A 144,179-nucleotide genomic window follows, 5' to 3' on the forward strand; every position below is an offset into this window, starting at 1 on the left:
GATCAACACATTGACTGCATTTTTGTGGGGTAAAAACACAGAAATATATGTTTACCCCCCAAACCCATACATTTTTGGAAAGTACACATTCTACAGAATCTAAAATGGGTACCCATGCCTTATTGCTCCAAACTACTGAGTCGCAAGGCTTTCCCAAAGTTGTCGGTTTTGGTGAAATATCTGAAAATTGCCTCAAAGCTTCAACTTCCCAGCACCATATCACCCATGTGTCATTACGTACTAAGAAAAAGCACCCTAAATATGATTGCCAGGGTTCCTCTGAACATTTTGGTGGCCATTGTTCATAAGTTTACCAAAGTATATGGCATTTAGAGGCCCCAAAATGAAGTTAGCACATACAAATTGTCCTGTGGGTAACTTCAGCTAATGAAAAATCAACACATTGACTGCATTTTTGTGGGGTAAAAACACAGAAATATATGTTTACCCCCCAACCCCATATATTTTTGGAAAGTACACATTCTACAGAATCTAAAATGGGTACCCATGCCTTTCTGCTCCAAACTACTGAGTCGCAAGGCTTTGCCAAATTTGGCGGTTTGGGTGAAATATCTGGAAATTGCCTCAAAGCTTCAACTTTCCAGCATCGTATTGTCCATGTATCATTACCAGCATAAAGCATCCTAAATATAAACATAGGGGTCTACTAAACAGTTTGATGCCCAATATGCATAGATATACCAAACTATGTGGTGCACAGAGTCCCCCAAATGACAATATGTATAGACATTTTCACGGCTGACGCGCTGGCTGCTGCAATATAACCACCCGGTGTGTGTATTATGCGACATTAGACCACCTAACAGTACAGAGACCCCAGAAAACCATATATTTTCAGAAAGTACACATTCTGACGAATCCAATATGGGTAAATAAGTGTTTCTACTGCATACTGACAAACTGCAAAGCAATGCTGAACATAACGGTTTTTATCAAATTTCTGAAAATTGCCACAAAGCTTGAATTTTACCCCATTATATGCCCCACATTTCGTAACGTATCAGCATAAAACATCCTAAATATGAACGCCAGGAGTCTACTGAACACTTTGATGCCCAATATGCATAGATATACCAAACTATGCGGCGCACAGAGACCCCCAAATGACAATAGTGTATATATATTTTCACGGCTGACGCGCGCTGGCTGCTGCAATATGAGCACCTGGTGTGTGTAATATGCGACATTAGACCCCCCTAACAGTACAGAGACCCCAGAAAACCATATATTTTCAGAAAGTACACATTCTGACGAATCCAATATGGGTAAATATGTGTTCCTACTGCAAACTGCCAAACTGCAAAGCAATGCTGAACGTAACGGTTTTTATCAAATTTCTGAAAATCGTCACAAAGCTTGAATTTTACCCCATTATATGCCCCACATTTCGTAACTTATCAGCATAAAACATCCTAAATATGAACGCCAGGGGTCTACCGAACACTTTGATGCCCAGTATGCATAGATATACCAAACTATGTGGCGCACAGAGACCCCCAAATGACAATAGTGTATATACATTTTCACGGCTGATGCGCTGGCTGCTGCAATATAAGCACATGGTGTGTGTATTATGCAACATTAGACCCCCCTAACAGTACAGAGATCCCAGAAAACCATATATTTTCAGAAAGTACACATTCTGACGAATCCAATATGGTTAAATAAGTGTTTCTACTGCAAACTGCCAAACTGCAAAGCAATGCTGAACATAACGGTTTTTATCAAATCTCTGAAAATTGTCAGAAAGCTTGAATTTTACCCCATTATATGCCACACATTTCATAACGTATCAGCATAAAACATCCTAAATATGAACGCCAGGGGTCTACTGAACACTTTGATGCCCAATATGCATAGATATACTAAACTATGTGGCGCACAGAGACCCCCAAATGACAATAGTGTATATACATTTTCACGGCTGACGCGCTGGCTGCTGCAATATGAGCACCTGGTGTGTGTATTATGCGACATTAGACCCCCCTAAAAGTACAGAGACCCCAGAAAACCATATATTTTCAGAAAGTACACATTCTGACGAATCCAATATGGGTAAATAAGTGTTTCTACTGCAAACTGCCAAACTGCAAATCAATGCTGAACGTAACGGTTTTTATCAAATTTCTGAAAATTGTCACAAAGCTTGAATTTTACCCCATTATATGCCCCACATTTCGTAACTTATCAGCATAAAACATCCTAAATATGAACGCCAGGGGTCTACTGAACACTTTGATGCCCAATATGCATAGATATACCAAACTATGTGGCGCACAGAGACCCCCAAATGACAATAGTGTATATAAATTTTCACGGCTGACGCCCTGGCTGCTGCATTATAAGCACCTGGTGTGTGTATTATGCGACATTAGACCCCCCTAACAGTACAGAGACCCCAGAAAACCATATATTTTCAGAAAGTACACATTCTGACGAATCCAATATGGGTAAATATGTGTTTCTACTGCAAACTGCCAAACTGCAAAGCAATGCTGAACATAACGGTTTTTATCAAATTTTTGAAAATCGTCAGAAAGATTGAATTTTACCCCATTATATGCCCCACATTTCGTAACGTATAAGCATAAAACATCCTAAATATGAACGCCAGGGGTCTACTGAACACTTTGATGCCCAATATGCATAGATATACCAAACTATGCGGCGCACAGAGACCACCAAATGACAATAGTGTATATACATTTTCACAGCTGAAGCGCTGGCTGCTGCAATATAAGCACCTCGTGTGTTTATTATGCGACATTAGATCCCCCTAACAGTACAGAGACCCCAGAAAACCATATATTTTCAGAAAGTACACATTCTGACGAATCCAATATGGGTAAATATGTGTTTCTACTGCAAACTGCCAAACTGCAAAGCAATGCTGAACATAACGGTTTTTATCAAATTTCTGAAAATTGTCAGAAAGCTTGAATTTTACCCCATTATATGCCCCACATTTCGTAACGTATCAGCATAAAACATCCTAAATATGAATGCCAGGGGTCTACTGAACACTTTGATGCCCAATATGCATAGATATACCAAACTATGTGGCGCACAGAGACCCCCAAATGACAATAGTGTATATATACATTTTCACAGCTGACGCGCTGGCTGCTACAATATAAGCACCTGGTGTGTGTATTATGCGACATTAGACCCCCCCTAACAGTACAGATACCCCAGAAAACCATATATTTTCAGAAAGTACACATTCTGACGAATCCAATATGGGTAAATAAGTGTTTCTACTGCAAACTGCCAAACTGCAAAGCAATGCTGAACATAACGGTTTTTATCAAATTTCTGAAAATTGTCAGAAAGCTTGAATTTTACCCCATTATATGCCCCACATTTCGTAACGTATCAGCATAAAACATCCTAAATATGAACGCCAGGTGTCTACTGAACACTTTGATGCCCAATATGCATAGATATACCATACTATGTGGCACACAGAGACCCCCAAATGGATATATAGTAGATAAAATTTACAAGGCAAAACAAAATAAGGCAGTAAAGGGTGAAATGCAAAAAAATCCAATAAAACCACAAAAATCAATGTTTTTTTTTCCAGACTAGTGTTATCGGCCGTCAGAATCACAGTTTGAATATTTTAGATGGGCCAAACAGGTTATACGGCTAGAAACAAGTGAACACAATATATGCAGAACTGAAAATGCAATAAAATGGCTAAAAATTCAATAAAATGGCTAAAAATGCACCAAAATACCCAAAATTGCAATATAATCACCGAAATAACATACAAAAGGTATTGCACAGTACGGTTAGCGAATACGCTATTCGTAATGGCAGTAAAACATTTTTTTCAGCCAAAAAAAGAGACGATGCGATAAGAAAAAAAAAAAAGCCACAATGCCATGTATGTGCGTGTGCGTGTGTACAAATGGTAAATTACATGTTATGTGCGCGTGTGTGCGTGTGCACGTGTGTGTAAGTGCAGTGAGTGTAAGTGACCCCCCCAATCCCCAAAAATGTATGTGTAAGTGTGAATCTAAGTGTGTATTACTGTAATAAGTGTGTGTTGGTGTGTTTGTGTGTGTAATTGTTGCACTAACCTGAAAAAGTCGCTGGAGACTGTTGCAGACGATCAGGAAGAGCCCCTGGAAGACATCTGCGACGTGGTTCCTGTCTCTGTGCTGTGGGGGCGGAGATCGACGGCGCGGTGTAGGCTGCAGCAGCAGGACACGTAAGTAACACGTGCCTGCTGCTGTTTTTGGGCCCCTGGGCGATCGCGCCCCAGGGGCCACTCGATCCCCTGCTCTGCTCGTTGCCTAGGGGCAGGGGATCGAGGAGGAACGGAGCGAGCGGCTCTAACAGCCGCTCCTCCGCTCGAGAACCAGGAAGTGCTGCAGAACGTAGAATCTACGTTCTGTGGCATTTCAAGTACCTTTGCCACAGAACGTAGATTCTATGATCTGTGGCATTTAAAAGGTTAATAGTGTAATCCATCTAATCATAAATATTTTGATTTTTTTTTTACAGCATACAAGCATTCTATTACCACTTATTAATTTTCAGAATTAGAATGAATTCTGTAACCATTCTCCTTTGAGTTATTATAACTAATGAATTGTATAAAGTTGTAAGATCTTTATGTATACAGATCTATATGCAGATATAGTAGGTAATTTTTAAAATCGGGGACACGAAATTGTCATATTCAGTTGTCCAATGCTTTAAAGTCACATGGATTTGGCTCACATGATTTATGTTCATCCGAACCCTTAGGAGTTTTTGCATAATTTAGATGAATCCTGAAGTATAGTATATATAATATATGATATTGTATGTATATATATATATATATATATATATATATATAAAACTATTATATAAATCACAATTAAGTGTTTTAACACCCCTCACACAGTCACCCACCATTTGCAACCAATTCCTGTGCTTATTCTGCCATTAAAGAAGGACAAAACAGTAAAAACAAATATAGCTACATATGTCATATTTTATTTTTTTATACTGACACTAAAAATCTACTATTCAAAATATTAATGTACATTAATATTAAAGCTACCTATAGGGCATGTTGATAATTTTTCACTGATAGGTCTGCCTTTGTAAGTCATTGTTACTTGAAGTTCCTAAATCTGCCTGTTTTGCCAACCTGACTTTCCCTTCTCAACCTGTCTAACGGATTACTGCTGCACAAATATGGTAGCCCCCTCTTAGAGTAACAAGGGGATGAGATGGGCAATGTAACAACATTGTGCAAATACTTTAATGGCAAAATTATAAATAATATGCAAAGACAATGTTATGATACATTTAAAAAAAGGTTTATGTCTGGTGTCTTTAATGCACCAGCTTAAAGGTTCAGCATCTCTGTAACAGTAGTGATCCAAGCCTTCAAAGTTGTCTGCAGGTGCTCACCATCTTGGATTTTGCTAGGAGTGCCAGTGGCATCCAAAATCCTCAGGAGCAGCTACAACAAGAAGCACAATCAGAGGGGAAGGGGTGTGGCCTGGGCAGAGTTAGGACAGACAATGCAATGCCAGATACACCCAGATACCTCTCAATCTGGGCTGATGTCCATCTAAGCTATGAACACTACCCAAACAAACTTACATATTTATCTTTATCACAATAAAGTTCATTATATATTAACAAGAGTTGAGTTGTGCCCTCTTGGATAGTAGTTTATCCTTTCTTTCACAGTCTACAACCACTTTTTGAAAAATCAATTATTACATATAAAAAATTCTACACAAATACTGCCATCTATTGTCAAAATATGTGTAAAACACAAATGTATAAACAGATTTAACTTTTCTCAGGTTTTTGTTATTTCACTGCTTGTATGAGATCTAGATTTGTTCTGCTCATAGGAACCAGTAAGATTAAATCTAATGATTGGTTGCTCTTGGCAACATCACCGATACTGCTTCTCTCCACTTTTTAGACGGCTTGATTTTGCCTAAGACTAAGTGCTAGGTAAGCATGAAACGCGTTATGAGGGGATTTTCTATTGTTTTTTTAACAAATTCATGTAATAAACTTAACTTTTTTACTCAGAAGCATGTTCTGGAAAATGATTCAAGTATATAGGTGTGATAAACAGGCCCCAAATGTAACATTTGCATGTTACACCAGTGCTTTTAAAAGAGCAATAAGGGATTTACTCTTGTGCCCATCATTGCTCTTACACTTGTGCCCCCATACGGTTGTAAGTGACCCCTAATGTCAAAATATCTTAACCTAAAAAGGGGAACTTAACCTCCAAGACTTTATCTCTGAATAGCAAAATGTCATGAATAATCCAAACAATGTTTCTAAAAAGGCAATATTTATTCTCAACCATGTCCTGAGTATCAATTAAAAGCAAGTTTAAAAACAAAGATGCTGCGCATGGGAGGAGGGATCCCTCTCCTTAGATTAATGAACCACTCAGCCCGATTTAAATAAATTAGGTGGGAGGAATGTATATACACCGTAGTATGTAAAATTATGCAAATTATAAAGTGATATTTATATTACTATAAGTTACAAGACAGATCTGTCTATAAGGTGTATGACATGTCAACATTCAACTTATGCATGCATCTATACCACAGCACATATTATATCCGTGATTGATTAGCACACAGCTGGTTAAGCAGTATATTATGGCAATGTAAACACTGTCCAGAACGTTATATGCATTAGAAGTTGTCCCAATAATGCGGATGCTGAATCTCCTTCGCAGAGCAACATCCCAAAGTATCAGTCAAGGACACAATATGATGGTTATATGGTAAAAGTCGGCAGTGGGATCTGTATATTGATAGTAACAATCAGTGGTATTAGGAATCCATATGTGAAAAGTCTAACAACATCCTTAGTGATTTAACAATCGCAGTATTCCACAAAAGGTTTTTGTAGCAGTGATATGAATAACAGGCTTAAATCCCTGGTGCCCAGAGTAAATACTTTTATATGGTGACATAACTCCTCTGTGTCTTCAAATATCTTTATAAATTAGGGAGTTTATTATCCAGTATAAAATAAATTCATATTAATCTCCTTCTAAGTTGCAAAGTTGTTTCATATTTAAAGTTTAATAAGTTGATGGTTTTTAAGTATTTTAATGATATTATGTTGATGTTGTGCTGAAATGAATTGGTACTTTTAGATCAGTGATACACTACCTTGAAGTATACATTAGCCACAAGTCAGAGAAGGCTGAGCTGGACAAAGCATGTGCTCTACTAGATCCGGGTTTTAGACATTTGTCAAAACCCTGCTGACATTTTGAACCGAGGGAGACTATGCCTCAATATTTTGAGCCATACACCAAGTCTTGAAAAATCTCAGCATTTGTTGGTCAAAGGTTTCCTGGAGGTTTACACCACCTTATCCGAAAGACTAAGCTGTGTTAGTTCCATGCCGTCAGTCTTAACTTTATCCACCCAAATATTGTCTATCCCCTTTATGTGGACTGCTGAAAGATTAACCTTTTCCCAAGACAGAATTTCCTTGCACTACTTCAAAAGTACAGGGTATCTGTAAGTGCCATAATGCTTACCACTGATGGACATTGGGAATTTCAGGGCTCTAGGTGTCTGAATGGCTTTGTTACAATGTTCTTAGAAAATACATTTAGCAGCTTCATGTTCATAGCCCATAATTGCAGCTGTATTAATTCAATACATCAATACAGTCAGTGCCAGAGAGCTAGTACGCAGTTAGTCAGTGTTCAGCTATTACAAATGGGGCTGGTAATATCATACATAAACACATGATGGTGATAACATTAAAGGGTTAAATGGAAGCAGGGCCAACCAGCACTCAAACTGATCCAAAGGACCAGAGAGGATTAGTTACAGGGCAACCCTTTTGAAATAAAAAAAGTGGTACAAAGGTGATACCTTTATTGGCTAACTAATATAATCAAAGTAAGCTTTCAGAACATTTTAGCTCCCTTTTCAAGCTGATTACAATGAAGCTGTGGTGTTCTCTGGTATATATACAACATTCAAAAGGGTTGCCCTGTAACATTTTTACTGGCTAACACGGTACAGCAACTTTACCTGCAATTACAATAGAGGATTAGTTAAAAATATATTTAATTTATACAAAGTTAAAAAATGTATATCATCTCCATCTGCCCTAAGCATTTCGCACCCACTTAGGGCACTTAGTCATGGGCTGCTTCCATGGGCTGGAGCACCAGGACCACATTCACTATTTGGTGAGTCATTTACTAATCATTCTGGAGCACCATCTTTCTCCTTACTATTGTAACAATAAAGGGTTAGCTGTCACTAGGGTGTATAGGTATCAACATGATGGTGTAATTTCACAAAATGCTGGCTGCGTAGTGGGTGGGTCAAGCAGAAATGCCCCACTTCTGCCCCACTTCTGCCTGGACACGTTCCCTTATATATACTTGCTATATTAACTTGCTGAAAGTTTATACTCACCTCCTCCTGCGGGTTTGGGGCAATGCACCCGGGCCACTCTACATATTCGGTGAGTGCATTCCCTATCAGTTCAAGCAGGGTTAAGAAGCTGTGTTTTGATACGAGTGCGGGACCTGGGGTTTTTACACCCAAGTCAAAGTATTCCCAGGGTGAGTGCCTTAAAGTTTGGGAGCTCCTGAAATAAAAGACAGAATTCGTAGCAATCCTGCTTTTATTTAACACTTTCTGGATTTGAGCTGCAATTTCTTCTGTGTGTATATCTCCTAACTATGGTAACATTAAAGGGTTAGCTGCCACTAGGGTGTATAGGGATCATACAAAATGGTGGTGTCATTTCACAAAATACTGGCTGCATAGTGGGTGGGTCAAGCAGAAATGCCCCACTTCTGCCTGGACACGTTCCCTTATATATGCTTGCACTAGCGTTCCCCACCCCTTCTGTGATGTTATAGCAGGGCGGGCTTGGGTATATAAATAGAAGCATGCAGCGGGTTAGGGTCGGGTACGGATTCTCCAGGGTTGGGAGTGGGTCAAGTTTTTCATCACTAGGCAACAAAAAAAACAGCTGTAATACGGCCCCTGTCCATTATAAGCAGTGCACCCGTCAAACTGAGTTGGTTGTGACAAGCTCCAGTTGTAAGCAAACTTTCTTAGAACAACGATTTTGGTGCCCCAAGTCTGCAAAGCTGCAAAGCTTATTTAATTAAATCTTTAATCAACTTGACAGTTGACGCAGAGAGCTGATCTACCTTCTGTGAGTCCTTCTCCAGACAATCCACAGATCTTCATCATCTGGTAGTGTTATCTCACATTCCCTACAAACAAAATGTCTACACTTTCTGCTCTGATCCATTGGACTGGAAATTGGAAGGGCTTCTTACTGAGCCACAGGAAAAATGACTCAGTCCTTGCCAGGGAGCATCTTCCTTCACTGGACAAAAAATCTTTTGAAAATACTTTTTCCCTTGCTAACGCGGATCACCACATTTAAAACGCTTTAAATATTTTTCAGAGATTATGCCGGATTGCCACATGTAAAGCGTTTTAGGGTGAGGGTGCTGCCATAATGCTGAAGTAGAAAAGTCCCCCAAAGCCACCCCCAGCCCAGTGGTACCTGCTTCTCACAAAGGGGACAGAGAGCACTGGTTTCCTTTTTCAGACTTGTCGGGGTGCTGCTCAATTCTTACATAGGCTAACTTCAAATGAAAGCCATGCTCCAGCCTATGGAAGGATAAAGTCGCCTCCAGCCTAGTGTGATGTATACAACTGTGTACCTGAACCATGCATCGAAATGCACAGCTTGCACCAGGAAGTATGCATCTAAAATTACATCTTGCATGTGCAACCCTATTTGCTTATGCACGTATTTCAACATCGAACACCTACTTTGTAGATGTAGCAGGGTCCATTATGTGTCACTTGCACCCTAACAGTACTTGCCCAGTGAATATGGAGGGAGAAAAACCGTGCCTATGCAGGAACTATTACCCCTATATCTAGGTCCAGACTGAGAATTAAAATAGGCCCTGGCATTTGAGGTACACAGAGGCCCAATCAGCCCACATAGAGGCCCAAACAGCCCACTAAATACTTACTTTCTATGGGACCTTATAGCAGCCCCTCTGGCATTTGCCAGAACCCACAGATTGCCAGTCCGGGCCTGCCTGTATCCCAAGGACTGATGGGAAGGTCTTCAATATTGGTTCCTTTAAAAAAAAAAAAAAAAGAATCATTGTGTGGGTTTGTTTGTTTGTTTGTTTGTTGGCTCAGTGAAAAACAAACCTTCATGTTTCCAGCAATCCAGCAGGTCACCTGAAGAGGTGTGCACACATCAATGGGAGCAAGCAGGGAGAAGGGCTATGCTAGGAAGATATGTTAGATTGTAGTCTTGAACCTGAAAATGGGCTTATATTTTTTGACTACACTTCTCCTTAAAGTAATATATCAGTCCCCTCCCTTCACTGGTTTAGATGTTTTTTTATTGTGCTCAATACACAGTTTAAATTATATTTAAACTATATTTTGTTATCAATGAAACTTACAGTTCAACAATTCTGTTTGTGCATTCTAGTATTTTTTGTAGTTTTTCAATTACCTTTGAGTTGTTGTGCTTAAAAACTTTTAGAATAGTGACAAAAAAAAACTGGTGGCAAAAGTGAGTGATTTTTATATGAATTAAAATAAAAAAAATGTTCTGCCTGAAAGTGTGGCTAAAAATGCAGTCAAAAAGAGCAGAGGGACCGTTGTAATGGCAATACAGAAGAATGCTGCTGAATATAGGGTTAAAAAAGAGCCAAATTGGGGAAGGGGGGAGGGAGGTCAGTAGCCAGATACGTTTAATATGGCAGTGTCTGCAGACAGAGCAGAGAGCAGCAGCTTTATTAAATCATGATTACCAAATGCCTCTGCTTCTAATGCTAATAAGTGTGTCCTCACTCTGACTCCAGACAGAGCTCCTGTGCGTGTGCTTTGTGTTCCTCTCTTCCTGTTCCTGCTCTCTGCAGCAGGAGGAAATATCGTGAGAGAAGGCTACCTCCCATGATGCTTTGCCCTGACAAAGTCGTAACTCCAGTGTGTTTTGCACATATTAAACAGCAGGAATTTCTCCAGATATAGATAAGAGTTATTATCATGAGGTGAGTGTCTCTTTTTAAAGTGTTATTCCTTTGCTTTTAATAACTGCAAAGTGGCAGGTGCTCTTTTAATGACTATACTTTAATACAATTAACATTAATGTAGTAACATGGCCAAAGCATCAACTAATACTTAGCAACCAACCAGATTTATTCTTTTATTACTCCAGCTGTACTAGACCAGTGAAGACAAGCTAGTTATTGGTAACTGTTGCTAGGCAAGGAAAGCCCCCAAACTTGGACTTTCACTACATTATTTTTTACTGAAATTTGTAGTATAGAAATTGTAGTACCATTTGTAGTATAGCAATATATACAAAGATATTTAATTTGTTTTTTGATTTTTCAGATAAACTAGAAAGTGTACAGACAGATGAAATTTCAATGAAGAAAACGGGTAGATTTAAAAAGAAGAACCAAAATCTGAATAACAAATCTATGGAGAACTCATTAATGAAGCTTCCTTTTGCAAATGCTGACATTTGTTCTGTATTTGAAAGTAAGTACATCTCTCTTAGCTTGCCCTGTTTAGGTAGAGAAAATCATATTTACAAAATCATTAATATATTTATATGGAGAATGTGCAGTGCCATACTAACATTTTATCTGAGTGTTCCGAGTTGTTTACATTATCTAAATGCCATGTTTAAGCAAGTGTGAGGACAGAAAGGGTTATGCTTCAGAAGATTTTTTGCTCGCAGGAAAGCTGCACTACACATGTACAAAAAATCTTTTGAAAATACTTTTTCCCTTGCTAACGTGGATCACCACATGTAAAACGCTTTAAATATTTTTCAGAGATTATGCCAGATTGCCACATGTAAAGCATTTTAGGGTGAGGGTGCTGCCATAATGCTGAAGTAGAAAAGTCCCCCAAAGCCACCCCCAGTCAAGTGGTATCTGCTTCTCACAAAGGGGACAGAGAGCACTGGTTTCCTATGTCAGACTGTGCGGGTGCTGCTCAATTCTTACATAGGCTAATTACAAATGAAAACCATACTCCAGCCTATGGAAGGAAAAAGTCGCCTCCAGCCTAGTGTGATGGACACAACTGCAGAGGATTTTTTGCCATGTCGGAGTTCTGCTCGGGTACGTACCACTCATCTGGGGGTGACTTTAGGGGACTATTAACTAGCTAGATTTTCATACAACAACTTTTTAGTAATACTGACATGTTCCTATGGATTTTCATAGGAACGTGTCAGTATCCCTTTATAAGGGAAACTGACAATAATGTAAATATGATATAAACATTCTTTTCCACAAATAGTATTTTTTTTCTTTATAGGATTTGAGAGTTAAATGGTTCATCAGTGTGTTTCCTCAGCTCAACATAATTTTGTCTGATTAAAAAAAAAAACAACCATGCTATTTGTCAGGAGGGCATTGCAGATTGCTGCCTCATGCTGGAATCAGCCTGTTAGACCAGGTAATATCTGTCAACCACTCACAGCATGAGGGTGTTCGTTATAGCTTCAAAGAATTTCAAATTAAACAACCAGGACTGTATTTAGGTATTTAGGGCAGCATCTGACCTAAATATGCCCTTACATTGTGCATGTGATGTCACAAGCACAGACATTGCGGAAGTTACACCACGCAAACCAGCTCAGCCCCCTACCCCTCACCTCCCCAGCTCTTTCACTGGATTTCCAATGGAAATCTGTGGAAGAGGCTGGGTGATTTTTTTTTATTTTTTTTTGATTTTTTTTTTAATTTCAAAAAAATAATTTATAGGCACCTATAATATTGTGTTAATATAAATACGGCCCTGTAAACAACCTCAAAAAATATTTCACTATTTGTGAAACAGATTTAAAACATCTACTACAGATTAATGGGTTTTTAGATATTTAATAATAATGATAGTTCCCGTTTAATTGGTGTACGGACGTTGTTTAGGATAATTGTTTTATTTAAAAGCAGTATTCACAATTACTTGTTACTTGCTACAAATACATTTTCTGGCATTAGTGTAAGATTGCTGTAAACAGATTAAGTGGCTCTATCCCAACCGCCACATATACAATTATATACGAGTATGGCTCCAGATTTCACTTGTGCAATCCACACAATGTGTTTTAAAAACAAAAGTGATGTTATGCTTAAACTGGACCCGTCACCCAAACAAAATTATTCCAAATCCTATTTTATCATGTTAGTCAAGCAAAATTAACTTTAATTACACTGTATAAATTATTTGAATCTTGTTTCCATCAGTCTGGGAATTCAAAATTATAGCAACCAGGAAGGAGCCATTTTGTGGACACTGTTATTAAGGCAAGTCTTGTATCATCTCAGAATCTTGTTTGTGCACCAGGGGACAGGGACCCAATGTCTATCCCCATGTACTGGTTACACAATTAAATGGTTAAGAGAGCTGGGGGAATGTAGGGAGAGCAGAGACATCTAGGAAGTGCTGAATGGAAAGTGAAAGTAATTGCTTGTCCCGCCTCTATGCCTAGGCATAGAGGCGGGGTAGGCAATATTTGATTGACAGCTGATATTTTTAAATGAGTTTACAACAGCTATGAATGCTTTAATAAAAAAAAGAAATTGGATTTCATGTTTAATTTAAAAAGGACTTTTATTATACAGATTTTCATGTCTGGGTGACGGGTCCACTTTAACTTCATTTGGGAATTTTGATATTGAATATGAATGAATGACATAAATAGTACCAAGGGCCAACTGGTGATTTGTCAGAAAATGATTTAAGAATGCACAAAAATTTCTTAGCCCACTGGAAGGTGTGACTTTTATCAAGTAAATAGTTAAAGTAAGAGATTTCAAACTTTTCACACATACTGTATTGCTTTATTGTAAGAATCAACCTTTCAGCTGGTGATCTACCAAAACATTAGTCCTTGAAGTGCTTTTGATATTTTATGTCCTGTGATTTGTAGATCTTTTATTCATAGATAATTATTTACATGTGGGCTGTACCCAGTGACCAAGGCTGCTTCTGTCACGAGGTAGGGAGAAAACTTTCATTTGTATAGGATTTGTAAGGGGCCAAACTGGTTACCCCAAAAAGGAAAAAACAGGTAGGTTAACAGATCTGGGTCAATAGTCCCTCCAAGGTGTGCGCTTGTGCACGTGCACACATTTTGAGGCCAGCACACACCTGTGCCACCACATTATTTTGGTGTGCAATATTGTGAGAAAACTAAATTTTGCATTTATTCTGGCCTGCACACACAGTTTTAAAAAATGTGCACACAAGTTTAAAATGTTTAAAAATACTTTAGCAGAGAAGGAATTAGAAAGAACATTGGTCTGAGTGTATATTTAGTATGCACAGATAACCTAAGCATTGAAATACTCACAGTCCTTTATCCAAATCCACATGCTGGTTTGACTACTTTGTGATGGCTCTACACAATTTTTGAAGAGGCATCCTTCCTCTAAAACAAACAAGCTCCAAAGCGCTGATGCTGAGTAAGGCATTATGAGCAGGTCCTGGAACAGGTACGGGGTAAATGCAACAGTTGACATATTTTTTACTTGTAAGTGACACATAGGAAAGAAGTTTTTTCTTCCAAAATAGTGATTTAGTTTGCAATCTTGAGTTAAGAGGTATTATTTATGTTTTAAACATTATAGATAGATCACTTGATCTGTGTTGGCAAACTATATGCCAAAGTTCAATAAAACAAATCCAGTCAGACAGTAAACAAGAAATTAGTAAATGATTAAGAAGGAGAAAAAGCATACTAACTGCTTTACAGAATGTGGATATATTATTGTAATTATCAGTCTGGTAGACACAGTTACAAGATGAAATTGTGGAAAAGATTACATATGTTGGAAGAGAGAAGACAAAATTGCAGAAGAGGTATGGATAGATTCAGTGAGAAAACTGTAAAATAAAAAAAGGCAGTTCAGCGTGTCCTTCCCTTTGTATGATTACAGAGGTATATAGTGACTCTTCCCTTTTGTCTTGAATTAGAGTGGTAACCTATTTATCATTTTGTGAAAATGTATTCATTCTTACTATTTTTAAAATGTATTTAAAATGGTAATATACACTTCTTCAAACTGTTTTTGTAAATGTCGACTTGGCAGATTGAATTGGTTTCTATGAATTTCTGTAAATTGTGTTCAAAAATGTTGACTGCCAATTGCTATATATTTTGTATAGTATCAGATAAGCATTATCTAAATTGCTTTGTGGTAATCGGGAACAAGCAACCAACTGCTGAGACTGTTATTGTACATAGCCTATTGAAACTTTACACTGAAAAAATACAGTATAGCCATTATAATTTGGCATTTTGCTATAGGCCTTGGGGTGGATTGTCATGGAATAGACTAAACACTTGCAACTTATTACAAAGGTAGCCAACAATAGTGAGCCTGTCTAGAACATCATCTGTGATCTGATCCCTCTAACCGTCTTTGTAGTGGGTTTATAGATATCATCTCATTTTAAGTTATTAGTGTAAGTGATGGTTCTTTGTAACTCTCAAAGGGACACCTGCCTTTTATCCTTCTGTTTGAAGAAGCAGCTCTGCATATACTTAGGTTTTAGTGTGTTTACATTTAATATTGCATTCAGTATACTTGCATTACTTTCAGCAACAAGAACATTGGATGAAAAAGTAAAAAAGAAAAGAAAAAATGTTGAAGAAAATAAAGATGATGGCACAAATAAAAAACCAAAGAGGGCAAATTATTTTGTATCGCTCCCGATTTTAAACCCTAAGGTAAATACATAAAGCAGCCTTCATTTGGATGCTTTTGAACATTATTGGGATTAGTTAAGTAAAGCTTTCCTTCATATATAAATCATATAAATAAAGCTTTTTGTTTTCAATCTTTTGTTTTACTGAAATTAATCTGTTGATTTGTTGCCTGAATTTATCAAAAGGGTCTAATGTTGTCCTTGTCACTACAGAAATGTTGATTCTTTTTCATTCCAATAAGCTTGACTTTCCCCTTCACCAATACATCATTATTCCCAAATAATCTCTGATCTACAGTAAACGCTTTCGTCACTCCTGGTTTTGTGGCATTTGACTTTTTACTTTGTTACCCATATATATGTATGCCTTTTTAACGGTGCCTTTAAAATTTATTTTAAATCTTAAACTAAAGATGACACATGCTGGCAGATGTCCAAGTAATGCAGGCGGTGGACAGTGGCCAAAATATACTCCCCTGGTTAAAGGGGACCCATCACCCAAAAAAAGCTATTCAAAATCCTATTTTATCACATTAGTCAAGCAAAATGAACTTTAATTACACTATATAAATTATTTGAATCTTGTTTCCTTCTGGGAATTCATAATTATAGCAAGCAGGCAGGAGCCATTTTGTGCACACTGTTATTAAGGCAAGCCTTGTATCATCTCAGAATCTTGTTTGTGCACCAGAATGGTGGACCCGATGTCCATCCCCATGCCCTGGCTACACAATTATAATATTATTAGAAATGTTATGTTCTTGAAACAAACAGTTTTATTTTCTATCACATAAAGCATTTTTCTTTTATTCTTTCATGGCCAGATTCTTGGTAACATTAGTACATTTCAAGATGCTGTGTTGAAGAAGGAGCCGAAACTGTCCAGAGCTATGGTACCAAAGGGCTCATTCCATCTTACTCTCTTTGTTACACATTTAGCTACTGAAGAGGAGCTGAGTTTGTAAGTGTAAATTTCAATAAAACCATTCTTAGTATAGCATGCAGAATATTTGCAGATTTTGTTAGGCACGCAATATGAAGAAAAACATATTCTATGTAAGTCATCTCTTGTATTAGAAACTAATAGCAGTTTTGTTAGGTGTCGCTTCCTATTGGTCTGGCTGAGCACAAATGTTTGTTTATAAACACTTTTGTGTTGTATTTCCCAGTTTTCTTATTTATCTCAAATCAAACCTTTCGTTTTGTGATTACATTTAGAAGTTTTAGTATTTGCCTCTTCTTTTATTTCTATTACCTTGCACTGACCATGTATTTCCCCCTTTATTTAATCATTAGAGCAGCAAGTTCATTTTTGGAAATCAAAAGACCAGTAGAAGAAATCTTACAGGGAAATCCCTTGATTTTATCATTTCGAGGAGTGACTGAATTTAGAAATGAAGTTGTGTTTGGAAAAATAACAGAGGGTGATTCCCAAGCTACACTGAAAAAAATAAGCGGTGAGAATGCCTGGTGCTCTGGTCCCAGTTTTTTTTTTTTCTATATTGTAACTCTCATTTGTAGTCAAAGGCACTTAATTCGCCCAGGAGCAGTATCCTATAGCAACCAATATGTTTGCTTTTAAACAGGCGGCCAGTAAATGCTTCTTGTTCCTGTGTTTTTTTTTTTTTTTTCTTTTTGCTATGGGTTACTGCTCCTGCACAAACTTGGGGGCAGATTTATTAAGGGTCGAATTGTAAATGCAAATTCTAATTTTTGAGTTGGATTTTTGTCAAAACTCACAAATTCGAGTTGGGAATAATCCGAATTCAAATTTAAGATTTATCATACCTGGACCCTGGAAACAACTCGACTATTCACCAACTAAAAAACTGCCGAGTTCATGTAGAAGTCCAGTGACCTATTTGAAGGTGTTAATAGCCTTCCTGTAATTCAAGCTTTTTTTTGGAGAAAAGACTCCATTCAAGTTTAATCGAATGCAAATCAAATTTTCGGATTACTCCTACTTCGATCGAATATTAGACGTTCAAGTTTTTTTCTTAACCTCCCGTTTGAGTTGTGAGTATATTCGAATTTATTAGAGTTAAAAAAATTCACATGAATTCAACCTTTGATAAATCTGCCCCTTATGGGGTTATTTATCAAAGTCTGAATTAATCTCAATATTTTCTGAAAAAAACTCCAACCAAATCCACACAGGTTTTTTGGCTTTATTTATAATTACACTTTCCCGAAAAAAAAAAAAATCTGAGATTTTTTTTCAGATCTTCAGATTTTTTTCGTATTTTTCACCCGAAAACGTCGGGATTTTGCCAAAAACCCAGCGCACATCAAGAATTCGGGGTTTAGTAAATAACCCCCTTAGTGTCTTGTATTACATAATCACATGCATGTTTAGTTAAACTTATTCGTATAAATTGTTCTTCATAAAGATCGTTATATTTGTCATCACCAAAAACAACTCCGTCAACTGATATTGCCATAAGGGCCAATCTAATGTTATACTTGCCTAAAAATAAGGGGCAATCTAATGGTACACTTGCCCCAACCCTTTGGGGTTTTTTTTCTCCACTTTTTATTTATGTTCTACACTTTGATTGCAGTTTTGAGTGGTCTGTTACCTTTTACAAAAACCCTCCTTTTTGGATGAATTTACTGTGCAGGGAGAGAAGGAAAGCCAGATCAATCTGTCGCTCCTTGACTAAAAGTAGTCTTCCCAAAATTTTTGCAAATATACAAAACAGATTTGTAAATGCACATTTCCATGTGAACTTTGGGGTTATCCAAAACAGAGTTTCTACAAGTGATCACCGCCATTGCATGAGAGATTGACATTAAATAACTATTGCTTGGGAATGTTGTCTTGTCTTCCTTACTCCAGAGCAGTTTTGCTTATAGGTTCTACCCTATACCATAGAAATTTGCAGAGATGTGGCTTTACAAATTGTTAAATTGTTCTGTGTATATTTGTGTAATGAACAGTTTAAATCCTTTACTGCCCAGAATGCAAATGATAAAATTTGTGGTAGTTTTTGACTAATAGCTTGCAAGCAAAGCCATTTTAGCTGAGACAGGTGCCCTATTTAAAAAGTGTTTGTATTTATGTTCTTAATGTCTGTATTTCAATATAGAGACGATAGAGAGGATATTTAAGGAAAAGGGTATTATTGCATTCGGATACAAAGGATTTGTGCCCCATTTAACTTTCATAAAGCTATCAAGAGCACCAAAGCTACGTAAGCAGGTATGTTTTTTGGGGGGGGGCAAGCAACATTCAACAGTTTAATGGATAAAATGAGTTTTAGGGTTTTTTTTTTTAACTTTAATTTTTATTGCAATTTTGAATGTTTGTACAAAGAAATAAACGGGTATTTAGAAATTATACATCACATACCAGATTTTGTCACAAATGTCTCATAGCTGGTGTCACGTTTACGGTACTTCCAGTTGTACATGACTAGTTGTGGCTGTCTGGGGTCACTAATTCAGACTTGCACACAGGTTAGACGCACAACAGTACCCCAAACACCAACCAGAATTCATACAAAGAAAAAAAAACATAGATTAAACTATACAGACACAAACGGTTGTAAAATAAAAAGGGAGAAATCTATACTTTTACCCAAAAATATAGAATTCCTGGTCCTAGAGGCAAGGGGAAACAAACAGGATTAACTTCCAATCGAAATTGGTCCTCCAGTAAAGTAAGTAAATCCAAGGTTTAGTCAGAAGAGCTGACTATTTGTCATTGATTTTAGGGGTTTCAGGTAACTAGACACTTACTCCTCCATCAGGAATTGCAGCATGAGTTTTTTTATGACCTCCTGTAGGGACAGGACCATAACTCCTAACAGAAACATAGGAGAGACATGATATTATATGCAATGACCCTAGATTCTGTTACTGATTTCATAGAGACTAAATATCCCTGCTGTGCAACCTGCCACATATTCCCATCTAATAGACCAAGTGCCCAAGTACAACAGGTATGGATTCTAGGATAATAAATATGTTTGAATATAGGTTATAGTTTGACCTCCACAACACCTATGAGGGGTCTCAATATGAACTCTTAAGTCCCCCCCCCCTTCATGGGCTTTCACTTGCCCACCTGGAATGGCTGTTATCAGCCAAGACTTACAGCAGGGCACCACAGGTTGTGATCCCTTTCCACATGGCTGATTCCAGACCTTAGTGAAAAGAGGCCTGTTACGTATTTGCTTTTGCTACTGGCAGAAATGTTTTTTAATTAATTTTTTTAATATAATAAAAACAGGCAACTTGAATGTCAGGCTGCAAACAACTCCAAATTGATCCCTGGACCTCTTCCTTTGACTGCAATTCGGCAGGTTTTAGGTGGTGAATAGTCAAATTCGAGTTCTTAAAGGGCCAGGGTATGATAAATCTTAAAACATAGAATTTGAATTTTTTTAAAAACTCGAATCGAATTTGAATAGCTCCCTAGTCGGAAAAAAACGAGAGTTCGAATTTCAAATTACAATTTTCAATTCGACCCTTGATAAATTTGCCCCCTAGTATCCATTATTTTTTCTGTATTTTTTTAAGTCCTATTGCTTCTCAATGTATAGGCAGTTATCTGCTATATTTTCAAAAGTTGCACCAATTAATATATTTTAAATTGTTCTATATAAAATCTGCTATTGAGATTTTCAAGTATAGTAATTAAGTATTAATATTTAATAACGTAGTTTAAATAGAGTTACTGAGTTCTGTATAAATAACCACCTCCCTTCACCTTTTATTGCGGCTATTGTAGCTTACACAATATGCAGTTAGTGCTGCATTCATGAGGGTGGCTGCAGGTATCTGTGCTCCATTTTGTTGCAATTAATTTAGCATACAGGGTTATGTGCAAATACATAGCTGGTCAAGCACTTTGCACCGTGCCTTGAATGTCTTTAGTGATCTACTTTACAAGTAATTGTTAATTAAGTGTGCAATATGATGTTATATGTTTGAGTTAAAATAATTAACTGGCAGCTCTTTTAAATTTGACATTGCCACTTGTTCATTCAAAAAAAATTTGGCAGCCAAAGTTCTGTTTTATATGAGAGGGGTTTTCATACTCTGGCATGGGATCCATTATCTTCCTGTGTAAGAACTAAACCCGTTCTAGTCTAAAAATCGTATCTCTTCTCTACTTTATGAACATGTGCCTTTTTTCCCTATTTGACTTGAATGGCTGCCCCAATGGCTACACAACCGCTTATTTATTTAAACAATTGTAGTGTTTCTAAAGCAAACCTGCAATTTAACCAGTGCAAGATAACGGCAAATTATATTTCAATGCATATAAAAGGCTTAATTTTTTGGTATTGCTTTACTGATGACTTTGTATACCTGATATAGTTATATATGAGAAAAGACATCAAGTTCCAGAGTTTAGAGGCTAGTGATATATGTGTTTCAGCTAGGCTAAATATAGGCACACAGTGTTTATGTAATAAAGAGGACAAGGTATCAGGTTGTAAGTGGTGAGAATAATAGGAGCTTTAGATTCAGATACAAGATCAGAATAAATACCTTAGAAGTCTCACACTTATTAATACCAGAACGCAGGGCCGCCATCAGAAATCACAGGGCCCCATACGAAAAAAATTCCTGGGCCCCCTGGGCTGCACCCACCACAAGCCCCACCTACAGGTCCACCCCCCACCACACACACAAAAAAAAAAAACATTGGTGGCTATGGTTCCCATATGTTAATAAAAAAAAATATTGGTGGTCAGGGGCCCCCCCCATTGAAAAAAAAACATTTGTGGTCAAGGCCCCCCCATTAAAAAATATTGGTGGCTAGGACACCACATGGGGGGGAAAAAATTGGTGGCCAGGGCCCCCCCCACGTTATAAGAAAATTGGTGGCCAGGGCCCCCCTTAAACGTCCATGTAAAAAAACTTGCACCCCCAGAAGTTTAAAAACAATTTGGTGCCCAGGGCCCCACCACACAACAAGGACCACAAAGGGTTACCTTTAGGAGGCCTTGCCATGTTACACTTCATTAGTGTGGCCCAACTGCTGTCGGTGAGCTGCCAACTACAGAAGGGAGGAGGGGAGCACAGGTGGCTGCATATTCTTCCAGTGACAGCATTTTCTTCCCTTATTGGTCACAGAATTTAAAGTCCTGGTAAAGCTGCATGGTGATTGGATGAGCTGGAGGAGAAGTTCAAACCTCAGCTATCCAATCCCTGAGCAGCTCAACCGGGACTCAGTGACCAATAAGGGGAAGTAATGGACAGAAGATACCTCCCCTTGTGCTCTCGCCCTGCCTTCCCAAAGTCAGCTGCTCTCAGAAAGCAGGGGGGCCTGGCTAGTCAAGAAAATGCAACGTGGTCGGGTCCCCCCCGATGGCTGCCCTGCCAGAACGAATGAGTTAAAGACTAATCTGTATTAGCCTTGGGCAAACAGTGTTTTCTCCTGGGGAAAAAAAGCAAAACTATGCATTTTCATGCCAAAATCCACTGCATGCGAGCCCTTTTATGGATTGAAGCAGATGATTTGCCATTACTCTAGTTGTCTATCTTCTGTGATGCAATACCGATTGAGAAATACTTATCTAAATTCTACATTTACATCCTATAAGTTAGAAGTCAGGACACCCAGTGTTAATAAGTGCTTTTATGTCATCCAAGTGAGTGGCTAAGATGCTTGATACCTGAATATTAGGTCAGAATGATGTTTTAAAATGCATCTTTATTTATCAGGGACTGAAAAAAATTCATGCTAGTCTTTATGAAGACTTTAAAGAGCATAACTTTGGAGATGAGTTAATGGTTCGACTGGATCTCTGCTCCATGTTAAAGAAACGACAGGAAAATGGCTACTACTATACTGAAGCCTCTGTTAACTTTGGTGAGTGGAAGAGCTATTCTACATTTACACGTCACAAAAATGTAGTTTTTACAGTTTATATGCTGTTTTGCGTGTTATAAGGAGATGATTAATGTACTGTATGTGCCACAAAATGCAAAAAAACATGTATTTCAATCCTTTGCCTGCTAAAATAGCAGGCAACGGGTTAAAGGATTACATTTTGCCATAGGTATGCTTAAATTATAATTCCCCTCTTCATGAGTTACTCTTTAAATAAAATTTTCTTCTGGTAATCCGTTTTTATTAATTTGGGGCTTTGTGATCTAAACAGATACAATAACTGGTCAGAAGGTGGCAGTAGATTGTAAATATTATTCAATTTTCTTTTGTGTCCTTCAGATTAATTTATGATCAAAATGAATTGTTTTTTTTTTTATCAGCTTGTGATCCTATCTGAATCATTCCTCACTGTCAGCATCTTCTTGGTCCTGTTTACTAACACACACACACACACACACACAAAAATAACAAAAGTTGGTGCAGCTCAGGACTTAAAGGAGAACTAAACCCTAAAAATTAATATGGCTAAAAATGCCATATTTTGTATATTGAATTTATTGCACCTTGTAAAGTTTCAGCTTCTAAATAGCAGCAATGATTCAGAACATCAAACTTGTCACAGAGGGTCACCATCTTGGAAAGTGTCTGCAATGCTCAGGGGGATCTGAGCAGCATAGGGGCTGTCACAAATTATCAAAAAGATAATGAGGTTGGCCTGTAATATAAGCTGATGTTACAAGGCTGATTATTAAATTATGATGTTAGTTGCATTGGTTTCTGTGCTGCCATGTAGTAATTATCTGTAATAATTATTAATCAGCCTCCTGTTGTGGCATTTATATTTTATGGGCACTGTATATTGTAAATCGGTCCCTAAGTTCAATAACTGACAACAGCACAGAGCAGGTGCAATGAATCCGCAGATAAGAAGATGGAGAGCTACTGGGGCTTCTTTGGAAGCACACATCTTCCCTACTAAAAGGCTTGCTTTGGGCTGGTACAGAAGCCCAAAACGTAATGCACAGCATTTCTAGACTAGTTCTCATTTAAAGTGGGTTTCCTTCCTATGCAACTTTTACACCCTGTTATAATTTTTGAATCAACAGCCCAACAAACAGATTTTATCCAAATATGCCCACCTTGAGGTGGGCAATATCAGGCTGATTGTTTGGACCTCAGGCTAAACGGTAAATGGTAAATACAGGCTGTTGGAGGCAAGGGGCTGTTGGCATGCATCACTGAGCATCAACAAGCATCTGTCATAAAAGCAATAAGCAATTTAAAATATAATCACTTGTAAAGTTAACTTTGAGAGTCACCTATACTGAATGTGCAAAAAAAGTATCATTTGATTTCCTCTGTTTGGCATGTAAAGTACATTCAGAGCTTGCAAACACTATTTTAGGTTTATAGCACAAGGATTGTGACTTCAACAAAATTCACAAGCTACTGCCTTCATATATATTTAATGATGTTTACTGACCTATTGTCCCTTGTAACATTGATTTTCTATGCAAAGCAAGCCTTAAAAAAGACTGAGGAGCTCATAGACAATAGAAAGGCATGTCTGCAACTAAATGAAATATCATTGTATTCTTTATTTGAGTTAATCCTTTAAACAGCAAAAAAAGGGTCAGCTCTGGTGTAGTGGACACACATTGATCCCTCACTACTGGTGGTTAGCTTTTCAGAATGTCTTGAAGTACATTATGAGATCTGCATTCAGTATTTGTTTGTGTTTTACATCAAAGATACACCTAACCAGTTGTAAATTTGTACTCCGTTACACATTTGCATATTCGAAGCAAAATTGAGTGTTTTGTTCTACCACAATTTGTAAGCCAGATCCTTTTATTCTATTGAACTTATTCACCCAAGAGAGTGACTTGGTTATTCACAGTGAATTATAATTATAAAATATGTAGTACTATTTCTGTCTTTTTCTCTTTCTTAATTGAGAATTTTCTGAAAATAAACAAATACTATGACTTTGCAGATGCAAGCAGGGTGTGGGTTTATGTTTACGTCAATTTCTATGCTATGGAGCAAGTTCATTCAACGCTGTAGCCATTGTGGAATGGTTTTGATTGCACCTCCTCAAGAAAAAGTTCACAAAAAAACTCCAAATGTTAATGTTTTAGGGACTTGTACCCTTCACGGGGGATTGCATTTGTGGATTACTATGTCGGGGAAGGGGTCCTTATTTCGAATCTTTTCAAGAATTGTCCTGCAATTTTTAGGTCATACAATTTTCCTGGATTTATTATTAATAATGCAACAGGGTTACACAATTTTGTCAAGTATATTTCTTTAAAATAAATGAAAAGTATATTTGCTTTCCCAATACAAGAGAGTTATTCTTCCTTTAAACTCTTCAGCTAATCATGATAGTGGAGATAGTGAGGCGGTAGAGAAAGCTTCATCCACTGAGATTGGTGCAGGCAAGCTTATGCAGTCTGAACATCATTCAACAGGGGATTCCATGTTTCTGTCAGAATCAAGTAAGTTATCTGATCTTCACAGCTCATATTTTAAATGCTTAAATTTTATTGCTGTATTTTGATCAAGAAATATAACATTTTCTTTCTCTGGTCATTATCAGTTGGTTCACCTAGCAAAAATTCTCTTGTCGGTGACATGGATGGGAGTCTTGTTGAAAACTCAGAATCCTGTAACAAAAATGACAACATGGAGATAATGCAGTTAAGCACTCACATAAAATCCCCTGTCTTAGGAGAAGGAGCACAGAAGCAAGGAGAAGCAAACTCTTTATTCACAAAGCAAGCTGTTAATGTCATACACTTCAGTGACACTAGCCCAGAACAAAAAGCTAAAGTTAAAAAGAAAACTCTCTGTGGTCGAGCCAAAGATATGGGTCGAATCAACACTCAACAGATGTCTAGGCAGGATTTAAAAGAGGCATCGTTTGCTGATCTGGTTTCTTTACAAAAACAAAGAATGCAAGTTGAGCAAGAGCAAAGGGAACAAAATGAGGAGAGCATGTGCCTTCTATTTGACAGATTAACAATGATCCAAGAACAGCAAACGTACACAAATAAAAACCTGAAAGGGGTAAACCAGAAGCTGTCTTTTATTTCCAAACAACTTGGCCAGATTGTGCAGCTTCTTCAACCATCAGCAGGCATCTCCACTTCCTCACAGCCCCAACCATTACAGGTTGCATCTATTGGCAAAGACTCAGAAGAACAACCTACATTGAAAGCAGATTCTATCAAAGAGGACATGCATCCTGAGGATACTTAAAGAGAACAGGGAAAGTAAAAGTACCTGCTGAAACCATAGATTGGTTGGCAAAAATTGTTTCTTATATTTTATAATATGTGTGACGTGGTAATCAGAATAATACAGATTATTATAGCTCCTGTTTAAGGCACCTCTTTTTATGGTGAATCAAATAGTTGTGGCTGTCTGGGAAATAATGAAGTTCATTTTTTTTCTTTTATCTATTACCAAAATTTGGTTGGTTGCATGGCCAAAACCCATATTATATAATATTATATACAGTATATTACTTTATATGGAAAGTAAAAGCCAAATTCAGTTTTGCTTTGATTTTATTTCAATGAGAGCAATTGTTTATTCTGTGGATTAGCAGGTACAATAGTGCTACTCATACAATATCTGCTGACTGACCGTAATCATTACTCACTGTTAGTTGGGCAAAGGTCATCTACTTACTTTCCACTGGAAATAAAGTAAAATTTGAATCCAAATCTATATCTGGGGATTTCCAGCTGTCCATCAATGGTGTCGTACTGTGCCTTTGAAGACATAAAGGGGACATTTACCCAAAATTATTCTTCATCAGGTAGATGGAAGTACAGCATTAAGGCTGAGGCTTATTTACTAAAATCAGAATTTATCTAATTAGTTTAATTTAAAAAAACTCAACCAAACTCCCTTTTCAGGTTTTTGCCTTATTTATTAATAAAATAACTCAAATAAATTGGATGGGTAAAAAACTTGATAAAATTGTGCGAAAACCCGAATTGTACAATTTTATGGAATTTTCTCCTGAATCGTTATTTTTTTCGTGTTTTTGCCTGAAAACCACAAAATTATCGGGCTAAACCCCACAATATCTTCAAATTGGGATAGGGACATCTGCCATTGACTTATACATAACCTCAACAGGTCTGAGATGGCAGATTTTTGCGTTTGCTTTTTGTTGCATGGGGGTATAATAATAATAATAATAATAATATAACAAAGTTTGGTTTTTTTTTTTATTCCATGAAAAATTCAAGTTTTTGCCCCAAAAAACCCAACCAGATGAAATTGAATCTTAGTAAAATAACCTCTTATGACATTGCTCGTTTGTAGAAATCAGTTAATGTAACCTTGACGTAAACATTTGTTAGATTCACATAACTGTGTAGAATTTTTGTAATCAAATATAAGGTTTTGTGATGAGAAAATGTGTAACAAATCTAATTAGAGAAAATGTTGAGTTTTTTTTGTAAGTTTTTTTCCAAACATAATAGAAAATCATCTGAATGATGATTAGTTGTATAGGTTTGACCTGCCTATGTTGAAAATGATGAATTGTATGGTATGTATTACTTTGCAAGTTATATCAATTATATGTAGTTGATCTAAGGTATTTTAATAAAGGCATATACCGATTGTATATGTCATACAATAAAAGATGATTATCTTCTACTGCATTATAATTGCAGGAGAACTAACCATGTATCAAAATATCAGAAATAAAAGTCTAGATCACAGCATAGATTACACCGTTTGTCAAATTAAACTCAGATAGAAAACAGTAAATTTATTATTCCAAAACAGACCGCAAATCCACTGTGTATTTTAAAGTAAACCATTTGCAAGTGTTCATGTGTATAAAATAACTATATAAATACAGTTAGTGAAACCCTTATTATAGAGGACTACTCAGGAATAAATTTGGTGTTAACCACTAAACATATAAAACACGGGTGGGGGGGGACCACAACCTGACAGATCTATACATGCACAGCCTCGTCAAAATACAGGGTATATATTGACAAGCAACGATGGTATCCAATAAAAAAAATACTTCTATTGCTTTAATGGAATGTTATGATAGTATACTGACATTGCATTAAATTTATGTTGCCAGTTTGGTAATGATCTCTCCTAACAGAGTGTTGCCTGATAGGTAATTGTACTTTTAGAAGTAGAGGGAATCTAGGGAAGGAAATCCAGTTCCTCCTGAAAATTCCATTTTATGTAATACCCTACAGCAGTGCTTGCAAGCAACAAGTTGCTCAACAACCATTGGATGTTACTCTGTGGCATTTATTGGTACTTATTGTTGGATTCCAGGCATAGATACAAGGATATTTTGTTGGATAAAATCCAGGTGTACTGCCAAATAGTGCCTCCTGTATTCTGTCAGTCTGCATAGTGGCTACCAAATAGCCAATCACAGCCTTTCTTTGGCATCACCAGTGGCTTTTCTATGCTTGCATTGTTCCCCAACTCTTTTTACATTTGCATGTGGCACACCAGTAAAAAAGTTTGGGGACTCCTGCCCTACAGGCTAAAGCTCACTTACTATAGTTTAAAACACAGCCAGGGCAGTTGCTTTGCATGCAAATGAGAAATGGGTCCCCTCACTCCAAATGTTTTTCATGTGGATCAAATTCTGCAAAACATGTTGATCAGAAAACCCTGAACTTCACTGCTGATCCCCAAATGAAATGAAATCCCCAGGAACAAAACTGCGTCCTTCCGAGTATTTCCTCTGGTTTCATTTGTAAAAGCACACATCAATAGGCCAGTAATTCTAAAATAGACTGATAATCATATTTTATGTAGGTCTATGCTAAAGTTCAAACAGTGTTATTTTTGACGTTTATAAAACAAGCCATGTGACATGGAGCTCATTATTCATACTGAGGTGGGGAGCTAATCAGTTTAGCCATTTCCTTGCTATAGGTTATGGGTTGCAATCTGAATAGAAGTTCAGATGTGCTCTCTACCTTTTTACCCAGAGGAAATTTCACAATAGACATTCTCCCTGCATCACACCATAGCTGTCTTTCAGGACAGTTCGATAAAGAAGAGGAAAAAAAGAGGACCGCAAACAACTCACCGCTCTCCCCTCACAACACAGGTGCTCTGTCAGACAGTGTCCCCACTGTATATACACCAAAAATCCAAAGAACAGACGGCACTTCTGTAAGGTGGGTTTTATTGGAGGTCCTGCTGGAAAAAACCTTACGCGTTTCGGGAGTTATCCCTTAGTCATAGGTTAAAAGATCAATAGCCACAGCTGGGTTATTTATACAGAAAAGGTTTTGGTGCCATCTAGTGGGCACACAATAAAATTACATTTTTTATTTAAATACATTAAAACCTGTAGCTAAATGGAGCAATTAAAATGGATACTTTAAAACCATATTCATAGTTGATAACCAAATAAACTGTAAGTGTGGAAGTTGTAACATTGATGATACTAATATATTCCTAGATATATTCTAACTAGAATATCTTTTATTAACTTTATTATTTTAATAAGGACCGAATATTGACATGTCTAGTATAGGTAGCTAATATCGTGTCTATAATTTAGACCGTTGGGGACTCTGGTATCCAATTTGAGGATCCAGAAAGCCTCCCTGAGGTTCAATCTGTAAATGATGTCACCACCTCTAATTGGGACCCGTACCTTTTCGATCACTTTCACCCTCAGGTCTTTTAGACCATTGGGTGAGCATGTTGTGAAATGTCTACCAACAGGGGTACGTTCGTCTTTGTGGGTAATGCTTCTGATATGTTCCCTAATTCTTTCCTTCAAAGTACGTGATGAACGTCCCACATATTGTTTCTGACAGTTACTGCATTCTAGGAGATATATCACATTCCTGGTGTTGCAGTTATAGAACCCTGTGTTTTTATAAATTTGCCCTGACACATTAGATTTGAATTCAGGTCCAATGGAAATGACGCTACATGTCTTACAAGTGTTAGCCCCACATTTGTATGTCCCTTTAACCCTTAGCCAATTGTCCATCTGATTAGAAGGAACCGATGTGACTAAACTGGGTGCCAGCATTTTTCCTAGGGTGGGAGCCTTTTTAGGAACACATTTTATCTCTGTTTGAGCTAAGATTTCAGACATTTTTGTATCCCCATCCAATATCGGTAGGTATTTTTTGATTATCTTGCAAATTTGACCATATTCCTCGCTAAATTCAGTAACAAAGTACATTCTTTGTTTTTCTGGCCTGATGTGATCTAAGTGGTCCACAATTGGCCTTCTTTTTTCTTTTACTAATGTCGATGCTACTTTGGCTTTTGCATGTGCGCTCCTTATAAGGTGTTTGGGGTATCCTCTACTTTGCATTCTCTGCCCTAATTGGTGTGATTGACGATCAAATGTGGCTTCCTGGCTACAATTTCTCCGGAACCTCACAAACTGACTATATGGAATACTGTTCAGTGTGTGTTTAGGGTGACAACTGTTGTATTTTAGGAGGGTGTTACCTGCAGTAGGTTTCCTAAAAATTTCCGTGTCAATGGACTTGGTGCATGTGTTACCTATTAAGGTTAAATCTAAAAATGTGATTGTGTCGTTGTGGTGTTCCAAAGAAAATTGGAGATTATATTGATTTGTGTTAAGAAATTGATGAAATTCATCAATTGTGCTCAGAGGACCATTCCAAATGAATAGCAGGTCATCGATATACCTGCCATACCAGATTATGTGGTCGCGAAAGGGGTTAGCACATCCATAGACGTGGCACTGCTCCCAGCGGCCCATGTAGAGGTTCGCATATGAGGGGGCAAAGGATGCACCCATAGCAGTGCCACGTCTCTGGAGGTAGTAACTCCCATCGAAGTGAAAAAAATTGTGAGTTAATAAGAATTCGAGGACTAATAAATTAAAGTGTATAAAATCGGGTGTGTAGGAATGTGATTCTTTCAAGGTGTCAAAAATAGCTTGTATACCCATCTTATGTGGGATCATGGAGTATAAAGATTTAACATCCATGGAGATCCAGTGGTATGTGTCTAGCCAAGTGAGGGTGGATAGTTTTTCAATAAGATGTCCAGTATCTCTTAAGTATGAGCCCAAAAGTGGGACTAGAGGTTTTAGGTTCGAGTCAAGCCAGTCTGAAAGCCCTTCATTTGCTGATCCAATGCTGGCTACTATAGGTCTACCCTCTGGTGCCTGGGTGGATTTATGTATCTTTGGGAGGTGGTGAAAAATAGGGATGATGGGAGTACGTCTAACCAAATAGTCCCTATCGTGAATGTCCACCACCCCCAAGGATATACCATAGGACACCAGTTCCTCTATAGCTTTCATAAATTTATCCTGTGGATTAGAGGAAAGGGTAGAGTAGGTTTCAGGGTCACTCAATTGTCGCTGAGCTTCTGCTATGTAATCAGCAGTGTTCAAGACTACCACACTGCCTCCTTTATCAGCCTGCCGTATAGTAATGTGTGTGGCAGCCTTCAGTGATCTGAGTGCTTTCCGCTCATCAAGGGAGATGTTCCATTTGGATTTATTGGGGAAACTGGTGTTGAGTTTCTTGAGGTCCCGTTCCACCAGGTCCTGGAACATGTCCATTGAGGAGCACCTAGACTGTAGGGGATAGAAGCTGGAATTACATTTCTTATTAAGGGTGGATCTACCAATTAAGGGCTCATCTGAAGAGCCCTCCCTAATGTTCTCGTTTTCTAACACCCTTAAATCAGCAAGGCAGCAATGCTCCTTAAAGGTGTCGAAGGGTGTGTCTAGTTCAATGGATGTATTGTCCCTCAATACAGTACTATAGTGTCTATGGGGGGAAACTAGACCCACACCCTCACCTCCTGGCCCAAAGTGTCTCCTAAGGGTTAGTTTGCGAACAAACTTGTTCACATCTAACAACGTATTGAATAAACTAAAATGGTGAGTGGGTGCGAACGATAGCCCTTTACTCAGTACTGGAATCTGGGGCGGAGACAAGGTAATAGAGGATAAATTGACAACATTTAGTAAGTCCGATCCTTCTTCTTGGGGTTGGTTCTTAGCTTGTAGGGTCTTTCCCTGGAACCGCTTCCCCCCCTCTTCTTGTCTTCTTCCTGATTTGTCGTTCTTCCTGTTCCAGTCTGTTCTCTCCTGTTTTTTCCGGTTCGTGTAGTGGTCCTGACCTTGGTAGTTTTTTGGCTTCCTAGTGTCGTCATTGGACTCCGCATCTTCTAGGTCTGCTGCAGTGGGGGCACGTCTGTTTTGGCGTAGAGAGGTTAAATCGTCAGAGCAGAAAGAAGTCTCCTCCCCCGAATCACTGGAGAAAGAGACCGATTTTGTGCGGTCACCCTGATAGGTTTTGGTCTTTCAGGACAGACTCTCTCAGCAATGGCTTCAGAATAATAGTTACCCCAGTTTAGGAACCACTGCATTAGAAGGGTCTCACGTTTTTCCAACTCCACAATTTAGCATTGTTTCCCACAATTACAGCCATGTGTATGTTTGCACTTGGCGCAATTGTGACTGATGCATGAAAACTAATTTTATAAATTTGTACACCTCTGCGATCAAGAGTTAAATTATTATCATCTCTGGCGCTCTACATCAAAATGGTGCAAGGGTGGTGGTTGCTGAAATGGTTCCCCTGTGTCAATAGAACAGACTGGACAGGTGCAATTGCATGTTCAGGCTCATGTACCCTAAAAGGAGAAGGAAACCCCCTGGGCACAAAACCCCTCCCCTGTGTTGCCCCCCCCCCTCCTCCCCCCTGGCCTACCTGTCCCCCTGAACAAATGCCCCTAACTTGTTATTCACCCCTCTGCGCAGGTCCTGTCCACGGAGTTAACAGTCGCCATCTTCTCCCACGCGCGTCTTCTTCCTGATTTGACCGGCGTCTTCTGGCGCATGCGCAATAGGAACATTTACCGGTACGGCTCTACTGCGCATGCGCCGAATGTCACAAAATTTTCCAATTTCACAGTAGGGCACCCTGCTTCACATGTGGTGGGAGTGTCCCCAGGTGAACAAATTTTGGGACTCCATATTCACCTTCCTGTGAACCAATCTGGAATGGTCCATTCTCTTTAAACTGGAAAAAGCCCTTTTAAATGTCCCTCCGCCCAACATAAAGACCCCACAATCAAATCTTCTATTTCAAATTTCCAGTGCAGCCGCCACACTAATAACCAGGAACAGGAACTGCTCACACTACTATCTACCCATGAACAGATGGAAGAGATGGCAGCCACTTTGGAAAATAGGAGAGACACTCATGATAAAATATGGTTGCCATGGCAACAATATATAACTAAAACCAGAAATGCACTGCCAACACAAAACCCTACACCCACCCACTTCCCCAGCAAATGTCTGTATATAAAAAAGCAATGACCATAAGACTTTACAAATTTAAAATGGGGTCACTGTCAGAAATGGTTGTGTGGACCCGATGTGCTGTATAATTACTACCAAACTTGACAGGTACCATCTGTTTGAGCAAAAGGTTTAATAAAAAAACTGAAAAAAACAGGCAGAAAAGAAATCCGAAGAACAGGCAATTGGACTAGGCAGTCGGCAATCAGTCCACACAGCCCTTAGGTTATTGCTTGCAGCTGGATCCTAGCAGGTTAGCAGGGAACACAGACAGAGGGAAATACATTTAGGTAACCTGGCAGCTAAAACACTACCTCCTATGGATCATTCTGGAGGAGCAGCAGCCATTAAACCTCAAGTCCCTGATTCTAAAGCAAGAAGTTCCTGAAAATCACTGAGCCTGGCAGCCAAAAAAGGTTTGCTCTATGAGGCTACAGTGTTATTGTTACTTTTTATTACAATATTTTTTATTCAGACCATCTCTTATTCATATTATACTGTAGTCTCATTAAAATCACTGCCTGGTTGCTAGGGTAATTTGGACCCTAGTAATTACTGCTGCTTCTGCTGAAAATCTGAACTACTAGCTACATCATACTAAAAGTTAATTTAAAGGTAAACAACTTACAGTATCTTTAAACCATCATCTCAATAACCACACTACAGTTTAAAATTTGCAAACAGAATGAATAGTAAAATAACTATAAAAAAATATAATTTTAAATTAAAAATTGATATGAACAGGACTTTGACTTTGTATAATATACAAAAAATGGCATGTGAAGGTAAAAATGCCTTTAAGTCTGTTCTTTGTAGAATACAGTCATGTGAAAAAGTTTGGGAACCCCTCTCATCCTGCATAATAATTTACTCCACTTTCAACAAAAAAGATAACAGTGGTGTGTCTTTTATTTCCCATGAACATGAGTACTGTGGTGTTTTCTGAACAAAGATTTTTAGTGAAGCAGTATTCAGTTATATGTAAATTAATCAAATGTGAAAAACCGGTTGTGCATAAATGTGGGTACCCTTGTCATTTTGCTGATTTCAATGCATGTAACTGCTCAATACTGATTTAGTATCATGGTTTAGGGGAAGGCTACAAAAAGCTATCTCAGATGTTTCAACTGTCCGTTTCAACTGAAAGGAATGTTATCAGGAAATGGAAGGCCACAGGCATAGTGCCACAGGAGTGGCATATGCGGAGGATTGTGAGAATGGTTACAGACAACCCAAAGATCACCCAAAGATCACCTCCAAAGACCTGCAAAAACATCTTTATTGTGTATCTGTACATTGTTCTACAATTCAGCGCAATTTGAATAAAGAACATATGTATGACAGGGTGATGAGAAAGAAGCCCTTTCTGCACTCATGCCACAAACAGTCGCTTGTATGCAAAAACTCATTTAGACAAACCACAGTCATTTTGGAACAAAGTGCTTTAGACTGATGAGAAAAAAATGTAGTTATTTGGTCATCACATAAAAGATGTGCATGACGAGAGAAGAACAAAAAAAAACACCTGCTACCTACTATGAAATTTGGTGGAGGTTCTATCATGCTGTGGGGCTGTGGGGCTAGTTTAGGGACTGTGGCCCTTATTAAAGTCAAGGGTCAGATGAATTCAACTAACTCTTCAGGATAATGTTCAAGCATCAGTCATAAAGTTAAAGTTATGCAGGGGTTGGATATTCCAACAAGACAATGACCCTAAACACACTTCAAAATCTACAAAGGCATTTATGCAGAGGGAGAAGAATAATATTCTGGAACTGGAGAGATTTTGTATGGACGAATGGTCAAAAATACCGCCATCCAGAATCCAGACACTCATCAAAGGCTTCAGGAGCCATCTAGAGGCTGTTACATATGCAAATGGAGGCTCTACTAAGTATTGATGTAATATCTCAGTTGGGGTGCCCAAATTTATGTCTAATTTTATGATGCATATTGCATATTTTTATGTTAAACCAATACTTTGTGTGACTGCTGAAATACTACTGTTTCCATAATGGTTTTCATTACAAATACCAAAAGCAAGATGCTCATTTGCAGTCATGGAATTTGACAATAGGTATGAAGGAAGTGGCTTTTATATGACAAAAAATATTATCACTGTAGATGACAGTCGCTTATTATAATGCAATAATACAGTGTTCCTATGCATTGGTAAATCCATTGTCAGAATTTCAATTTGTATGCCTTTTGCTCTTGATTTCAAACCATCATACTCTTTATTACCAATTTTAGTAGTAGTTAAATGGGAAAGTAAAGAAATATAAATACATGCATTATTTGTAACCAGAATGTTGACCAAAAAAAATTGCACTTGGGTAAAAATAAAACAAGTGCTAGTTATACAATAAATAGGAGTATGTTAGGGGCCTCCTTAATGAGAAGGATCTGGGGATATTTGCGGATAACAGACGTATTACCTCCCATTTTTCAACAGTCAGCATAAAAATGCACGTGTTTTGACATTTCTGTAGTTAATTGCATGTCATACTAGTAGCAGCAATTACACCATAATTATGTTAAAAATGCTGCATTTTGGGTCCAAAATTGTTGTGATTACACTTGTCATTGTAAATAGGCCCTGGTGTAACAGGTGTTTCCCAAGTCCTAAACTCTTTAACTGTATGACAATAATGAGAATATGAATTCTTTATTAGTTTTATTCTTTTTAACACTTTAGGGTGGTGAACAGTACGTGCGATGTGAGTGCCATCTCTAATTTGTGCAGCCAAATATCAGATCTAACTGCTTGGCTCACACTAGCAAACTACATGTAGGCTGCAAGTGTTCAAACCATAATTGTTATTTGCAGCAAATTTAACCTGGGCTGCACAGCCCCTGATAGAATTCAAATTATATTGGTTTGCTGCTGGCACACTTTTGTGCTTTAAAGTCAATAGCAATTTTAGGGTATGTTTAAGAGATTCAAACATCTTATATAAAAAATATATAAATGAGACAGGAAAACTCCTCAACTTTCTTTTGGCGGCAAGGACATTTTACAACCAGAAAATATAGCTCCATATATGACAGTATCTATCTATTATCTATCCATCTATCTGTCTGTCTGTCTGTCATCTATCTAGCTATCTATCATAAACTGTGTAACAGCTGAGCTACAATATAGCCCAATGCAGACTAAACTTACACCAGTCAAAGAATTATTGATTTTATGTCAGCAACTTCAACCTCTAGCAGCTCACACTAATAATCTACACTGGGCTGTTTTCCCACTGGTTTTCTATAATAATTTGCCAAAGCTAAAAGGACCTTTTCAAAAGTGCGTCTTTTAACTGCAATAATATTTGCTCTTTAAGAAATCACGTGAATGGGGGGCTTATTGTAATGGATTTGCCCTTTTGTTTTAAGCCATAGTAGCAAAGCGGCTATGTATTTTCCTGTCGGAAAAGCAATCATTTATCGTTAGACTAAAGTTGAATTTTTGTAGTCCATAAATAATACATTTCAAAATCAAAATGCTTTCTAAGTGGTGTTAAATGAAAGATAAACTGCAATTGTAATATATCATTGTAAACTAAAACATAGTAAAATACTAATCTATAAAGCCAAGATGTTCATGTGCAGAATTCTATTGCTATTATTGTATTCGGAAATTTTAAAAATCAGGCCCATACAATCTTTGGCCAGGATCAGCTATAGGGGCAGCCATATATTTAAGAAAATATTTTTCTGTCATTGTATATTAAGTCTGTGAAGTGAAATAGGATGTTCAAGTAGGAACAACCAAAACAAATTAGAGGACTTGACCCCCAGGCGACTGTGCACAATTAAAAGCACCCAAACCCAAAAAAATAATGGCAGTGCAGATTTAGTTTTAGGGGCTCCTATATAACTCAGTGTTTGTTGAAATAATGATTGCGTCCATGTAGTTATAGGGAATAATATTGGAAATCTGCAAACTAAATCTGCAGTGCCATTATTTTTATGGGTTTGGGTTTTTAATTGTGCTGGTATATTATGATATTGATTAATAAATTGTATTTTATTTTTACATTGTAAGTGGATGATATCACCTGGGGGATATCACCTGGACTGGGATTGCAAATAAACCCTGGCATTTCAAGCTCACAGAGGCCCAGTCCCCTAAAGGCATAATAATTAGTGACTATGACTATTGCCAGAATCTACAGTTTGCCATCCTGGGCCTGAAGGAAAGGATCTGACCCATAGCACAGACATGGACAATTATATGAATTAAGCCATAAGATTTTTACTTGAGCAATATAACACAGTGGAGGAGATGTGGATATTGAATATAAAAAAGTCATCCTAAGGGGTATGGAAGAAATATGAATATTAAACATAAATTGTTTTATTAAAGGGATACTGCTGCTCCAGCAGAATTCTGCACTGAAATCCATTTCTCAAAAGAGCAAACAGATTTTTTTATATTCAATTTTGAAATCTGACATGGGGCTAGACATTTTGTCAATTTCCCAGCTGCCCCTGGTCATGTGACGTTTGGCTGCACTTTAGGAGAGAAATGCTTTCTGGCAGGCTGCTGTTTTTCCTTCTCAATGTAACTGAATGTGTCTCAGTGGGACATGGGTTTTTACTATTGAGTGCTGTTCTCAGATCTTCCAGGAAGCTGTGATCTTGTGTTAGGGAGCTGTTATCTGGTTACCTTCCCATTGTTCTTTTGTTTGGCTGCTGGGGGGGGAGGGGTGATATCACTCCAACTTGCAGTACAGCAGTAAAGAGTGATTGAAGTTTATCAGAGCACAAGTCACATGACTTGGGGCAGCTGGGAAATTGACAATATGTCTAGCCCCATGTCAGATTTCAAAATTGAATATAAAAAAAATCTGTTTGCTCTTTTGAGAAATGGATTTCAGTGTATAATTCTGCAGGAGCAGCATTATTAACTGATTCATTTTGAAAAAAAATGTTTTTTCCCCTGACAGTATCCCTTTAAGGGACGTGAGGTCATTCAGTTCTAATTTCTTATGTCCTGTAGTCTCACTTGGGGGTAAATTTATCAAAGAGTGAAATTCCGCAGCTCTCAATTAATTTCTATGGGATTTTGAAAAGCTATTTATCAATGGGTGAAAGTGAAAGTTCACCCTTTGATAAATACGCCTATAAAAATCCCATAGAAATGAATGGAGAGTGGCGGAATTTCACTCTAGTGGCTGAACTTCACTCTTTGATAAATATACCCCTTGGAGACATATTTTGACATGGTTCATTGTGAAAAATACTTGCTAACTACTGTGTGATATTGGATGTCTCTGCAGAATTATTGCTTTGCTTAAGGTTGTCACCTTGCCTTATGGTTGGAAAAGCCCTGGCAGCAGGTAGCAGTAATAATAATAGAAAGCACCTGCAGTTGGTCCTACTGATCTCACAAATTAAAATATGCCATGTTCATTTCTCACTGGAAATGTTAAATGTTTGAGCTGATAAAAAGAAACCTAAAACTAGATCTCAGTGTTTCATTTGCCTTTGCCTGTGAACATTTTTTTTTTTTTTGACAGAAAAAACAGTGCTAAGATTTGAGGAGTATTTCCCACAAGTTAGCATCCTTTCTGCTACTATGAGTGTATAAAGTCAGCCGTACCTGTAAAAAGACCTTTTCGCTTTATCAGATTTATGTAAGCTGCAGGGATTATGAACTAAGTATTTGTGCAGCTGCTTCATCTACATGTCTGACAGCAGCCAACAGGGAAATATAATATTGTCTGTATTTTACAGAATTTCTGGCTGCTGTATGAATGTTTACAGCTTTTCTCATCAGATTACAGTTTGTGTTTTTCCTTTGCAGAGATAAAAATAAAAAAAGTCTAACTTTTTATATACTTATATACTATTTATATTTTGCAGAGATCTAAAATAAATGTTTCTGCAGCAGAGCTATTTATGGTCCAATCTGCTCCACAGCGGTATTCTTTTTACAGGTATGGGGACTGTCTGGAAACAGGCTGATTTCGCTTCCAATAAGGATTAATTATATCTTAGTTCTACATTTTTAAAAAATTTGATTATTTGTATAAAATGGAGTCTATGGGGGAAATTTACCAAAGGGCGAAGTGGCTAAAGCTGGCGAAAAATTCGCCAGCGTGACGTCATTTCGGCACTTCACCGATTTACTTATGGTAGCTGGCATAATTCGGCCAAAGGAGAAAGACTCTGTCGCAACTTCGCACTCTTACACTAGACTAAGTTTTTTTGATTTTACTGACCGTTACCTCTATCGCCAGACTTGCCTTCGCCACCTCAGACCAGGCGAAGTGCAATAGAGTAGATAGGAGTTCCTCAAAAAAAAGTTGAACAAAAAATGCTGACGTTTTTTCCTATTTAAAGGGTGATAGACTGAAAAAGATCGTACATTTTTTTGGGGGGTACCCTCCTACCCCCCTACATTTGCTAACATATGTCACATAAACTATACTGTGGGCACATGTGTAGGGCATTATATACAATTTTATTAAGGTTCCCTGACCTTGTAGTGTAATGTATTTGCTGCAGCATATACGGCCGTTGTACTTTAACTGCACGCCGTATGCTAATTAGCCAATGCTAGCGAACTTCGAACTGCTGAGCGTAATTTCGCTGGTGTAATTTCGCCGGCGTTCAGTATCCTGCGCGCAACTTCGGATCTTCGTGAATTAGCATTTTCGCCTGGCGATGTGCGCGAAGCCAGCGCTGGCAAATTTTCGCCGGTTAGTGAATTTGCCCCTTAGTGAGATGGCCTTTCAGTAATTTGGAGATTTCTGGATAATGGGTTTCTGGATAACAGATCCTATACCTGTATTATAAAATAGACATATACATAATGTGGTGCTTCCATTCCTCAGATACAATAAACTTTACATCTAAGGGTTAGTTCACATGAGGAGATTCAAAGTTGCCTCATACAGGCAACTTCGGGCGACTATAGAAAATGCATCGCCACGTGTGCATTAGCGCAGGCGACTTTTCATTGTAGCCTATGGGAAAAAACGCTGAGGCAGCTCGGGGAGATAGTTGCTCAGAAGACGAGGCGAGTCAACAATTAAGTACTTTTTTGTCTATTCTCTGCAATACAAAGTCTGCCACAAAGCATACTTACACTTTCATACAATTGACTCCATAAGCACGTTGTGAGAGGGTGAAAGGCAAAGGTTTTTAAAATCTCTTTACCCTCTAGTGCAATCATTATATATATCCCAACCCCTTTGGTTCAGTTGTATCCTGCCCCTTTCTTTTATGTTTCTGCGAGTACCACACCTGACTCTAAAGCTACTGGAAGTGGAACGTTGGGTACAGGTATATAAAACCAGGGGCAGGTCACTAAGGGGCAGATTTTGTTAAACTGCAGGTAAACAAGTGGTAAACATTTGTTTCTGACCGCTTTTATTAGAGAGTCAGCATATTTCAAAAAGCCAGAAATGCACTGGATGCATTCTAATTTTCTCCACTAGTGTTTTTACAGTGGTGGAAAAAAAAGAGTAACATTAGCCTTAGCCCTTACACCGAAACCGAACAGAAGCTTTACCGGCTGCTCTTTTCTTTGATAAATGAGCCTTTAAATGTTTCAGGCAAGCATCGCACAAATGCTAATTTTAACATTTTATTCTTTGCTTGGAACAGTCTGTTCAATTCCATGTAAATGTACAATAAATGTAATGTATAATGGATTTGAAAACACCTTTTGTTTAAAATTTCAAACAGTTATTTTGTATCCAATTTTCTTTTCATCTTGTCTCAGAGATTTTGTTCTTCCCTTGATTCAATTTCTACTTTGGTCTTGTAAATGATATGGTCACAACAGTCTCTTTGTCTTTGTACAACTGAACTGTTCCAATGGAGTTTCTCAGAAACAGGAACACATGAAATAAGATACCAGACAAATATTATAAGGATGTTCTTTAGTTTTATCATAAGTATCTGATGTTTGACCTTCTTCAGGTCAATATATTTATGATTTAAGGGGCAGATTTATCAAGGGTCGAATTTCGAATTGGAAAAAGACCAACCGAAATTAAATCAATTCGATTCAAAGTTTTTCCAAAAGAAAAAAGATTTTTCAAAGTCTACCAATTGACTTCAAATTTTAGGAGGTCCCCTATAGGCTAAAACAGCAATTCAGCAGGTTTTAGATGGCGAATGGTCGAAGTTGGATTTTTGAAGAGACAGTACATGATAAATTTTGAATCGAATTTGGACTATTCCCTAGTCGAAGTTTACAAAAATAAGCTTGAAATTTGAATTTTTTTATATTCGAATTTTCACTTCCACCTTTAATAAATTGGCCTGTTTATGTTACGAAAAAAAATTGAAAACATACATACTGCGTAAGCGATAATGACGCAATTATAACACTGAGAAGATTGTGTCAGTAAAAGTTTAATCTTTAAGTATATTATTTCCTGTTCTTGTATTTAACTTTTTTATTTTTATATTGGGGGAAAGGTCTGAGAGACCTGAGTCACCTTATAGATTTTCCATAATTTAATGTGGTTCAATATATATCTTGTACATTGATTGCAGATAACAAATAGCATTTCGCTTATTAATTACACACAAAAACACATATATAGATAAATATACAGTGTACACACATGCAATTTCATTTTATTTAAAATGATTTTGTTTTCTCTGTAGTAATAAAACAGTATCTTGTACTTGATGGTAACTAGAGTAGATTAATGTTTTTATTATTAGCATCAAAAAGATACATACAAAATAGTATGAAACATGCCATACAGTCATGAATAGGGTTACATATATAAATTGGAGTTGGTGTACACACATTCATCGACGTACCTCAAAGATCGAAATCACACAATTATCATCAGGAACATCAACAAGGTTACAATGTAATCTGCCGGAGCCCCTCTCCACCCAGGATTGTATAAAAATAGAAAAACTGTTAGGGCCTTTCATAAATATATGTAGTCATATGAAAGTTTGGCTGAGCTTTCAAAGTAGCAACTTCCTTTTTAATATATAACATGCCTTATGGAAACAGTAGTATTTCAGCAGTGAGATAACGTTTATTGGATTAACAGGCAATATGCATCATAATAAAATTAGACAGGTGCATACATTTGGGTACCCCAACAGAGATATTATATCAATACTTAGTTGAGCCTCCTTTAGCAAATGTAACAGCCTCTAGATGCCTCCTATAGCCTTTAATGAGTGTCTGGATGGTGGTATTTTTGACCATTTGTCCACACAAAATCTCTCCAGTTCAGTTACATTTGATGGCTGCCGAGCATGGACAGCCTGCTTCAAATCATCCCAGAGATTTCTGATATTCAAGTCGGGGGACTGTGTACTTCTCCCTCTGCATAAATGCCATTGTAGATTTTGAAGTGTCTTTAGGGTTATTGTCTTGTTGGAATATCCAACCCCTGCATAACTTCAACTATGTGACTGATGCTTAAACATTATCCTGAAGAATTTGTTGATATTGGGTTGAATTCATCCAACCCTCCACTTTAACAAGGGCCTCAGTCCCTGAACTAGCCACATAGCCCCACAGCATGATGGAACCTCCACCAAATTTGACAGTAGGTAGCAGGTGTTTTTCTTGGAATGCGTTGTTCTTCTTCCGCCATGCAAAGTGCTTTTTGTTATGACCAAATAGCAAAATTTTTGTATCATCATTCCAAAATGACCGTTGCTTGTCTAAATGAGCTTTTACATCCAACAAGCGACAATGTTTGTGGCGTGAGTGCAGAAAGGGCTTCTTTCTCATCACCCTGCCATACAGATGTTCTTTGTGCAAATTTCGCTGAATTGTAGAACAATGTACAGATGCACCATCTGCAGCAAGATGTTCTTGCAGGTCTTTGGAGGTGATCTTTGCGTTGTCTGTAACCATTCTCACAATCCTCTGCATATGCCGCGCCCGCTCCTGTGTTTTTCTTGGCCTGCCAGACCTGGGTTTTACAGCAATTGTCCTGTGGCCTTCCATTTCCTGATTACATTCCTTACAGTTGAAACTGACGGTTTAAACCTCTGAGATAGCTTTTTGTAGCCTTCCCCTAAACCATGATACTGAACAATCTTTGTTTTCAGAACTTTTGAGAGTCGCTTTGAGGATCCCATGCTGTCACTTTTCAGAGGAGAGTTAAACAGAAACACAACTTGCAATTGGCCACCTTTTTCTCATGATTGGACACACCTACCTATGAAGCTCAAGGCTTAACAAGCTAATTCAACCAATTTGGGGTTGCCAGTAATCAGTTTTGAGCAGATACATGCATTCAAATTAGCAAAATTACAAGGATACCCAAATTTTTGCACAGCCAGTTTTTAACATTTTGATTTAATTACATACAACTGAATACTGCTTCACTAAAAATCTTTGTTCAGAAAACACCTCAGTACTCCGATGTTCCTGGGAAATAAAAGACATACCACTTATCTTTTTTGTTGAAAGTGGAGTCAATTATTATACAGGCTGAGAGGGGTTCCCAAGCTTTTTCATATGACTATTTAAGTTAGGACACATATATATTTGAAGGACCAGTAAAATTTGTTAGAATACAACGAAAAAAACCCACCAAGACAAATTAGGCAGAGGACACACTGTCAGTGAATAGCCAGGGAAGTAAGGAAACTTTTATATGTTTTAATTGGGCTTTTATTTTCTTTTTCTCAAATCAAAGTTCTTCCAAATGTAGGTTTATAAATTATTAGTTGAATTACTGCTTGCTAGATTCTTCTGCAAAGGAGTGTTATAAAATGAGCTGCACAGTGGTTGACTTCTTTGATAGATCATATACTATACTGTATATATGATGACTCAATCATCTTCTAGATATGTCAGACTTACTTATTTCAATCAGTTTGAAGAACCCTAGAACTTTTCATAAGCTGATACAACCCCTTATATATAAAATGTAGATATTATATATGCATTATACAGAAACCTATTATCCAGAAAGCTCAGATTTACAGGAAGGCCATCTCCAATAGACTCTATTTTAATCAAATATTTAATATTTTGATTTTTTGAAAGTATATCCTTTCTCTGTAAGATATCATTAATCCTTATTGGAGGCAAAACAATACTATTGGTTTATTTACTATATATACACATACATACAGGTAATCAGCTTGAAACGGGAACCAAAATGTTTTGAAAGCTTGCTATGATTACATTAGTTAGCCAATAAAGGTATCACCTTTATACCCCTTTGTTATTTTTTCAAAAAGGTTGCCCTATATATAAATTGAAGAAAATGCCAATACCTGTGGTTGCAGCAAACGGGGTGATCCCAAATTTATTCCATGGTGCTGTACTTTTACACTTTTAAAGTGATCAAACGTTTCGGGACCCGCATGGCCCTTCCTCAGTGATGGAGGGGCCATGCGGTCCCGAAACGTTTGATCATTTTAAAAGTGTTGTATAGCACCATGGAATAAATTTGGGATCACCCCGTTTGCTGCAACCACAGGTATTGGCATTTTCTTCAATTTGGATTCACTACTGACGTGTGGCTAGGCCAGTGCCATATACCTGTATACCCTGCATTGACTTTGCCCTATATATACACACACACCCATTATAGATACAATACTTGATGTTGCCATGTGTTCCTGCAACCTGCAGAAAATGTAAAGTTTGGTGATACCTTTTATTGGCTAACTGAATAAGTAACAATCGCAAGCTTTCAGAGCACACAGGCCCCTTAGTCAGGCAAAATACAAATGAAAGGCTGGAAAGGAACATCATATATACTGTTTGATCACTGAAAAATGGTTTATGGGCAATAAGAAAATTACAGATAGACTTGTAGAGATAATAAATGTTATTAGGGTGTGTTGTAAATAGTCCATGAGTCTAGTTTAAGTCAGATCACACAGTTTGAACTAGACCAAGACAGAATAGGGTAAGGTTAACACAACAGTGCACAATTAGAAATTGGGCAAGAAAAAGTAAAGATACAGGTAAGGGTTCCGAAGGGGCCTGTGTGCTCCTAAAGCTTGCAATTGTTACTTATTCAGTTCAATTCAGTTAGCCAATAAAAGGTATCTACAAACTTTAAATTTTCTTAATTTCTTCAAATTCTAACACGGTATAAAATCTTAAAACTACTTGTGACCTTACATTGTCACATTGTATAAATAAGTAGGTAGAAAAGTGAGGTGATTGTAGTTGAACATTTTTCTATCTAAATTTTCTAGGTTGGGAAAACTTAAAGGGGTGGTTAAGTTTTAGTATGTTATAGAATGACCATTTCTAGACAACTTTTCAGTTGGACTGCATTATTTATTATTGTTTTTTAGTGATTTGCCTTTTTCTTCTGACTGTTTCTAACTTTCAAATAGGGGTCACTGACCCCATCTAAGAAAACAAATATTCTGTAAGACTACAAATTTATTTTTATTGCTACTTTTTATTCTTTCTATTCAGGCCCTCTCCTATTCATATTCTGGTCTCTTATTCAAATGAATGCATGGTTTCTAGGTAATATAAACCCTAGGACCCAGATTGCTGAAACTGCAAACTGAAGAGTTGCTGAATAAAAAGATAAATAACTTAAAAACCACAAATAATAAAAAATAAAAACCAATTGCAAATTGTCTCAGAATATCACCCTCTACATCATTCTAAAATTTAACTCAAAGGTGAACAACCACTTTAAATACTGCTACATGCAACTATTGTAAATATATGATAACAATTTATGGTTTCGTGACAGACGTAATGATAACAACTACACATATTTAAAATAAAAATATAAGTGCTTACACTTAACATATCTTGATATATTTGACACCTTTAAATTGGTATGGTCATCACATGCAGTAAAGAAGAATTAAATAAAATGTATAATCAGCCGCTCTTTCTGTCATCATGGAGTTAATATGAGCTGTGCTCCAAGGAATAATGCAACTGACATCCCATTATAATAATTTGGTTTTGTGAGTTTTATAGTACCAGAAAAAAGCTTTTATGCCTGTCTTATTTTTTTCTACTGTCTAACACATCTCAGAGGCCAATGGTAAATTCAGACTGATAGACATATAAATAATTCATTAAAAGAATAGATGTGGCCTCTGGCAATAAAATAGTGGGTTATTGAGGTCATGCTGATTCCTTTCTTTCCATATTGGGTTTCATAAGCATTAGTGTTTGGGGAAAGCAATAGAAGCAGCATTTGTATTTTCTTTTTTTTAATACTAATGCATCCAATTTATCTCAAAATTTTCCATTGTTACAATTTGCATCTCATACTCCCTAATATTTTAAGATTATAAACTGTAATAAGTGGGGTCCCTTTTGCCTTCAGTATTGGTCAGATTTTGTAAGTAGTCAGTATGTTTTTTTAATGAATACATTATAATAATAAGGGAGCTCTGTATATGTGGACAATGTCAAGGGAGGAGCCTTGATGGGGTCAGGAAGCTTGGAGGCTGGTGGGATCATTGGGTGAGTGGTGGGTAGGGCTTAAACACAAGAAGTTGAAGGGGATCTTCCTCTTCTGGCCAGCACTTGTAAGGCAGCATAATGGATTTTCTTGGGGTAGATGGAGTTTCATCACAGCTAACCCTAAGTGGCAGAGGGATGTTTGCCAAGGGAAAGGCTTTAGGCCCTTGTATAAATGGTAATCGCCTAAATGTGTGTTTAGTGGCTAGTATGGATCCTGGGATATATAGGTTTTGGTTTTTGGCATGGCAGGTAGCTCGCTATGGGTTAAATAATAGCTGTGTGAGATACTGTGGTTATACATTCATTCTATGTTTGTATTATTTATTTACTTGTCAATAAAGCTGTGCACATTTGCATCCAAGTTTGAATTGTGTTTCTTTCTATTATTATTCTATTATTCAGGGTTTAAGGTGGCTGGTGGTCAAGTGTAGAGGGGTTAATTGGGCCAGACAGCTTTACACTGTACCAGCAGTGTCGGACTGGGACACCAGGGGCCCATACAAAAACCTTACGCCAGGGGCCCACCAAAAAACCTTAGACCAGGGGTCCACTCTCAGTACTATTATTCTTCCTCACTCACTCAACCTCTATTCTCCTAGTCTCTTTTCTTTACACACTATAATCCATTATTACATCTATTTATCCTCTTTTCTCATAGAAATAGGGAATGACCATGAAATAGGCCAAATGTTTAGCAGCATGAGGGTCCACTGACACCTGGGCCCACCGGGAGTTTTCCTGGGATCCCTGTGGGAGAGTCCGACACTGTGTACCAGTCATGGGTCAGCCTTTCCAAAGCTATTTGGAGATCAGTATGAGTTGCAAATGACAACTGGCAAACTACTACAGAAGTTACTGTGAAGCGTATTTTTAGTATTTTTCACTTTTTTTTTTTTAAACAGCTAGGTTTTGAAATGTCAATGGCATTTTTGTTATAATGGAAGTTTTTTCTGTGGCTTAACACAGTAGTTGTTTTACATTAAAAAAACTTTTATAAACATGCTTGCCATCAAGTTGAATTGAGATTTTATGTCACTATATGCATGGTTTGTTTTTGTTCTACCTACATAACTATTTTCCACATAGGTCAGATGTTGCTTATAAGACACAGAGGATCACCATCTAGTACAGTGTAAAAAGTACAAAACAACGGAACTAGTTCTCCTAGTGGAGCACAATGCAGTGAAAGGACATGGACCAGACTGAGATTTAGTTAGGGTGCATATTTACATGCCTTGGTTATCCCTGTAGGTGTTTGCTTCAATTTTGCTTTAAACACTTTTATTGTTGTTTGGGATATTATTTCTGTTCTTTGCAAAAATGTTGTTGGAAGTATAATTTATCATATGATATCTGACTCTTTCTCCAGCCCAGGGAATTGTGTATTTCTATTTCTTGTTTGAATACAAGACCATAGTATCACTAATATGCAAATATCAGTAGTATCCATAATAATAATTTTTATTAGAACAGCAGCTCTTTTTTTATGGCCAATTTTAAGTTTCCTCTTAGCTTCAGTGACTTGACATCTGGTGCTGTCAGCCCCACTATCTTGCTATTTTGTTTATTAGATATAGTCGATCAATAATAATGAGTGATCAAAAACTCACTAATTTGCAGACCCCCATCCACATTTCTTACCTGCCAGATACTGTTTTTTTTTTTTTTGCTGCAGGACTCTCTCTGCTGTGAATCAAGGCAAGTTTCATGAGTCACTTGCATGAGCTCTAATCACAAGTTTATCTTATTTTAGTGAACTGTATGTGCAGAAAATCAAAAAAATGCATTATGACTGCTAGAAATCTATTTAAATGCTTCCTTTTCAACCAGGCATGTGCAAACTTAGCCCTTCAAGCTTTGTCAGCTGATATAAAAGAATGTGATAAATTAGGGGTTTTTTTCTACTAACAGAAAATTGTTTGTTTGGTCCAGTTGTTCAGATATACTGTATATTGTTGGGGGCATTGCTCTAAGGCTATTAAAACTATTTGTTGTCTAGCACAGATACTTAAAGACTTGATGATACATTTTATGTTAATGCAGTTTACGTTTAACCATTTTCCTCATTTTTATAATGCTTTAAAATTCTGCTGAAATGATTGTTACAAACTCCCGCCTCAAGCCTTGTAATCATAATGTTGTTCTTTTCCATCTAACCACATAAGTGTGTGAATTCATGGCTATATTAATTTACAGTGACTTCACCTAAATTAAAAATTATAGTTTAATTGTATTTTCTATACATTCAGTGGCATAGCGAATGGGCCAAGGACTCTAGTGCAAAACTGCAGCATGAGCTATTCTTTATAGGGCCTTAGGTAGCTGTGTCTCAACTTGCAATGTCTTGATCCTGCCCCTTATATTCATCAATACATCTGCAAATGTGATTGTGAAATGGCTCATTCATACTGCATTTTTTTCTTTTATAGTGAAATATTTTAGTATCTCTATAGTGTAACCTAAGTAAGAGTTTATGATTTTACTGTTGTGAAATATTATCCACAATAGTATGCATGCATGGCTTTCATTCAGGTTTGTCCTACTTTGATTACCCCATGAGAAATCTTGTCTCCAACAGAATTATGCAAACAAATCTTGTTACTTGCATACATGATTATCTCACAATTACATATGTAAAATTATAGATACCTAGATGTCACACTCCCTGTCTTGTACATATCTGCTAAAGGTAAATAAATTCTGTCCCAGAAGGATTACATTTATTTACTCATTGATCTAGTTGTGTGGCCTCCATATTCCTCCCTGCATGGGCCAAACCCGTTTTTGATTAGTCTACTTGCAGCCACATGACAGCCCTGGCAATCATAGTTCTGGCCTCACCCATACTAATATAGTAGATATTTGAAGAGGTCATAGGCACCCTGATATAAATATGGTTGTATAGGTCCAGTAGATTCTTATACCATATGCAAATGTCATTATTGTGCCTTTAACTTGAAAGGTTGCTATATGCGTTCAACCACTTTTTAGGTCACCTCTTATCTTTGATCATCCTGCTCCCCTCATTCATGTACTTTTGACTTGATTAATAAAATATATTTTCCTGCTGATGTCCAATTTCCATTCATCTTGAATGTGGAACAACATGTCCATTGCCCTCACATGCACCTATCTGACTCAAAGTAGCATCCATAGCTGTTTTATCTAATTGCCTACACCAAGCCTTAAGACTTTGTGTTAATCCCTTTTCTACCACTACTTTCTAATTACTGTTCAAATATCCTTAGGCCCCTAGATCCCTAGTTCTTTTTTCTGTTAGTTGCTGGTCTGTTTATTGGCCTCTATTTTGTTAAATATAAGTTTTGTTGTACAATTTTCCATTCCATTCACAAGCCTTGTGACTAAGCTCAGTGAATTGCTTTTTCTCTTCATGACTTACTGTGCTCTTTACATTTATTTGAACCTTGTGGTGATTTCAAAATTGTTTGTTGTTTATAATCCAGTTTCACATTCTCTTTTGTTTTCCAATAATGATTTCTATGATATATCAACAAGGAGGTAGAGCAAACTTTGTTTTGACATCACAGCTCTCAATGTGCACCACAACATACCCAGAACAATATGTTGGAAAAATTTACATTACATTGTAATTTATAATTTTACATATGCAAGTGCAGTGTGCAAAGGGAAATTTAGAGTGCAATTTGACATAGTTTTTGCCCACAATGCCAGCACAAATGCAGCTGACAAGTGGTGAGGCAGCCATAGCACTCAAATGCGCACCGTTGAGTCAATTGACACAGGCCACTGAGGGAACCCTGGAGCAACCAACACTTTTAAGTTTCCTAAGTTCCTCTGTGTCAATTGGTGCACCTTCACAAGCAAATAACTTTTCTGATCTGGACCCCATTTGGCTAACCAAGCACAGGGCCAAAATGACTGATCCAGTCATTGGCCCTGGAGCCAAAGATTGGATCATGCTTTGGGGCCAACGGAGGCCAGTCGACAAGGACTGTATCATGTGCCAATGCAGATATCAGTCAGGCAGTGTTAAGAACTCCCTGGTTTTGAACCAGGTACCTGACCTGTTGCATTCCAGGCTCTGCTCCTCCTGCCTGAGCCACAGGAGGCAGTGTGGCGACAGAACTTTTATGACACTGCCTCCATCTTCCAGGAATTCACACTCACTATCCAGCTGTGGGCAATTGCTCATTTAAGGGCTATTTAAGCCTGCATCTCAGACCCATTTGTGCTGGATTATTGGCCTTCCTGCTAACTCCAAGCCTTGTGTTTTGACAATCTAGTTCCTGTTCTTGTTCCTGCTCTTGTTCCTTCTCCTGTTTCTGCTCCTGGTTCTGACTCTGGTAATCTTTTGTTATTCCTGTCCTGTTCCTATCTGGTCCTTGTTCCCTTTGATATTGATCTCCCGGCAAACTTTGGCTTGTTTATTTCTTTCAAATATATGTTTATTTGTAATACAAGAAAAAAGCGAAGAAAAGGAAAAAAGGGAGAGAAAAAAAAAAGGAAAACCCAATACGAACATTACAGTGCAGTGTTAACATGTACGATCATACAAAAATTACATACATTATGAGACTGTTTCTAATAATAGCACATCATCACTCATAACTGAAATAAATGGGTTCCAAAGAACAATAGAAGAGGGGAAGGGGCGCATGCTTCACTAGTAGCGTACTTTAATATCCTTTCTTGAAACCATACAATAAAAATACACTTGCATTCAGAGTACGAGTTGCTTGTATTCCCTTTCACCTTTGAATAAGAACCAAGTCATCCACTGGGCAGAATAGACTCTCAATTGTTTCTCAGTACGTGCGGAGCGTTCCTCAAATTGTTGAATCTCGTCTACTTTCGCTAGCCAGTCCCTGATCGTGGGCACACGTTGCGTGTTCCAACGTCCAGGGATTAACAGTTTAGCAGCATTCAACAAATGAGGAAGTGCTGAATTGGTAAAATTTATTCTATCTTCGGGGGACATGTGGAATAATAAAGAATATGAGGGGTCGAGGGGTCATTAAGGTCCCTCCCATTAGCTACGTGCGAGCATATTTGGAGAACACGTTTCCAGTATTGTTCAATCATAGGACAAGTCCAAAAAATATGTAACAAAGTGCCCTCCCCATCTCGACATCTCCAGCATGTGCGTGTTGCAGTCGGAAAGAGTTTATGTAGCCTAGAAGGTGTATAGTACCAATTTGTTAGGATTTATAATTTAACTCTTGTAGCCTGCTACATCTAGAGCTTCTCGACAAGGTGCGTATCATATCTAAAGTTTCATTTTCTGATAACACGATGTTGAGTTCTCTGGTCCACGTTTTTATAAATTTCAACTCTTCTATCTTGCCTGCCCCTATAAGACCTTTATATATGGACGAGAGAGTATGCTTGGGAGGGGAAGAGCTGGTACATAACTTTTCGAAATCAGTCAATGGTCTAATAAAGGCTTTATCTCCTCCCAAAGAGTTGTAAAAATGACTGAGTTGGCCATATTGAAGATGCATGAGAGGGGTGAAAGTCCGTCGCTGCACAAGTACGTCCTTAGATATCATTTTACCTCCATCTAGCAAATGTATAAATTGTAGATGGTCATCCACCAGCCAGAGTTTATATTGGCCCTTATCCATTGCCGGGGGAAAGGCCGGGTTATTTGTTATAGGAATTAAAGGGGATGGGTACTGGGTTATATTTAACGATGGTGGGAGGCTATCCCAGATCTCTAAAGTGTTGTTCAAGAGGGGGTGTTTCTTGGTCAAGAGTCTCCTATCAATTCTATCAATCCATGGGAGATGCAGAAGATGCGTCGCTATCGCCTGTTGTTCAATTTCAACCCATAATTTATTATCTAGATGGTGCGACCAATCTAGTATTCTACTCAATACTGCCGCCTTGTAGTATTTATGCAAGTCAGGTAACTTTGGCTTGTTTATTGACTCGTACTCTGTCCATCCCAACCTTTGGCCTGCTCCTTATTTGGCCTGAATCTGGACCTTTAAATATAGATTCCCAGACAACAATAAGAGGACTATTTAGCACGCTATGTAAAAGGATTAATGCTAGAAAATGGTCAAAAAGCAGTGTAAAGTAAATGGAATATTTATCAAGATGCATTTTATTTTATGATGAATAATCACTGTATTTGATGCCTTTGTTTTACACCATTTCATGTAAAAATAGGCTATTTTTTACACAGCATTTTCAGGTGCCTGCTGGTTTTAAAACTGAAATTGTATACAAAAATTTTTAGGCCAAAAATATATACGCAACTTGATAAATACACAATTTTTTATATTTCTATGTCTGGCAATCAATTTGTTTTAACACAACAAAATAAATTGGGCCTTATTTGTTCAATAATCTACCTTATACAGAATTATTACAGTTAAGGCTAGAAACAGTAAAAGGTAATACAGGTACTTTGGAATAAAATGAACATGCAATAGTGTTTTCATAACTTTTTAGTTTGAATGAATAGTACAGTACTGTTCTTGAAATATGAAAATCTGTACAGCACTATGGGGGATACACCATTCTGGGTAGACATGACACCCAGTCTATAACTATCCCTCTGCATTGCTTTATTTCGTTTCTTAAATGCCATATTCCACTATTGCAACATTGTCCTTTGGCTGTAAATTATATGCATATGTTATGATTTACAACGTGTTTGCTAAATCTAACCTACAAAGAGAATAACAGTTTTATGGTTGGAAATCTGACCAAGATGACGCCTGTGTTGTTATCACAAACAGCAGCCCTCTGTGGGTGAAAATCATAAAAATCTTCCAGTTACACATTGTAAATGTTACATTTATCCAGCTAGATGAATTGTCAATTGGTTCTACTGTGTAATCAGCGAATTTCCCAGTTGCCCTGCTTTAGTTATAGAGCAGTAAGTGAAACAACTCTCATAATTAGTATATAGCTCAAAGGATTTTTTTTAACAATTCTTACTACTGTACAACATCAGTTTATTTGTGTACACCTTTATATTGTTGCAGAAAATATCTCTCTGAATATAGCAATTTACATTTACCATGTACTGGAAACAATTTCAATTAGAACTGCTTTAATTAAACTATGTTCCATGGTTGTTCCATCTTCTCTAGAAACAACTATATTAGAAATACTACATGTAGAATACAAATACTGTATATTTAGGTCTGCTGTGTTTTCAAAAGTGACTGTAAAGCCCTGCAATTAGAAATAATGTCATCATCAGTGGTGGCTGAGTCAAGTTCCATGTCACCTATAGTTATTGTCCTTGTGATTTATTTGACATGAGATGATTGGAGTTGTAGTTCCAAGAGGAAGCTCAGTACATTGACTTTTACAATGTACTGTATGTATATATGTACATTTTTATTTATATAGCGCTATTTGTATACACATCACTGTACTGTAGAAGCATACATTAATAGTACAAATAATGAAATAATAAGAAATATAAAATACAGTTATAATCAAGTTAAATGCTGTGTAAAACTGGCTGTTCACCTTTAAATTGACTTATTCGCATTTTTTGAGTTATTTAGCTTTTTAACCAACATCTCTCCAGTTTCTGGTTGCAGTGTTGGACTGGGATGCCAGGGGCCAGCAGAAAACCTTTAGACTATAGGCCCACTTTCCAAACTATTATTCCTCCTCTCCTCACTCAGCCTCTTTATTCCCCTAGTCTTTTATCTCTACATACTAGGGCTCATTTATCAACAGTGGGCAAATCAGCACATGGGCAGTTACCCATAGCAACCAATCAGTGATTATCTTTTTGAAGCCAGCTGTAAGTAGAACAATGCAGCAAATTGATTGGTTGCCATGGGTTACTGCCCATGGGCAAATTTTCCCAGTGTTGATAAATGACCCCCCCTATACTCTATTCTTCCATTATTAAAGAAATACAAAAATGGCCATGAAATAGGCCAAATGGTTAGAAGCAGGAGGGCCCACTGACACCTGGGCCCACCGGGAGTTTTCATGGTATCCCAGTGGGCCAGTCCGACACTGTGTATAGTATATACCACATATATGTGTGTGTATGTATGTATATATATAGGCACCCAAGGGCCTGTGCCTAGGATAAGCTATTGGTGGTCCTTCAGGTGCCTATGTAATATATATATATATATATATATATTTATTTATTTTTTTTTTCTAAAATAAAAAACCTCCCCAACCGCTGATGAAAACTTTAAGTATAAAACCATCTGGCACCGGACCAAAGTACAGTGCTGTATGTGTGCCCAGGCTTCCTGCTCCCTCCGATTGACACTTGGCAGATGGCAATGTAATACCTCTGATTCGTTGATCTTGACACAGGGATGTCTGTTTTCCCTTTACTATTTCTACTGATCACATGCTCATTAACACTGTCAACTCATTACTTTGCCTGGGGCTAGTCTATTTCTTTCACAAGCAACAGCTAAAATGCTCATGCATGCTTTTGTCCCATCTGGCCTAGACTACTGCAATATGCTACTAACTGGCCCTCTAATTCCCATTTCTCCCTATAACAGTCTGTATTAAATTCTGCTGCTATAATTCTCCTCCTCTCATACAAGAAAGTACAGCTCCCCCTTTGCTTTCCCCTAAAGCAAAGAATAAAGTATAAACTTCTCATAACTTGTAAAGCTCTTCATTCCTCTGCACCTCACTATGAGGGTTATGTATTAAAAGGCACTAAGTTTGCCCAGGAGCAGTAACCCATAGCAACCAATCAGCGGGTAGAATTTACTGGACAGATGTTTAAAAGCAAAGTCCAAAATAGCTGTAGCACACAAATCCGTTTTGGTAATGCAAAAAGTGACTTTTATTGGCTCATTGCAGACTTCAAAACATGGCAACGTTTCGGGCCACACAGGGCCCTTTCTCAAGCCTGAACTTACATTCAAAGTGTTGTGTTAAATAGACTAATTGAGGGGAGTGGTGTGATGAAACAGTGGGAGGGATTAGGGAAACATCTAAATAAAAATTAGTTAAAATATATCCACATTTGTCAAACATTTACAGATCATGCGATCCAATGTGCTCCAATTTATCCATGAACAATAGTCCAAAAAATGTCCATAATTCAAACAGCTTGTGCAAATCCATGTATCTTAATAAAATATCGAATTAGACAGTGTAAATATTTTAAAAGATCGAATTAGACAGTTAATTATTTAAAAAAATTACAACATTTCAAAAATATTTTTTTGAAAATATTTTTTTGATAAAAATGAGAAAATACAGCAATCTGAGACTCAAAATTAGTACCTCTACCACATCAGATACCCGTTCTTTCAAAACATTTCGGGTTATGCAGATCATGTGCTGGTACTGGTCTTCAGATTGTTCTTTGTTCAATGGCCTTAAACGGGAACTACAGAAGGAGAAAAGACGCCTTACAGGTTTGGAACTCCACTCCATAACGCTTAAAGAGTATTACAAACTGAAGCGGATTCCACGTGGCTTACTTGTAAACCTGAGACCCACTATTTTCCAGGATAACACTGACTTTATTAAATGTTATGAGCAAATAGTGAACAAGTGCTCGTTGATATATTACTGTTAAACATAGAATATTTACAGAACAGTATTCCGGAAGTGGATACACGAATAAAAGAAATAGAGATCCAATTGAAACATTTCCTACAAGCTGATAAATTAAGGGAAATTCTCACCAGAACAGATGAAATAATCTCCAGACATCGGAGGACTGTTGAGGACCGGAAGAGAACTAAGTTTAATCGAGATGTGGAGGATTATAGAACCGGACAAGTGTACCAGTGGAACGCAGTAGGCGGTGGAACGCAACATGGCCGACGTCACGGCACATCACGTGACCGCGCCGAGCGCACTGACATCACACAGAGAAGTCGACCGCAAGGGAAGAAGCTTCGCTGGAATATCCCTGACAACTATGCAGAGAATGCTATGGAAAGCTCCACATCGTCTTCTTTTTTAGATTACAGCCCCCCAAGACGCGCAGAGGCAAGAGGAAGCGCACTGGACAACAGCACAAGGCAGAGCTATCCCAGGGACTATACCACTGCCACCGAACCGAGACAGCAACCCTCCAGGACAACAAAGAAGACTCAGAAACATTAGTATTCAACATATCAGATACAATGTTAACACCAAAACAGTTATCTGTGTTACAAAAAGGTTTATCTTTTAGTCCCACTAGCAAATGTGATACATTTATTGAGAGTGCTGGCAACCCTTCGGATTTTTATATATATATATATATATATATATATATATATATATATATATATATATCTGAAATATATATATATATATATATATATATATATATATATATATATATATATCTGAAATAGGAACGCACAACCAAAAGAGTAATCCAAATGCTGGGTGCCAGGCCATAAAACTTTTACAAACATATCCATCGCGGACAGCACTCCATAATCAAACAGACTGTTAAATCTTTAAACGTAGTTTAACGTAGTATAAACACAGGTGATGATGTATACCACAAATGAAGATGTGCAGCTAAGTCTATATGCAATTTTAAACCTTTTTCCCGTGTGTGGATGAGGGAAATCAGGGCCCGTGAGAAGATTTCTGCATGTGACGCAATCTGGGCATTTGTAGCAACCTGTTTTTTTCTGTGTACTCAGCCAGCTGGTGTCTGTATTAGTAGATTTCGCAAAATCTGTGCGAACCAGTAGATTTCGCAAAATCTGTGCGAACCAGTAGATCTCTAAGACTTCTATCCCTCCTTATTATTCCAGCTGGCACGATGCGCACACACCAGAAGGTAAGGGGGACTTTATGTATTTGCGTGTATTCTCTTTCTTTCCAGCACTTTACACCTTTTTTTTCCCACACATGGGTTACTAGGCACCATAGCAACAAGTATTTGGCGCCATTTTCTGCTTAAATTGGCTGCCTGTGTTTTTGGCACTGTTCTCACCCTGACGAAGATTCCTGTGCGGAATTGAAACGTTGGTCCACCAATAAACCTTTCAAAGATTTAATGCTTTGCTCAGTCTGATTGATTATGGAGTGCTGTCCACGATTTTATATATATATATATATATATATATATATATATATATATATATATATATATATATATATATATATATATATTTCTCTACTTCCACCTGGAAGACAAGGCAATAACTTAAGCAGCAGAGTTTCAGTCCTTGTTAGGACCTTTCTCAAGGATATATATATATATATATATATATATATATATATATATATATATATATATATATATATAGTCAACTACAAGAGGTACTCTGCACTCAACCCATTATCAATATATTTGACGTAGTTGGCCAGCTTAAATATATTGCAATATATGGACAAACAATCCCTGTGTTGTTTAAAGGGTAAGGCATTTTTTAGTAGCAGTATGCACAAAATGTCGCTGTCTTAAATATATTGATAATGGGTTGAGTGCAGAGTACCTCTTGTAGTTGACTATATGTATTTTGTGGTCACACCCTCATTGCACCCCCGCCTAATGGTTTTAAAAAATAGTGGTGAGCACAACTTTCCCTTGTTTTTATATATATATATATATATATATATATATATATATATATATATATATATATATATATATATATATATATATATATATATAATTCTCTACTTCCACCTGGAAGACAAGGCAATAACTTAAGCAGTAGGGATGTTGTTACTGGGCAGCTGTACAGCAGCCTTTTGCTTTATCATAGATCAGCTAAGCAGCACTTATTAAAACTGCTTTTATTCCTTGATATACAACTGTTTTCTTATACCAGCTATTTATAGTTGATTTTGTGTTATTACATTTTTGCTTTTTTTAGTAGTTTTCTAAACGATATACAAAATAGCCCTGGGCAGGGAGGCTAGATGCCAAGGTTGAATTCAGACCACCATAGGCATCAGTTACACACTGACAAACAATAAATCTGGCTTCTAATATTACAAGGTGTTCAACTTATCAGTAATCTTTTATCAGAAGCCAAAAGTGTAAGTTTAATTGATTGCTTAATTCCATCAACATATTTGGAAGGTTATTGCCTAAAAGTAAGTGACAAGGGCCTCAGCACAAATACAGGGAGTGGAGAGACACATATTCAAACATTAGCAAAACAGTGCTCATCCACAATGTCTTGGTAGCCTAATATAATTGCATATAGATTATGTTAGAATGACCAAAGAAATATGTAAAAAGGTGAGTTTTACCTTCAATTTCTCCCCAATAGGAGATGAAAGGGAGGGAGATGGTTATAAACAGGGAATGGTTTAAAGAATCTTGCTGTCTGGCCCTGGAAGCAATAGTGTTCTGGAAGGAACAGGCAGTCCATTCCATTGGTCCAGTTTTCATGTCGGAGCTCACTTTCCATATATATATATATATATATATATATATATATATATATATATATATATATATATATATATATATACGATTGTACAGACAGAGGTTAGGGTGATAATGATATATGCTTATTTTGTTTTTTAAACCTGTTTGAGGCTGCAGCACTTCATTGCAGAGCTCCGTCATCTCATTCTCTGCCAGACTGGCACCTTCTTCAACTAGCCACAAGGGAGTGAGTAAAAGGTAATTGTGAATCTCCATTTCAAATGATTTTCACATTAACCTGTGTTTTCTGCTGAGGAGCAGAAAAAGAAAGTTCAAATCTGCTCTAAATGGAACAGTGTTTACCAAGCAGACTTAGCACTCAGAGGAAACTGTGTTAACAGGTCAGCCATGTATTTATTTGAAACTAAGCTCAGTAGGAGTCAGCAGTCTGGCTGTTTTATCATTGCACTCTTTCCTGTAGCATAAAATCTATCCATGTGTTACATGTTCATTACAGAGTCTGAGTGTGCTTAAATCACAGGAAAGAGGTGCGTAGGGAGGTCATAACATTATTTCTATTAATAGGAAAGATAATAGTGACAGTGAGAATAACCTAGAGCAGTGGTCCCCAACCAGTAGCTCGCGAGCAACATGTTGCTCACCAACCCCTTGGATGTTGCTCCCAGAGGCCTCAAAGCAGTTGCTTATTTTTGAAATTCTGGCTTGGAGGCAAGTTTTGGTTGCATAAAAACCAGGTGTACTGCCAAACGGACCCTCTTTTAGGCTGCCAGTACACATAGGGGTGACCACATAGCCAATCACAGCCCTTATTTGGCATCCCCATGGACTTTTTCATGTTTGTGTTGCTCTCCAAGTCTTTTTTACATTTAAATGTGGCTCACGAGTAAAAAAGGTTGGGGACCCCTGACCTAGAGAGACCATTAAACTCTGTACTTGTCACATATAGTGAAACGTGTCAGAAGGAAAATGCAGTGGTTAAGAAAGGGCACGACAAGGTTCACAGAGGGCATGTACGATAATGCAAAATACAAGACACATTAGATTCCCTACACATTATTTTTTTATTAAAAACATCTTCATAAAGTGCATTCAGTATATAAGTATTTGGCAGTGCTGTACAAGGGATTTAAAGTAGACTATCTAAAATAATGACTGACTGGTTGCTACTGGCAACTGCACTTGCATGGTTCAGGATTTGGCTGAATCCCAGCTACTGTATTTCTGCAGGTTGTTTGCTACTAAAAACATTTAGAAAAACCCAATTGTTTTGGGAATTTTATTTTGCAGATGCATCTATACTATGCCTGTTACACCTCCTGGCCATACCTTATTATGCCCCTTGGCCTCGTCTCCCTTGATCTGCATGGTGTTGCCTGTTTGTGAGGTGTGTTTACAATGCTTTGCAATGGTGGGGGTTAACATTACTTCAGGTGAAAAGTAATAAGTAGGCAATTGAGCAGTTACTGAGGGTGATGGGGGTTGGGGTAAATGAGGGTGTCACTCCTGGCTGTGGGAAGGCCAGTATGTTATTTCCAGAAAAGGTGGCAACCCAAATTGGCACGTCTGATTTTAGCTGTTGCAGTAAATGCAGCATGCTGTGTTATTAAAGAATAATCAAAGCATTTAACAATGAAATTTTTTTTTTTGCTGAAATAGAACACTAAGGACTGTATAACAGGTTTACAGATAATAGATCCAAAACCTGTAATATAACGGTCTCTCCTGTCTGTCATTCCACTGCATTATCCCTAGGCATTGTTTTCCTATGAACATTTCCCCATGTTGGCATCTCCAGCTGATGCATGTCGTGTACAGCAGGACCCTGTTTCCCCAACCGTGGTTCAGGCATTTCCATTTAAATCTGAAAATACTTGAACTCTTGTCCTGTGTGTGACCCCCAGAACAAAAATTGCAATAAAATAATAACGTCAATTTAGTTTACGATGGGCTTCTATAGCAAAAAGGAAAATATAGAGGAGATTCTCTGCTCCAGGATTTTACCAGAAGCTCTAGTTCTGCCTGTGTAAATGCTGCATGTATTTATCACTCCACATCAGGTTTAAATAAAATCTGAGCAGTATGGTGCTTATATATTTTGCAGCTGTACTGTACAATAATAATAAATATATTGTTTAAATAAGTTGCTCTTATGATTTTGGCTCACCATGTCCTGTGCCTGCTGTTTGGTCAATATACAATAAATGTTTTATCTCAACCTTATTTACACAATGCTGCACTTTACGAGTTGCGGCATTCTGCAGCTTTTTATAATGCAGCACCTCCAGGGGATTCTGAGAAGGGTAATTTAGTTGGAGGGAATCTGGTTAGACTTGTACATTATTACTGGAGTGCATCATTGGTAAAAAAAACTTGCATGCACAATATTGATTATAAGAGTTTGTAACAAAGGAACTAGGTGGAACTGGCAGTGTACTTTGCTAAGAAAAGAAATTATATATATATTTATAATCAAAATCATAAATCATGGCTGTGTTTATGTATGATAAGGCATACAGCAATGACTAATTCCAGGCAAGAACAAAGTGCCTCACACGACTCGTCTCCACTGTCAGTGCTAAAGCAAAGGCTGGAGCTACAGGACAGGGAGGAGGAGTCTCTTCCTCTCACCATCCTTTCTTCCTCCTCTCCTCCCTTGCCTGTCTCTCCATGAGTAAAGCTGCAGCGTTCTGCAATAATCAACTGCCTGTGAGGATTAACAGGACAAGCGAGGTGCCATGGGCCAGCTCTGCTGCTTTCCATTCTCCAGAGACGAGGAGAAAATCAGTAAGTGCTCACTGTGCCTTATATGGCTTACTGGGCTCTAGTGACACTTTACAGCACATTTGGCACGAGCAATTGACAGTTGTGTAGGAAAAGACACTGCTTAGAGTGTGGGAGTTGGCACATTTAGATATATGTATGCATGTACACTGTGCACATATATATATATATATATATATATATATATATATATATATATATATATATATATATATATATCTTATTATATCTATAGATATAAAGGCACAGTGGCAGGTTCTTTGTCTGTATAGAATTATTGATATCTAATTATTAACTGTGCTTGTCTGCTTTCCCTCTTTCCAGTTTTCTGGCAGCTTCTTTCTTTTACCAGACAAGGTAAAGCTGTGTATGTGGTTAGGTGCACTAGAGCTGTGACATTTGTAAACTTAGTTGTTTGTCGTGTGATAGTGCATAGTGGGACTGTAATCCTAGGGATGCACGGAATTGAGGATTCGGATCAGGATTTGCCCAAATCCCAGCAATTTTTGCCTGATTTTGATAAACCTTAAGCGCTTATCTGAACTCAATCCAAAAACCCCTTAAAGTCATGTGGCATTAAGCCTCTTCATAACAAGGTGACGCAATTTTTGACCAGATTTTAATATCCAGATTAGGGTTTGGATTCATTTTGATATTTGACAGGATTGGTATTCAACCAAACACAAAATTGAAGGATTCGGTGCATGCCTATGTAATGCTTATTCTGTCCTGTTCAATTATAGAAAACTTATTGCTGTATTCTGATTCAGAGTGGTGTTAAGCAAAATAAAAATGACACATGCTAGTTATTCTGATTCAGAGTGGTGTTAAGCAGAATAAAAATGACACATACTAGTTACACTTAGACTATGTGTAGTCTATCTGCAACAATACAGAATTTGTTCAGTTCTTTCTAAAATGATATGCTAGTATATTATGAGACTTCAGGATAATTTCCACACTTGTTCCTATTACCATCACAGAGATTTATTATTATAGGACTGTAGTTAAAATGGCCTTCCCTTCACATTCACTGCTGCTATTAAACCGTTTGTCACTTTAAAAACTGCAAGCTGCAGCTCAGGGGTTTTTTTTTTTTTTTAAAGTGGCCTTAAAATTCCTCTGTATTCATGCCAAATAGCCAGTTGTCTGCATATGGTTTACATTTGTGCTCTTGTTCCTCGGGAAACTGGATTAGAAATGACAATATTTTGATATGTAACATACAACTTTCAACCTCTTCTAGAAAACATAGTAAACCACTACAAATACTTGCAGCCAGGTAGTACGATAATGAAGTTCCTTCTTGAGAAAAAGAGCAGATTACAATATTTCTACTTCTTCTCTTCGCCATATTCTTCCCAGTGAAAAGAAAGTATTTTTTATGTTTGTTAGTGGAGGAAATATGTTACAGATGAGTACGTTGGAAATTAGTAGTAGATTAAGCAAAAGGAGAAGCTCACCGTTAATGGCAATGCCAAATGAAATAGCATTGTTTTCACTTTTTTTTTATTAATTGTGTACATGGTTTTCATAATTCTCCTTTCTCTTCTGCCTTTCCCTCAAGTAAAACTATAAATTATATCTAGTTGGGTTGCTAGGGTCTGTTCCCCTAGCTGCCAGAAAGCAGATTGTGAGGCCTGGTTTTTATTGTTATTATTTTTTACTGGATGTTATTGGATCAAGCATTCTCCTATTCATTTTGAGACAGAAATGTGTGGTCAGTGAATCTAACAGATACACAGTGGTTTAGATTCTTACAAACAAAAAGCTAAAAAGTGGAGACCAATAATAAAATGTCTTAGTGGGGAGGGGTTGGCCAACAATCAAAGACATGCATGGACTTCTCGTGGGGGTTTCACATAATCCATAATACTTACTCACCGAAGCTCGGTGGTTAGTACTGATGATGAATTGATTGGGTGACATTTATTATTGACAGGCAGTGATATTTGTTTTTTAGCATATCGGTTGCTCTTTGGCGTTTGACAGCTTTTAAGCTGTATGTGTCTGCTGGATCTACAAATGGCTATAATGATAACTGACTTTAAGGAAAGCTGATATCTCTTTTTTGCAGAATCCAGACAGGACATAATAGATGGGATGCAGATATTGCAAACTGATACCTGCATGACTATCTATAATAATTATATATATATATATATATATATATATATATATATATATATATATATATATATATATAATATATATATATATATATATATAATAGACAAGAGCCATAAATATCCTGTAAAATGATATCCTTCTAAATGGTGCTTAGTGATGTCATTGGTTATATTTGGAGCTTAGTGATGTCATTTCTGTCACATGACATACTGAAACATGTATATTATAATAAATACCTGCAAATATAAGGATATTAGAAGTCACTTCGGAGTTCCATGACCTGTATAAATATATAAACATATACTATATGGTCATGGAACTTCTCTGTAACTTATAATATCCTTATATTTTACAAGAGGGTGAACTTTATTCATATATATGTGCATGTTCTTGTTCTGCTTCAGAATAGGAGTGGGGCAAGGAGAGCACAGCAGACAAGGAATCATGACCTGCTGGGGTTGGGCTGCACCAACTAAATTTGAATAACACCCTCCCTCATTAGCTTTCTCCTACTTCCTGCTGCCTTGTGCTGAAGCAGAATAAGCTTGCTACAGTTTTAGTTTTTTCATTTCTTTCCTGTCTCTTCTTTAAACCTATTAGGATTTATTTGTACTTATTTTTGGGACCCCACCCAAAGTATTTTGTTGTGTTATTTAAAGTGGTGGTTCACCTTTAAGTTAACTTTTATTATGTTATAGAAGGGTCAATTCTAAGCAACTTTTCAATGGGACTTCATTTTTTATTTTCTGTAATTTTTTTCATTATGTGAAACTTTCCAGCTTTCAAATTAGGGTCACTGGCCCAATCTAAAATTAAATGCTCTGTAAAACTACAAATGTATTGTTATTGCTACTTTTTATTACTTATCTTTCTATTCAGGCCTTTCTTATTCAAATTCCAGTCTTTTATTCAAACCAGTGCATAGTTGCTAGGGAAATTTGGACCCTAGCATCCAGATTGCAGAAATCACAAACTGGAGAGCTGATGACTTAAAAGCTAAATAACCCAAACACCACACATACAAAAAAAAGTCCCATGAAATCCCTGTCCGAGAACTCTGTGCCGTTGCCCTTGCCTGATATAATATTTCTGTGATTCACTTTGTAACTAGCAATAGCCTTATGCCCACTGTGGACTTTAAGGAAGCCTTAAAGGAGAAGGAAAGTCGTTTAGTGTGAATGTAGTTTACTTACCTGAAACCCCGGTTTATTCAAGCAAGCACCACAGAGTGATCCTCTTCCGGCTTTTTCTTTCCTCAAATTTCCCGGGGGAGACGCATGCGCAGTAGAATGAAAAAGCCGGCTTTTTCGTTAAAGTTCGGCTTTTCACTCTAATGCGCATGCACAGCCGCGCAAAGAAAGAACAAGCTGGAAGAGGATCGCTCCGTGGTGCTCGCTGGAATAACCCCGGGGCAGTGCAGTTTTCTGCTGATAGATGCACTGGCCCAGGGTTTCAGGTGAGTATGAACATTCACTTGGGAGTGCCTAACATTTGGCACCCCGAACTGCTAAACGACATTCCTTCTCCTTTAATGCCGGAACAGTGAAATGAGTTAGCACCAGAAGGACTAGTTTGACATTGTTTCACTTTAAAGTTAACTTTTAGTATGTAATAGAATAAGCAACCTTAACATTGATCTTCATGATTTATTTTTTATAGTTTTAATTATTTCTTCTGAGTCTTTCCAGCTTTCAAATGGGGGTCACTGACCCCATCTAAAAAAGAATGCCCTGTAAAGCTACAAAATTATTGTTATTGTTTTTTATTACTCATCTTTCTATTCATGTCCTCTGTTATTCATATTCCAGTCTCTTATTCAAATCAATGTCAGGGTAGTTTGGACCCTATCAACCTGATTGATAGATTGCAAACTGGAGATCTGCTGAATAAAAAGCTAAATAACTCACAAATAATAAAACAGGAAAAACAATTGCAGATACTCTCAGAACATCACTCTCTACACATACTAAAAGTTAACTCAAAGGTGAACAACCCTTGAGGAAAATAAGTACCTAAATATGTAAGTACACTGATGTACACAGGTGTCCCTGAACTATGATCCCCTGTATGTGAATAACAGCAGATACACATAATAATCAAACATATTAATATTTCATTTAAATATTTAGCAGTGGCATGAACAGGCGCAAAACCAGCACCCAGCCCACAGTCTGTAATCCTGCTGGGACTCTCACAATCTTACCTTCAAGCCTTTACCACCCTGTAGCTCACTGCAGGCCCTACTGGAGAGGGACTGGGCCAGATGTTGATGCACCCCCTGCTCCTCTGGTAGTTGTGCCACTGAATGCCAGCATGTGTCAAAAACAATTGTGTCACTATAAATTCCTGATTATGCAGTTAGCCTCAGTTTTAGTTGTTATGAATTTGTGTATATGTGTGTGTATTGAATATCTCATTTGAATAGGAAAAAAGCAAACAATTAGGGACACATTTACTTAGCTCAAGTGAAGGATTAGAAGAAAAAAAACTTAAGAGTTTTGAATGTTTTTTTTGGCTACTTCGACCATCGAATTGGCTACTTCTACCTTCGAGTTCGACTTCAAATAGAACTAAAAATCATTCGACCATTCGATAGTCGAAGTACTGTCTCTTTAAAAAAAAACTTCGACCACCTACTTCGCCACCTAAAACCTACCGAGGTACAATGTTAGCCTATGGGGAAGGTCCCCATAGGCTTTCTAGGCAATTTCTGATCGAAGGAAAATCGTTTGATCGATGGATTAAAATCCTTCGAATCGTTCGAAACCAACGATTTGCGGTAAATCCTTCGACTTCGATATTCGAAGTTGAAGGATTTTACTTTGACGGCTGAATATCAAGGGTTAATTAACCCTCGATATTCAACCAATAGTAAATGTGCCCTTTAATGTAGCTGATTAGCAGTTTATTTATAACAATTGCTTCATATTTAGTAGTAGTTTTATTCTTTGGCTTTTTATTTAAAAGGGAGATATTCCAACTACTTTACCAGCTTAATTAACTGCCCTTTCTGTAACATATTTTAGACGTACAGTCCCTAGGGAGATGTACAGATGTAAAGAGCAACTTCCAGTGCTAAGTACAAATTGTCTTTTTTCCAGCTGCTGCTTGAATAACAGCTTATTGCATGCTCAGTTGGAATCTGTCCATTTAAGGCTCCCTGGGTGCTGTAGATCACTTGTAGTAGTCCTTGAGTTTATAACCCAAAAAAGAGTTGGAATAAAATATACCAAGGTTAAATGATTTATTTAAGTTAAATACATTCCCGCCGAACCTACAATGTGGGGGGGTGGAGTTAAAAGGGAGTGGAGTGGACTGTAATGTAAAGGGGTCAGGTTGTATCCTAAATTGGGTGAGACCATGATGTAAAGGGGAGGAGCTGTGACAAAAGAGAGTGTAGTACCAACATTTTTTGGCCACAACTCTTGTGTATACTACACAAACAATTAGCTTGCAGGTAGGTAGGTTTTGCAAGGACAAAAATATAGTAAACAGACCCTGCAACTGCTGGAGGACACCGTTAAGTTGACAGTTCATATATTTCAGTAAATTGATCCCAATATAAACAGTTGATGTTAATCTATAATAAGTAGTTCCATTAATTTGCTAATGTATGGCTAAGTAATTGATGGTTAGTAGAGTTACTAATTAAGTCACATACATTTCTAGACAAGTTGAAGAAGTTTATGTAAGTAAATAACACAATTCATGCAACCTTGCGCTATGCAGCTGGGCCCCTTTTTGGATTAGAATTTAGCAGTCCTGCAACAACAGTATCCCCTCTCCCCCCTAATGGTGGCCCAGGGGCAAGGCAGATGCGAGTATAAAATTAGGCAATGGTGAACAGAAGGAGGAGGGAGGGTATTAGACATTACTGGTAAAGTGGGGCCATGGACAAAGTTCAGCTTTACACCAGAGTGAGACTGTAGGTCCTGTAGGTTTTATTGCTAACAATCATTAAAGGGGACCATTCACCCTAAGAAAAAATTCCAAATTCCTTTCTATAAAGTTAGTCAACCAAAATAAACATTACTTACGCTATATAAATTCTTTAAATTTTGTTTTACTTCTTGGATTTACACAATCACAGCAAGTAGGCAGCAGCCATTTTGTGAACAGTGTTATTAAGGAAAGCTTTGTATCTTGCCAAAATCTTAAGTGCCAGAATTGTGGACCTGATGCACATGCCCACGAACTGGCTGCATAAATTGATGGTGAGGAGAGAGGGGGAATGTGAAGAGTGCAGTGACAACTAGGAAGTGCAGAATGGAAATTGAAACAATTGCCTGCCCCTCTTCTATGCCTAAGGCATAGAGGCAGGGCAAACAATATATGATTGATAGATAAGATAAGATTTTAAATCCATTTATAACAGGTATGGGTATCTTAATTAAGAAAATAATTTGGGTTTCGTGTTTAATTTATTATACAGCTTTTTATTCCTGGATGACAGGTCCCATTTAATTCTGTAATTAAAATGAGAACCAAAAAACCCTTACTATAATGTATTCCTGTGTGACCCTTGATTCTGTTTCTATATCCCTATCCATTTTCTCCAAATTTTCACCTTCCCTGTGAAAAAAGGAAGTCCCAAATCAAGTGTTCACCATCTTCCAACAACGTAGGCACTCTTCAAACTTTAAGGTCTGAAATTCATTGGAGAATGTCACAGGAGCACTCTGCCAGAAATAAGAGAAAACATATATGTTATGTGCTACAAGCTATATTTTTATCAGTAAATAAACATAAAGTGAAATCCCAAAAAAACTTTATAAAGGGTTAAAAAAATATACATTAGTCACTGCACAAAAGGTTGACTTGTGCCAACTAATGTTCAGAAAAAGATGATGGGGATCGAAGTGCGGCGGGCCCCTCTGAAGATTTTTATGCAGGGGGGCCAGGCGCACTAGTTACTCCACTGGTTAAGGTTGCTACCTTTTACTGGAGTAGATACCAGTCTTCCTATTAAAAACATTGGGATCAAAGTTTTTACTGGCCAAGCTGGTAAAATACTAGCCAAATGGCAACCTTAGTTGGTGTACTCCAGTGACATACTGGTTAGACCCTTCTCCATCCCTGCATTTTTGCTGCCTTTGAGATCATTATTTTTCAACCACAGTTAGTCCCAGGTTTAGTGCAGTTAGAACAATGTTGGATTTCAGGGCTTGATTACAGGGCTATTATTATAAACAAGTATATATGAAGTGCCAGTGTATTCCACAGTAATGTACAATAGATGGGTGTATGCAGTGAACATATAATTTACATTAAAGAAAAAACAACTGATACAAGACGGCACTGCCCAAAACAACTTTCAATCTGTGTCTAGGGTTGTCACTTGGCTGGTATTTTACCGGCCTGGCCAATAAAAATGATGTCTGATCCCAATTTTATTAATAGGGAAAAAATATAAATATATAGGAAGGCTGGCAACCCTATCTGTCTCCCCTGTTGCATTGAGAAAATCCCTCAGTATAGGCCCAGACTGACTATCTGGGGATTCTGGCAAATGGCAGATGGGCTGCTGTAAGATGCCATTGACCATCACTGTTTATTGGACCTGTGGGGGCCTGTTTGGACCTTTTGTGTACTTCAAATGCCAGGCCTATTTTAAATCCCAGTTGGAACCTTCTTCTGTAGCAGATTACATTGTCTCATGACAATAGAATAGCACATTACCTTATGGTTAGTTTGTTTATTACAGCATTAAATATACTTCTTTAGTGTGATGTAATACTAACACTTATAATACTATTAATTATCAAAAATATTACAGTATCACACTTTGGGCTTCCTTTTTTTACAAATAACCCCCAACCAAGACCCAGCCCAGCTTTACCCAATGGTCCAACTATCCAAGCAGCTGAACTGTGTAGAGCACAGAGTCAGATATGAAATCCACACAGGGCCATGGGCATTGTGATCCTCCTGCAGGCTTGAGAACTATTTATATTTCTTCTCCAGCCTTGATGAGGATTTGTGCTCTGCTCAGTTCGACTGATCAGAAAGTCGGCCTTGAGATAAGGCTGAGATTCTTGTACTAAAAAAAGGGTTATGGTACTTATTTCTTAGTTATACTGTCTAATTTCTTATTATTGATAGAATCTTATCTGTATCACTTTAAATAAAATATACATTTTGCCACGGTAACTTTAAAGTTAAAACTTAGCACTTTTAAACTCAAGAACAGTGATACCCACATACCATTCAATGTCAAGTATAACTGCTTCCAGATCAGATGATTATTTAACATAAGTCTCCAATATAATAAAGCATGGTTCAGCTGTAGCATAAAGGACACTGTAAACATTGCTGGTTATTTACCTAAACATGTTTAAGGGCTGAACTGATATTCAGCATGTGATACCAGCTAACAAGATAAAAATAATCATGGGAGGTCATTTTATTTTCCTACAACTGTTCCAAAGTTTCAAGGCTCTCCTGTTACCACCTTCAGTCCATATATCTGTCTAGTGTTATTTGTACTGTCATCGTGACATTTATGGGGGTGTTTTTTTAATATATACCTTGCAAACCTGTCTGTGTTGATTTAGAAACAAATTAGAAACAGAATTTTTGTAGCTGCTCTTACTATTAAGTATATATAAAGTTCATAATGCTGTGCAGTATTCCACAGTATTGTACAAACAGGATAATTAGACATAAAATCTTATTGATTTATAAAGGCATAACAGAATTAATTTAGGATCTTAAGTAAAGCATAGTTAATTAGTACATGTATGGGAAATCCATTATGCAGAAAGATACAAGTCATAGGATGGCCATCTCCCTTAGACTCCATTTTAATCAAATAATGAAAATGTTTAAAAATTATTGCTTTTTCTCTGTAATTATAAAATATTAATTTCTGCTTGATCCTAACTAATATATAATTAATGCTTATTGGAGGCAAAATCATCTTATTAGGTTTAATTCATATTTAAATGATTTTTTTAATAGCATTAAGGCATGCAGATCCAAATTACAGAAATATACCTTATCTGGAAAACCCCAGGTCCCGAGCATTTTGGATAACGGGTAATACCAAACGGGTAATGCCAAACCATTCCAGCCACTGATTTTATCAATACTTGTTTCAATTTTGTAACCCATGGATCTTAACTACATGAGAGTGGTTCTGCAAATCTTCCATATTTCATTGCTTGAGATTAAGAGATTTTCCTAATGGATTCTGTGAGTTAAAATTTCCCTCAGGAATCCACTTAGAAATTCTAACCATCTTGGATGTCCAGAGAAATCATTTCAGATTGCCAGTGCTGTATCTGAATATTTATTTAAGAATGCAAGTGCAAATGGCAAAATAATATGCAATTTTGCAAGTACACAGATGCAACAAAAGGTAATTTGCTCCTTTTGAGCTTGAATGAAGAACCAATGGCCTAGTCCAACTTGCTTTGATGACTCAAATACAATTACCAGCAAAGTACAAGGTGCAAAGACAGTTTAGTGCCCTTGAATTAACCTGTCTGGAGGAGGTGCTACTTCCAGGGTTCCCATCATGTGTTTAGTCTATGCATGCAACTGACCACATTACATTCCTGATCTCTATGGCTGCCTTTGCTGCTGATAGATGATAATCATAATTTGGCCTGCAAAATGCCTGGTTATGTTCATTTTTTAATTTTTATACGTAGTCTACAGAATCAGGCCATGGAGCCTAGAGAGGTTCTAGTCAGTGGCCAAATAAAAGAGACGAAACTCCAGCACACGAATGCTTAAGGGTTCATAACCCGTGTTTATTGTCAATGCCAAACAGGAAACAACGTTTCGGGGGCGTACCCCTTCGTCAGGTGACCTGACGAAGGGGTACGCCCCCGAAACGTTGTTTCCTGTTTGGCATTGACAATAAACACGGGTTATGAACCCTTAAGCATTCGTGTGCTGGAGTTTCGTCTTATTGAGCATTTGTTGGAGGTGCCGTCCTCCTTTAAACCCCAAGCACCGGTGAGGATACTGAGAGACCAGGTGTGCTACTGCTTCTATTTTGCCAAATAAAAGAGGCCATACACATAACAATTACAATCTTTCCTGCTACCATTTTCATTAGACATTTATAGCTGAATCGTCAGATACACAACAATAGAATCCTACTGATGATTCAGCAGTAAGCATTGGTAGCCATAAACATTTTCACATTTGTCCCATTGACGAGCCAACTGGTATCAAAGTCTTTTACAGATACTGGTGAGCTTGTCTTCCACCTTACACACAGTGAATATCATACAAACCGTTGTTTCGTACTATCACATACTATCACATCTGTCCGTGTATGGTCACCTGTAGTTTTCCTCACCACATTTGAAAGTAGATATAACAGTTATAATGCTCAGAATGAGCAGGTTGGAATAGCATGGTTTTTTCTGTTCTCAACCACACAAAACAGGAAACCGAAAGAGATGCTGCCACTTGTAGTAGCTATTAACCTGGACCTTTTTCTGGGTCATATCAGCACTGGCTCTCTGGTAACACATGTTGATAGTAAATGCAGGTGAAGCTTTGCTCCAGTGTATAACTCATGTTAACCAATGCACTAATACAGTATGTTCACATGCTATAGGGAATTTAGAATACTGAATTTAAAAAGTCTGATTCTTTGCATGGGACATTGCACTGACACACCTTTATATTGAGATCATCGGGCCTTGTATGTTTTGTATTGAACAAAATTTACATTTGCACCTGTAAATTGTGTTCACAGTGAGACAAACTGGTATTTTGTTGTTAAAAATGTGGAATAATTCACTATTTTACATGATTTACAGTTTTTCTGGTACAGTACATTCTATAAAGATAATGCTTGACAAGTGCACATGTATTTATTTATTCTCATTTAATAAAAGCACATCATATGGAATTCTTTCCATAGCTGTAGGCAGATGATTGGTAGTTCATAAGTTCCACGTTTTTGTGATCAGAATGAGTAAAACAGGGCTAAGGTGTTCCCTACCAGTCTCCCCATCAATCATAATAGACAATTATACAGGGACTGAGCAGAACTGTAGCTTGAAGATGACAACAGATATATCTAACGCTCTGCTGTAGCACCCCAGTTCTCTCAATCATGCATTTGCAAAGCAGGCATCTTGCTTTGGCCACAATACCATTACAGGAAGAAAATGAATATTATTCCAGGGGAGGACACAACTTGTACAAGATTTCTTTTTTTTAGTACAAGATATCTTTATTTTTAAAGAATGCAGCAAAAAAATGATTTCTTTAGAATCAGATATCCATGTTTTTTTTCCTACAATGCATGTTTTCCCCCAGAATTCCAGTGTAAAACCATCTGTGCACTAAATGCATCTGTTGCAATTGCACATGATGCACCAACATGCAGGCTTTTTTTACTGTGTAAAAGTACAGGTAACATTTACAGGTGACATTTTCAGAGTGGCATCACTTCTGGAGCACCAATGCATACAGCATTACCTTATGATTCACTTGGGGCTAGTCAGTATAGTGGCTATTGATGCAACCTGCTAGCGGAACCTGGGACTACATGTCCAGGCTATTGGTAATTATAGGATTCTCTAGCATCAATGCTTGCACATGTGCACTATTCATCAGAGCAAGAAAGTGGTCTCAAAGGTACTCAATGCAATTACTCAAAACTGCAAGGAGCATGAATGGGCACTAGTACCATTTATAAATGGCAGCAATATGTGCACTATTTTGCTTCCATTTTACCACATTCATATTGAAATCATAAATATGCCCTTCCATTCTTTGTCATATTAGTTACTGTACCAGGAAAGAAAATCACCCCTTTACTAGGAAGGAAGTCTTTATTTGCCTGTCTTTGCTTCAAGTCTTTATTCTACACAGTAATAGGAGTTTTCCTTTAAGAGCAGGGGATATTTTCTAGCTGTTCTTACTTGTAAATGCATGCTTAATAAACTGTTTTAAATATTTATACCCAAACATTTTTAAGTCTGATTAGTTGGACGGTGGCTGCGCAATTTATGACAAGTGGGTGTCAATTTGTGGTTGTACTGTTTCTAGTAAACACTACCAATCAGTCAAAATTATGCTTGAATTCTGGGGGAAAACACTGTATTGTGGGGCAAAATATGATTATTTGCACCTAGCCAAATCTATCAGGTCTTTGGGTCACTGTAGGATATTATGTAGGATTGTTCTTGAGCCACTCCTTTGCACTTAAAGATGAACTGTATGTGTATGTTTGGTGTATGTATGGTGTGCTTTCAGATCAGAAAATGATAGTTCTCCTTGCACACTAAGCAGTCTGTAAACTGTATTTTGCTGCCCCCTATAAAAGTAGACCAAACCCTACTTATGTTCTTGGTTCTTCCTTAAATGTACAGGACATTGTGAGTGGAGAAGAATATGGCAAAGCTCATCACAACACTGTGGGGGTTATTTGTTAAAGGTCAAGTTGTGAAATCTTGAAAAAGTCGAGTTTTTTTTCACTAGAAAACTCAAATTTTTAGAGAAATAAAAAACTACATTTTCTTCGAGATTTATTATACCCTAATGCTGCAAAAAGCCAGAATCTGAAAATCCGCCATCTCAGACCTGTAGAGGTCCTGTATAAGTCAACAGGAGAGGCATCTATCCCAAATTGAAGTTATCATGGTCTGCACTAAGTTTAGCCCAACCAGCCGTCATTTTCTGGGTTTTCAGGGAAAAAGTCCAAAATATTCGTACGATTCGTGTTTTCGCTCGATTTTAACGAGTTTTTTCATGATCCAATTAAATTGAGTTTTTTGTTAATAAATAAGATAAAATCCGGCATGGGAGTTTGGTCAAGCTTTTTTATTAAAATTATGAAATTCATTTGGATTTTTGTAAATATCCCCCATTGTATCTGAAAAAGCTGAAAGAAATTGTTTTCATGGTTTTGTAATAAATACCTATCCAGTATAGCTTACTGGAGCAAAGTCCACAACTGCTTATGTCATTTGTTATACAGATAGCAATACAATATAAACTTGTGAACATTCAATGGGATAACAAAAAAACATTATTTAATATCTGGGGTTATAATAACGCTTTAAAAGGGACAACACATCAATCATATTTAACAATGACACTGCCCATACTGTGAACACAAGCACTCATATACAAGGTGCAGAGTGCAGCTCAAAATCTCATAGTTAACACAGGTATTAGGGATGCACCAAATGCAGGATTCAGTTCGGGATTCTGCCTTTTTCACAACACATCACATTAGGCGTTGCGTTACTCTTCTTTTATAGATGTGATGTAAAATAAAGTATTATATTTTATATATATTTTTGGCTCTTGGAATCTACTTTCGTTGGAAGTTCCGGACTGGTGCCTGCCTAATGTGATGTGTTGTGAAGTACTCCCCTATGCTGAAGGTCTGGGGCATGTGCACCCGGACCCAACTGGGAAAGCGGTAAGCTTATCCTAATGATACATTATGCCTCTCGTGAATTTTTCTGGATTTTCTGTAATTCTGCCTTTTTCAGCAATATTCAGATTCGGCCGAATCCTTGCGCCTGGCCGAACTGAATCCGACTCCTAGTTTGCATATGTAAATAAGGGACGGGTAGGGAAATCATGTGACTTTTCCCGAATCCAAAATAGTGGATTCGGTGCATCCCTAACAGGTATTAAGTAGGCACCAATGTTAGAGATTCACTTTGAAGAAATGGAATTGGGGCATGGTGCAAAGTGCAAAAAACAAAAACCTTTTTTTGTACAATGTACCTTGGACCTTACCCATTCATACACTGAGACCTAGGTTATGGAAAACTGTTTATTGTCTAAAAATAGAAAAACCACTGATAGTCAAATATATTTTAATCAATTATTGATGAACATAATATGACAAAATTCATCTTTCAACTTTAGCTTGAAAACAGAATTTACAATTTATGAAACATGTTGCCTAAAGCTACAATGCATGAATGAACTGTGAAATTACTTGCTCAGCATTCTTGGTAAATGAACAGTATAGTTTCAATGTATATGTAATTATAATTGGTTTGTGTAAATCATGCTGTGTGATAGTGTAGAAATCACGACAATGTGGTGATGAAAAGGAAGGTTTAAATACTTACAGTACACTGCTTGCTGCATTGTCCTTGCCAGAAATAACACCTGACTCTCTAGAGGTTTAAGAGCACCTTGTTCCATTATTGGATTTACAGTTTAGCATGACAGAATACACTTAAAGGGACAGTGCATACCTATAAACACTATTGTTAGACAAGATAAAGAAGACTTGTGTCTGAAATGTATTATTCCTATTCTTTTAAATTAAAGAAATCATTATTGTATTTAGGCTAGGGCCAGACTGGGCAGAAATCAACCTGCTTTTTTTTCTCAAATTGAGATAAAACACAAATTAAAATTTTGATAAATCTGGGGGAAATGCTGTATACATAGATATTGATTATACTGCATTCTATTAAAGCTTCCAATCACCACTGGTTTGTCTACTTTACATGTACACAGCAGCCACCAGTCAAGAAGCTGGTCAGATAACACTTTCCTTCAACATGTATTTTTTGCCTCTAATTTTCCTCAAAAAGGGTTATTTTTGTTGTTGAATTTACACTTTGTTATATGAGTCGAGCCTGGTAGAGAAACCACATTAGAGATAATTCTACATGGCACAATAGTAGACCGTGTGATCAGAATGAAACAAAGCAAAAAAATAAGCGCAATAAAATGTACACTGAGAAGAATATATTTCCCACAACTGTTATCATCATAACCTTGATTTCTGTCATTTGAGTATAGTTTATGCTTGTTTGTCCTTCAACGTTGTTTGATAGGAGTAATTGCTTGTCATTTGTCTAGATAACATTGTCCTCCAAATTCATATAACATCATATAGGTGGAACATGGACTTCTACAGATGCAGTGTGTGGGAATAGTTATTGGCAAGTAGATTTTATGATTTATATGGTGTCCTTATAGTTTAAAACATTAATTTGCTAATTTTAGTAGTTTGTGTTCCTTGGCAGTAACAAGCATTCGCTTACATTTGTCTAACATTTGTACCCTGGTTAAAATTGGTTATAATAGGTTATTTTACATATTTACACTAGGTTATTAAATTACCTGATGTGTAAATAATAATAGCTTTGTTGCTGTATTGTGGATGCATAAGCATAAAAGAGGCCATAGACGTGCAGGTTTACCTGCAATATTGGACAAATGAACGGATGTCCCCATCTCCCGACCTGCCACTAACCCAGTGGCGGAACTACCGGGGGAGCAGGGGGTGCAAGCGGGCCAGGGCCTGCACCCCCTCAGGGCTCCCCGGCAGCCCGCGTGCAACTAAAATGCGGGCAGAAAATCACGTATGGAGGGGGGCGGGGAGCCCGGCTGCGCGTCCGTCCCCCTCTAGTTACGTTTCTGCACTAACCTTCAGTTTAGTAGTAAAGTAAAAGATCAGACAATGTTCTGCCCTGACAGCCAGGGCAGCCATCAGGGGGGGACAGGGGGCCCGAGGGTAAGGGGGGCCCTGGCCATGCCACACTTACTTGAGTAGCCTGGCCCCCCATCTTTCTGAGAGCTGCTGACTTCGGGAAGGCATGGACGTTTAAGGGGCCCTGGCTACCAATTTTCTTATAATGTGGGGGGAGGGGGCCCTGGCCACCAATTTATTTTTCTCATGTGGGGTCCTAGCCACCAACTAAAATGCGGGCAGAAAATCACGTATGGAGGGGGGCGGGGAGCCCGGCTGCGCGTCCGTCCCCCTCTAGTTACGTTTCTGCACTAACCTTCAGTTTAAGGGGCCCTGGCCACCAATTTATTTTTCTCATGTGGGGTCCTAGCCACCAATATTTTTTAATGTTTATTAACATGTGGGAACCCTAGCCACCAATATTTTTTTTGTTTTTTTTACTGTGTTGTGGGGAGGGCGGACCTGTAGGTGGGGCTTGCGGTGGGCGCAGCCCAGGGGGCCCAGGAAATTTTGTCGTACAGGGCCCTGCGATTTCTGATGGCGGTCCTGCTGACAGCAATCATACAAGTTTATGTCCGACATAACCTGGTGACAGTCTCCCACTGAAAATCGTCAGATCAGCAATACATGCAGAGATATTATCGACAGCCGAAATAAATTTTCTAACCTGTCAAATCGACTGAATGACCGATCATCATCGCACGAAAAATGTCAGGACACTCCACACACGGTCCGAAAATCATACAAATCGAGGATTCGTACGATCATATCTGTACGTCTATGGCCAGCTTTACACATCCTGGCTTTAGTAAAAAATAAGTATGTGGCTGTCATTTCAATTTCCTATCAGGCCATTTACATCTCTCCTAATTAATTTCTAGCCCTCCCAGTGACTTGTGGTGATGCTCTTGCTGGAAAATTCTGGACCCCAACTCCTCATTTATGATCCACTCCCATCCAGGCCAAACTTCTTCTATTCCCAAAGCTCAAAACCTGCCAGTGAGAGTATCATGGGATAGGGGCCGCAAAAGTAAAAAGCTGAGAGACAAATGCATTGGATCCGTCAATTGCCCAAACCTTATTATCTTTCCTGTTGTCCTGACCTTCTCTTGCAATATCTATGTAGTGGCAAATATTATTAATTTATTATAGATGTGGCAAGGCTTGAGAGAATAAAACAAATCTGAGAGCAATTTCCATTTCTGTATGTTGCTCTATGTGTAACAGAAGGTACTACAAGCTGTTGCTTACTTACTTGCTTATAAATACATTTGTGTTATGCAGCCCAACAAACATATGATCAGTGCTTTATAAAGCATGGCTTTCATCCAAAATAAAACCCTTTTGTGCTTAAATTAGTATGTCTTTTACACATGATTTCTGCTGTATGCCAGAACTATCATTTATTAATTTTGTGAATAACTTCATAAGACAGAGATGACTACCCAGCAAGAACTCTAAATATGTTGTGGGAAAGACTGATATTTTAACTTTAACTTGCCCATTCAACTGCAATAACATCCCAGTCACTTGCTCCCTGTAATGTGAAGGGATTCACTGAATCCCAAATTTGGTTTGATATTTGACCGAATTCAAACTTTCTTCATTAAGATTTGGAATCCAAGTGGCTGGCGGAACCAAATCCATTCCTGAAAATCACTTAATATCAGGTGAAACAATTAAGGAGATTCAAATTTTTTTTCTGTATGTGATCCCTCCCTCCATCCTAATGTGCTTATACAAATTAAGGTTTGGATATGGTTTGGGATTTGGACAAATCCTTTGTGAAAGAGTTGGATTCGGACAACATAAAAAGTAGATTTGGTGCATCAAAAGTAATTTTCACTTTAAATTGACCCCTGCTAGTGATGGGCGAATTTGTCCCCTTTCGCTTCTCCACGAATTTTGTGAATTTCCCGCCAAACTGGCGAAAAATTTAAATTGACGCTGGTGACAATTCGAAAATCGAGACGCCGGTGAATTTTCGCCAGCGAGTTTTTGCTGCAAATTCGCAAATTTATTTGCCAGCAGCAAAACGGGCAAATTCTCCGCGAATTTGGGACTGGCGAATAACCCCTGCCACTGAAAAGCATAGAAACAACCCAGCAATTAATTCACATTATTTTCTCTCCAGTTATGAAACAAGACCTTTTACTTGATCCCAACTAAGATGCACAAATCAATATTGCTGGGAAAACAATCATATTGGGTTTAGGATTAAGAATTAAGATATGGTGATTCAAATTACGGAGAAAAACCTTGTCCGGAACATCCCAGATACAAAGCATGCCAGATAATAGATCCCATATCTGCACTGGATTGGCATCTCTGCAGTAGTTCTGTCTTTAAAGGTCAATTATAAGTACAGTGGAATACCTGTATGTTCTGAAATAGTTTGGTAGTAATTTTGTGTATTAATTAATGAGCAATACAGGAGCATGATTTAAATTAGGTTGTACCTGTATAGTTACATTTTCATCAGGGATGTGCACATCTCTGACAGAGCTTCAACTGGAGCTTTTTGGAGCTTCAACTGCTTTGTAAATCATTCTCCATGGGTTATTGTAATGAAGGGTTCATGGTGACATACTCTAATTTCCTATTAATTTTAGTGGAATCCATTCTGTAGCAGTTGCTGGGTAATTTGTTTGCCCATAAATCACTCCTGTGGCATTTCCCTTAATCCTGTGAGATTGCTACTCACTCACTAGTTCACTATAGCGTCAGCAAGTTATAGTATATAGCGCTTTACCTTAATTTACAACAAAAAGGGGTTTTACAAGAATTTAACAAACAAGGTTAGAGAATAACAATAGGAACAGAGGGCCCTGCTCACATGAGCTTACTAGATATTCTTCAGAATCAGTTTCTTGTAACTGTGCATTGTGCTGCATTGGTTGTGATTCAGGAGAGTATTTTTTCCTCATAAATTGCACTGAATCAGCCATTAATAGATTTAATAATAGAGTAAATTCTCAACAAACAAAGTGACCAAAATTATGTAAAAAAAATTTCCAGAGGGGATTCTGAATCTTGATTTGTATACATTGCCATATATAAGTCATTGCCAGCATATTATGGTGGAAATAGATCCAGTTTAAACAATATTTCTGTATAAGGCACACTATTTGAGTTGGCCCACAACAGTGATCAGGAAGTGTTTCCCTAAGCTTTCTGAACATATGCATTATCACTTAATTTGAATTCCTCTTTAGGAAAGTTTTCTAAGAGACACTTTATCATGTACTGTAAATCTAGTGTAATGTTAAACAAGTAAAAATACATTGTTATAATTATTATATAAAATATGTGATACATGATGTTTGGCTTCAAAACACTTCCAGCTCATTATTACCACTTAATGTGATCAAGAGATGGCAGTTAAGTGGAACTGGTTCTTTATGGTCCCCTAAACCTTTGGTGAGATAATCCGTTTTGTATGTATATATCACTCCACCCTTACCCCTGTGAACTTGACATTTCTGCGAATTAGAACAAATATAGACCAGACAAAGAGGGGTAACATCCTTAAGTATATTTTGCAAAACATTTTGAATTCAAGTTATCCCTATTAGATGGGAAAGTCCTACTTTGCAGGCACAAAAACAGAGTTCAGTTAAAAGTCGGGCTTAAGTTAGGCTTTAACTGTTCCTGACTGGGCATTGTTACACAATTGCCTAAATTGTGATTTTTACAGTCCAGACTGTTGGAAGGCATGTCAAACTAAATATGCATGTACTGTACTAGTGAACTGGTTCCTGTATAATGTAGTTAAGGAACATTCTCCTTTGAAAAATACCACTACAAGATATTTGAAGCACTTTAAAGGTGTTTTAATCCAATTAGTGTCAGGGTTTAGACTTCTGCTTCCATAAGCATTAATAGCTATTACCATTATAAGATATTGAGCTCCTGCTCTGGGAATATGGGGTACATAAACAGAGCAAGGAAATTCTATTTTGAAACAAATGGCATCCTGCAAGTAAATTCTCTGCAGCTAAGAACCGACAGCAGGAAACTCAATAAATCTATTAGATGGGATATCTTGGCTGCTACACCTCTGTCTCAGCTGCACGGAAATGAGAATGACAGCACGCATGATAAGACAAATTATACTCTGCCATACAGGGATTCCTCTTGCAAATATTTTACAAATAAGGGAAACGACTGTGATATTTGTACATCATTTCCCAAAATAGAACATTTACATGTAGGTGTATGCAAAGGTAACATATACAGTACAAATCCTTCCACTCCTAAGCATATTCCTGCATTAGCAAATACTTATCTAGTCATTTAGCTCAATAATCTCTGATGGAATGAACATGGAGACACATATGCAGCAGAGATGGCACTTACGCTAAAAGGGGTCACCCATGGGGACATATTACATAAACATAAACTCTTGCCAGTTTCCCTTGCTTTAGGAAATAATGTATTGTAAATATTGATATTCCCATTGCAAATTCACCTCTATCACTGTCAAAGTTACACCTTCTAGCCACCGAATTTGTGCTTGTTGTCACACGCACAACAAAAGGTAAGAGTCCTTTTTAACGGTAATACTAGAAACGGCTACATCTGTTTTTCATCTCACCTATTATTTTTCAGTTATTGTTATTTTTCTTGCCAGTTACACCAAATATTGCCAATGATGCTTCATAATATTCTTATACCTGCTGCCCAACACTTTTCACAAATTCTCTGTTGCTCAAATATATACACATATATTTTTTATAAGTCTATAAAAATCATTGTAAAATGATAAATACATAGCTATGAGCATTACTTGTGTAAATAAAATTACATTTTAAAGATCATATTAAAGCTAAATTCTCCCAATACACGGCTACAAATGGGCTCATTTATGTATTGCCTGACTTTTGGCCTAGTGGTTGAATAACTGGATTAGGTGATATTTAAACACATACCTGTACCTGTGTGTCAGGTTGCAGAGATCTAAGGGGGATAAAATGAATTATACCACTGTAGTAACCGCTAGCAGTAGGTCATTGTTTGGTTGCTCTTGGCAACTGAGCTGCAGTTTATCACTTGCGCTAGTAAATCAGAAACCTGGCCTTTTACAGAAGAGGAACTAGACACCCACAGACCAGAGGGCAACCAGGCCCCCACCTCTGGAACTACCCACTGATATAATTGCCACCAGCAGTCGAACCCCTTGCTCCCCAGTAGTTGCACCACAGGTGAGGAAACTGCAGCTTCTTCCATTACTCACAAATATGGTGCTGGCAGTTACATGGTTAAAGAAGTTTTAAGATGATTAGACTTTTACTTGTTTGATTGTGCCCAATTTGTTCAGGTTTAAACATATTACCTGAAAACACTATACACCATGTGTGGCTATCTTTGCAAAGAATTCGGCATGTGGGCAGTGTCTATAACCACAAACAAATGGAGTAGTGCTGCTCTAACAAACATCACTTTTTGTAGCGTCGGAGTGCTGCTGGATTCCTAAATCCTAATCTGGGCAGACAGTGTCTATAATCAGGTATATCGACTGCAATCAGTTTAACTAATCGGTTCCTAGATATGGCAGGCACCCCACTGTAATCAGCTGGACAATCAAAATTCCTTTTTTATATAGGCTTTAAATAAGGCATTAAAATCATTATAGTGCAGTTCATCTTTGCAGAAAAACAGACACAACCCCATTCCCCTTGCGAATAAGGATCATGCCATGAGGCTGCCTTCCATCGGCTGGGACTGGGCATCTTGTTAATATAAAATGAGGTATAAATGATGCAAAATTAAGTAAATACTGCAAGTGCCTGTTTCAGTCTGCTAAACTGAACTAGAGCAAAAGTTCATTTTTCAGCAGGACAACTATCCCAAACACAGGGCGAAGTAATACTGCAGTGGCTCAAAAACAAAAAGATCTACAAAAATATCTACAGTAGAGCCTAAGGTGGGCCTGTAAAAGCTCTGATCACAGTCCATCTGCGTCTGTGTGACTATTTGAAGATTTGGGTATAGAAACTTTTTCTAGCTAATATGAAGAACATGGAGAAAATCTGCCTGGACAAATGGGTGAAGATAACCCCCAAACAGTGCTCAAAGTAGGATCATACTTACAGTACTCCACAAATTTAAATGTTCATTCATGCTCCAAACATTTTTTACTTCTCTTGTTTTCTAATAGTTTACCAAAGATAATGACATTTTGCCACTGCTATATTATGAGCATATTAAAAAAAAAATTTTTTTGAGTTGGCTCATCCTTGCTAGGATGCAAGTAATCATAGCAACCATGCATTGATTTAAATGAGAGACTGGAATATGAATAGGTTGAGGGCCTGAATAGAAATATTGGTAATAAAAAGTTGCAGTAACAATATATTTGTAGCCTTTCAGAGCATTTGTTTTTTAAATGGGGTCAGTGACACCCATTTGAAAACTGGAGTCAGAAGAAGAAGGCAGTTAATTAAAAAACTAAAAAAAATAATAATGAAGACCAATTATAAAGTTGCTTAGAATTGGCCATTCTATAACATGTTTAATTTTACACAACGGATTTGGGTTTTAGTAACATATTGTATGGTATGGGTCTGAATATATTCGCAAGGCATTGTACGTGGGAAACAGTGATAATCTTGTTTTACTGGCTGCCACCTTACTCAGGGAAGAATTCATGTCATGGCCTTAAGCAGCTAATAACATAATAAATGTAAGCAATGTAAGATGTAAGCAAGGAACGATTTTGTTTACTTGCTTGGTTCATGTGTCTTTTCCCTCATTATTCTGTTACCACCATCTATAGTACATCACCAATTACCTGCTACAACACATATTCCCACCCTTTCATATTTTTCTTCATATATGGGAGCGATATGGAATATGAATAGGAGAGGGACTGAATAGAAAGATGAGTCATAAAAAGAAGCAATAACAATACATTTGTAGCCTTACAGAGCATTTGTTTTAAGATGGGGTCAGTGACCCCCATTTGAGAGCTGGAAAGAGTCAGAAGAAGAAGACAAATAATTCAACAACTATAAAATATAAATAATGAAAACCACTTGGTTGCTTATAATTGGCAATTCTATAACATACTAAAAGTTAACCTAAAGGTGAACTGCCCCTTTAAAATGTTTTTATTTTTTTATCATGTGCATTATTTCATGATTCAGCGGTTGCTTCCTTCAATGCACAGTTATTTAATAATAATAATTTTTCAATGTAAAATCACAGAATAATTATAAAATAGGAGACCTTTCTGAGTTTGGGCTATGGCACAGAGTCAAATTGGTTTTTCCAACTTATATCAGGATAAAGAACTATATTGTATCCAATTGCTCTAAGCATTGCACATATTAGAGAAATACTGAAGTCAGAAAGGATTTCTGTCTAGTATGTGAAAAAATATGAAAATCACTGGGAAAAAATGTGTGTTATAATTACTTAATGTTCCGATAATATTATCATATTCAGGTTTTGCACATTGGTTTTATTGTAAACAGATTTTAATCTTCCTACTAAAATGCCAAAGAAATCTTCATTACTCTTAAAAACATTTCTTCTGTGAAAACAATGAAGCCAAATTGAACTATAATTAGATAGTCAACAACTGGAACATTTCCAAGTCAGGGCATAAATAATAGTGGCTGACTTAGAGATAAGTACATCCCACTTAAAATCCTTAGTGATAAATGTAGCAAGCAATGAATTTGTAAATGTGACTGGAATAGAAACAGACCACTATTTACATTTTGGTGCTCCAAAGGAATAAAATGTTCTACATTTAGCAAATAATATATCTGCATATTTGGCTCTTATCACTTACACAGATAACTCTGCAGCCTCTCATTTTTACTAAGGAAATATAATTACTCATCCTGATTTTTAATGAATATGTTTAAAAACCGCTACAGTTAGCCATAGCACAGTGGCAAAATGTACATTCTTTTTGTGTTTGAACCCACACCCAGTTATACCTATCATAGCAAAGGACTGGACATAATACACACTTTAGGAACCAGGGGAGTAAACGTGCATAGAAATTGTTATAGTATGTTACATCCATAATACATATAATATCTCAAATGTTTGTAACAAAATTGAAGACAGATTGCCTCCTGTGATTGGTCCAACCCCTCTTAGCAGCTTTTCAAGTCAAGTTCAATAGCACCTTCATTAAAAAAAAAATAACTAATAGCTAAGCTTAGAGGTTGTCACAAATCATCAAACTTTGAGCACTAAAATGTGAATAGTGGCCTATTTCTAAATCATCAAACAGAACATGAGGTTCACTTGGGGGGCGCATTTCAGAGGCACAGAGAGTCTGTGCTAAGAGCCTGTGTTCAACTTGGACTGGTACAGAGTTTTAAAAAAAAATATATGTAACTTCTTTTTTTCCATTAAAGTTATCAACCTTTAATTTACTCCAAAGGCATAGATTTATATATTGAAGAATTGTTACAGATGGAGCCAGAATAGATTGTACGTTTGACGCGCTGTAACGGATCAAGATAAATGCGCTGTTCGCACTAAGCGCAGGGAAACGCACAGTCCCAGCGTATAGAAAGGATTGCTCTTAAATTTTAAATAGGTGCAGTTCAAGCAATGGACACCAGGTGGCGCCTGAGCTATTAGAAGCCCCATAAGCAGCACCTATAGTGTAGTGGTTAAGGTGTAGGTCTAGGAAATAGAGGGAAATAGAGGGTTATTAGTTTGAATCTGCCCACCATTATTTTTTTTTTTTTAATAAGCGTTATATTATTTGTTTTTGCTACAAAAAGGCAGAGATCATTTCAGAAAGGATCTCTTGAGGGGAAGAAACAGGGCTTCTGCGGGGAAAGTACCTTTACTCTCCTCTTCCTGAGCTGAAATATTTGACTGTAGACAGCAGAGTGATTTGCAATCACCCTTTTTAGTGATTGAAGTTTTAGGCTTAAGCTTGACATTCTTAGCTAAATGGGTAGCAGTTTCTTATAAGGTAGAAGAGCTAAATTAAGTAGTGACCACAGTCCCCCTTTCCCTTGTGTGCATTTGTTTTTTGTTTTTTTTTTGGGTTCTGTAGCAGCCTGACCAGTGTCTTATATAAAGTGATTCAGCTTTACTCTTGTTCTAAGAAATGGCTCAGTTGGCTAATGCTCTGCTTTATGATACAAAAGGTTGGTGGATCGATTCCCATTTTAGCAGTTTTATAGTCATTAGATTTTTTTTTTTTTTTCAATTGTAGTGGCAGTTTTGAGTCTTTTAAGGGCTCTTACTCACGAGCGTTTCTTCATGCGCTCCCCTGCGCTCCGTTTGGCTGCGTTCAGCCGCAGGGGAGCGCAGGTCTAGACGCTGTTAATATTTTTCTATGTGCCTGTACTCACACAGGCGCATGTAAGCGCTGAACCATTGAAAAACGCAGAAAAATGCAGCATGCTGCATTTTTCCTGCGTTCAGCGCTTACATGCGCCTGTGTCAGTACAGGCACATAGAAAGACATTAGCAGCGTCTAGACCTGCGCTCCCCTGCGGCTGAACGCAGCCAAACGGAGCACAGGGGAGCGCATGAAGAAACGCTCGTCTGTAAGAGCCCTAACTGTGATATGGAGTGGGTAAAAACGGTCAGCAACTTCTATTAATAATATTTTACTACATTGATGTATTCAGTTTTTGGGGGGACACAGCCAAATAAATGGAAACAAAAATCAATGGGCTTTTGTGCCAATAATTCTAGGCATTAGTAATTTGCATAGTACTGTATTAATACTTGGTTGAGTACTTTACCCCCCTATAAAAACAAATAATAATTATAAAAACAAATACATACATCAATGTTTTATAGCAATATTTATTTATTTATTTATTTATTTATTTATTTATTTATTTATTTATTTATTTATTTATTTTACTTTTTAATAGCTGTGTGTATTAGCCTAAAAGAAATGTTTTCAGCACATGCAATAGATCAGAGGCTTCATAGCCCTGTGGTTAAGTGACTGGACTTTGAAGATGAAGGTCATGGGTTCAATTCCTCTATTTTCTTTTCCCCCTTCACAATCATGATTTTTTTTTTTTTTTGGTGTGTGGGACACTGCTAAATGAATGGAAATAAATGAATGGGAGTTGTGATAATAATTATCTTATAAAATGATAAGCCTAAATATGACAATGATTTTTTTTTTATGTTATTTTACTATTAGCCTTGAAAAAATGTTTTCAGCCATAACAGCCAAAAGGCTTCATAGCATTGGGGTTAGCTCACTGAGCTTTGACACACAAGGTCATAGGTTCTAGTCTTGCATTTTTTAAAAAAAAATTTGTACTGTTAAATGTTCCACAGACAGCTGCAGCAACCTGCGCTACTAAAGACACAAGAGACTCAGAGAGGGGCCCCGGTCATAACTAACTAGGATTGCAGACACCTGTAGCGCAAAGTAATTAGGGACCCGGCTTACCGGGAACTAGTGTTGCCACCTGCCCGGTATTTTACTGGCCTGGCCGGTACATTTCATGGCTGATCCCAATGTTATTAATAGGGAAAAAAATTAAATATATAAGGGGGAGGCGGCCGACATTGATCCTCTGCTCCCCCCACCACCTTCACTACCAGGGCTTCCTCCAGAAATCACTGACAAGGGAGAGAGATTTCAAATCAGCGGCCTCGTTCTTCACAGACTCGCAAGACTCTTCTTCACGGACTTAGACCCACTAGAACGATCTCCGGAGTCGCTGGAGTCACATTTCCACTGTGCCAGTGCTACGTGCTTCTTACCAAGGACCACAGCTCCTTCACACACTGTCACGATATATGGGATAGAGCCAGGGAGGAGAAATCCAGTGCCAAACGATTGATCGTCGCCATTTCTGAAGAGGACAGGAAGTGGAGTTTCAAGTTATTTATTAATAAAGGATTTGCGATTTTAAACTTTAATTTGTGTTTGTGGGTTTTTTTGCCGTATACTAACAAATTTTTTTTAAAAAATTTTGATGTTACTTGTCCTTTAACACAGGGGTCCCTGAACTTTTTTGGACCGGGGCCGGATGCAAATTTTTTTTTCGAGGACCAGGGGGTGGGGTGGGATTGGGGTCAGCGGGGTCAGGTTGTGGGGGTCAGCAACATAGTTGGATGCGCTGGCGTCCAATTCGGGGCGCGTCGGCATCCAATTCGACGCACTGGGTTCAGTGTCCACAGGCTGCTTCTGGGCTGCAGCCCGACAATTGGGGAACCCTGCTTTAACAGACCTTCCCCCCAACAAAAGTCCTACATATGTGAACACTGTAATATAAACAAACCCTGGTGCTTTTTAAATGCAAATGAGATGAGGGCATGTAATTAGTACAAAGCTCCTAGACTCAGTAACTGGAATGCACAATTAAACAATGAGGCAGGAGTGGGGGTTGGGTGTGCTGTACTATACCATGTGCTAAGTAGGGAATTGTCAGACCATTCAAATTAATTTACAATGCCTTCAATTCTTTGAGCAGAGATTCACCTGAGATCACTAAGGGCTCATACAGAGAAGCAGGTTTAAGCTGTATAACAGAGCATTCTGTCCCAGTGGCTGCACAGATCCTATCTGATCCCCAGTGTAAGCAGCAGTCCTGTCCTGCTTTATGGCAGCTGAGATTCTAGCTATCTGTATAACAGAGCATTCTGTCCCAGTGGCTGCACAGATCCTATCTGATCCCCATTGTAAGCAGCAGTCCTGTCCTGCTTTATGGCAGCTGAGATTCTATCAATCTGTATAACAGAGCATTCTGTTCCAGTGGGGTGGGGGGCATTACTATGCACATATGCTCATGTTATTGGTGGGGGATGGGGTGCCTATATATTATTTACCTACCAGCTGACATATTTGCAGGCCCCCACTAGACTGAAAAAAGCAGGCTAATGAGGGATGTCACCGAGTAGGCCGGGACTGGCAATCTGTAGGTTCTGACAAATGCCAGAGGAGGGGCTTCTCTAACAAGCTATAGAAAGTCACTCTTTAGTGGGCTGGTTGGGTAATGTTTGGGCCTATTTTGACTCCCAGTCCTGACCAGATACTACAAAAAATCAAACCTTAAATATAGATGAGGGTTTACTTTTTGAACTCCATTGTAACATCAATAATACGCGCTGCGTCAAAACGCATGCAATTTGATGCATGCGTCAAAAATAAGGTTATAGATAGAATTGTCACATCGCATCGTGTCGCAGCGTTGTTCCGACGCGACGCGACTGTCGCATGCAGACGCAATGCTTTGCTTTTTTGTAGTATCTGGTCAGGACTCTGGCATTTGTCAGAACCTACAGATTGCCAGTCCCGGCCTACTCGGTGACATCCCTCATTAGCCTGCTTTTTTCAGTCTCGTGGGGGCCTGCAAATATGTCAGCTGGTAGGTAAATAATATATAGGCACCCCATCCCCCACCAATAACATGAGCATATGTGCATAGTAATGCCCCCACCCCACTGGAACAGAATGCTCTGTTATACAGATTGATAGAATCTCAGCTGCCATAAAGCAGGACAGGACTGCTGCTTACAATGGGGATCAGATAGGATCTGTGCAGCCACTGGGACAGAATGTTCTGTTATACAGATAGCTAGAATCCCAGTTGCCATAAAGCAGGGCAGGACTGCTGCTTACAATGGGGATCAGACATGATCTGTGCAGCCACTGGGATAGAATCTCTGTTATACAGATAGCTAGAATCTCAGCTGCCATAAAGCAGGACAGGACTGCTGCTTACAATGGGGATCAGATAAGATCTGTGCAGCCAATGGGACAGAATGCTCTGTTATACAGATAGCTAGAATCTCAGCTGCCATAAAGCAGGACAGGACTGCTGCTTACAATGGGGATCAGATAGGATCTGTGCAGCCACTGGGACAGAATGTTCTGTTATACAGATAGCTAGAATCTCAGCCATAAAGCAGGGCAGCACTGCTGCTTACAATGGGGATCAGATAGGATCTGTGCAGCCACTGGGACAGAATGCTCTGTTATACAGCTTAAACCTGCTTCTCTGTATGAGCCCTTAGTGATCTCAGGTGAATCTCTGCTCAAAGAATTGAAGGCATTGTAAATTAATTTGAATGGTCTGACAATTCCCTACTTAGCACATGGTATAGTACAGCACACCCAACCCCCACTCCTGCCTCATTGTTTAATTGTGCATTCCAGTTACTGAGTCTAGGAGCTTTGTACTAATTACATGCCCTCATCTCATTTGCATTTAAAAAGCACCAGGGTTTGTTTATATTACAGTGTTCACATATGTAGGACTTTTGTTGGGGGGAAGGTCTGTTAAAGCAGGGTTCCCCAATTGTCGGGCTGCAGCCCAGAAGCAGCCTGTGGACACTGAACCCAGTGCGTCGAATTGGATGCCGACGCGCCCCGAATTGGACGCCAGCGCATCCAACTATGTTGCTGACCCCCACAACCTGACCCCGCTGACCCCAATCCCACCCCACCCCCTGGTCCTCGAAAAAAAATTTTGCATCCGGCCCCGGTCCAAAAAAGTTCAGGGACCCCTGTGTTAAAGGACAAGTAACATCAAAATTTTTTAAAAAAAATTTGTTAGTATACGGCAAAAAAACCCACAAACACAAATTAAAGTTTAAAATCGCAAATCCTTTATTAATAAATAACTTGAAACTCCACTTCCTGTCCTCTTCAGAAATGGCGACGATCAATCGTTTGGCACTGGATTTCTCCTCCCTGGCTCTATCCCATATATCGTGACAGTGTGTGAAGGAGCTGTGGTCCTTGGTAAGAAGCACGTAGCACTGGCACAGTGGAAATGTGACTCCAGCGACTCCGGAGATCGTTCTAGTGGGTCTAAGTCCGTGAAGAAGAGTCTTGCGAGTCTGTGAAGAACGAGGCCGCTGATTTGAAATCTCTCTCCCTTGTCAGTGATTTCTGGAGGAAGCCCTGGTAGTGAAGGTGGTGGGGGGAGCAGAGGATCAATGTCGGCCGCCTCCCCCTTATATATTTAATTTTTTTCCCTATTAATAACATTGGGATCAGCCATGAAATGTACCGGCCAGGCCAGTAAAATACCGGGCAGGTGGCAACACTAGTTCCCGGTAAGCCGGGTCCCTAATTACTTTGCGCTACAGGTGTCTGCAATCCTAGTTAGTTATGACCGGGGCCCCTCTCTTGCAGGCCCGGACTGGCAATCTGTGGGTTCTGGCAAATTCCAGAGGGGCTGCTATAAGGTCCCATAGAAAGTCAGTATTTAGTGGCTGGTGGGGTCTGTTTGGGCCTCTGTGTAGGCTGGTTGGGCCTGTTTTACCTGAAATGCCAGGGCCTATTTGGACTCTCAGTCCAGCCCTGCTCTCTTGTGTCTTTAGTAGCGCAGGTTGCTGCAGCTGTCTGTGGAACATTTAACAGTACAATTTTTTTTTTAAAAAAATGCAAGACTAGAACCTATGACCTTGTGTGTCAAAGCTCAGTGAGCTAACCCCAATGCTATGAAGCCTTTTGGCTGTTATGGCTGAAAACATTTTTTCAAGGCTAATAGTAAAATAACATAAAAAAAAAAATCATTGTCATATTTAGGCTTATCATTTTATAAGATAATTATTATCACAACTCCCATTCATTTATTTCCATTCATTTAGCAGTGTCCCACACACCAAAAAAAAAAAAAAAATCATGATTGTGAAGGGGGAAAAGAAAATAGAGGAATTGAACCCATGACTTTCAGCTTCAAAGTCCAGTCACTTAACCACAAGGCTATGAAGCCTCTGATGTATTATGTATGCTGAAAACGTTTCTTTTAGGCTAATACACACAGCTATTAAAAAGTAAAAAAATAAAATAAATATTGCTGTATTTAAGGTTCTATAAAACATTGATGTATGTATTTGTTTTTATAATTATTATTTGTTTTTATGGGGGGGGTAAAGTACTCAACCAAGTATTAATACAGTACCATGCAAATTACTAATGCCTAGAATTATGGTCACAAAAGCCCATTGATTTTTTTTCCATTTATGCTTTTTCCACACCTGTACCGCAGCAACAGCGAGAGGAGATCGGCCAGGCAACAACTGACAGAGGGGTCGGAGCACAAGAGCATGGTGTCCCCCAAGCACCAGCTTACCTGCAGTACTGCAGGTGGAAAGAGCTCTCGGCCCCCCATTCTTCTTGGAATCCGATCTGGGGGGTTGCGGGGGGCTCTTGCTGTTATTGTTACCCATGTTGAAGTACTTATTCAGCCATTTAGCCATGATCGGCCGCTCTGGGTCCTGTAGGCAGGGCCGCCATTAGAAATCACGGGGCCCCGTACAACAAAATTTTTGGGGCCCCCTGGGCCCCGCCCACACTGACGACCAAGCTCCGCCCCATATCCCGCCCACATCGCAGTTAAAAGACCACACAGACATCAGCGCTAAAAAAGTAACCCCCCCCCACACAAGTTGTAAAAAGCTATTGATGGTCAGGGCCCCCTTATAAAAATTAAAATTTTTTTTTTTTTAAAAACATTGGTGGCAGGGGCCCCCTGTTAAAAAAAACTTGGGGCCCCAACAAAAAAAAATGTAAAAAAACCTAAAAAATAAACAAACATTGGTGGCAGGGGCCCCCTTCTAAGTTAAAAACAAATTGGGGCCCCAAAAAAAAATTTGAAAAAAAATTAATTTTTTTTTGAAAAAAAAAAAAAAAACATTGGCGGCAGGGGCCCCCTTATAAGTTAAAAACAAATTGGGGCCCCAAAAAAAAATTTGAAAAAAAATTAATTTTTTTTTGAAAAAAAAAAAAAACATTGGCGGCAGGGGCCCCCTTATAAGTTAAAAACAAATTGGGGCCCCAAAAAAAAATTTGGAGAAAAAAAAATTTTTTTGAAAAAAAAAAATGGTGGAAGGGGCCCCCTTACAAGTTAAAAACAAATTGGGGCCCCAAAAAAAATTTAAAAAAAAATAATTTTTTTTTGAAAAAAAAAAAAAAACTGGTGGCAGGGGCCCCCTTACAAGTTAAAAAAATTTGGGGCCACCAAAAAGAAAATTAATTTTTTTTTTAAAAAAAAACCCAAAAAAAAACAATGGTGGCAAGGGGCCCCTTACGAGTTAAAAAAAAAATTGGGGCCCCAAAAACAAAAGTTTTAAAAAAAAGATTGGTGGCAGGGGCCTATAGAATATTAAAATAATACATTGGTGGCCAGGGGATTAAAAAAAAAAAAACACAAACTGGTGTTCAGTAGAATTGAACTCATGGCTTCAGTACTTCAACTTCGCCTCCTTTCGTGACTTCGGGTCTTTTCACCGCTTCAGGACTTCGGCTTCGGCTGTTTTCGTGACTTCGGGTCTTTTCACCGCTTCAGGACTTCGGCTTCGGCTGTTTTCGTGACTTCGGGTCTTTGCGCTGCTTCAGGACTTCGGCTTCGGCTGTTTTCGTGACTTCGGGTCTTTTCGGCGCTTCGTGACTTCGGGACTTCGGCTTTTTCCGTGACTTCGGGTCTTTTCGTCGCATCGGCTTCGGCTTTTCGGCACTTCCGCATTCGGCACTGAAGAGGCAAGACGTACGGCTCGGGCGCTCGTAAGGGGGGCCCGGATCTTCAAAAAAATGCAGCGCTGCCGGGCCCCCCTTCATGCCCGGGCCCGGTACGCTTGTCCCCCCTGTCCCCCCCTGATGGCGGCCCTGCCTGTAGGTGTGCAGCTGGGCAGCTACTGGCATTGTAGCGTGACTTCCTTCCTATAGGCTGTGTGATGTGACGGGAACAGCCAGGGGAGCTGCGGGAAGGCTGTCCAGCCGAGTTTAATGAATGAAGCCGATAATGGTGATTGGCAAAGGCAGTGAAAATATCAAAAACATAAACCAGCAGTCAGGGGCTCATGTGGAGCTGCAGAGAACCCCCCCAACACATACCCAGATGTCAGGATATTTATCGTCCAGGGTGTACTGGGTCCAACAACAGGTGGCCCCAGCAGCTTTGGTCAGAGTGCTTTCAGCACACCTCCCAACATTTTATAAGTAAAAAGAGGGACAAAATTTTTTTCGCATGTAGCATGGCAAATTTTTTTTGACCACACCCATTTTGTGGCCACACCCCCCTAATTACCATGTTCATTTTACAAAATTTGGCCTTATCTAAACTGTTACAATTACTTATTTTCTTAATTCAAAATTGTTACAAAGTATCTTAGTTGCACCTGTTAGCTGTACTGGCCTCTCTGCCAAAAGCCAATTAAGTTGGAAATGTTGTCTCTCTCTCTCTCTCTGGCAGGACATGGGGTGCATTTTATAAAGCAATGTTTATTCTGTTGCTGTGTATATCACAAATCCAATCTATAACAGGAGAATATTTTTTTTGTGCTGTCAGAAATATAAATATTATTTTTAACATGAATAAATCAACTGGTAGAATCTCTAATACATATACTGTGGAACATTTAACAGTACAAATTAAAAAAGAAAAGCAAGACTAGAACATATGACCTTGTGTGTCAAAGCTCAGTGAGCTAACCCCAATGCTATGAAGCCTTTTGGCGGTTATGGCTGACGAAAACATTTTTCAAGGCTAATAGCATAATAAAATTAAAAAAAATCATTGTCATATTTAGGCTTATTATTTTATAAGATAATTATTATCACAACTCCCATTCATTTATTTCAATTGATTTAGCAGTGTCCCACACACCAAAAAAAAAAAAATCATGATTGTGAAGGGGGAAAAGAAAATCTAGGATTTGAACCCATGACCTTCAGTTTCAAAGTTCAGTCACTTAACCACAAGGCTATGAAGCCTCTGATCTGGTGCATGTGCTGAAAACGTTTCTTTTAGGCTAATACATACAGCTATTAAAAAGTTAAAAAAAAATAATAATAAATATTGCTGTATTTAAGGTTCTATAAAACATTGATGTATGTATTTGTTTTTATAATTATTATTTGTTTTTATAGGGGGGTAAAGTACTCAACCAAGTATTAATACAGTACTATGCAAATTACTAATGCCTAGAATTATGGTCACAAAAGCCCATTGATTATTTTTCCATTTATTTGTCTCCCACCCCCCACCAAAAAAATATTTTTTTTTAATGTTGGGACATGGTTCATTGCACTGAAAGTGACAACAGAATTTAACTTGGTTTGACTTTGGGGATTGAACACTAAACACACTGGTCAAAGGCAGGGACTTTACCCACTAAGCCACCATATGTAATGTGGTTTGTTATAACTAGCATTTGGTGACATCTAGTGGCCACAACTCTGTATTACATGCAGGTAAACGCGACGCATGAGATGAGACAACGTAGGATTTCGCATTAGCTGCGCTTATCTACCGTTACAGCGCGACAAATGTATAATCCATTCTGGCTCCATCTGTATATCTGATGAAAAAAAGAAGTGCAGGAGAACAAACCAGTGAAGCAGATAGATACTATGGCTTACCACTACACGAGACTCCTTTCAAAAACACAGTACTTTTAACATTTCTATGGAGAATCTTTCACCTGAAATGAAACAGGCGATCCTCAGTAGTTCTGGATTAACAGACTCTCTGGATCACTGCAGTCACATGCAACTAGTGCCAAAAGTGCTTGGCACATACAAGTGTAAAAACCATGTCTTCTCAGAATCCTCACCTTCTGTGAGGTGAAAAACAAATACCTATTATATAACTCAGTTCAGCGGAATAATGCTGAATAATAGATAAAAACAATTTTTGGGCTAAAATACTGCCCTAGTTGTACAATAAAATAGGCCAAGACATTTTGGCCAAACAAGTTGCATAACTCCACTTACTAGAGCAAAATTTAGCTTTACTGCTGTGTGCCAGGTATTTTAGGACAAACTGGCTGCCTGTACATGTAATTTTTGGGGAAATTAGCTATGGTAGGCAGGTAAGTATAGGATCAGGAGCATAAAGACAGGGACACAGTGTCTTCAGGCAAAAACACAGGTTTGTTTAGGAAAACTCAGTGTTTAAACAGCGCACATTCAAGACTTTTACCCACACTGGGGTTCTCACCATACAGGATGGCTTTCCACACTGGAATATTCTGGGCTTCTCACTAAACCCTTCTGACTTTCCCCTCCAGGAAAACAAATTCACCAGCCTCTGGCAGCACCAAAACTCCCTCCAGCACAAGGAGGTATCCCAGGACTCTGAGGTGTAATCCCACACCTCTTTTATCTGCAGCTCACCTGCAGTATAATCAGATTAGTTACCTCTAAGGGTAAGGACACACTGGACGATTTGTCACCAACGTTTTAAAAAAGTAAATCGCGGCGACAAGACGATTGTCTTTTTTGAACAGACGATTCACAGCGACTATTGGCACAGAGTGATTTGTATCCCATTACTCTGTGCGGTACGTGCTCCACCCAAACCGGAAATGGTTTGTGCTTCCCGCTGTAACCTGGCGTCTTTACGTGCTTACGTTCTTGCGTCATTACGTTCGCATTGTAATTTGAATACAATTGCTGCTACTTATCTGTTTGTGTGTGCGTGTCTAGGAGATTTCAGTGCTTTTCTAAGAACATGCTATTTCTGATAAATCGCTCTGAAAAGGGTCTCAGTGCCTTTGAGCTACAGCCGATTCACAAACGCGCTGTGAGCACAGGAGCTGGCATCTTTCATTTGTTTTTGTTCAGAGACAAAACGAGCGATATGTCGCCGCGATTTGCTTTTTAAAAACGTTGGCGACAAATCGTCCAGTGTGTCCCTACCCTAAGGGTAAAGGCCACACGAGGAGATTCAGGGAGATTTTGTCGCCTGGCTACTAATCGCCTCGTCTTTTGAGCAACTATCTCCCTGAACTGCCTCAGCGTTTTTCCCCATAGGCTACAATGAAAAGTCGCCTGCGCTAATGCACACACGGCGATGCGTTTTCAATAGTTGCCTGAAATTGCCTCACTGAGGCAACTTTGGGCAACTATTGAAAACGAATATCGAAATTTATCATGTACTGTATCTTTAAAACTTCAACTTCCACCATTCGCCATCTAAAACCTGCCGAATTGCTGTTTTAGCCTAAGGGAGACCTCGTAGAACCTATTTGGGGTCATTTGGTGGACTTCAATTTTGTAATAAATTTCAATTGGTCTTTTATTATTCGAATTTCTAAGTTATGGGAGTTAAAAAAAACTCCCATTACTTCGAAATTCAACCCTTGATAAATCTGCTCCCTAATCTATGCAAGAAGAGGTTGCTCACACCAATATTGCCAGTTCTAGAATAACTATTGTTTATACAAAAAGTGACTGATAATAAAAAGTAGGTTTTTAATTGTATAAAATTATCTGGATTCAAGGTATGAAGGTACATCACTTGGCTGATAATATTGAGAGTTTGTGAGATATAAGGTATGATTTATAAGATTGTCGAGTCTGCAAAAATGGCTCATTACATTTTAATTGTCCTTCTGTCAAGGAAGTAGCACAGACAGCCTGATTATCTCAGAAAACTCATAACAGAACAGGTCAACTGGAAATGAGTGTGGAGGAAATTGGCAAGGTTATGCTTGAACTAAAACCAAATATTAAATTGAAGTGTTCATAGTACATTTATGACTGGTGGTAAATCAGCAGTCTGTCTATTAATGACATGCTGCACTACCCCCATATTGTCACAGTTGAAGCTGAGGCTGCTACATCTTACTACTGTTGTAGAACATCTTTCTCAGTAATTTTTGCTTGCCAGCATGTGTGGCCCTTGTATTAGTAAAAAACATTGCTGCCATAGTAACAAGTCTTTCTTAAATACAGTTGGAATGAGTATATGTGTATTATAACCAATAGGTAACAGTGTCAATCTTCTAGTGAAAACCCCCTGGCATTAGCCTTGTGACAAAGTTAAAATACCCAATGAGTGACTTGTTTTCTCAGTGTGATTTTCTTAAGGACTAAAGTTGTGCTGTTACATTTTTCATTGATTAATGGTATAGCAAATTGGGTCCACAACCATTTAAATATTATAGGATGAGAATATTGAAAAATTAAAGCGACAGAAAGAAGCCCATATGCAGTGGCATAACTACCTCCCCATGGCCAGGGTGCAAACTTTGCACCCAGTTTCTCCTATTTTTTTCCTGCTGTTGTACCCAGTTGGCCCCACGGTGGGCAGGTCCAGGCACAGTTGCATCCCCTGCTTCTAAACATATTTGTACCATTCTGTCCATAGAAAGGCATGTATTAAAGTACAGAAAACCTTTAGAGTGAAAAGCCAAAAGTTTGAAAAATCCCTGAGTAATGGCAGAAAGTCTAGTCGTCACTTTATTAGTCTTAGCCACAAGGCCCCTCATTTGTATTGTCTAAGCATATCTAGAGCTTTATGTATATGAGACATGAGGAACAGTGCAGAGTTCCATATCAATAACATCATTGATTGACAGGCCAGCAGGGAATAAGTGGTGGTTAAAGGACCAGTAAATGCTTTAACTGGGTTATTGTTAGCTTGCATTCTGCCTAATGGCCAACCAGAGGTCCACACATAGACCATAAGCAACATTACATATGCTAAAAGTAGACCAGAAATAATAATTATTGTGAGGCTCACCAAGGGTCATCATTCAAGATTTGGAATTGTTAGTTTTTTTATATTTAACCTGCTTTATCTGCCCAGAAACCACATCCCTACCTCTCCAGATAACCCTCCAAGGTCAGGAGATCAGAGCCCAATACCCAAACAATTTGCGGGTATTCCATGGCTACCTAACCCAATCCAGGACTCTCAGACCTGAGTTGATAGCTTATTGGCCCCTGTATGAGGCAAAAATATGCTTGTATATCCCCTTGGGCGAGGACTAAATTTGACTGTTGATGTGTCGCATCATTTTTCACAGGTGGTAGGTTTAAATCAAGGAAATATACTCTTGCTTTGGTAGCTTTTATCCACCTCTCCTGTAAACGAAACAATTTGCCAGTTGCCCCACTTCAGTCAGGATTTAATATTTATATTCGGAGCCTGTCCATACAAGGATGAACTATACCGTACTGGTAATAAGGTAACTGTAGATGCTTTTATTTAATAAACTTGTGTTTTATAGTGGTAGCATCTATAGCAGACTTGAATGGCTTTAGCTGTTACACTGTGGAGAGGAAAAAATCTAACTGTAGACATCATTAAGTGTGCTGTGTGTATAAAAGAGCAAGCAGAACCACACAGCCCAGCCTCTACGTGAGTCATTTCAAGAGAAAAGTCTCTGCTAAATATAACAGCTTTTAATAGCTGTATATGTTTATTTAGTATACAGAATATAGAATTTCTGGCAGATGTTATTGTGGATAGGATGGCTGAGTTTGGGACCCTGGCCCTGGTGTGTACTGGGAAATTATCCATTTTGCCCATTTATTGTATGTATGTATTTATTTACAGTATATAGTGCCAAAACGTATGCATTACTTTACACAAACGGGTATAATAATAAATTAAACAGTGAAACATAAATCTTTGCTTAAGTGCCTGGGTGCAGGACAGCCATCATGGGGGGACAGGGGGGAGAGTTGTAGGGGGCCCGAGGATAAGGGGGGCCTGGCCACACTTACTTGATTAGCCGGGCCCCCCATCTTTCTGAGAGCTGCTGACTTCGGGAAGTTTAAGGGGCCCTGGCCACCAATTTTCTCATAATGTGGGGGAGCCCTGGCCACCAATTTTGGCCATCAATTTTTTTTTCTCATGTGGGGTCCTAGCCACCAACATTTTTTAATGGGGGGGGCCCAGGCCACAAATGTTTTTATGGGGGGCCCTGAGCACAATATCTTTTTATTTTTTATGAACATGTGGGAACCCTAGCCACCAATATTTTTTTTGTTTTTTTACTGTGTGGTGGAGGGCGGACCTGTGGGGTGGGGATTGTGGACCTTTAGGTGGGGCTTGCGGTGGGTGCAGCCCAGGGGGCCCAGGAAATGTTGTCCTATGGGGCCCTGCGATTTCTGATGGCGGTCCTGCCTGGGTGTTAAGTACATACTTGGGATGATGTCACTGGCCCAAAAGAGCTTACATTCTGTTAGCAAGAGGAGACAAACAGAAACAAAAAATGGGTGGAAAACAAGTATGTACTGTAAATCAAGGGTTTGTTACTGCAGAGGAAGACTAGGGAAGTTCTTCCTCTAGAAGGTGATTTTTTAAGGAGCTTTGAGAAAAATGTTAGTGCAGAGGCTTAAGCATGCCTCATGCTATATACACATAGTACTACCTTAAAACTAATAATGACAGATTTTAAGTTTCATGCAAAATAATATGGGCAGAGATTTGCAAATCACCCTCTTAATGTCCATGTAGCCAACCATGCATCCAGAACCACTGGTTTAATAGCACAGATACATACTAATAATTCAGAGACATATAGCCTAACTTGCAGACTGCCTCTTTCAATCTGCTTAGACCTCAATCAGTGCAAGATATTATTGAAACATGGCTTCTGAGTGGGTAGGATTTTTTCCTGAAGCAAGGGGAAAGAGCATTCCAAAGGCAAGTGAAAGGGGTTAATTGCGCGACCTGGCTGTTTTGGTGAACGGTATGGTGAAGAGATTGAATGTTATACTTAAAGAGCATGTAAAGTTTAAAATACAGCTAGAAATGCTGTATTTTGTATACTAAATATAAACATGAACTTACTGCACCACAAGCCTAATCAAACAAATAATTTATGCTTTCAAAGTTGGCTACAAGCGGTGACCATCTTGTAACTTTGTTAAACATCTTTGCAATACTAAGATTGTACACATGGGATTTTATTTTTTTCCTTTAATGCACCATCTTTTCCAGGGCCAGGAGAGAGACTAGTAGTGAGGATAGATTAAGATGCAAGTGAAATGATGCAGGCAGCATTAGTGAGGATGGAGATGATATTCTGGGAGAACAGCTAGTTATATATTGTAGTAGTGTGGCCAGTACAGAAAAAGGGACATATTAAAGCTATTAAACCCGGAAACTGTTTAGCGACCACTTCCAACAGGGGAAGAAGGTTTACAAATTTTATAGTTTGCGCAGGTGCGCAGTGAATGTAATAAAACTTTTTCGTGAAAAAGTAATGTTTGCTCCAAACAATTAGGACACCTTCAAGCACTTCTTAAAGTGGACCTGTCACCCAGACACAAAAAGCTGTATAATAAAAGTCCTTTTCAAATTAACATGAAATCCAATTTCTATTTTTTATTAAAGCATTCATAGCTGTTGTAAGCTCATTTAAAAATCTCAGCTGTCAATCAAATAGTGCCTGCCTCTCCTCTATGCCTTAGGGAAACAATTACTTTCACTTTCCATTCAGTACTTACTAGATGCCCCTTCTCTCCACACATTCCCCCATTCTCTTAACTGTTTAATTGTGTAGCCAGGGCATGGGGATGGACATCAGGTCCCCCATTCTGGTGCTCAAACAAGATTTTGAGATGATGCAAAACTTGCCTTAATAACAGTGTCCACAAAATGGCTCCTGCCTGATTGCTATAATTATGAATTCCCATATTGAAGGAAACAAGACTTAAAGGGATCCTGTCATCGGAAAACATGTTTTTTTCAAAACACATCAGTTAATAGTGCTACTCCAGCAGAATTCTGCACTGAAATCCATTTTTTCAAAAGAGCAAACAGATTTTTTTATTTTCAATTTTAAAATCTCACAGGGGGCTAGACATGTCAAATTTCCCAGCTGCCCCAGGTCATGTGACTTGTGCCTGCACTTTAGGAGAGAAATTCTTTCTGGCAGGCTGCTGTTTTTCCTTCTCAGTGTAACTAAATGTGTCTCAGTGGGACATGGGTTTTTACTATTGAGTGTTGTTCTTAGATCTACCAGGCAGCTGTTATCTTGTGTTAGGGAGCTGCTATCTGGTTACCTTCCCATTGTTCTTATGTTTGGCTGCTGGGGAGGGAAAAGGGAGGGGGTGATATCACTCCAACTTGCAGTACAGCAGTAAAGAGTGGCTGAAGTTTATCAGAGCACAGGTCACATGACTTGGAGCAGCTGGGAAATTGACAATATGTCTATCCCCATATCAGATTTAAAAAAAAAAATCTGTTTGCTCTTTTGAGAAATGGATTTCAGTGCAGAATTCTGCTGGAGCAGCACTATTAACCGATTCATTTTGAAAAAAAATGTTTTTTCCCATGACAGTATCCCTTTAAATAATTTAGTGTAATTAGAGTTTATTTTGCTTGACTAATGTGATAAAATAGGGTTTTGAATATTTTTTTTTGGGTGACAGATCCCTTTAAAAGTGAGCAACGCACAATCAAAATTCGCAATGTGCAATTATAATTCGCAATGTAATAACAGTTTAAGGAAGAGTATTACATTGCAAAATGCAAATTTTTAATCCTTATTTGTGCAAATTGTTTTGCTCTTTGAGACGTTTATTACCTTCCCCCATAAATCTTTAATATAAAACACAGGTTCATTGCTTGTCAGCAATTTCCTCTGATTGCAATTTGTAGCTTGTGATTTTTCCCAGAGGATCAACTCTAGCTCCAGTATCCTTACACACAGCTCAGGCCTTTGATTCTGTAACACTGTTCTAGCAATCAAGTTCTCTTCCCAAGCAGTGTTTCAGAAAGAAACTAAATTAAGTATTGATGTTATCTAGTGTTGCTCTCTCTCAGAGATACTTCCTTTTAATTATCTGTGGATCATTATTATGCTAGAAATCATCACTGGCGTTATTGATGAAAAGGAAGTGATAGCAGGAGCTGTTAAATGTAGTGTTGTTAGGGGATCTCTTATTCCAAAACCTGATATTCAGAAAGCTCAGAATTATGGGAAGGCCATCTCCCATAGAATTTAACTGCAAATATAAACATATTTCCTTCGTCTCTGTAATAAAATAATACTTTCTTCTTGATTTTACTAAGCTAGCATAAATCCATATTGATTCCAAAACAATCTTAAATGTTTAAATATTTTTAAAAGACTTAAGGTATCAAGATGCAAATTTTTTTTTATCCAGAAAGTAAGAGTGTCTGTATGTGTGTTTCAAGAATTTTACACTAAACACTAAAAGTTTTAGACTAGTAATGTTGTTTCCAGTTCATATTTCAGCAAACAAATTGCAAGTAATTTTCCTTTTTTTTCTTTAAAAAACTTTAATTTTTATTGTTTTTTATTCATTGAAACAGGAAGGGGGGTAGTGGTCCAGCCTGGGGTCTCCTACATTTAGCAGAATACACAGTCAATTCTCAAAATATCCCATACATCTCCATCACCCAAGAAAATTAGTCCCATCCATCTTAGAATAACACACTTTTTTGCATAGTATAGTAGTCCTCTAGTAAGAAGGTTCATGTGCTTACCCATGACGGCTCCATTCAGCACCCCCAGCAATCAGCAATAAGGGGACAGCAGCGGGGAAGGGTCAGTTGTGTTGAGAGATATGTTGTAACTGCTCTCCAAAAGTGTTGTTTATGAGGTCATTGTCATGTCATGTGGAGGAAGTCTGCCTGGTCAGTCTGACACTGCCTGTGGCAGTTGCTATTGTCTTTTCTGCAAGATCCATACAGTTTGCTAATTGTGAGGCAGACCTGGTACAAAAATTTGTACTGTATCAGTCTGTCCGGAGAGGATATTAAGAAGTGGTATAGGATGTCAGTAACCTCCTCCCATTGGTCCTCCCCCATGGTCTCTCTGGCGTCTCAAAACTTACAAGTCTCAGTAGTGGATAGTCCTCGAATGTTAATGACCGAGAGCAGAATTGCCTGGAAAGGCCTCCCTTAGCTGAAAATAGGTATGTAGTCTCAGGCTGCATGGTGCCATCTTGTGTCTGAGGGTTATGTAGGATGCAAAGGTGTCATTGATCAAAACATCTGTGAGTTTTTTAATACCCCCTAGTGGCCATTCTTGGAAATTAGAGAGGTCAGCAAGGTGAATGAGATTGGAGTTCTTCCAGAGTGGTAGATTTGGGGAGAGAAGTGGGGGGTTCACCCCTGTTGTACGGAGTGCTGATATCCAAACCATATATGTTGTTGTTATTACTGGCAAGTCTTTAGGGATGTCTGCTTGTGCTTTGGGTTGAGGGGGGGGGAGAAAATAGTAGAAATATAGAATAAAATAAGCAAAAAGTAACATAACAGTCCCATCTCTGCCCAGTCCCAAATGTGACTGAGGGCATTTTGGGATCTTATGGCGATTGAGCTGCACTTGCATATTGCATGTGAAATGGAGGGGTTCCTTGTAGGTATTAGCCTTCCTCGCCGCTAAACAGTATGTTGTCAGGTGGCCATGCACCTAGGCTTGGGGTGCCGTGTTTTCACCCTCTAGTGTAGTTTGTGTGAGAAGTCATGCTTACCCCTTTATGTCCTTTCTTTAGACCAGTGTATGTGCCTGCTCCAATGAAGTCATAATTCTCCTTATTTAACCTATGAACATATTCCTTGGTCCAGTGCAGATGGAATGTAGTAGAAAAGTGGAATTATTATACCTGCTAACTAGGAGAAGACTAATTCCTCTAGATATTTTCCAGTACTGTTATTTTTTTTTCATTGTGCTGAACTGAAAAAAATTAACTTGCTGAAATGTTGCAAAATGCAGAGCCAAGCCACAGACATCCACCTGTATTTTTGTATTGGAATACTGCTGCACTGAATGTGCTCTGTAAGCAAAGCTGAAAATTATCATTGCATAGGCCTAAACTTAGTTGGGTGAAAAGCAATACAATAAGGGGCAGATTTATCAAAGGTCGAGGTGAATTTTCGAAGTTAAAAACTTCGAATTCCGAGCTATTTTTTGTGTACTTTGACTAGAGAATAGTCCAAATTCTATTTGAATTTGAAAAAAACTTCGAAATTCAAAATTTATCATGTACTGTCTCTTTAAAACTTCTAAAATCAAAGTTTTTTGGAGGGAAAACTTTGAATCAAATTCGATCTAATGCGTTATTCCTTTGATCGTATGATCTTATGGCGATTGAGCTGCACTTGCATATTGCATGTGAAATGGAGGGGTTCCTTGTAGGTATTAGCCTTCCTCGCCGCTAAACAGTATGTTGTCAGGTGGCCATGCACCTAGGCTTGGGGTGCCGTGTTTTCACCCTCTAGTGTAGTTTGTGTGAGAAGTCATGCTTACCCCTTTATGTCCTTTCTTTAGACCAGTGTATGTGCCTGCTCCAATGAAGTCATAATTCTCCTTATTTAACCTATGAACATATTCCTTGGTCCAGTGCAGATGGAATGTAGTAGAAAAGTGGAATTATTATACCTGCTAACTAGGAGAAGACTAATTCCTCTAGATATTTTCCAGTACTGTTATTTTTTTTTCATTGTGCTGAACTGAAAAAAATTAACTTGCTGAAATGTTGCAAAATGCAGAGCCAAGCCACAGACATCCACCTGTATTTTTGTATTGGAATACTGCTGCACTGAATGTGCTCTGTAAGCAAAGCTGAAAATTATCATTGCATAGGCCTAAACTTAGTTGGGTGAAAAGCAATACAATAAGGGGCAGATTTATCAAAGGTCGAGGTGAATTTTCAAAGTTAAAAACTTCGAATTCCGAGCTATTTTTTGTGTACTTTGACTAGAGAATAGTCCAAATTCTATTTGAATTTGAAAAAAACTTCGAAATTCAAAATTTATCATGTACTGTCTCTTTAAAACTTCTAAAATCAAAGTTTTTTGGAGGGAAAACTTTGAATCAAATTCGATCTAATGCGTTATTCCTTTGATCGTATGATTAGAATTCGGCCGAATATGGACCTCCTCGACCCTTCGGTTGGTCTTTTTGAAGTCGAATGTTATAAACATGTTTAAAGTCTTTACTATTGTCTGCCCCTCCTCTATGACTTGGGCATAGAGGCGGGGCAGCTAATTACTTTCACTTTCCATTCTGCACTTCCTAGATGTCACTGCTCTCCTCACATTCTCCCTCCCTCCTCCCCATCTAATTGTGTAGCCAGTGCATGGGTATGGGCATCAGGTCCCCCATTCTGGCACATAAACAAGATTTTGGAATGATGCCAAACTTGCCTTAATAACAGATTGACAAAATGGCGCTTCCCTGCTGTGATTGTGAATGGCAAGACTAAAAGAAAAAAGATTTAAAGTTTATTTTGCTTGACTAACATCATAAAATAGGATGTGGAATTATTTTCCCCTTTAACATTTCTACATTATACTAAGTAAGTGCTTAGTAATGTTAGTTATTAATGAAGGAGTTTTTGGGGGGTAATCAGAATACATAAGAAGATTTCAGCTCTTTGTGTATTCTATTGTTTGAACAGATGGCACCATATTTTCAGAGGTGTGATAACACATATTTTTAGTGTTTTCCTCAGTTTATAGTGCCAGTGTTTACTTTTTACTACCCCTTTGCCCCATTCTTCTGGGTAGTTTTGCTCAATTATTTAGGTTAATCAAATTATACTTCTGTACCTCGCAGTGCCAGATTAAAATCTTATTGGGTATAGCAAAGACTGTCTGTGTTGGATTTGATCCCTTATGTGGAAACTCTTTATCCAGAAAATCTTGATCCAAAAATCTTTGAATTAAAGGAATTATTTTAAGAAGATAATTCTATTTATTAATATTATTTACTTTTTCCCCTAACAATACAACACCAATGCACCTGCCCAGTCTGCTCTGATGAAAGTGTCCTTATTAAGGGAACCCTGGAGCTAACTGCACCATGAATGTGGCAGTATTACCCACTTCAAACTGCCAGTACACAAAAATGTATTCTGATAATTTGTCATAAACCATAGTTTACAGCAAGACATATTTATGAATTTCATAAATTTGTGTTGGTTAAATAAGTCCACGTTAGTGTAACAACATCTTTAATACTTTTGGTTTTAGCATTGACTTTCTTGCTGTCCTATGCACAATAAGAATGTATAACATCACCACAAAAGAACCATCTTGGTGACCCTTTAGATTCTACGGTACCAGGTTCCTAGTTACTTTTTATCCTTCTGCATACTTATTCACATCATGTTGGCACAGAAAGATTAAAGGGATCCTGGCCACAGAAAGAGGTAAAAACAAGTCCTGCCAATTGATAACCGATATCGATAACAACAGCAAGAATAGTATCTGTAAATAGCAAGGTGCATATGTATGTGTACAGTGACATTGTACAGTTGACTTGCAGGGGGTTATTTACTAAAACTCAAATTTTTATGATCTAGCTTTTTTTTGTGCAAATACTGGAAACTGGAAAAAAATTTTCAAGATTTATCATACCCTGATGCTGCAAAAAGCCAGAATCCAAATATCCGCCATCTCAGAACTGTCGAGGTCCTGTTTAAGACTATAGGAGAGGCACCTATCCCAAATTGAAGATATTGTGGTCTACGCTGGGTTTAGCCTGAAAACCCGACTTTTTCTGGGTGTTCAGGCAAAAACTCGAAAAAATTCAGCTTTTCAGGGCTGTTTCGAGTTTTTTACCAAACCAATTAAATAGTGTTTATTTATTTATTAGAAAACAAGGCAAAATCTGGCATAGTTTTTTTTATTAAGAGATAAATTTGGATTTTAGTAAATAACACGCTTATTCTTTTCCAGTCTAAATATGCCCCTGGCACCAAGATGTATAGTGTTCTGAGTATTGCCCTTCTTCGATTCATATGCATTAGCAAATTCAGCATACATTGATACACACATACGCGTACAAATATTTTTTTGTTGTGTGTTAAAGAATGCTTTATTCATGCATTTTCTTTGTTAAAAAAGATTTTACAGGAAGCCACTGGTTTCTGAACCTCTGCTTAATTTTTTTGCACGTACCAGTTGCAGTTGGTAAAATCATTAAATCCATTTACCCCTTGTGATTACAGTGCACACAGAAGCTAGTTTATTTGTCTGGCACACAGAGTACTGAATAACAAATGGCCAGAGCTGTACAATCCGCACAGTATTGATGGGCTGGTGCCTGGGGTCATAGGCAGCTGAGAAAGACTGCGGGAGCCTGAGAGAGTATGATAAAGATGTAATCTGTACCCTGCCAAGTCTGGTATCGTTGTGTCTATTTCTATGCAAAGGGCACAACACCCTGTGAAACAAGTATATACCTTACTCTGACAGCCAAGAGATTCTGGCTTTCATCCAAAAATAACTGGCTTTCAGCACTTAAGCAAGTAAAAATCCTGCAGAAAGACAGAGATTTCGGTATTACAGACCACATTTTTAAAGGTACAGATGCCTCTAATTGTAATTCTGTAGTCCAATGTTTTACAGCCCCCAGAAAATAACGCAGCATTAGTTGCAGTGCCAGACCAGGAAGGAAGTACGCCCCACTCACTTCCCCCCATACATGCACAAGAGTGCGCCCATGTGTGTGCATGCTCTTGCATGGGGTGACAAGTGGGCATCAAAGTTTCTAGAGAGAGTTATGAGCGGACTGAGGAGTGACTAGAAAGCAGACCCCCTTCTTGTCACCATGACAGTTGCATCAGTCAGTGACCCCATTTGGTTTCTGGACAGAGTCAAAAGGCGGCAAATAATTCTAAAACCATAAAAAAGAAAAAATGAAGACCAATTGAAAAGTTGCTAATAATTAGCCATTCTATAGCATACTAAAAGTTAACTTTAAGGTGAACCACCCCTTTAAAGGCATTGACGGAACTAGGTGGGGGCGGGCCCTGGTGCGGGCCGTGCAGCCGGGCCCCGCCCCCCACCCTTGTCCGTGTGACTCCAGTCAGTGTGACTGCCGGGGGGCCCTGCGGGGGTGCGGGCCCTGGCCCAATTGCACCCCCTGCTCCCCCGGTAGTTACGCCACTGTTTAAAGGAATTGTTTAGTATAAAAAGTGGGTAAATAGATAGGCTATACAAAATAAAACATTTTCTAATATAGTTAGTTAGCCACAAATGTAATGTATAAAGGCTGAAGTGACTGTAACCAATGTAACCAATGAGATAATTGAGGGGATGGGGGCACATATCTGTTGCTTTTGAATCTGAGCTGAATGTTGAGGGTCAATTGCAAACTCCCTGAACAGATATGTACCATGTGGCCCCCTTCAAGTTACTAGCTCAGAGAGTGGAAAAGCAGGAAGTAGTGTTCTGGCTATTATGTTACACATCCAGTCACTCCAGCCTTTATACATTACACTTTTGGCTAACTAATTATATTAGAAACATGTTTAATTTTGCACAGCCTATCTATTTGCACAGTTTTTATTTTCACACTGAACTATTCCTTTAAAGGTACTTACACTTAAACATGCTTCTTGCACTTGCATGTATTGCAGTCCCAGTATCATAACCAACCCTATACAACAATCTAAGGATGGAATGACATTAATAATGCACATTTATACCTGCAGGTCAACTGGGTTCACAAAGGGGAACTGCTGGGGCAGGTGCTGGAATCAGCTGCTAGTATTGCTACAACTGAGGACTTGAAGGGGATCTAAAGGCAAAGTATTATAACTTTTGATAGGTTTAAATTGATAATTGGTTTAATATGGCAGAATGCAGAGAGCAATTACTGTATAATATTTGGCCTTTAGATACCCCTTTAAACCCAGTGCCTGCGTTGTTCCTCTCCTCATTGACAACATTAATGGTGAGGCTTCTCTGTGGCTTTGTCTGCAGGTTCTGGTCACAGGAAAAGTAGAACAATATTAGTTCAGGTGGGTGTGGGTATGTTTCAGGCAGGTTAGAATCAGTGCAGGTCACAGATACTTTACTCGCATAGCTGTTCAGGGTAATTGTAAGAGGCGACTGCCTGTGTGCTTTCTGCAAAATATGATTTATTCTCCTGTAGTACACCCTGTTATAACTTTCCTGAGCCATATTTGTAATAGGGGAAAAAAAATCACAATTCCATTTCTACAAATACCTTGTAATTTTCTGTACCATTTTTAAGATCACCACCATGGGAAGCACATTATTCACCATGTACCCGCTTCAACCTCCACTGACGCTCAGTCCACTGAGCCTTGTCTCTAATATCAGTAGACTGTAATTGTAGTTATTTCATGCCTCGGTTATGTAGGAAGTGCACGTTAGCAATTGAAAATTTCGTTTAACTGAATAACAAGTAAACTGAGTAGTATATTTCAAAATGATTTGCACTCTTAAACATAATTTTCATAGGTATGCATTAAATAGCAGTGTTGTAGTATTTAGCTGGTAGTATAAAATAGTAGTTATATATGGCAAGTGATAATATTGCTCACTTAAAGGAGCAAACTGCATTCTTTTAATATATTTGTTTTTAATTATTTTTTACTAAGTTTTTATTACTACTGTAATTCTATTTGCACACTTGTACACACACACGCACACTTTGCTAGTGAGTACACACATACATAAACACAAACTTTTTTGGCTTTATCGTTTATAATTTGTTATTGCATTTTTATCCCTGCGTTATTGTTCATTACTTGCTTTATAGCTTAGCTTTGCAGTTTTGTAGTTTGTTGTAGAAATACATCTTTACCCATGTAAATTTATATACACTATTTTTATTTGGGATGTACTTCAGTATATCTATTAATATCGTGCATCTAACGGTTCAGTAGACCTCTGACATTCATATTTAGGGTGATTTGCCTTTGTATATAAAAAAACGCAGCAAATTGCAATATTTTAAGACGATTTTCAGAAATGGTAGTTTGATGTAGAAAGGTGTCCTTACCCATGTTGGATTAGTCAGATACTATCCATGGTTTTCTTTGTACAGTTCAGGGGGGGGGGTTAGGAAATCATTGCAGTTTGGTGTATTTAAGCATTTTGGGTTTATCATAACTTTACTTTTCAAAAATATATGGTTTTCTTTGGTCTTATTATACATAAAATGCAGGCAGGGATCTTTGTTTGCAGAAACCGATTTGGCAGCCAAGACAATCCATATGCACTATTTTCATTTGTGGTCCCTAGAGGCCAAATATTTTGGTACATCTATGCATATAGGGTATCAAACTATTCAGTAGACCACTGGAATTCATATCAAGGGTGATTTCTCTTTGAATGTATTATATTGTATGAGTTGAATATGGCAAAATGTAAAAAATTTTAGGCAATTTTCAAAAATGTCATCAAAGCTGCTAACTTTAGGAAAGCTTTGCAGTTTGGTGTAGAAAGGTGTCCTTAACCATGTTGAATTCGTCATAAACTGTACTTTCAAAAATACATGTTTTTCTTTGTACAGTTTGAGAGGGTCTTAGGACACCTATGCAGGCATGGTGCTTTGTGTGTAGAAGAGAGTTGTCAGGCAAAAAGAAATCATATGCACAATATGGAGTTTAGGGTCCCTTCAAACGATATTCTTTGTATTCTATGCATTTTGGTCATAAAACTGCTCAGTAGACCCGTGACGTTCATATTTAGGGTGTTTTGCCTCTGTATTAGTGATGTGCGGGTTAAGAATTTTTTGACCCGCACCTGACCCTAACCCGCCTGCTCCCTACCCGCATCTGACCCAGGCCCGCTGCTCCCCTTTATTTATAGACCCGCACCTGCCTCGCCCCGCAGTGACGTCACAAAAGGGGCGGGGCAGGAGGAAGTCTAAGTCTATAAATTCCGGCACCGGAAGCCGGCAGTACAAGGTCGCGACCCGCACATTTTGTCCAGGGGTCGGGCCGCACATCTTTACTCTTTATGTATGAAATTGTGTAAAATAAATGCAGCAATTGCAATATTTTTTGGCAATTTTCAGAAAAACCCTTAACTTTAGAAAAATTTTGCAGTTTGGAATCATCAGAATGTGTACATTCCAAAAAGATGTCATTTTCAGGGGGTCAACATAAAACAGGCAGTGTGTTTTTTTTAAAATAGGAAGTGTGTTTTTTAATTTGTTGAAATGTAAGCCATGAACTTATGGTTTTCTAGGTTCACTTAGATTTTGTTTTTACCTACCTTTTTTTGAGATTTTGAATTTACCTCCCATAAAATTAAGTGTGTTTGTTTTGCAGTAGCTGAAATGACAGAAATGACAGAAATGATCGATATTATGGTAGGGGTATTTTCATTTTAGGGTCCCTACATGCTTCATACAAAGGTAAATCATATTGGACATCAAACTGTACAGTACTGAGCTATTGACCTAAATGTTAAACGGCCATGTCAGCTCTTGTCAGCTGAAAATGTTTCCAGGCTACTTGAGAGCTACTAGTAGACCATTATTATTGCAGTCCCCTTTAATTGCATTTCAAGACCCATCTTTTGCCTCTAAATATTAATGCTGCAAATTACAGTATTCAGTAAAGACCAAACATTTTCGATACAAAGTGCAATTCAGAAACAATTTACCCACAGTGAAGCAAAAAGGGCAATTTATTGTATTCTAAACTAAACACACTTGCAGTTTGAAATGTGTGTATTTTATTTAGTTTGATTTGTTATTTTGTGTTCTCTCTCTGACTAAATACTCAGAGAGAGTGCAAAATTCTTAAAAACAAGCAGAATTCAGAAAATCTGAACATTTCCCTAGTTATTAACATCTGACAATTTCAATAAAAGTGAGAGTAGTAAATAGAAACCAGAGTTCAGTAATTGTATGTTATGTTTATTTATAGAAAATTAGCTTTTTGCGGATTTAACTCCCTCTCCATTTTCTGGCTTTATGATTAGCTGTGACATTGACAATATGTACTATGACGATTTATATTACAGATACTAAGTAGGGGTTATGTTGAAGTGCCAAATGGCTTTTGCTGCTACCGATGGCAACAGAAAATAATCTGCCAATCACTTTTCCTTGTCTTCCTTTTTTACAGACTTGGGGCCCTCCACTAAACAAAAACTATTTTTTTGCATAACGAAACATTGCATTTACAAATATCTTTTAAACCACTGACAATTTTAATAAATGCATATTGAAAAGTTGCTTTCAATAACATTTTTCATCATTTTAGCAAAAAAAGCAAACATGATATAACAGGAAGTAAACATATATTTTATTTTATGTTTTCAATATGTACACCTATAAACAAAACTCAAACATACACTGAATTTGGGTTTGGTCCAGATCCCGAATCATTTGTTATGGATTGTGCAGTGTGTAGATAAAATATATACATTTCCTTGTCCATGTAACAAAAAGGCAGATGATTTTAAGGACTTGTAATTTATTTGGCCAGGCACTTGGATTTGGCAGAAACTTTCTGAAAAAGTAAAATCCTATCCAAATACCAAACTGAATCCTAGATTCAGAGCATCCCTACAGTTAAACCTTCCACCATGAGCTTCCCTTGTGGAAGCCATGAAAGAACCACCGCAGGGGAATGCACAAGCAAAAGAGGCTCTAGAAGAACTAATGGTATATTTATAATCACTCCCCGTTCTTTTTAGTGGCAATAGCCTGGTTGGATTGTGCATTCTCAGGTTATATAATTATTAGAAAAGCAGCAGGGAAGCAAAGGCCATTGAAATCAATAGACAGTGATTCCAAGTGTTTTGTTGCATCCACACAGAGCTTTTAATTGCCTGGGTAAAAAATTCCCAAAATTGCATCGGAAGACTTAGGGAGAGAGAGAGTTTGATAATGCAACTTATCTTCCAACACTAAGGGGCAGATTTATTAAGGGTCAAAGTGAAAATTAGAATTTACAGTTTTTAATTTTTTTTTGGTCAAAACTGTCAAATTTGAATTGTGAATTATTCAAACTCGAGTCTAATTCAAATTTTGAGATTTATCATACTCTGGCCCTTTACGAACTTGAATTCAACTATTCGCCAACTAAAACCTGTCAAATTACTATATAAGTCAATGTGAGATGTCCAGGGATCAATGTGGTGATGTTTGTATCCTTCCTGACAAAATAATCAAGTTTTTTTAAATTTGAATCAAGTTTTTACAATTCAAATACAATTCGATTCGAGTTTTTGGGTCATTTAAATTCATTTGGGTTTACAAAATTAGATTTTTTTTTTAATAAATTTCGACTAGTTGAATTTCGAATTTATGGGAGTTTAGGGGAGTTCTCATGAATTCGAAATTCGATCCTTGACAAATGTACCTCTTTAAGTATAGTGGAGTATGAAACCAGTCTTCAACTTCTGCAGTCTTATGTAAAAAAAAAATAAGGTTTATACAGACACAACTGTAGCCAATATACAATTATGGGACCTTTTATCCAGAGTGCTTGGGACTTGGGGCTTGGGAATAAGGGATCTTTCCATAATTTTGATCTCCATAGCTTGTCTAAGCTAAAAATCATTAACATTTTAAATACACTCAATAGGATTGTTTTGTGTCCTATAAGGATAAATTAGTTTTGATCAAGTACAAGGTATTGTTTTATTACTACAAAGAAACATGGAATACAAATTTAACTTTAAAATGTTAGTTATTTGATTACAATGTAATCTATGGGAGAGGGCCTTGCTGTAATTAGGAGCTTTCTAGTTAAAACGTTTCCAAATAATGAATCCAATGCCTGTACTAAGATTACGACTTAATATGACTCCAGCCTTGACCACAAATGAGACATACAAAAAAGTGTGATGCAGTTAGGGTTGCCACCCTCACTGGCAACTGGCAACTGGAGGAGGACCAAGCAAAATACTTTTTCATATTTTTTATTTTAACATATACATTTAAAAGATAGCTGGTATGTTCCACCACTAATGTGGATTCATAATATATTTATATTGGTTTGTTGCTATTAATATATCATTAAACAAACAGCAGCATATCAATAACTCACAGTTTAACCTTCTTTCCTGGCATTGACATTGGTTTTACATCATCGGCAGGGAAAGTGAAGTGTAAGTGTACCTACATTTTACCTCTTTTTCTGAGTTTAAGGTAACATGTTACCTAGCAATGATTCTTCCCTTGTTCAAAAACATCCTGTTGTTAATATTTGGTTAATACAGTGACTCCTGTAGTTGTTGATTTGCTTCTACAACCGTTTTATTACAAAATATGCCACACATAGGGGGTTAAATTAAGGACTATGTTTTTTAAAGATTTTTGAAGAAGATGTATGGATGCTGTTGTGTTTGTGAGTCATAGACCAGTTATCCAAGCTTCTGTAGTGAGTCTTTCAATTAGGTTTTTCTTAGTTTTGGTGATTTGTGTATTGTATGCCATTTTTTCTGATTATGGTCCATTCTGCTGCAATTTATAATGATGTCCCGGTTAGACTCTCCCAGAAGAGTTTAATTTTTCTCAGAATGTTTTGAATATATGGGCAGCACCAGAGGCAGTTCAGAGGCATGCCACTTATGACTTCTTACTGGGGTTAGGTAAGGGTAGAGCTAATGTTGTTGGTCAAACATGCACCCAAACTGTAGTGGCTCTTTATTTATTTTTTCACATAGTGTTTAAGATTTAACTGTTTTATTAGTGTTCCTCAACCTAACATTTTTCCCATTGCAAACAGCACAGTTATGCCATTTTCAATAGTGCATTGCAAATCGCTAATTTATGCTGGAATCTGACAGTTAGGGGCAGATTTATCAAAGGTCGAGTTGAATTTTCAAATTTAAAAAATTCTAATTTCGAACTATTTTTGTGTACTTGGACTAGGGAATAGTCCAAATTCGATTTGAATTAGAAAAAATTTAAATAATTCGAATATCGAAAATTTCCATGTACTTCTTCATGTACATCTCTTTAAAAATTCGACTTTGACCATTCGCCATCTAAAACCTGCTGAATTGCTGTTTTAGCCTATGGGGGACCTCCTAGAACCTATTTGGAGTCAATTGGTGGACTTAGAAAAATCAAAAGTTTTTTTTGGAAAAACTTTGATTCGAATTCGATGGAATGCGATATTACGCCGATTTTTACGATTCGAATTTGCCGAATACGGACCTATTTGATCAAAAACAGATCTATTCGGCCAAAAAAAACTTTGACTTAATTTCGGTTGGTCTTTTTGAATTTGAATTTTGAGTTTTTTCAAATTTGAAATTCGACCCTTGTTAAATATGCCCCTTAGAGTAGTAGTATGTTGAGTACAACAGAAAAAATGTTAGGTTGAGCAACCCACATAAAAAGCTTTAAGAAAAATTATAAAAACTAAGCTTGAAGCAGATTTGTTAAACATCCACTACACTGAGATCCTCTTTTTTTAGCATTGACATTTGCCAATTTAGCTTGTTATCTAAACGCAATAAACACATTCTATGAAAAAAATGTCATTTTCCATTCATTACCATATAAAAGTTCACCACAACTTTTTAGGATGACACTGGCCTCCCTTCATGACCTGAAAAGACTTGTTTGTTGAATTGTTAGGTGAAATCTAGGCAATTTGCTATGTTAGGGTGCACCTAGTATGTAGCAAAATTGTATATTGACTAGAGGGGGAAAGACACTCTGGTGGTTATTTACTAAGCAACAAATGCAAAAATCACGAACAATTCGTGATTTTTTTTATAAAAACGGACTTTTAGAAAATCTTATTTTTCAGAATTTATTAAACCTTGAGAATGGAAAAGTCTGAATCTGGAAATCCGGCATCTCAGACATGTTGAGGTTGCATATAAGTCAATGGGAGAAGTCCCAATGATTTTTTGATGTGTGCTGGGTTTCGTGCAATTCCCCAAGGTTTTCAGAGTTTTCAGGTAAAAATTCCAAAAAAAATCTTGAAAATCGGATGGAAAATCCAAAAAAAATAGTGAAAATCAGATTTTTCCTGCAAAGCAAATTTTCGGGAAAAAGAGTTTATATGCCGAGAATTTCCCATACCAGTCAGTTGAACTGAAGAAGCTGCTCGGATGAGTAGTGAAACGTCTTCATTGATAACTCAGCAAGTCCAGTTGTTTTAGATTTACCTATACTAGATATACCATGACCTGGATGAATGAAAATCTTCATAGTCATATTTCAGGAAAATGTAATAATAAATAAGCATAAAAATCCAGAGCGGATTTGATCGGAGTTTGTAGTAGAAAATATTGACATAAATTCAGACTTTGATAAACAACCCTCTCTGTGTAACTAGGGCATTCACTAGTGATGAGCACATTTTTTCAGGAGCCATGGATTCACGCCAAAATTCTGAATTTTGCCATGTGTGATTTTTTTCGCAAAACTTCAGCAAAAATTCACTGCGACAGAAAAGATGCTGAGAAAAAACACCCATTGACTTTAATGCATTTGGACAAAAAAGTCACCATAAGAAAAAATGCCAATTGACTTTAATATATTTGGACAAAAAAGTAGCAATAAGAAAAAACGCGCATTGACTTAAATGCATTTGGAGCGAGAAAAATTGTGCGTGCAAAAATCTGTAGTGCATTACAGATTCACTCATTACTAACACTCACTAATTTACGATGTAACTTTTATTATTTTTGCTCTTAAACCAAAGTGTATCATTAAAACCACCTTCCAGCATTGAGTAATTTGGACAGATCCACCAATCTAAATTCATTCTATTTACTTAAAGGCACACTGCATTACTGAACTCAATTTTCTTTTGCTTATTTCGACTTAAGTTAGTCATGTAATGAATCCAGTCCTTCTCTTTATAATTAGTAGAAGCCTGTACACTCAGACATTTATGCTGTATAATATTTTTCGATTTCTAATAGCACAACGGCTCCCAAAGCTTATTGGGTACAGTCAGTAACAGTATCTTTCCCTAGAACCTGTAGGTAGGTAATAGGACCTCCATTCTCAGAGCAGAAAAGACCAAGAAATAAAGTAATCAGAAATAGGTTTTGGGACTCTTCTTTCTAGTCATTTTTGAGTAATTAGTACCTATAACAAATCACAGTATTTTTCTTTTCCTGTGCAGACTGTTGATCTGTTGAACACTGCCAGCCGTGCCACAACAAAATATTTACATGTTTACAAAACTGATTGACTTTACATCAACTTGCTTTTCTTTATTGTGGTGCATAGGTCAAAAGAATGGGAGAGAACCAGATGATGCAGAACTTGTGAGTTTGAGCAAGAGGCTGGTGGAAAATGCAGTACTAAAGGCTGTACAGCAGTACATAGAAGAGTCACAGGCCAAAGCCAGACAGACAGATGGGATATTGCTGGAAGCTTCCAATAGCGAGAAAACTGAAAATAACACAGTCATGGCACAATGAGAACAGCTTTGACCTGAAAGTAAATACCTAAACTTGAAACTCCGCCAATACCAACTGAGTGACTGTTGGTTTCCTAAACAGACAGATACTGTATGCATAATACATTTGGATATTATTTCCACAGAATGTCTAGGCAAAAGTATGGCTTTCTGGCAGACTTTGTGATAATCTAAAACACTGTAAATTGGAATCAGCAACCTTCTTGCAAGGTGAATAATTACGTGGATTTTTTTTTTTTTTTTTTTTTGGAGGAGAATTTTGTGACATCAAAAATGAACGGCCATCCAAGAGACCTTCCAACTAGAGGGAGCCATGACTTTCTTTGTGTTCACTAGGGATGTAGAATTTCTTTTATTTGCAGCTGGAGGTTCCAATCACATTACTGCTTTTGCAACAGCAATCTTCAAAAGCTATGCTAATTTCCTCACTGGATGTTTTATCAGAGATAATATATTGGCAATTCCGTGTTGTATTGGATTCTCTAATGTTTTGTGATACTATGCAGTATTTCTCAATAACATTTGATCATAAAATTAATCTATTTTTGACACGTAGCACCTTTTTAATATAAACTGTGGCCAAATGCTGATGCTTGTATTAAATCTTTCTTTCAACTGAACATTCATTTTGACAGGCGTTTGTTATTCACTATGCGTATTCTTTCCTCTAGGCGGACACCAGAGAGATGCCCTCATACAGACTGCTTTGCATAGAGAAATAAAGCCTTTAATGGACAAACTGATGCAAATAAAGAAAATATTGGTTCTTCCAGAGACACAGGCAAAAATATACAAAGAATTGTTTGGAATACAACCAATAAAAGAAAAATTCCAGGTGTCCTCTTGAGAAACAATATGTGAAATAATTTAGGTTTTTAGGATGGAGTTTTGTAGATGAAACTGTTCTTGATAACATGTCACATTTCCAGTTAAATGTTCAGTATGTTTTTGTTTATATATTTTACACTGAATCCCAAACACCCATTTAATAAACTGGGTGGATGAATGTATTAAGTATATGTATATAAAATTCTTTGCATAAAATGGATTCAAGGCAGGTTTGTGCAAGGATTGCACCCTACTCTTATGTTTCTTTTTGTGATTAGTATCATACGCAAATGCTTTATTCTACAGCTTAGCTTCAGTTTCATTTACAAGTTGGATGGTTGGAGATATTTTATGCTAATAACATACAAATACAATAGTGTGTTCTAAGCAATGACTCCTAGGGATGGTTGAATTTGACCCGTTTTGTTTCGCCAAAAATTCGCCGCCGGCGAAATGTCACCGACACCAATTAAAGTCTATGGGCGTCAAAATTTTGTTGTGTGGCGACATACAAGTCTATGGGCGTCATTTCCTCGGTGAAATAACGCCCATCCCTAATGACTCCTTTTTGTTGCAGGGCAGATTTAATATCAAAAGTACCTGCAAGTACTGTTGTTTGAGAAAATGTATGTGCCTTAAAGTGTTAAGTGGTGATAAACCACTGAAAAGGCTCTTGAACTAGGTTATGCTAGATTGCTTCCTTAAGCTTGAAAGCGAAAATCTGTTGTTCGTTTATAGCTGAAGCCCACTAAAAAAGCAAATGAACTTATTGTATAAAAATGAATAACGTCATGTCATTTAAGCAAGAAAATAATTCATTGTGCACAGTAAGATAAAGAGGGTATGGCGTATATTATACAGAATACTTGGGAGGTGGAATTTCAATATAAGAAGCCTTTCCATAATGCAGCGTACCATACCTTAAGGCATTAAAAAAAACTTTTAATTTTGAAATTAAATATGTTTGTTTTTCCATCACCATAATTTAATGATGGCTAGGTGACATGAGGTTCAAGGAACTCTATTACTATTATTACCATTAGAATTTTTATTACATAAAAAACAAATCAGAAAAAAATTAAGAATTGTTTTTCAAATAGGACAGTGTGGGAAATGTTTTTGTTCCTCTGAAATATATGAATAACAGATTTCCTGATAAAATATTCTCTAGCAAAACAATAAATAAAATGTTATGGATGTTATGGATTTTTCCTGCAAAAGTTAATTGTTGTTTAAGACTTAGATGAAAAACTGAATGCTGTCACACTGGTTCTGATCACAAACAGTCAACCTATTCCTTCAGATGTATAAATAGTCCTTATGGAATGTACCTCCAGTGTAGCATCCTAGTGACATTGTTGCTGACAAACACCCAAGCTCTGGGTGCTCAATCCGTCAAAAGAATTTCTAGCACGCCTAACAGCCTTAGTAATAGTTATAAATTGCTTCTAACTAGAGAAAGCAATAGGTGCTAGTGTCAGATCTGGTGAAAAGGGACACCACTTTGTCTTTTACTTATAATGGTTTGGAATGCCAATATTTTTGTGTTACTTTAATTATTGTAATTGTGTAATATAGAGATTTTTAGTCTGCAGATCAAGACCAAAAAATACAGTTTAGGCTGTCACCAAAATTCTCTTAATACAATAATAATGTCATTAAAACAAGGTCTTTAATTTTAACAAAAGTAAATTTAACAAAATTTAAATCCCCTGAAGAAAAAAAGAACCCCTGCAGTATCTGATACAAAACTGGACTTACATGACATTTTTAGAAATCTGTGTGTAAACATGTTAAAATTCTATCAAGAGAAAAGAAGACCATTTTCCTCAGGATTCAGTCCTTCAAAGACCTGCACTCATAATACACGAGAAGGTCTATAATTTTACAAACAAAACTACTATTAGGAACAAAATTTAAATCCCATGAAAAAAGGACCCCTGCTATGTCTTATTCAAAACTAGACCAACATGACATTTTTATAAATCTGCATGTAAACATGTTAAAAGTGAAAAGTCCATCAAGAGAAAAGAAGACCATATTCCTCAGGATGCAGCCCTTCAAACAACTGCACTCATAATACACTGAGACTAACTTAAACTATTTTTGTGTGCAGGACAGCAGTGCGGTGACAAGTACAGGAATCTCTTTGCACATTTGCTTGCTTGTTTAATTTTGCTCCAGTAGAAGCATGCAAAATTTAAAGATCAATGGCAACATTTTGCATCACACTAATTATGGTAAATCTATTCAACTCCTGTATCAAAATGCAAAACATTGTGTTGGTTTAGGTCACCTACAACTTGCTGAAATTCCTGGGAAAATTTTGCAATGTGGGTAAAAAATGTTAACTGATCTTTTCCACTTAGGGATCATTTATGTTAACCCCAGATACAAGTGGGGTCATGTAGCGGACCTTCTCCATATTGTGCCAGATAATGTGAGGTTCATTTCGTAGCAGCAGAGGGTGCAACAAAACACCTCTACTTACACCTGCTGCTTTGCTGGCACTGAATGACTCGCTAGTTAGGGATTGGGAAAGGGGACTCCTACATACCTCCTCCTTCATACCTCCCTTATGTATTCAGCACTGCAAAACACAGGCAAAGTAATATTCATGGGGGGTAGCAAAGAGGCACAAGGACCTGAGCCACAGGCAATGTGTCAGCTTGTACCTGTTTTTTTGCACTTTGCAAATCAAACCCTGTTTCATCTTAAAAATATATACAGGTAATCCCATAAGCAAAGTGTTATATTTTTGTATTTTTGCCACATGGAGACCAAATTACATGTTGTTAAGGGATGCACTGGAAATGTGGCAGGATGACATGTTTATGTCACAATTTAACAACTGATGAAGTGGAAAAACAGAAGCGTCATGGGTATTGCCTTGGCTGGTGCTCAGTGAGAGATCCACTAGTGCTCTGGCAGATCAGTCTAACCCTGGACCACTACAGATTTTGGTCCTTATCAGACCACTCTTCAAAGAACCATTGGCAGTGTTACAGCTTTGTGGCCTTCAACCTTATGTAATACTAACACTACTCATTAAAGTAATACCATTTATTTTATAAATACATGTTAAAAAGGTTAAACATCATGTAGAAAAGGAAAGTTCCTTTTCAGGCATCACTATGGCAACATCTTTGATAGAATTCTCAGTAAATGATCTCTTTTGTCTTGTGAATACTCTCTCTACTTTTTTTAAAAGCATCAGTTCTTATTCAAAAGATGTTATCAGACTCCTCTTTGCAAAATATCTTTCATATTGACAAATGAAAAGTAGCAGTATAATTTGTTATTGGAATCCAGCAAATTACACTTTTTTAATAAGACCTCATTAACAAGTAACTACAGGTATGGGATCCATTATCCAGAAACCCTCCAAATTACAGAATGACCATCTCCCATAGAATAATAATAATCCAAATTTATTAAAAATTATTTCCTTTTTCTCTGTAATAATAAAGAATACCTTGTACTTGATCCAAACTAAGATATAATTAATCCCAGGTCCCGAGCAATCTGGATAGCAGGTCCCATACTTGTATATGGTCTATAAATAGGTTGTATAGTGCATGTATACACTTGTTCTGAAATGATCTTTACTTACTGTACTTACATGCTGTATCACAAGATTTATTGTTCATTTATGTGTCATAAATAACCCCAATGTTTGAATTTATGCATGTCCCATAATTTGTTATGGAGCCTGTTTTTTGTACCTTGTCCCCATTGTAAATTAACCTTATTGTGTCAATATTCTTTTACTTTTACATAATTGTTGTCACATAATGTCATTAAAAATGTTCTTTCAGGGCTAATGTTCTCTAAATTTTGGTTGCTAACTATCACATCTATTCTCAGAATGTATGGCATAAGCATACTTACAACCACCCAATTTTGGTATGCAATATTCTTTTTTTATAGCTTGCTTTGCATCTTAGGTTACCTGGGTGGATGGAGGTGTTTTTGATGAAGATCATCATACATGCCACAAAGTTATACCACTCCAATTAAACTAATATTAAACCACTTCTGGAATATTTGCAGAACTCATATAATTAGCACAGATAACTGCTGAAAGTTTTCAAAATTTTCTAGTTTTCAGTAACATTTCTTTGAATAAGTTAAATATTTTATGATAACTGTTTAGACACACAATGTTGTGATCCATGGTTCCCAATGCAGTGGCCACTTATGGTATAATAGAATCCTGTGTGTATTGTTTATTTGATTCTTATTTATAATTATGAAATATGGCCTTTAACCTAGTTAAAATCCTTAACAGAATTTAAAAAATAGTTATTTTCTGGAAACCTCGGTGGAAAGTTTTTTCTTTCAAAACTTGTTTTTAATGCAGATTTACTATTTATACCCTTATAGCAATTAGAGACATTAAAGAAACTCTGAAATCAACTGCATTTTTAATAAAATACCTTTTTAAGTCTATGATTTGTCAGTTATTATTCACGAAAATATGATTTGAAGAAGAAGTTGTGGAGAAGAATGGCTGAAACCTTCTGGACTCTGGACTAAAATTGTTGTAGTAGTACGCTACATACCACCTCATGTAAGCAGAGAGGAAGAGGCCCAGCTCTTGTTGAAAATAGCAAATTTGGGGCAAGTTTCAATATTGTGGAGTTTTAAATATCCAGATACTTTACTAACTGAAACAAAAATACTGGGAGCATATTTCTTGGAAATCGCATTGATTGTTGAGGACCCAACCAAAAATGGTGCTATACTAGATATGCTAATCTATAACCCCTCAGAACAAATTACAAAGCTACGAATTATGAGAAGGCTGTCTTCCATAGACTCCATTTTATCCGAATAATGCAATTCTTTAAAAACAATTTCCTTTTTCTCTGTACTAATAAAACAGTACATTGTACTTGACTCAAACTAAGATATAATTAATCCTCATTAATTACGCAAATAACGCAAAACCAGAGTGTTGGGTTTATTTGTTGTTTTAATGATTTTTTTTTGTAGAAATAAGTTATGAAGATCCAAATCACAGAAAGATCCATTATCCCAAAATCCCCAGGTCCTAGGATTCTGAATAACAGATCCCATGCCTGTACTAGAACACCTGGGAAAATTTAGTACCCAAAGATCATTATTTAAGCAGGACCATTGGAACATGAGGATTTCAGCTAAACATGGAACAAGAAGTTGTCATTTAAAATAATAAAACCATTAATGTTCTAAATGTGTTCCCTTAGGAAAGATCTAAAAGCATTAAAGGGGTTCCTCGCCTTTAAATTAACTTTTATTATGATGTAGAGCATGATATTCTGAGACAATTTGTAGTTGGTCTTCATGTTTTATTATTTGAGGTTTTGAGTTATTTAGCCTACTATTTGGCAGCTCTCCAGTTTGTAATTTCAGCAATCTGGTTGCTAGGGTCCAAATTACACTAGCAACCATGCATTGATTTGAATAAAAGACTGGGAAATGAAAAGGTGAGGGCCTAAAGAGAAAGATATGTTATAAAAATTAGCAGGACCAATACATTTGTAGCCTTACAGAGCATGGGGTTAGTGACCCCCATTTGATATCTGGAAAGGGTCATAGAAAGAGGGAAATCATTTGAAAACTATAAAAAAAAAGTTTATAGTTAATAGGAAAGAAGCAGAAAACATTTAAAAATTACAAGTCAAAAGGGACAGATCTATTTTCAGGACTTATACATTCTACAAGTGTTGTAAAGCTGCAGTCAAGAAGGAAGAATTAACTGACTCATTTCACTGGCAGTTGAAAGAAGTTGAGACTTTGTATCTATTAAAAATGTAGATATGTTGGTTACAGATAACTAAATTTGCATAATTATTTTTTATAATCATCAGTAGCTTATGCAGGATATGGCATTTTAATGTTTAAAGGGATACTGTCATGGGAAAAAACATTTTTTTCAAAATTAATCAGTTAATAGTGCTGCTCCAGCAGAATTCTGCACTGAAATCCATTTCTCAAAAGAGCAAACCTATTTTGTTATATTCAATTTTGAAATCGGACATGGGGCTAGACATATTGTCAATTTCCCAGCTGCCCCAAGTCATGTGACTTGTGCTCTGATAAACTTCAATCACTCTTTACTGCTGTACTGCAAGTTAGAGTGATTTCACCCCCCTCCCTTTTCCCCCCCAGCAGCCAAACAAAAGAACAATGGGAAGGTAACCAGATAGCAGCTCCCTAACACAAGATAACAGCTGCCTGGTAGATCTAAGAACAGCACCCAATAGTAAAAACCCATGTCCCACTGAGACACATTCAGTTACAATGAGAAGGAAAAACAGCAGCCTGCCAGAAAGCATTTCTCTCCTAAAGTGCAGGCAGAAGTCACATGACCAGGGGCAGCTGGGAAATTGACAAAATGTCTAGCCTCATGTCAGATTTCAAAATTGAAAATAAAAAAATCTGTTTGCTCTTTTGAGAAATGTATTTCAGTGCAGAATTCTGCTGGAGTAGCACTATTAACAGATGTGTTTTGAAAAAAACATGTTTTCCGATGTTTTAAGCAAGGTAAACATGAACAAGGCACCAGGGCTTGATGAAATACACCTTCCAGTTTGACATCTGTTTTGGGCACGTTATTTAAAAATGTTGTTAAGGTATCACATTCAAGTGCTTCATCATTAATGAAGAACATATTGTGTCAAATTTAACGGCTTTATATAACAAAGTACCTAGACAATAGATGTGGTTAACTTGGAATTTGTCAATGCTTTTGATTTAGGGCTGCAAAAACATTTTTTTTTAAACTAAGATCTGTTGGTTGTGGTAATGCTATTTGTACATGGATACAAAAGTGGCTTCTCTACTTGGGCTAGTGTTCTTCATGGTGTGGGTCCATTTTATCAAATCTATTTATTAATGACTTGAAAAAAATCAATCATTGTCCTACTGGATGACTGATGGAACCCAATTGTCTAACATTCGGATCAATATTTGTCTCCGTAATGCTTTGTATTCACTTGAGTAAATGAGGCTAGACACAGACTCAAGCACTCAGTTCCAGGTGCAGTAACTCATAGCAAACAAAAAGATGTTTGCTTTTAATCAGATGACCAGTAAATGCTTCCCAAGGTAATGATGAGAACCGAGCCTTCAAATCTGCTTATTAATGTGAATGAAAATGTACATAGGCAACAATATAAAGCAAGCAGCATGGATGGGGCTGGTCTGTCCCCCCAGTGCTGCAGCCAGATTTTGGGAAGACATGCTGGCTAAATGAGCCCTGTCTTTAGCCCCTTCCCTGATCTATTGTAATGAGCCCCATATATGTTGTTCAGTGTGAATATGTACATTAAGCTTCCTTTAAATTTGCAATGTGGATAGAATAGAATCCAAACAGAAATTTATAGTCAGGAAGGTTTTTTTCTCTTTTGCTCAGAGTCAGAATTACACTCCTTTAATCTGCTGGGTATTCCATCATCAAATAAATAAAAATAACGAGTTTAATGGAGTATTATGGCTCTACAAATTGGCACAGACCATCCAATACTGTGGCATGTGCTATGTCTGCAAAATGCACCATTAAAACTGCTCCTGTGTTTTAGTGAATTATTCCAGTAGATCACAACACAAATGTCTTAGGTATCAGTCCCTCTAAGCTGTGTCAGAAAATATCACAAGGAAGACAAATCAATAAAACATAGGTTAATTTTAAGCAGACAAGTGAATTTATCAATTTAAGAGTATCCCAGAAATGTATTTTGCTTTTCTTTAATATTGATCAGATAACATATATACTGGAAATACATGTGTAGGAGAGCTGTGTACACTGTCTCTCCTCTGTATTGATTCTGTGACAGGAAGTAAGAGGGAGAGAGAAAGTGCTGCTGGGAGAGAGAAAGGGCTGCTGGGAGAGAGAAGCAGCTCCCAGAGTTTCTGTGTGGAAAAGTTAGTAGGGAATCCCAGTGGCAGAAAAGTGTGCTCCCTTGAGGGTGTGAAAGGAAAGGGGGTCCTTGTCAGGGCTCTAAAGAGCAAAGCATGCTCTTCTCAGGGCATGGAAAACCAAAGGGAGTCCTTCTGAGGACTTTGAAGCAACTGCCACAAAGGTGGGAATTCCCTTCAGCTCTCCTATATAGCAGAGGCACAGGACTCCTGTAGTGCCACACGCAACTAAATGCATGCTAGATCAGCCTGATTTGTTCTGTATTTGTTACACTTGATAAAGGGTTTAAGGACCCGAAACATGTTGTGTAGTGGCCTTGAATAAATGTAACCACAGCATATTTTTGCTAACTTTTGTATGCACAAAATGTCTCTGTCTTAAATATATTGATAATGGGTTGAGTGCAGAGGACTCTTGTATTTGTCTAACAATAGCTATGGCACACAAGACAACTTGAATTTTTGTAGGTGAAGTTTAATTGACAGCCAAGCAAACCACACAGCTGATGCCATAAATCTAATGCTATAACCATGCGGAATCAGGCTCAGGTTTCAAAAAGGACCAAAGGATAGGAGACACCTATAATGTTACATTTTAGAAACTGTGCTTAATGCTGGGTAATACCTGTGATTTTGTTCTCTCTTTCACAGGTAATTTTTGGTGCTTGTTTCTCACAGGGAGGTTGCTGTACTGTGGGTAACATAATTCCCTAGGGTACATAGCATTTGACAGCATCTGCTTATAAAACTAGCGATGGTTAAACCATCTCCATTTCCTGTGACGGTTTCTGATCAGGCACATATTCAATTCATGGTAACCTGGCCAAATAAGAAAATCTTTGGTGTATGCTGCTGACAAGTGCTTGGATTTTTAAACAAGATTGAAACTGTTCATTAAGTTATAGATCATAGTAAAATGAGAGCATTTTTGTCCCTATTTTTTATTTGCTATACCCTGCATGTATTTTATTTTTCTGAATAGTTTTGTGTTATTTGCAATTCCTACTTGAAAAACAGAGTCCAGAGACACCACTTGGATATACAGGTATGGGACATGTTATTCATCATACCTTAAGTCTACTAGAAAATCATGTAAACATCAAACCCCAATCTTAGTTGGGATCAAGTACAAGGTATTGTTTTATTTTTACAGAGAAAAAAGGAAATATTTTTTTAAAATTTGGATTATTTCGATAGAATGGAGTCAATGGGAGATGACCTTTCCGTTATTCAGAGCTTTCTAGATAACGGGTTTCCCGATAACGGATCCCATAACTGTACATTGGCATAGTCAGTTCAGATGTGTAATTCCATTATTCAGGCTTCATAAAAACAACAAACTTTGTATAACTGTTATCATACCAATATTTTATAAGCCTACAGCATTTTTCTGTTATTTAATGAAGGGTTTAAATGGGACTCGCATGTCTTTTTTACAACCCAAGATTCTATTATAAATGAATGACAGATTTCCTTTTATTCACAATTGGTTATTGTAGGAGGAAATGTCATTGTACCAAACAAGATCACAGTGACCCAAACTAAACACCATAGGGACCCATTTTTAAAAGAGACCCATCCAGTTCTACATATTTTACATCAGCACTAAATAAATATTCTACTTCCTCAAGGCAACTCAGGTCACATTGGTAATAAATGATTAAATAAACAGAGCAAAGATACCATATACTATTTATTTCCAGGAGTTGCTTTGTAACAAAATAAATTAAGCATTACAAATATCGATTTTTCATGCATATTATGTAATAGCTAGGTCTGGCAAACAGTTGCACTTGATTTATGCCTGCCATAATATCTTTTAATCTTATTATGCATCACCATATTACCACGGGCAGTTCAAACAAACATTGCTGCTAAGCAGATGTCAGAAAGGCAAAAGCTTAGATGAGGTGCAATCATCTAATAACATTACGGATTAGACAGCTTTGCCTTTATGTCTGAAAATATTAGGACTCTCTATTGCAAATCAGACAAAGGTGTCAGAGGTCAGTAGTAATAAAAGGTAATAAAGATAGTATTAGAAATGTATTAGTGCTTCATGACACAGTGACCACAATGGTATTGTACATGGAGAGATTTTTGTAGGATGGTCTGACTGAAAAGGATGGATGAGGACTGAATAGAATGATGAGTAACAAAAAGTAGCAATAACAATACATTTGTAGCCTTACAGAGCATTTGTTTTTAGATGTGTTCAGTAACCATTGCCAACCCCCCCCCCATTTAAAATCTGAAAAGAATCAGAAGAAAAAGGCAAATAATGAAAAAACTATAATAAGTCAATAATGAAGGCAAATTGAAAAGTTGATTTGGCCATTCTATAACCTAAACTAAAAAAAGTTAATTTAAAGGTGAACCTCCCTTTTAAGGGAATAAACCGTTTTTGAACTATGCTGTGATGCACTTCTCTGCAAGATATTTCTAACAGTGAGAGGATTTAGCTGCTTGCCCCTGGGATTTAAAAAAAACACTTCTCATAGCACATCTCTCATTTTCTATAACACCTTGTAATCCAAGCAGTGTGAAGAATGCATGAAACCAAATCATGCTTCTTTACAGGGACAAGATGTGGGCAGCCGTTACCAGTAAACAATCAACAAACACTGGGTAAAGCATTGTGTTTTTCCACCCTACAAATTATTCAATCATTTGCTTAACTAATATGATCTTTTAACCCTTTAAGTGCCAGCAGAATTTAGCATTTTATTTGCGCTCATTGCCAGATGTTTTTTTAATATTTTGTGCTCTCTCATTTTAGGGGCATTTCCTGGGAGAAAATTTTAGTTTACCTAGAAAAACTATACATTGTTTTTATTTGGGAGAACCCGAGCTTTATAAATCTGAGTTTTTGTGTATTTCCACTTCTGGAACAAGATTTAGAGCTCTAAATACTAAAAAACTTGAAAAATTGTCATTTTTTTTTACAATATAGGAATTTATACCAGAAAAATATTTTATTTCATGCACAAAAATTTAACTTATTTGAAAAGCCTCAAGTGTCTTGAATGTGCCAGTACCAGATATGTATAGTTTTATGAAGATTTCTGACTTCTGCAGACTCCCAGCCGTACTAAATTTCAAAGCACTACAGTATAATATGGCATACTTTGGAATCCAAAGCCAATAACCAATAAACCATATAGTTTTGAAAAGTACAGATTCTGTTGAATGCAAATTGGGTAACCATGTCTTTCTACTCCTAATCACCTAACATCAAAGCTTTTCTGAACTTAGTGGTTTCTATAAAAATCTATGAAAATGTGGAAAAATCACTTTGCAAGTTCGTATCATTTATCATATGAACAAGAAATATCCTAAATATGAATGCCAGGGGTCCACTGAACAAAAATTATGTTGACCCCCTAAAACCATATATTATTTGGAAAGTACACATTCAGACAAATCCAACATGGGTAACCTTGTCAGCCTATGAGTAAGTGCCCCAATAGGCACGAAACACGTTAGGTCTTATGTCCAAATAAATTTTTCTACTTTTTACATTTGTTTCTTTATTATTGGAGATCCTCGCATCCTTTTGGATACAGTGTTTTTAACCATGTCTACCTACTCAAAACTACTGAGTCGTAATGCTTTCCCAAACTTGTCGGTTTTGATGAAATAGCTGAAAATCGTCTTAAAACTTCCATTTTCTAGCATGTTATCTCCTTGCATACTATTAGGTACCAAGAGAAAACATCCTAAATATGAATGAAAGGGGTTCACTGAACAGTTTGATGTCCATTGTGCATAGGATTACTAAAGTAATCCCCGAAATTAAGTTAGCGAATACAAATTTTCCCAGAAGTCAATTCAACACATTTACTGCATTTTTTGCAGTGTTAGAACAGAAAAAGATACGTTGACCCTCCAAAGCCATATATTTTTGGAAAGTACACATTCAGACGGATCCAACATCGGTAACCATTTCTTCTTACTGCAAACTACTGATTAGTTACTCTTTCCCAAACTTGTATGTTTTAATGAAATAGCTTAAACTCACTTCAAAACTTCTATTTCCTAGCATCTTATCCCCCTCATAGCATTGGGTACCAAGAGAAAACAAAAAAGCTTGCATTTTACCTCATTATATGCTTCACATTTTATAACGTATCAGCAGAAAACATCCTAAATATGAACGCCAATATGCCCAGTATACAAAGATTTACCAAACTATGTGACATACAGAGGCACCCAAATGAAAATGGTGCATATGAACTTTCACAGCTGACACTCTGGCTGCTGCAATAAAAGCAGCAGTAACAGTATGGAGACTTTAGAAAACCATATATTGTTATGTTTTAATGGGTAAAAAGTCTTTCTACTGCAAGCTACCAAAACTTCAAAACTGGACTGAACATAGCAGTTATGAAATTTCTGAAAATCGTCTCAAAGCTCGAATTTTATCCTATTATATGCCCCACATTTCATAACATATCGGCATAAATCATCCTAAATATAAAGTCCATGGGCCTACTGAGCACTTTGATTGTGAATATGAATAGATATACCCAGTGGTGTAACTAGATATTACTGGGTCCCACAGCAAATTATTTTTGAGGCCCTTAAAATGTCTAGAGGCTGACCTGTTTTACCAATATTTATTTTAATTGTATATGAAGGAGGGCCCTTATTGGGTCCCTATACCTCCTGCCCCCCCCCTGCAGCTGCAGGTTCTGCTTCCTCTGTAGTTACGCCCCTGGATATACCAAAGTATGTGGTGCACAGAGACCCCCCAAACAGATATATACATAGCAGACAAAATTTCCATGGGCAAGACGAAGTAAGAAAGAACAGTGCGAAATGCAATAAAATTCCCTAAAATCCTATAAAACCACAAATAAATGCTTTTTTTCCGGCAGTGTAATCAGCAGTCAGAATCACAGTTATATTTTATTTTCGCTTGACCAAATAGGTTTTACGGACATAAACAAGCGAACAACATCTATGCACAAAAGCTCTTGTGCAGTGTTGTTAGTGAATATGCTAATACGCAATAAATCAAGTTTTTCAGGCATAAAAAAACAGACAATGTGATCTCTCAATGCACTGTGCAAAAAAAATTCATTTTTTTTTGCACTTTGCCCACTACATGTGAAATTGCGTGGATGGCTCCTGAATTCTGTGCTCCATTCTTGAGAGGACTGTAGACTGCTGTTTTAATCTAGTACGGCCTGTGTTAGGCTGCACTAGATTCAAAAGGGGCACCTAGACTCCCCCCCCACCTGCAAATGACATGCAAGTTAGGGAACAGAAGAAGGCACAGCCCATGTTATTACCCTGCACTCACCTCCTGCCCAAAGGCAGACTATAATGACATCTCATGATGCTGCTCTCTGCACAGAGCGCCGGAATTGTAATGTTTAGTTTGGCAAATTAGATGAAAAATATTTCAAAGCTGCAAATGAATTACATGAATATAAAATATATGTTGTGCCCACAAAAAGAAATGTGAGCACAAAATGCATTCTGTGAATACAAACATTAATAATAGCACAAAAAAAATGTTGTGACGACAAAATTAATTATGTTACCACAAAATTATGTTTGTGTTGACCAAAGGAATTTTAAGTTTAAAAAAAATTTAGTTTGTTTGTCAGTGTCAAAGGATTCTCTTTATGGGGCCAAAATGAATTTTTCGGTAAAGTAAAAGACCACCAAAGAAAAAAAATAAAGAGGCCTAAAAAATTGTACCAAGTTTCTGACACCAATTTTAGATAAAAACCTGGAGCCGAAAAACAAATTGAAAGCTTTAACGCAGGAGTCCACAACCACCAAGCCACGGACTGGTGGTGGCCTCGGGCTGTGCTGAATTGGGCCACCTCTGGTCCCAGCTGCAGTTTATAATAGCTGCAAAAACAATGAAATATGCCCTAATTACTTGCAATCCCAGCTCCCTGATGCACCATTGCCATGACAACAACTGCGTAATGCCTAGGAAGCGATAAGGACCAAAATACTTTTTGGATAGTTTTTTGGAAAACCTGAAATGCACCGACGTATTACATCCCCTCCCTCCGGTCCTCATAGAAATTGTCTGGCTTGAAACTGGTCCGTGGTGCAAAAAGATTAAAGGAGAAGGAAAGTCAAATTATAAATAAGCCTCTAATCCAAGGCTTGTGGCAAAGCAAGTTATGTAGCCTTTTCAAAGTTTTCTCCATGGTATGTAGTGGAAGCAGTATCGCTGCTAGGCAGACTGCAGCGGTGGACTCAGGTGACGTCACGCTGTACACAGTTTGCATGTGTGCTGCCAGAGGCAGCCTTGATGCGCATTCCGTGTAATTTCCATCTACTACTGTGGGTGCTTCCTTGCTCCAAATCAAGATGACGTGCATGCTAATTTGCATATGTGAGCGTCATCATTGACCCTGAAGCTCATGCGCAATACGAAGAAGGAGGTGAAGGAAGCGTCCGTTACCTTTCCAAGATAGCGCCTGTCTGCCTAAATAAGCGATGCGAAGGAGGAGAAGGATTACAGATCATTACAATGGCCTGTGTGACTTGCTAACTTAGCGATTGCAGAGGCCTTGGGATGTACATTACTGGGAGATAAGTATTTAATTTTGCCTTTCCTTCTCCTTTAAGGACAGCTGCTTTAAAGTAAACAATACACAATGGAAGTATGACAACACAAACCCAGATGTTTAACTTAATTTTAAAGCCAGGTTAAAAAACACTACAGAAGACAAAGCTCTGTAGCCATAAAGGAAAAGTATTCAGATTACTTAAAAAGGTAAAAAGCCAAGATTGCCAGAAATGGTGGGAATAATAATGTTAGCACATAGGCAGAGTTTTTGCTTTGCTTACAAAGAATGAATTCAAGAACAAAAATGCAGTAAAAGTGTTCTGACAAAGGCATCCCAGAACAACAGTATGAAATATTATATAATGCCTACTGAGTGCCAGGAAAAGCAAACGGTAAAAAATTATAAACAATTTGAAAGTTTTAGAAGCTGCCAAGAAGGATATGTCCTAAAGCAAATCCATAGCCTCGTCCCAAAGGAAAAAATAAATTAATTTTCAACTGACAGTAAACCCTGGTTTGCTAGGTCATAATTTCACACATTTCTCTATACTCTACCTTTACTTGGTACTTATTTTATTTGCCTTTTAGGAAGGTTATTGGATTACAGTAGTTAGATTTTGGCAGCCTTATTATCAGTCCCAATTCCAGTAGCTAAGGTCTTTTCTTACTTTTGCTGATATGAGTTGGTTGAAAGGAACAGAGTGCTCAGAAATCTTTTTACGAGCATTTACAACTACAAGTGCAAGTGCAGTCACTACAAGTGCAAGTTCAGTCACTAAAATTGCTCCAATGGGGTGTGCATATGGACGATATTCATTAATGGTACTCACATATACAGTAAACATGCGCCTTGCAGTTCTGCATAGTTGCAATTTTTGTACCATTGACCCCTAAGGATAACAAACTACCGGTTAGACTTAATTAGTCATATGAACTTGCACCAAGTTTAGGGTATGCCATTGTTTGCAAGATCTAGGTTCTGGGAAATGAGGTGAAAGCAATATATGGAAATGGGACATAAAACTGGTCTCATAACAACTTTATCTGAAATTAGCACTGTATCTGGTTCCCCTATATAGAGAATACATTTCCCCAACTCTAAAGGCTAAGGTGATTGCAACTAAAAATAGAACTTTCAAAATGACATTTCAATCAAAAGCATCACACAAGAGCTCAAAGGGAGAAAATGTCAGACTTAGAACTAATGTGTTATATCTACCGCACTCCCGCAATTCACTCCTACAGCAATGGTGGTGCTGGCCCTCCGTTTGACCCGGCAAGGTCCCTTAGCAACAGCAATTTTTGTTCACAGATCCGCACACACACAATTCTCTGCAGTTGGGGATATTGTTATATCACCAACCGTTTCAATGTTTCGGGGGGGGGGGTTTCACACTTCCTTAATAAGGATCAGGGGGGCTTTGTTGTTGAAGATGTACTTACCCTTTTCAGCACATTGAAGACAAGACATCATGGTCAGAACTGACTGCACATAGACCTTTACCATAAAATGTGTTTATTTTGAAATCCAGTAAACAAGAACTGTGCCACAGAACGTGGCCTAGAATCTCTAGGGTCAAAATGTTCTTCCTCAAATTGAACAAAACAGTTCCACATGTACCTACGGGGAGTGGAAGTTTTCGTAGATTTTGAGAAATTCACAAGTTCCCTTTCATTGCTTCTGATAGCCGCTGTCATTTAATTTTATAGAAGTCTCTACTGGACCATCATCTAGAGATTCTGGTGCGCTACATCTGAATTACTGCTATCACCAGACCTATCTTTTTTTTCACATAAAACTGTGAGTTATATGATCTATTTGACCTTCACTGAGAAAGTTTCTGAATCCAAATCAGATTAAAGACAATATTACCCAAAGAATTTCAAAAGGACCATGCTTGAGATTTCATGTTGATCGTGCAATATAATGTTTTTAATACAAGAAAAAAATACTAAAGAAACAACATCTTTTTATATATAATATATTAAACGTTTATATATGTGCTCTTCCTTCTCTCTCTCTCTCTCTCTGAAATCTGTGATTTACATTCTACTATTGGATATACAAGAAGGAGCACTAAGGTAGTAAGTAATACAAGGAAAAGCCTCTTACGGATATAGGTGTTGGTAAATACTTTCTCACATACTGTCAGATTGTAAAAATAACACGTAGACAGATTTCCAAAAATACATCTAATCTACTTTTCAGTTTCACACACTGTCATAAGTTATCACTGGACACGTCAATGTTATTTCTGCAAGTATATTTAGTAGGTAGGATACATGCCACTTTTGCTGCATGCTATAATTCTGTATACATTAACAACAGGTAAAGAATTGAAGCCAAATCAACCATTTGTTCATTTAGTAAATATAAATCTATGTAAAACTGGCATGGCAAGTGAAATTGTGTAGGATATCTGTAAAATGTTAAAAAATTATAAACTGTGATGTGTGGTACCTAGCCTTGAAAGAATTGCAATAGTTTTTACCCACCATGAATTCATATCTTCCCAGAGTTCCAGCATCATTGCTAGTCTATGCCTTTCAAACTGTACACTCACTCAGACCGACCTAGCTTTATATAAAGGGTAGCTGTGGAGATAGATCAAGCTTGGACCTACTTTGGACTGGGCTATAATGGGACATGACCAGAAAGGTCTCAGATTGTGTCCAAAATATCTCTGAAATCACCTTTGGCATGACATTGTAAAATGTAAATCCCCAACATCAAAATTCTATGTTACCTATTTGGGTCAACATCCTTGAAAAGGATGAACTTGGACTCAAGGATGGATCATGTCCATGAATGGAACAACTTACTTACAAACTTACAGCCATGCAAAATATGCTGGTTCTCTAAAAATACATGTTAATAATGATATAGTGAATAAAGTACCCCCTCTTGCAAATTATAAGGATATAAGTTACCAAGGAGTTTCATGACCATATAAAAACACGAGGCCGAAGGCTGAGTTTTTTTATACAGGTCATGGAACTCCGAGGTTACTTCTTATTTCAGTCAGTCATGTGACAGAAATTACATCAGAACTCACAGTTTATAAGGATATAATTTACAAGATATTCATGGCTTTTGTGTATTATAATAATAATAAAACGTATAGCTGTTTAGACATGCAAATACATCATGTGCCATCTTACAATTATTATTATTAACATGTATTTATATAGTGCCAACATATTGCGTAGCACTGTAAAGTAAATGTGATTATACAACTAAATCACATGAATTATATACATAGAACATATGGCATACATACATTACAATCAATACCAGTACAAAAAGGTGAGGAAGGCCCTACACTCTAAAGGGAAGGGAGTAATACACAAGGTGTGGGAGTGGGCAAGATCGAATTAAGTGGGTGAGAAATGTGGTGTTGTGTTTGGTAGTTAAGCAGAGTGAGGGTAGGCTTCTCAAAAGAAGTGCGTTTTAAGAGATTTCTTGAAAGCAGAAAGGTTGGGAGAAAGTCAGACAGACCGTGGGAGAGAGTTCCAGAGGAGGGGTGCAGCCCTTGCAAAGTCTTGAATGCGAGCATGTGAGGAGGCAATGAGAGAAGAGTTGAGTAGCAGGTCAGTAGAGGAGCGTAGTAAGCGGTTGGGTGAGTATATTGAGATGAGTTCAGAGATGTAGGGTGGGGCAGAGTTATGAAGTGCTTTGAAAGTCAGTGTCATTAATTTGATTCTGAAAGGTAACGGAAGCCAGTGCAGGGATTGACAGAATGGCGAGGCAGAGGAGGAGCGGTTGCTGAGCCTCGCAGCAGTGTTCATTATGGACTGGAGAGGTGACAGTAGTCTAGACATGATATGATGAGAGAGTGAATAAGAATTTTGGCAGCATCTTGGGTGATAAATGATCGTATTTTGGATATGTTCCTTAGGTGGAAGTGACATGATTTAATAAGTGACTGGATATGAGGAGTGAATGACAGGGCAGAATCTAGGATAACCCCAAGGCACCAGGCCTGGGGAGAGGGGGTGATAGTGGAATTGTTAACTATGATGGATATTTCAGGGATATTACTGGTGTTAGTTGGTTTAATTTAAGGTAGCTTTGTGACATCCAGGTAGAGATAGCGGACAGGCAGGAGGAGACGCGAGTTAGGAGTTCTGGGTTGAGATCAGGAGATGAGAGATAGATCTGAGTATCGTCAGCATAGAGGTGGTAGTGGAAACCATACGAGTTGATTAATTTGCAGAGGGAGTAAGTATAGAGGGAGAATAGTAAGGGTCCCAGGACAGAGCCTTGAGGAACTCCAACAGAAAGAGGTAGGGGAGAAGATGCTACTCTGTTGTAGGAGACACTGAAGGAACTATTGGTGATGTAAGAAGAGAACCAGGAGAGGGCTGTGTCACGAAGGCCAAGCGAATGGAGGGACTGGAGGAGGAGAGGGTGATCTACAGTGTCAAATGCGGCTGAGAGATCAAGCAGTATAAGTAGTGAGAAATGATTGTTGGCTTTAGCGATTAAAAGGTCATTAGTTAGTCGAGTCAGTGCAGTTTCCGTGGAGTGTTGTGGCTTAAAACCAGATTGTAGGGGGTCCAGCAGGTTATTGTCAGAGAGGAATGAGGTTAGTCTGTTGTAGACTAGGCGCTCAAGTAGTTTAGAGATGAAAGGTAGCAGAGAGATAGGTGGGATGTTGTCAAGATTGGAGGGATCAAGAGAGGGTTTTTTCAGAATGGGGATGACAAGAGCATGTTTTAGTTGAGAAGGAAACAGTCCAGTTGAGAGCGAAAGAATAGGTGAGTTAAGGCTTTGATTAGACAAGGATTGGTATTGCGGAGAAGTTTTGAGGGAATTGGATCAAGCGGGCAGGTGGTAAGGTGAGAAGAGGCCAAAAGCTTTGAGACTTCCTCATCAGTGACAGGGGTGAAGGAGCACAGGAGAGACTGGGGAATGTGGAGGGAGGGTGGAGGAAGTCTAGGGGGGTTGAGTAGTGTAAAGAGTAGTGTCAATTTTGTTTTTGAAGTGCTCAGCAATACCTTAAGCAGAGACAGATGTGCATGGAGGGGGTGGAGAAGGGGAAAGGAGAGTGTTAAAGGTGAAGAAAAGGTGTGCTGGTTTTTTAGAAAGGGAGTTAATGAATGAAGTAAAGTATGTTTGCTTGGCTTGGAAGAGGCTGGTGTTATAGGAGCGCAGGGCGGATTTGTAGCTCCAAAAGTCTGATTCTGAACGGGATCAGCGACACTCAAGTGCACGTGAATGTCTTTGGAGCGCTTTTCTATGAGCAGTATGCAAAGGTTGAAGTGGTTTGGGTCTAGCACATTTAGTTTTTTATAGGAGCAAGCTCATATAGGGCAGTGGTGAGAGTACTATAGTAGACAGAGGTAGCCACATTAGGACAAGAGATGGCTGAAATATTAGAGTGAAGAGAGTCAAAGGAAGAAGAGAGATGTGACACATCTACAGCTTGCAAGTCACGGTAAGTACGTGTTTGGGGAATAGCAGGGGGTGAGGAGGGAGTTAGTGAGAGTTGAAATGTGAGCATATTGTGATCAGAGAGGGGAAATGGTGAGTTAGTAAAATTGGTGGTTGAACAGAGTCTAGTAAATATGAGATCCAGAGCATTACCATTGGAGTGAGAGGGGGAGTCTGAGCACAAAGATAAGCCTAGGGAGGAGGTCAGTGATAGAAGTTTAGAGACAGAAGAGTTGTCAATGTTGTTAACGGGTATATTTAAGTCACCTAAAATGATTAATGGGATGTTAGATGAAAGAAAGTAAGGAAGCCAAGCAGCAAAGTTGTCCAGAAATTGTGCAGTTGGTCCTGGTGGTCGATATATAACAGCAATGCAGAGTGAAACAGGAGTTTGTTGCAAACAGATCTGGCATTCCAGAGAGAACAGAAAACTGGGTTTTTGGGTATAGGAGTAAGAGTTCTGTACTGTTGGAATTTGCACCGAAGAGAAGGAGCTCATGGCCGTGATATAAATGGGATGGGGTAAGGGCCAGGGTTTGGGGAAATGTCCCCAGCTGCCAGCAATAGAAAGGAAAGATAGACTAAGTGAGAGCGGGATTTGTAAGTGCTTAGTTTTTATGAAAACGAGTTTTGTGGAATAGCTAAACAGAGTACTTTATAAACTTCATGTGTGGAGAGGGAAGGAGAGGAGAGTAGAGAGGCTGAGATTTGTATAGAACTCAGATTTGATGGAGGAGGTAGTGAAAAATGTTTTATAAAGCATGAGAGTGAAAGGAGGAGAAATGCAGGATAAAGCATGTTTGGAGTAAGAAGTTACAAACTGGCAGGTACAAACAAATCTGTGTTCTTCTTATCCCAGCTGGTTCAAAGTTGATAGAAGATAGTCCGGTTCCTTTTGCCTTGTCAATGCCTTGTCCGACTGCTTTGTTTAACTGTTATTTCTAAGCACTTGTGAAATGTTAGCACTCGTGCCGTGCCCCAGACACGAGTGCCATCCCCAATACTGAACCTGCATTTATATGTAGCTGATTGGGAAAACCAGAGCCTAATTAATCAATTAATCAATTAAACAGCTAGCAAGGGGCAGAGTTTTACAGACACCAGAACCAGGTTTGGGGCTATAAAAATATCTCTTGTTCACTGAGGAGTGGACACAGATGTGTGCTTGAGATATTTATCAAAGAACTAAAGTAGAATAGGCCTGACAGACAAATATACAGTACTATATACTGTACTATATACTGCAATTTCTCCCCATGCAACAGAGATGTGAATACAAGTTCATTATTGCCAAATATTTTGGAATATCAGAAGGAAAATCCAGCTCTGTATTATCAATCAATCACCACAATCACACATCTGTCTTTTCTTATGCAACATCAGCTGCTTTTTCAGAAAACCTAAAAACAATATTCTGCATTGATAGCTAGCATTTCTAGATTTTCTCTTGTAATTTGAAAGCACAAACTCTTTCAGTTAAGAGCAATTTCCCCATATCTCATGCAGATATTTTCTCTGTTGTTTTCTAGTCAGCCAGTGGTTACCATGGCAAAGCTGAATGCACCCTTTGTTAAAGACACAGACAAAAAAGAAAAAACGCTTATGCTCTGTGCATTGACTTTCTTCTGTTTTCCTTTCTGAAGAACCATCTCATAGATGAATCTTATATATGAAACTTATTTTTATCAGCATAAATAAAAGCTCCTAATAATTATAAGGAGCACCATGTAATTAGCTGTACTAAAGTTAAACAGGAGATAAAGGCCTTCGGAGTTACTGAATACTCAGTAATGGATATTACATATTAGCTTTATTAGCCTATGCCCACAAGCCATTAGCTTGGCCTACAAATAAGCTGATAGAATAATTCAGTCAGTGAACAAGACAGACAGCTGCTGATGGTCTGTACATATGCAACAAATTAGGTCAATATATTCACACAAGTGCATAATTAAATATTAGATCACAAAAAATTGACACTGTGTGATTGGGTGAATGCATCTGCTATAGTGTGAGTGTTATTGTTACAACAGAAACTGAGGTGAAAATTGGCCAAGAATACAGACGGCTGTGATCTCCAGTGGGAGATAATCCTCCTGCATAATGGAATTATTTTTATCTGTGCACTGGTAATCTTGCAAGAACCAAACCTGGAGGAGCTTCAGTTTCCCTGTTTCTCTGTTTAGCTAAAATAATTCATAGTAACATGGTAAGTAAGGTTGAAAAAAGACACATGTCCATCGAGTTCAACCTTTTTTTTTTTTTTTTTTTTTATAACTACCTATCTGCCAGTTGATCCAGAGGAAGGCAAAAAACCCATCTGAAGCCTCTCCAATTTGCCTTAGAGGGGGAAAAATTCCTTCCTGACTCCAAAATGGCAATCGGACTAGTCCCTGGATCAACTTGGACTATGAGCTATTTCCCATAACCCTGTATTCCCTTACTTGCTAAAAAGCCATCCAACCCCTTCTTAAAGCTATCTAATGTATCAGCCTGTACAACTGATTCAGGGAGAGAATTCCACATCTTCACAGCTCTCACTGTAAAAAACCCCTTCCGAATATTTAGGCGGAACCTCTTTTCTTCTAATCGGAATGGGTGACCTCGTGTCAGCTGGAAAGACCTACTGGTAAATAAAGCATTAGAGAGATTATTATATGATCCCCTTATATATTTATACATAGTCATCATATCACCCCTTAAGCGCCTCTTCTCCAGCGTGAACATCTCCAATTTGGCCAGCCTTTCCTCATAGCTAAGATTTTCAATACCTTTTACCAGCTTAATTGCCCTTCTCTGTACCCTCTCTAATACAATAATGTCCTGTTTGAGTGATGGAGACCAAAACTGTACGGCATAGTCTAGATGGGGCCTTACAAGTGCTCTATACAGTGGAAGAATGACCCCCTCCTCCCTTGACTCTATGCCCCTTTTAATACAGCTCAAGACCATATTTGCCCTTGATGCTGCTGACTGGCATTGCTTGCTACAGCCAAGTTTATCATCTACAAGGACTCCAAGGTCCTTTTCCATAATGGATTTGCCTAGTGCAGTCCCATTAAGGGTATAAGTGGCTTGGATATTTTTACATCCCAGGTGCATGACTTTACATTTATCAACATTGAATCTCATTTGCCACTTAGCTGCCCAGATTGCCAGTTTGTCAAGATCATGTTGCAAGGATGCCACATCCTGGATGGAATTAATTGGGCTGGATAATTTTGTGTCATCTGCAAACACTGATACATTACTTACAACACCCTCCCCTAAGTCATTAATGAACAAGTTAAATAAAAGTGGACCCAATACTGAGCCCTGGGGGACCCCACTAAGAACCTTACTCCAAGTAGAGAATGTCCCATTAACAACCACCCTCTGTACCCGATCCTGTAGCCAGTTTCCTATCCACGTGCAAACGACTTCATTAAGCCCAACAGACCTTAGTTTAGAAAGCAGTCGTTTGTGGGGCACAGTATCAAACGCTTTGGCAAAATCCAAATAGATCACATCTACTGCCCCCCCACTATTCAGAATCTTACTTACCACATCATAAAATGCAATCAAATTCGTCTGACATGACCTATCCTTCATAAAGCCATGCTGATTGTTGCTCATAATGCCATTCATTAGGACAAAATTTTGAATGTGATCCCTTAACAAGCCTTCAAATAATTTGCCCACCACAGATGTCAAGCTTACTGGCCTATAATTGCCAGGCTGAGATCGTAATCCCTTTTTAAATATTGGAATAACATCAGCTTTTCTCCAATCCATAGGCACCATACCAGATGACAGTGAATCTGAGAAAATCAGAAATAAGGGCTGGTCTAAAACTGAACTAAGCTCTCTTAGAACCCGGGGGTGTATGCCATCAGGCCCTGGAGCCTTGTTTACATTAATTTGTATTAAAGCTTTTTGAATCATATCCTGAGTCAGCCACTGACTAGATTGAGCTGAACCATTCGTGCAGTTATTAAGTGAGCCTGTGAACCCAGACTCTATTGTATACACTGAAGAAAAGAACTGATTTAACACATTTGCCTTATCTGTATCTGTTACAACCATACTGGTACCATTATTTAATGGAGCAACACTCTCAACCTGCATCTTTTTACTATTAATATATTTAAAAAACTTTTTAGGGTTAGTTTTCACCTCCACCGCAATTAACTCTTCATTTCTTTTCTTAGCCTTCCGGATTGCTGATTTACAACATTTATTACAGTGTTTATATTCATTAAATGCAGCTTCTGTCCCTACAGATTTGTAGTTTTTAAATGCCTTTCTCTTCTTTCCCATTAACTTCTTTACCTCTGTATTAAGCCACACAGGATGATTCTTAGAGCTTCTACGTTTAGTCCTTAACGGAATAAATTGAGAACAATAATGATTTAATATCATTTTAAAGGACAACCATTTCTGTTCTGAGTTTTTAGCTGAAAACCTAATGCCCCAATCAATGCTCTGTAGGGCAGCCCTCAAGGCACTAAAATTAGCTTTTGCAAAATTCATGGTTTTTGTTGCCCCAGTATATTTTTGTTTTTTGCACCAGACATTAAAAGATATAACATTATGGTCACTATTACCCAGGGGTTCAATGACTTGCACATTTGCTATAAGTTCTGGGTCATTTGAGATCACTAAATCAAGAATAGCATTTTTTCTGGTAGGCTCCTCAACAACCTGTGCTAAAAAATTGTCTTGCAATAAGTTTATAAACTTGTTCCCATTAACTGATCTAGCAGTACCGTTGCTCCAGTCAATATCTGGGTAATTAAAATCCCCCATTATCATTACTTTACCTAAACTAGCAGCCTTTTCTATTTGCATCAGGAGCTTCGCCTCCTCCTCCTCACTTACATTAGGGGTCTATAGCATACGCCTACAATTAATTTGCTGGACTCTTTACAAGTGGTGAAGAACTCCACCCATACGACTTCTGGCCCCTCATTTTCTAACATAACCTCCTCCTTTATATGAGCTTTTAAATCCTGCCTAACATACAGACATACCCCTCCTCCTTTTCTATTGCCTCTGTCCCCCCCTCAAGACAAAACAATATGAAAAAGTATATAAACAGTGCAAACAGGGATTTGACTGTATAGTGTGCGCATGGGATATAGTGTATATTATATTCAAGACTGCTACCAACAGAAGTTATTATGCAGGTACTACATTTTTTTAAATCACTTACTTTCTTGTCAGAAGGCTGTAATCTCCATTATGAACAATACAAGTGGAGTTTCAAGTGATTGTTTAATCCCCAAAAACAAGGTTGGGAAGGGGTCTGGACCTGATAAGGATCCAATTTTTTTTTTTTAAACTTGAATTTATATTGATTTTAAATTTTTACAGGTAAGCATATCCTCAGATGCAACCTGAGTCAATCCTGAAGATTGAAGAGAAGAGTGTTGAGTAAAGAATGAGTGAAGAAAAGGGGGAGGATAGATGAGTACGGTGATGGGGGGAGCAATTATACTTGTGGTAGTTGATTCTGCTTGCTACCTTTGGCTACATATTTGTCTTTGCTCCTTTATTTCCATTGCTAGTTGGAGTGTTTGGGTTTACATTCTTACCATTTCTGGTGAAGGGTTTGAGTTTG

The 144,179-nt window shown here is 37.8% G+C and overlaps 2 protein-coding genes across 9 annotated transcripts; both read left to right on the forward strand.

Moving 5' to 3' along the window:
* Nucleotides 1–10,751: 10,751 nt before the first annotated feature.
* On the forward strand, nucleotides 10,752–119,897 carry akap7.L (A-kinase anchoring protein 7 L homeolog). 7 transcript variants are annotated; one of them, NM_001094429.1, is given in 10 exon segments: nucleotides 11,050–11,104; nucleotides 11,451–11,600; nucleotides 15,683–15,810; nucleotides 16,613–16,749; nucleotides 17,085–17,245; nucleotides 18,878–18,990; nucleotides 22,470–22,617; nucleotides 25,017–25,139; nucleotides 25,241–25,619; nucleotides 25,622–27,309. In NM_001094429.1, coding segments are annotated over 9 exon segments (1,314 nt in total). In that variant the 5' UTR covers nucleotides 11,050–11,104; nucleotides 11,451–11,485; the 3' UTR covers nucleotides 25,632–27,309.
* Nucleotides 61,279–118,483, forward strand: akap7.2.L (A-kinase anchoring protein 7 gene 2 L homeolog). 2 transcript variants are annotated; one of them, XM_041562050.1, is made up of 3 exons: nucleotides 61,279–61,491; nucleotides 61,813–61,845; nucleotides 117,671–118,483. In XM_041562050.1, exons 1-3 carry the CDS (start codon nucleotides 61,443–61,445, stop codon nucleotides 117,862–117,864), a joined length of 276 nt encoding a protein of 91 aa, XP_041417984.1. In that variant the 5' UTR covers nucleotides 61,279–61,442; the 3' UTR covers nucleotides 117,865–118,483. The 2 variants fall into 2 exon arrangements, with proteins under 2 accessions (XP_041417984.1, NP_001363672.1); NM_001376743.1 differs by lacking the exon at nucleotides 61,813–61,845 and having other exon boundaries at nucleotides 61,299–61,491.
* Nucleotides 119,898–144,179: the final 24,282 nt, after the last annotated feature.

Source organism: Xenopus laevis, chromosome 5L, assembly GCF_017654675.1.
Source record: "Xenopus laevis strain J_2021 chromosome 5L, Xenopus_laevis_v10.1, whole genome shotgun sequence".
In the NCBI taxonomy this organism is placed as follows: Eukaryota; Metazoa; Chordata; class Amphibia; order Anura; family Pipidae; genus Xenopus; species Xenopus laevis.

Coding starts and splice junctions, on each gene's coding strand:
- akap7.L (XM_041562258.1), top strand. CDS start 11,486: ATGAAGAAAACGGGTAGATTTAAAAAGAAGAACCAAAATCTGAATAAC. Junction 11,601..15,682: donor CATTTGTTCTGTATTTGAAA/GTAAGTACATCT, acceptor CATTACTTTCAG/CAACAAGAACATTGGATGAA. Junction 25,140..25,240: donor CATGTTTCTGTCAGAATCAA/GTAAGTTATCTG, acceptor GGTCATTATCAG/TTGGTTCACCTAGCAAAAAT.
- akap7.2.L (XM_041562050.1), top strand. CDS start 61,443: ATGGGCCAGCTCTGCTGCTTTCCATTCTCCAGAGACGAGGAGAAAATC. Junction 61,492..61,812: donor CAGAGACGAGGAGAAAATCA/GTAAGTGCTCAC, acceptor CCCTCTTTCCAG/TTTTCTGGCAGCTTCTTTCT. Junction 61,846..117,670: donor TCTTTCTTTTACCAGACAAG/GTAAAGCTGTGT, acceptor TGTGGTGCATAG/GTCAAAAGAATGGGAGAGAA.